Genomic DNA, 144,179 nt, shown 5'->3' on the forward strand with positions numbered 1-144,179 from the left:
CCTAATGGGAAGCCAGTGCAGTTTCCTTAGTCCAGACTTTACTGAGGATATACAGGGAATTGTAAAAGCGTTCGTGCTGCGCAGTTCTGTATCAACTGCAGTTTGCGCATTTGGATCAGGCCCAGGACCACGGTCTTTCTTGCTTCAAAGGGGAGTAAAGGTAAGATCTTCCTAATAACTCTCAGGATGCCGAAACAAATGGCTGATAGTTTTATTGCCTGTTGATCAAATGACAGGGACCTATCCAGCCAGACACCTAGGCTCTTAATGGCGTCTTTAGGAACAGGGGCAGGACCTAAGCTGGATGGCCAGAAGGTATCTATGGAGGATGGTGTAGTGTGACCAAGGAGCATGAGCTCAGTCTTGTCTCCATTGAGTTTGAGACACGACTTGGTCATCCAGTTCTTAACCGTCTCCAAGCAACCAGCAAGATCAACACGCGCCGAAGATCCCCCTGCCTGTGCCAGCGAAACCACCAGCTGAGTATCGTCCGCATAGGTAACGATCTTAATACCATACGGACGGATGATCTCAGCCAGTGGCCTCATGTAGACGTTAAATAGCATCGGGCTCAATGATGATCCCTGCGGAACTCCGCATCCCAGAGGCTTACTAGAGGAGATGACGTTGCCCTCATACACCTGGAAAGATCTATCTCTCAGGTAAGACCTAAACCACTCCAGAGCCCTGTCAGATATTCCGGGGGCCAGGAGACGCTGTAAAAGGATACAGTGGTTAACGGTATCAAATGCCGCGCTCAGATCGAGGATGATGACTGCCACCAATCCTCCCCGATCCAAGATTCTCCTGGACTCCTCTGTGACTGCCAGTAATGCCGTCTCGGTCCCATGCTTGGGGCGAAAGCCAGTCTGGGAGGGATCGAGCAGCTGGTTTTGCTCGAGAAAAGTTGTCAGTAGGCTATTTATATATTTCTCCAAAATTTTGGCTGGCCAAGGCAGCAAGGAGATCGGACGAAAGTTGTTGAGATTCTTAGTATCCAGATTAGGTGTTTTGACTAAAGCCCTCACCATAGCCTGTTTCCAAGCTACTGGGACTGTGCTGGTAGAGATCGAGGTGTTGAGTACTCCAAGCAGTGTGGGAAGAATGGTCTGTATGGCAGAGACAAGAATATGTGGAGGTGCTGGGTCTCTCGGGGAGCCTGACTTTATTTGATGCATAAGGGAGGTAAGGTGATCCACCTCTAACCGGGGAAACTCCGCCAACACTGGAGGGCAGTTGGATGTATTATCTTGAGGGAGACAAAAAGATACTTTGGTCAGAGTAGTCTGCTCTGAAGATGAGAAGGAAGAGTAAATGAGATTTATTTTCTGAGAGAAAAAATTGGCGCGATCTTCACAACGAAGCTGAGGATTTTCATTAATGATTGGAGGTGTGGGGAGGTTGATAAGACTTTTGACTATTTTGTATATCTCCTTGGAGCTGGAGCTGGCCTCTGCGATTTGACGCGAGTAATATAGGGATTGCTCACTTTGTATGTCTTTTTTGTACGCTCTGATGGCCTCTCTGTAGATAATTTTATCTGCTTCCGCATATCCTAGTCGCCATTTGCGTTCCAGTCTCTTACAAAAGCGTTTTTTCTCCCGTAGTTCATTAGAGTACCAGGGAGCTGAAGTCTTGGATCTTTTAAAAACTGTTTTCTTCAGGGGGAGCGTGGCCGTTAAAGAATTGTGTATCCATTCATTAAATATTTCATTAGCTTGTGACGGGGACTTGCCAACCGAGGGAGTTGATTTTTGTAACTCTTGAGTCCACTGGGCCAGCGGGAGTTTAGACCAATTTCGAGTTTCTTGAACTATAGGTGTGAGGGGTGAGAACTTCTCAGTTATCCATAGCAGCGGGACTAATGCATGGTCTGTCCAAGGAAGTACTGTAGGGGCGCATGTCTTCAAATTGGGACAGTTGCTGAATACAGGATCCAGCAGGTGACCTTTGATGTGCGTAGGTGATACGACCAGCTGAAGCAGCTGCAAAGCGGAAAGATCCCCAATTAGTTTATTGGCGGTTGAATTATTGGGTTCATCAAAATGTATATTGAAATCACCCAATAGCGTAAAGTTGGAGGGTGATAAAGGCAGATCAGCGACAAGCGGGGACAGAGAGTCATAAAACTGTTTGGTTGATCCCGGTGGACGATATATAAGTATTCCAGAAAAGCTTATATTGGGGGAAAATTCCAGGGTGAAAGACATGCTTTCACATTCCGGGAGGGGATTGGGGGTGTAACGACAGGTGAAACAATCTCTGAAAATAATTGCTAAGCCACCACCTCTTTCGTTTCCACGGTCCTGTCTCACGATTTGGTATCCCTGTCCCAGGGTTTGGACCAACTCAGGATCGGAGTGAGAGGTTAGCCGTGTCTCGGTCAAGAAAAGAGCATCCGGTTTTCTCTCATCAATTAACAGAGATAGCTCTGTACAATGTCTTGGTAGTGACCTACAATTTTGCATTAGCATTCTAAACAGTTGTCGATTGTATGTTTCGGATTTAAACCTGAGATGAGTCTTGCAGTCCCTACATTGGGTAGGTAAATCAAGCGGATAGTACTTATAAGCACAGGACAGATTTGGCTGCGAGTTAATAGCTCGGAGCTCTCCGGACGTATATTTCCGGATTTTTGTAAGGGGAGATGCAGGGGTAGTGGCCCCTGGTCCCGACCTGTCGCGGACGGGCGCAGACGGGCTTGCCTTAGGCGCGTCCGCTGCACTTCCTGGGGTAACACATTTTATATAGGCTAGAGAGCAGGGCGGGGGGGCGTGGCCTGAAAAGTGGCCGTGGCTAACAACTCGCCGGTAATGTCGGCGTGGTGTTTGCCTCTGACGAGGTTCTGCTGCGCGCTGGCAGGGAAGTGCACAGGTAAAATACTACAATTTACAACAATTTTAAAACTAGCAGCAGCTTAGCTTGGTTCCTACTCCCGGCTTTCCGCCTCAGGAGGTATGCAATCTAAGGCGCTTGTAATCAGCAACCTTTAAATAGGGCGGGGGCGTGGCCTGAAAAGAGGGCGTGGCTAACAACTCGCCGGTAATTTCGGCGTGGTGTTTGCCTCTGACGAGGATCCGCTGCGCGCTGGCAGGGAAGTGCACAGGTAAAGTACTACAATTTACAACAATTTTAAAACTAGCAGCAGCTTAGCTTGGTTCCTACTCCCGGCTTTCCGCCTCAGGAGGTATGCAATCTAAGGCGCTTGTAATCAGCAACCTTTAAACCACATTATTGTCAAGGACTTGCTGATGTGAGGTCCTGAGAACCAGCTCCTCCCAAGCTCCCATGTGCAAACAAGCGAAGCTCGGGGTGAAGCTGGCTCCCATCGCCACTCCCTGTAGTTGCCGGTATAATAGATTGCTGTACATAAAAATGTTACTTTTTAAACAGAATTCCAACATGTCCAACAACATCAAATTATGTGCATCAAATACAGATGAACGTCTGGACAAATAATATTTGACAGCTGTTAATCCATGTATATGTGCTATACTGGTGTATAGCGAGGTGACATCTAACGCTATCAACCAGTCCCCTGATACCCACTAAATATTTCTTATTTTCATTAGCAAGTCACTGGTATCTCGCACATAAGAATCACATTTTTGCACATAGCCCTGTAAAAAATAATCTATGTATATATATATATATATCAATCTGCCTTAAAGACTGAGTGGATGTACACATGTCTGAATGGAGGATTTAGTAGCAATGTGATTGACTGTCTAAGTGACGAATTTAAAGTGTCTCACTAAATATATGAGATAGTGATACACTTTGGGAATACCTGTATCACTCTATCTCTTGATGTGTACTACATAAGTTGGTTACTAGCTATGTGAAAGTGTATATTACTTATTAATTAGTTAAGTGAGTATTTGTATGTGATAGTGAATGATTGTGTGTGTGGTTGGGTGGGAGGTGTGTGACTGTCCAAAGATGTGTAAATAGTTGATTTAGTAGGTATATGAGGTTAAGACTGTATGTGAAAACAGTTGTTTGGGAGGGAGAATCTCTTTATGGGTGTGATGATGAGTAAATATATTTCTCAATGATACATGTCCAACAAAGTAGAAATAGAGAAGGCAGTGTATGTGACATTTGTTATATATTAATAAGTATACATAAGACTTAGTGATTGTTTGAGTGTCGTATGGATAATTGTATACTTGTAATAGTGATTTTATAACACACTAAGTATGAGTTACTATCTACATGAATAAATAAGTCGTGTTTGTGTAAGTGTGTAGCTTAGTAAATATAAGTATGATCAATTGTTTGCATAATGGCCAGCTTGCTAGTTAGAGCGGCAAATGCTCTTGCCATCTTAGGCTGTTACGACCGCCAGATGTGGTGCGACATGGAACCCTTCGTGGAACTATTACCAGATCCCACAAAGGAGGAAGCCAAGAAGGTGCTTACAGAAGGGGAAAAGTCTTCTGCAGAAGTGAATGACTGTGCAATGGACATTGCTTCCACGGCGTTTCGAGCCTTGGCAGGCTCCGCTGTGCTACGGCTCCAGGGTTGGTTAAAGGCCACCTGGTTTCGTCCCTCTCTTTTTCTTTTCTTTTCTCTTCCTACTTTCTTCTTCCCCTCTCCTCCTTTTCTCACATTATCTGAACCACTTCTCCTCTTCATCTCCTTCTCCTTGTCTTTCCACATTGGTTCTGATTTTTTGTATACTGTTATATTATGCTGTACTCTTTCTTAAACAAAATAAAACTTTATTAAACTGAAAAAAGTGAGTAGGATGACTGCATAAGGGGATAGGATGTGAACTGGTGTGTAATGTTGATGTAATTTCATACGTATATTTAATAGTGTTGTATTGATCTTTGTTAACATGTATGAGTGAATCTATAGGTAAGTGTTTAGATGTGTGTGTAGATCTAGGAATCACCAAGTGGCCTTTTAGAAACTTGTACTGGTGTGTCAATGCTTTCCAGTATGGTACTTCATATTTTATAATGAGTGTTAAAATGTTATACTAGTGAATGATAAGATGAATCAGATTGTCACGTGGATAAAGTCATCGGTGATGTCATCAGTGATGTAATTTGAGATGTCATCAGTGATGTCACAGACCATTTCATGAATGATGTAATATGTGACATCATCAGCAGTGGATTGCGGGCGTGTGAGTTATAGTTAGTACAATTAAATATTACGGGGGAATTTCAATGGTTTTGTACGAGTGAAATGTCCAACTAACTATAACACCCCTGAAACCTGTGTTTTTTTCAGTGAATTTCTGAGTTTTTTTTAAATGCTAGTTCCTAACTTTAACATGTCTGAAACCTATGGTTTTTTAGTGAATTTCAAAGGTTTTTAAATGCTAATTCCAAACAAAACATGTCTGAAACCTATGTTTTTTTCAGTGAATTTTAAAGGTTTTGTATATGACATTTTTTTAAATAAATGTATTCTTATATTTATTTTGTTGATACTGATTTACTTTTTTTTAACTATTTATTTTTTGATATTTTATTTTTTAAATTACATTACATTGTGTGGCCCCCTTCCTTTTACTTTTTTGGGGCCCTGGGGACCCCATCCCCTAGGGCCTGACCCGCAAACCTAAATGTATTCATTTTTTATTTTATAGGAAGGGGATTCCTATGGAAGGAAATACAAGTTACTTGTAAGTATGCGTCTCCATCCCAAACCAACATAAAATAAGATATCCTGCCTTCAAATTCTTCTTCAAGGGTTATTTTTAAAGCAAGACCATTTGCCACTTTCATTTTTATTTTATAAAATAAATATTTAATGATAAAAAAACATAAATACAAGACGTTTCGATCTCCAATTTCACACAGATAGAGCTATATTCTCTGTACAACACACTCAACGTTAAGAAACATTTAAATATAAATATACATCTTTCTTTTACATACAATTAGCAGCAGCAGTTTCACCGAAAGGTGGTCATTCAGTTGCAGTTTTTAGGAACATATACATTGTAGTAGATGTATGGTTATTATATCATAGTTGTATCATATTTCTTCCATGGTCAAAATAAACCGATATCCTGTTTATATACATTTAGAGAAGTAGCTTTGATCGGCACATAGTCTTTTATTTACACTCTTTGGTCTCATCTGTTTTGATGGTTGTTAATTTTGTTGTTCATATTTTTGCCTGTTGATGTCTGTTCGTTCTGTATGTTCTTCTCAGGTCACAAGTGCACTTAATTTACCTCCTTTTAATAGACAGGTAAATGTTGACTTGTTGTCTTCTAATGCAATGTCACACTATCACTGCTGATAGAAGGATGTGGGTACCTGAGAAGCTGGTGTTTTCAGAAAACCGTTGTGAGGTGGTGGTGTTCTCGCTCCCTTGAATCAGTTGCATGGGTGCCCTGAAGTCACCAGCAGTCTGTCTGAAAAGCTGTGCCGTGTATTCTAATGGAATGTCCCAGCACCAGGTAACCCTACTGTTAAAAAGATGTAGCTACCTGAGGAGCTAGTGTTGTCAGCAAACCGTTGTGTGGTGGTGGTGTTCTCACCCCCTTCATTCAGTCGCTGGTTGCATAGTTGGCCCTGAAGTCACCAGCAGTCTGTCTGAAAAGCTGTGCTGTGTATTCTAATGCAAAGTCCCAGCACCAGGTCAACCTGCTGGTGTTTTCAGCACACCTTTGTGTGGTGGTGGTGTTCTCACCCCCTTGATTTAGTCGCTGGTTGCATGTCTGAAAAGCTGTGCTGTGTATTCTAATGCAAAGTCCCAGCACCAGGTCAACCTGCTGGTGTTTTCAGCACACCGTTGTGTGGTGGAGGTGTTCTCGCCCCCTTGATTCAGTTGTTGGGTGCATAGTTGGCCCTGAAGTCACCAGCAGTCTGTCTGAAAAGCTGTGCCGTGTATTCTAATGGAATGTCCCAGCACCAGGCCACCCTGCTGATAGAAGATTGTGGCTACCTTTGAGTCTGAAGTGGCAATGTTTTCAGCAAACCATTGTGTGGTGGTGTTGTTCTCACCGCTTTGATTCAGTTGCTGGTTGCATGGTTGGCCCTGAAGTCACCAGCACTCTTGTTTGAAAAGCCGTGCTTTGTATTCTAATGAAATGTTCTAGCACCAGGTCACCTTGCTGTTAGAAGGATGTGGCTACCTCTGAGGTGGCCGTATTTTCAGCAAACCGTTAAGCGTGGTGCTGTTCTTCTCGTCCCATTGGTAAAGTTGCTGGTGGCATGGCTGGCCCTGAAGTCACCATCACTCTTTCAGAAAAGCTGTGCAGTGTTCTTGAGTTTACAGCCTGGAAATGCTGCCGTTGGTGGGTGGGTTGTGGGAGCAGAGGGCTGTGCTGGTAGACTGGAACATAGGAATATTTGATTGTGTAGCCATTTTCGTACTGTGGTAGTAGCGGCTGGCTTCTTTGGAGCTGTTGAGGTGGGTATCTGCACATGCATCCTGAATGACTTTAAGCTCGTCATTGCTCATACCCTGGGATACCTGTGTGCTGGACTGTGATCTGCTCGCAGTGTCTCTTTGATGCCTCCGCATTCAGGTCTGAGTCGCTGTCGTTGAAGTCACTATCACCTCTCCCGCTGTCCTTCACACTGAACTGATCAGGGTGGGCATGGCTTAAACTTGTGACCGATTTCCCTTCTTGCCACGTGGACACTGGTTGAAGCGGAGCGGCAACTGCGTCCTGTGAGACTGCACGCGGGGTCCTCAGCGTTGCGTAGTACTTTTCGGCCTTGCTGCAGTCTTCGGGGTGGGACACGTCCCCGCAGCTTTCCGACTCTGTGCTGAGGGACAACTGGCAGGAGTCTGACCGCGTTTCGGCGTCTGTGCAACTGTCTGCCTCGGAAGTCGAGGAGTTCTTCAGCAGGCCGTCTTCCGTCTGTCTGTTCGACTCCTTGGGGCTCTGCTTGAAATGGCGCGGCCTCCTCTTACAGGTGGCGGCCACAAATATGATGGCAATGAGGAGCAACACACAGCCACCTGACAAGGCGGCGATCAGGACAACGGAGACGTCATCGTGGTGCTGTTTCTCAGACTTTGTGAACTGGGTGATGACAATCTGGTCGCTAGATGGCGCTGTGTCCGTGAAAATTACATGAAGGGTTGCTGTGGCGGACAGGGGTCGAGCCCCCTTGTCAGAAACAACAATGACGACAGATAGAGTATCTGTAACTTTCTCTGCCTCGAGTCTTCTTTCAGTGTAAAGTTCTCCTGAAACTTTGTTGATAGCAAATATTGACCGCCGGTCCTGCAGAATTGCAAAGGATAACTCAGAATTCACCCCTTCGTCTTCATCTGTTGCTTTGAGCTGCACCACTCGATAGTGCGGCGGGGCGCTGAGGGGCAGCAGGATGTCGGCAGAGTCGTTCCTCAGCGGGGGGAAGGTGGTGAACGGCGGGTTGTCATTCTGATCCACAACCTTGATCCTGATGAAGGCCCGGCTGCAGAGCTGTGGCAGCCCCTCATCTCGGGCCTCTATCTCCACCTCTATCTCCTTCAGGCTTTCGTAGTCAAAAGGCCTCACTGCATACAGGGACCCCGAGGACGGGTCCACGGTGATTAAAGTAAACAGGGGGGCCCCCATCACCTCGGTGTCCACCAGGGTGCAGGTCACCTTCCCGTTGTGCCCCAGGTCAGGGTCTCTGGCCACCATGGTGGTGATGTAGGAGCCCGGGCGTTGTTTTCGAGGACAGAAACTTCATAGACGGGTTTAGCAAAGAAGGGCGGGTTGTCGTTCTCGTCGCTGACCCGGATGGTGAACTGACGGACGGTTTTGAAGGGCAGGGAGCCCAGGTCTTCGGCCACGATGGTGAGGTTGTACTCGGAGATCTTCTCCCGGTCCAGGGCTGCGGTGGTCACGATCATGTAGCTGTCCTCGTAGGCCTGCTGCAGCTTGAAGTGCTCGTGCCCGTAGAGGGAGCAGTGCACCTGCCCGTTGGGGCCCGAGTCTCTGTCCAGGGTGCTGATCGGGGCCACGAAGCTCTCCCTGCTGGCGGCCTCGGTGATGTGCGCCACTCCGGCGGTGATGGAGGTCAGGGGGGTCACGGTGATGCTGGGCGCGTTATCGTTGACATCAGTGACGTGCACGATGATTTTACAGGTGGCAGAGAGCGAGTTGGCGCCCAAGTCCTGCGCCTGCACATCGAACTCATAGGTCTGCTTGGTTTCAAAGTCCACCTGTCCGTCCAGAGTCAGCCGCCCTGTCCTGGAGTCCAGTTTAAAGAGTTCTCGGACTTCGGGAGAGACTTGAGACGCATGTCCAGATTAATCAGCGGTTTGCATTGCCCTTGCTTCACACAAGGAGATGCAAGGCAACGCAAGCCTTAGGGCAGATTTAGTAATCCACACAGCACCATGAGTTACTCTGTATGGCTTAATAAATCTAGGGTAATCCATGGCAGTGCAAATCACCCACCCATTATTATTGGCATATTCTTATATTTGCTAAGACTAGTAAACCCAGGAATGCGTTAAAATGCTACACCTTCCCAGGTGAGGCGTAACAAGGAGAAATATTTTTTATTTCTCCTCGTCCTCTCCTCTTTCTACTTGAGCTGCATTCTGCAGCGCACACAGAAAGAGGAAAATACCTCTGAGGATTGTTTTTGTGCAGGAAGGTGACCCTTCCTCAACAAAAACAATACGACCTACAACGCGGGCACCCTTGCACCATGACACAAGGGTGTCTATGCTCGCGCTTGGCAGCCACAAGTGTGCCAGCGCAGAGAGCAGGAAAGTGCCATATAATAGTAAACATGACGCATTCCTGCTCTTTTCCATTTGACAAGAGTGCAGAAAATTGTCTTGCTGCTTTGCACTGTGCCAAATGTTGATAATTCTGGGACGCAGTATCTGGCTGCTGGTACCTTGCTGTAAAGTAACTGACTAAAACAGGGCACGTCCAGTCTGTTGATAAAAACTATGCCTGAACTATTCTTACAAAATTCCAAACTTCGAGGGAAATGTACTTTGTAATGCTTTTTTGCATATTAAGTAATCTTTGCGAGAGGCATACAAAGCCCCTTCAGCATCATGAAATGTTCTTTGCTTCGGTTTGCTGTAGGGTTATCTGCACAGGGTGGTCCTCGTTTAGCTAAGGCACAGCCCAAAGCAAGATAAGACTTGGCAAACATTATCAGCACATTATTAATTAAGCATAGGGCACTGACGGTAATTGAACTGCATGGGCAATCGTACTGGTTACTGAATTGCAAGATTCACTATATTTGGTTATTTGATGTTTTATATATCGCAAACACCACCCGAGTGATGTACAATGCATTTGTCTATAGCAGAAAATCAACCATGCGTTGACTTTGAATATGAAGACACGTTTTAGCATATATATAAATGTTGTCACAATATATACAGAGGCAGGGAAGTGTGCAGCAGCAGAGTGTACACCTACAATAGAGATAAATGTCATCAATCAAAACACAAAGCACAGTAAATTGGAATGAAAGGGAGGCAGCTGTAAGATAAGGTCACACGAATAACTGGATAATAACGAAAGAGAAATGTAGCAGAGAGCCCTAGTTCACAAAATCATTATGAATACACAAATGGTGAGGCTCAGTAAAATATTAAAAATAAAAACAACAAAAAAGCAGGTGAGAAGAACATAAATCACCAGCCAACAGCACCGTCACAAGAAAAATAAAACGAAAACAAAAAAATCAGCGCATACAAAATATGAGGGCACAGGGTGTTAATGAGTAAGAACAAGAAGAACATTATATAATTGATAAGGGGAGCATCGAGAAAAAACACATAGCACTGGAATGCGGGGATGTGCACAGCACATGAATATGCAGCACTACTAGCTGCAAACCGATTGTTACAGCCAATTCAAACTGAGCCAGGTAAGGGGCGGGCCAGCCCTGAAGGGGGCTTATCAACGTGTAGAGGAAGTGGCGTGAGACACACAAGGAGAAAGTGTAGCAGCACTGCTCAAACCACACCAGGGGGTGACTAGTGATGGGGAAATGGAAAGCATAGTCAGGTTTTGGAGAGTGAGGGGGCATGGCACGAAAAGAAATGGAGGGTCGAGAAAACTAGAAGACGGCAGGGTGAAGATGACTGGCATGTTGCAAGATGACACAGCTTTTTGCCAGAAAACAGCATAGGTCATGTCAAAGTAAAGAAGTCCATTATAGGGGGAGAGGAGGAGGACAAGGGAATGGGATGGATTTTGGTGATGCCCGCAAACCTGTGCCTTGGGCTAGGACAATGGTTACCAGTATGGGAGAAGAGTAAAAAGGCGCAAAGAACAGTAATTCTGTAATGGGGTGGTGGATGGAGCTGGAGACAGATGAAATGGGATGGAATAGTCTGTACGAGTGGTTACCAGTATGAGGTAATTTTACCATTCCTCCTCTGCCTCTTCACGCCCCATAAGAAGTGTGTATGTGCAAATAATCTCACATTATTGTGTAATCTCATATTTTTTCTTTTCTGCTATGTTTATACTTGTCTATGTAATTATGGAACCTGTAACTCACTGATCCTCATGTAAAGCGCTCTGATACCTCCGGGTCTAGCCAGCGCTATATAAATCTTTGCAAATAAATAAATAAATAAATAAATAAATAAAGTATGCTTAGAACTACTTTTCAGGGTCAGTGCTGGGCTAAAAGATGCAGCACTGGGTTCTCTCCTAATAACAGGTGAGTAAATCAGAATTCGTTGTTCGGATGTTTTTAGGTGAATATTTTAAAGTTCTAAAACTCCACACTTCCAAGTGAAACCAGTCAATGTTAGCCTATGAAAGGAAATTCACTTAGCAGGTAAATAGTGTTATTGTTACCATTTCTTACTCAGTGGTGGATCCTGGATCCAGCCCTGCTGCATCTCCTCTAAACAGTTGAAAGAATGCAAATTACCCAAGACGCGCGGAAGCCCATGTTTCTTTTTTTTTAAATATTGCTAGAATGGGCGGATCATACGCGCACCCCGCGATTTTTCCCCAAAATTTGGGACCCCCCTGAGCAGACCTAGAGGATAAGGGTGTGTCTACTCTCCCCCTTTTCACATTTTAGACACACATTTCACACGCTTCTTCAGCCTCCATTCTACCGAGGCATAAAATGGCTGCCAACAGTTTCTAGTTTCGAATGTTGACAACCACTTGACAGCCAATTAGCATTCAGCGCATGATTAGAAGGGTGCGCTTATGGTACGATAACAGCAGCTTATCCGTATTCAATTTTTTTCTGGGAAGGAGGCTGTGTGGCCCCCCTCCCCTGCCCAAATTCGGGCACCGGGTTCCCCATCCACCGGGGCATGACTAATTATATATTTAAATTTCATGGGCTGCATATTTCCCCCCTCCGGAAGCCACTTCAAGGCCCCGCGGACCCCATTCCCCGGGGACGGACTTTTTTTAAATGTATTTTGACCATCAACTTTGGGGACCATGGGAGGGTCTCCAATCCCCCCACGGTCCCGCCGGCTCCCCGACTCCTGCAGGAGTCGGTGTTCTATCGACATCCGAACTTCATCTGCGTATGTACCCCCTAGGAGTTGCCTTCACTTTGCGCGTGCATGTTTGTGGTAGCGCATGCGTGCTAATGTTACACATGCGCATAATACTTCCCACCGTCTGGCTATGTACCTCTAACGTATTTCATTTTATTTGTGCATGCTCAATTACAACACGCCCAATCGCAGCTCTCACATCCAGTGACATCAACCAATCATCGTTCTGCAAAGCATTTATAAACTGCCAACCTTCTTGAACTTTTCCTATTCCGCAGTCACAGCCATTGATAGTGTTCGTATCCACTTCATCGTAGGTGAGCACTTTTTTAAAGAGTAATTAAATTAATTAATCTGAACGATCTTTAAATACCTCGTAAATGCAATTTTTTTCCGATTTGGCAATGCTGTTTTCAAGCACGCTTTCCTGCTTTTTTATATCGTTACAGTTGACTTTGTAACTTTTGTTTCCGGGCAAATCACTTAATCCTACAGCCTTTCATTATTTAACCTCATCATGCAGTACAGTGCTCCTGTGCTCATGACGAGCTGAGCTCGTCATGGCCACACCCATTTTTATTATGGCCCAGCACAGGAGAGGAATGAGACCAGCAGAGATGGTGTTAAGTAGTGCGCCACGTGTTGCTTCCTCCACATGCACTGCACATGTAATCGATTGGTCAATGTTGTATTTTAGCACGCTCTCCATGTTTTTTAATAACGTTAAACTTGATTTGCCCCCTGTTCTAGCTCATTATACAGATGTCTCAACCATGGGACGTACTAGTCGCCACAGCTGTTTATTCCTGCCCATGCACTATCCCAGGTGGTGGTCAAATACTCGACACGCCAGATCCACTGACTGCTCTCCAGATGCTATCAGCCAAAAATTGCAATGGACCTAATGAGTTATCAGGTTTGACTTTAACATTTCATGATAGAAAATCATTCTGAGATAAGCATTTCTGTATTTCATGTGTTTGCAGACAGATAACTGTGCTGTTCTCATGTTTTGGTAGAATTAGTGGGCATTCTGGTATCAAGAAAACGAAAAAAAACATGTCCTCACGATTTTATTGGCCAAATATGTCATTTGAAATTGAACAATGTGTGATATAATTTTTCTTGCTTCTATAAATATTTTTATAAAATGTAAATCTCCATTGTAATAGTCTCATAGATGTTTGTTTCTGAAACCCATATGTTTCTCATTTAAATGCTCATTTCACGTTTTCAGCCTGCACTTGAGATACAAAGTGAAAATGTTGTTTAGAATTTTTTTATTTGAAGACATGTCTTTCAATTTTCCTTGATGTTTATTTCTCAATTTCTAGATCATGGAAGTCCAAAAAGGGTTCTATCAGATCATGGCCAAGAGTTTGTGAATAAAGTGACTTACCAATCTCGGCCTTGCATTTGTACAATGCAATGGTATTCCCTATTTTGCTTGTCAAATATAATTATACCTATTTTTTAAGTCAATTGAGAGTTATCTAAGCTTTAACAAATAGAACTTTCTGTAAGTGCAACCTATCACCCACAGACAAATGATTTATGAGTATACTAATATATAAGCTGTACACCTTCAGAGAAGGAAAGTTAGTACTTCTGACAGATTGCAAATGAACAACCAAAAAAGGAGGAATTTTGGAGCATAGGTTTACTGGACCCCTCCGTATTGCTGATATGCAAGAAAAGTTTGTAACATTAGTCAATAATGCTAGCAAGATGCCTTTACGTACAATTTATAATCTCGACATGTTGAATCAAAGCGAAATATTTAACATAACCATTCATATGTCTCTAAAAGGTTTTCCTACAGATATTGAAGCGTCCCGAATATGATCAATGGCAGTTAGTGATAGAATCTAACCAAAGATAACAGGACAGCTACAATTGTGGTGTTTTTTGCATGCTGGTAATGATACTTCCAAAAACATTAATTTGTTGAAGATACATTACTTAATGGTATTTTATGTTAATAGTTGTAAATAGGAAAGAGGGCGTCCATAGTGCCCATCAGAAGCATATTGGTATTTGCATATGATTTTGTCTAACCACTAGTATGGTCCTAATGCGGTTAGTTTGAAAGCTCTGCTGATTGCTTTTAAACCCAATCCTATTGAGTACAATTGTTTTTATGTACATTAATATGAAGCTTAAACTTTTGCACAAGATATACATTTTTAACTCTTTTTCAGTTTGCAGAATGTTACATAAGTCAGCGGCCAACTGCCGAGATTGAAGAATGTATATCCTCCTGTTCTAGCTCATTACAACGATGTCTCAAACATGGAACATAGTAGTCTTTCTCTAATGTATGGCGCCAAAAAGATTCACAAATTTGAATGGATAACGTTAAGGTAAATACTCTCAATATGACTAGTTGACGAAGTTAAAAAGTAACGGATATAAGTACTTGAGGGGTTTTTGGTGGCAGATAATCTCCAATTCACAATTGTACGGATGGGTCTGATTGATACAGGGTGGATCTCTGTACAACGAATGGATTATTAGGTATTAGGATGGCATACAGAGCTCCCAACCTTCTTACTTTTTCTCTTAAAGGGTTCCAAATTGGGGATGAATATTAGGCTGTGCAGTAGAGGTTGACGGTGTTGCTCCACTGGTACTTGGGCCTTCTCATGAAGCAGGAGGAACCTCTCTCAATCTCCTTAACTCTTCCCTTGCAAAGTTGACCGGATGCTCGATCTGACGGGGCTTCCGCATACTTGCAGTTCCACACCAGTACTTTTTATTGGGGTCTCCTCTTGAAAGCAGTCTTGAATATGCGGCAAGTAACTTTTCTTGCAATCACCTTTTTTAAGAATTGTGGAAATTAATTTCAAAACATTCAATATTGTCGTAACGCACACAGCCAGACAAGAATAAACACTGCAACTGAAGTGAATTACAGAAAAGTTGCAAGCAAGAAATTACATGATTGGGTATTAGGATGCCATACAGAACTCACATATAAAGTGGTTTCCCAGCCTTCTTACTTTTTCTCTTGAAGGCTTGATAAGGTCTTTCCAAGAGAATTTGAAAGGAGAAAGTAGGAGATAAAGAACACAGATAGGACGTTATATCTCAAAGTACAGAAATGGATTAAAAGGATGGACCAAAGTCTGCATGTACAATGGCCAGTGGAAGCGTTTTGAGAGCGGGTACACCCAAGGTCAAGTAAAGACATTTGATTGATAAGGCATACCAAAGGAGGTGGAAACAACGGGGAAGAAGGTCCATGGGTGGTGGAGGCTGGGTTTGTAAATCTGCTCCATCCATAACTTTTTCTCTCTTAGTTTTAATGTTGTTTTCTCTCTCTTTCTCTCTCTCACTCTCTCTCACATCATTTCTCTTTCTCTTTTAAAGTTATGGATGCTGATGTCCACTCTGACATGTAGAAACAAAGCTAAGTTGAAGTTGTGAACTCTTCTACTCAGTGTTTAAACAAAGTAGGCAGAACGACCTAGCTATACAATACCTCTGATTGAATGCATTAGAAATAAAAGAGCTTATTTACAAACCCCTTGCACCACTTTTGCTTCACTTTCAACATGAGAAAAGTAAAACAACAGAGGCGCAAGAGTTTTGTAAATAAGCCCTAAAGAATATTGTCCAGCATAATGACTTGATCTCTCAACTAATTCTGTCGCATCTCTGAATCATTTTAAAGACCTGTTGATCTGTAATGTAAATATGACGCAGTAGACACTTCTATACTGACACCGCTTGAACGCAAGCCTATAAGACAAGTGAAATGTATCAGGCACGCTTCACTCGTAAAAATAAATAAATAAATATTGTCAAGTGTTACTTTAACTTGTAATGTTTCACCTCATTTAGTCACATCGGTCTAATTTTAAACACTAATTTTCTTTTTTATTTTGCAGATTACCTACCGTAGGTCTATTTTCCGTCCACATCACATGTCGTGTATTATATTGTTTTGGTAAAGTTATAGTTCTAGTTATTTATTGTATTGTTATCTTTTAGTTATGTTTCCAGTTATTTACTGTTTTAATCAAAGTTAATAAAAAAAAGTATATATGTCTTTTTTTTGTGAGGGTAGCAGTCCACATTAGAAATTATATTTATAATTTGAAGTATAATTCTGAGGCTAACTCTTTACCAGATCTTTACCAGAGTCTACTGCTACAACTAACGGTTCCTATGAAAACGTTTTAAAACTACAACACCATTAGCAACATAGTGTGGTGAACTTCTAACATCTGTGCTAATTTAAGTGCTCCACGAACTGTTACTATGGTAACGGGCAGAGAGCCGTTTGGGGGTAGGGTTGAAAGGTACTGACTGTACAGAAACCGTTATATTTACCCAGGATCCTCTACATGACAGAGAGGAAAGCAAAGTAAAACAGAACACTGTATACCAGATTTGCAACCCCCTTGCACCACTTTCGCGTCCAACCCCCCTACAAAATTAGAAGTGTGTTGGCCTCAACGACCCCCCTCAAGCCCCAGGAACCAGCACCCCCGGGATCTTGTGTATTACGGAATGCAGACTACATGGCCCTCTGCCTGGTGCCCTCGAGGGCCCTGGGTACAACCACGCCCGACGGCGGCCTCCTGCAGTGTCCAGGGGTGCCTAACCCTGGGACAATGCTGTTTACTTTGACAGGGCAGGACTGTCATGACTCACGCCCTCACCTAGCAAACTTAGTTTTCATTTTGAAAGACAGAGCAGTGAAATCTGTTCTCACTTTCAAAATCCAAAACAGATTGCATTTCCGCATACAAATTAGCATCTCCCCATGAAAAAGCAATGCCGGCTCCCGAAGAACGCAAAAGTTAATCGCACAATGTTGCTAAATAAAACAGCAAGTGTGCTTGACTTCTCAATATATCAGCTTATCTTACGTAATGTTATTTTAAATCACGTTATGATAACCAATAAGAATCATGCTTTCAAAAAACAGAAACATGCAACCTAGTTTTCAGTATAGAATGTTGTCAAACAACCAATCATTTCTTTTCTGTTTTTCAACACTGCATCTTATTAACCATTTTAGAAAAATCTTAGTTTTCAAACTGCCATTTCATTTACAGAGACCATTTGAGTCCATCGAGACCTCCTTTCAAGATGCTTAGAGTGTGAATTGTGGGACACAATTATACTTTCTTGAGCCAAAGAGACTATAGCATGGGGTCCATTTACCACAACAATCTGCGTTTCAATATGCATGGCATCTATAGGAGAGATGCTGTACATTTTACAGATGAAGGGAACAGAGTCTTCCTCATGAACTTTAGACTCTGCATCGGTACTTACTTGTAGGTACTAAAATCTCTCAATAAACACAAAGGCTCTTTTTAGAGCCACCCAAGATCTAAACACATAAGCTTGATGGATATCTCAAAAATACATGCTTTGTTTTTTTTGGCGGCGAAATGCGCGGATCCTACACGCATCCCGTGACTTTTTAAAATAAAATATTTTCATACTTTTTTTGCCCTACGGATCCTTATGGGACCCCCTGAGCAGGCCTAGGGGGTCAGGGTGTGTCTACCCTGCCCCTGTTCACGTTTTGCACACATATTTCACAGACTTCTTCACCCTCGCTTCTACCGAGGCACAAAATGGCTGCCAACAGTTCCTGGTTTTGAATGTTTACAATCGCTTGACAGCCAATTAGAATTGAGTGCGTGATCGGGACGGTGCGCTTATGCTACGATGACAACCCTCGCACAATCCACAGATCCCCGCGCCCATAGATATATAAATGACTTTAACCAAATTTTTCCTCAGAGACTACTGAACAGATTGACACCATATAAGCAAAAGGCACAAGTCGTAACTGAGGACTACCTCTCTTCCAAATTTCGGGTAATTCCGTTCAGCCGTTCGGGCTGTAGCCGTGTCTAAAGGTCCTATGAGAAATTGCATGGGGAAAACACGTTTTGGATTCCCCCTTTTTTCTCAGCCCCTGCTTGACCAATCACCCTTAAACTTTCACTGAAGGAGCGGAACTGAGCTGGCCAAAAGTTTGGACAATTTCAAGAAGATTCATCAATCGACGCCAAAGTTATTGGCAATAGAATGTTGCGGTTTTCCTATGGATAATAGGTCCTAACTATAACTACCTAAGCGCGACTGCCGGGAGGTAAAAAATAATATATATATATATATAGATATATATAGATATATATATAGATATAGATATCAACAAAGTCTCTTCGTGAGCGGGAGCCCATGGTCCTGCAGGGCAGCCTCGGCAAACCACAGGAACGAAGCATCCCGCTAACTTGAAACCAGCACTGTGAACAGAAATAGCCGAAGCACCGGTAGGATGAGGAAGCAGCCATTTATTATACATTTGGGCGGCAACACAAGATTACTGGTCTGACGCATTTCAGCTGTGATAGCCTTAATCATAGACATTCATTTGCAGCTTGGTAAAATACTCATTGACCCACAATGCAATGTTCGGGTAAGTACCCATGCAGGCAAAATGCTTTCTCTCATGGTGCAAAAATATAAATCAAGTGCTACATTGTTCATGTTGCTGCAATACCTCAGTAAATGTCGCTTCCACATCATTGCAAGAAGTGATGAAATACTCTTCTTGTCTCCCTTGCTCCTCTCCATATTATCAAGTGATTGTTTAGAAAGTCTTGGATTAGGAGCGGACCAGTTTCCCGACATTAATACCAACAAAGTCTCTTTGTGAGCGGGAGCCAATGGTCCTGCAGGGCAGTCTCGGCAAACCCGCTAACTATATATATATGTATGTATGTATGTGTATGTGTGTATATAAATATATATTCACTGAAAAAACCATAGGTTTCACACCAGTTATAGTTAGCTGGAAATTTTACTCGCATAAAACCAATGAAATTCCCACGTTATAGTTAGTTGGACTCACTATAACTTGCGCGTGCAATGCACTGCTGATGACGTCACATATTACATCACTCATGACATGGTCAGTGACATCACTCATGACATCACTGATGACACCATCCAGTGAATGTGTGTCTTTCTGAAAAATAAATATTAGTGAATAATGTTTAAATATTTAAATATATGTATTAATGTTTCCTTTTGTGTATAAGTGGCTGCATGGGTTGGTGGGTAGTTACATGTGTAGGTATATGGGTTATTAGATGTTTTTCTTAGTATCAGTATAAGTGTTTTTATGGTTTGGTGGGGGTATTACTTAGCACATAGATGCATGAATGACTGACTCTCTGTTTGTATGTGTTTTGAATACAGCACATGTACAGGACTGTATGGGTGGATGAGTGTGTATATGTGTATGTTAGTGAGTGAATGACTGTCTCACTAGTGTCTTTATCAGTAACTACATATGTTTTAATGTAGTATATGTGAATTTTGATGTATATAAGTGACTATATGTGAGAGTAAGGGATTGTAAGAGTTCCTGTTTAAATAAGTATGTGTTTCTATAAGTGATTGTTTAAGAGAGTAAGTATGTGTAAGGTTCCTTAGAAGTAAGGTGGTAGTGTGTGAATAGCTGTATATGCAAATAAATGGATGTTCAATAGTTTTTTTGCATGTGTGAGTATGTGTGAGAGTATCTTTTGGATGACTGTCGGTGTGTAACAGGATGTATAGGTGTATCACTACATATGATGAGTGAGTATATGTATGAGTGACTACATAGAGTTGGTGAATGAGTGGATGTGTATATAGATGGTGGAATTACTGAATTGGTTGTTGTAACTGGTATGGGTATCTCCATTCTTTTGAAAATTTCAGTTTCTAATTTTGAATATGTGTTTCAAGGGTTACATTACAGTGAAAGGAGGTCTGTCACTCTGTCACAAGGATGGTGTCATCAGTGATGTCATGAGTGTTGTCACTGACCATGTCATGAGTGATGTAATATGTGACATCATCAGCAGTGCATTGCACGCGCAAGTTATAGTGAGTCCAACTAACTATAATGTGGGAATTTTATTGGTTTTATGCGAGTAAAATTTCCAGCTAACTATAACTGGTGTGAAACCTATGGTTTTTTCAGTGAATTTAATAGGTTTTTTAAATGCTAATTCCTAACTATAACGGTGTGAAACCTATGTTTTTTTCAGTGAATTTCATAGGTTTTTTAATAGCAAATCTCTATAGGTATAAAAAGTAAAACATTTTATAACGAAGTTTATATTGTATATTTATGTAATTATTTTTTTTTTTTGGCTTGGGGCGCTCCCGGGGCGCGTACCGGGGAGCACCCCGGTCAGCGCAATGTTGCGGCGCGCCCCGGGGCGCGTACCAGGGAGCGCCCCGTTAGCGCTATTTTCGCGAACGAAAACAACATCTTGACGTTTGGCGTAGACGCGTGATGCGTCATATGACGCACAGCGTAAGCGTACCCGGAAGCACACGAGCGCATACGATCGCGCAACGTCTTGACGCGCTTACACTACGCGCCCAGGGGCGCGCCCCGGAGCGCGACTACGGGCGCGCCCCGGGGCGCGTAGCGTAAGCGCGTCGGGTCATGTGACCTGAAAATAACACTTTCTATTGGTGCAGAACAGTTTTGGTTTCCAAATGAGTAAAGCCCGGGTCATATGACCTGAAAATAACACTTCTCATTGGTTCAGGACACTTTGTTTTTTGCAAATGATGAAAGACTCCACCTTCTTTCCTTATTCTGACTTTGTCCTTTGACTGAGGAAGACCTGTTTCAGCAATAGAGAGAGAACTATTTTGTACTTTCAAATGGCTACTGTAGCTGCAACAGCTGGAGCATCTGCACCACCACCACCACCACCACCACCACCAAGAGGACACCACAACAGTACATTGGTGGTCAAGAAGAGGAGGAGGAGGAAGAGGAAGAGGAGGAGGGGAGAACATGGCTGCCTGAACAAAATACCCCATACAAGCCCAAGTCACACATTGTATGGGAGTTTTTTTCAATCCCAGAGGGCAAGAAAAAAGTGAATGCGGCCAAGGTAACTTGCCTAATCTGTGGCGAACAACTCTCAAGGGGCAACGCAAACAAAAAATATTCCTTTGGTAAGAATACCATGATTCGACATATGATCCGGAAGCATCCTAACAACTATTCTCGTGCAGAGCTCAGGGAACTTGCCAGTAACCTCCCCCAGTCTTCAAGGACCACCTCCAAAAGAACACAACCCACTCCATCGGGACCAGAAACAACGGAGATGATGCCTTGTATACAACCACGATTTGCAAATTTTAGAATCACATGTATTGCATGTGGCAAGCTCATCGCCTATGGTGAAAAGAGCATGAAGCTCATCGTCCTTGCTGGTGACAATCACAAATGCCCCAAAGAACAGTAATTTTTTCAATTTTTTGTTTTTTGCTCCTGTTGAGCCATTTACAATTCCCTGTTTTTTGTTTCTCCCCATAAAAAATACAAAAAAATATAAAACTGTTTTGAAAAGCCAAAAAAAAGTACAAAATGTTCAAAAAAACATTAAAAAAATATAAAACAACAAAAAGAAGAAAAAAACAGTTCTTTTTAGAACTACCTTTCATTCATAAAAATAAACCTATATTTTTAATGAATCTCTGTCAATTTTTTTTTCTTAGGGTACGCGTACCGGGACGCGCCCCCCAAAAAATAGAAAACATTTTTTTAATGAAGGAGTTAGCATGAGGGAAGAACACAAAGAGAGTAATGTTAAGAGAAAGAGAGCTACAAGATGAACACAGAGGGATTGTTTATTACATAATAAAAAACAGAGAAGGTGTAATAGGGTGAAAGTGAGAAAATTAAAATGACTAAAGGAGCGAAAGAAGGGAAGAGAGAGGAAGAAGACTAAAGTAGAGATAGTGGGAGAATGTGAGTGGGTGTTGAAAGAAAAAGAAAGGACAGTAAAAAATTTAGAATGAAGGGTAGTGGCGTAACCGGGATAAATGAAGAACGGTGAGTGAGGGTAAGAAAAGACCGGTTAGTGTAAGTAAAGAGGGGTGAAAGAGGGTGAAAAATTGAATTAGGATAAGACATGGGGAGTGACAAAGAGAAAGGACAAAGAGAGTAAAGAAAACAGTACCTGAATGGGTTTGAGTGAAACAGCAAATAAAGATAAGTAATGCAGTGTGTTTGACTTATAGGGAGTCAGTGGGTGTGGGTCGGGGTGTGGGTGTGTAAGGTGTGTCTGTGGGTGTGGCTGTGTGGGGTGTTTTGGTGTGGGTGGAGGTGAGGGTGTGTGAAGTATGTGTGAGGAGTGTATGGGTGTGGGGTGTATATGTGTGCGATGTATGTGTGTGTATGAAATGTGTGTGTGTATGTGAAGAGTGTGTGTGGGGGGATTTTTTGTGTGTATGAGGTGTGTGTGTGGTGTGTGTGTGGGGTGTATGTTAGAGGTGTGTGTATGTATTGAGAGGGGGATGAGGTGTGTGTGTAGGAGTAAGGTAAATAATTAAGAAAAACAGAATGAGTGCAGAAGCAAAGGAAGGGAACAGAGGGTAAGTGAAGTAAAGAATAGGGATTGAAAGAAGTTGAATATGAGAGGGGAAATAGGGAAATTGGAGTAAACATGGAGAATAAGAATAAGTGAGGGAAGCAGAATAAAGACACAGGAGTGAGGTTGGTTGAGAAAATATTAGTGAGCTTAAAGCAAAGGGTAATGTCAAAATACATTTTTATAGTCATACTTACCATATAATAAATGTAACTTTAATAAAAAAGATTTACTACACTTTGTATCTGTGAAAGAGAGAAGAAAAAATAAGTCATAATTAGTAAAATGTGTATTTTAAATTAAAATATACAAATGAAGAGGTTAAAAATCATAACAGTGTATTTAGAAATAAAGTAAGAGTGAAGGACACAGAAAGGGAAATAAAGTAAGGTAGAAGGATAAAAAGAGAAAAAAAGAAATAGAATGAGAGCAAATTACTAAGAGTAAGGCATATAGATTCACTGACACAGAGGAAGAGAAATGAACTGAAGGAAAGAAAGATACTAAAACAATGTGAGTTAGCAAAACTAAGTCAGGAAACAGTAGTAAGTAGAAAGATAATAACAGAGACGGAAAAGAGTCTAATTAAGGATGCATTTAGAAGATTGAGAAATAGAAGATAACTGAGAGTAAGTGAAGAACAGTCAAAGTGAAGGGATGAAGTGAGAGAGGATAATATGCAACGATTGAGGGAAATGGAGTAGGAAGTTAGTAGACAGACACACTAAGAGAAAAACTGAGTGAGGTGGAGTACAATGAGTGACAAAAGAAATGAGTAAGGAGCAAAAAAAGGAAAGAGAGGAAAAGACGACTAAAAGAGTGGTACTGAGAGAAAATAATTTGGTGATGAAAGTAAAGAGAAGGACATTGAAAGAAAGGAAATGAGGGATAGTAATGGAACCAGAGTAAAAGAAATAGGATGAAGAACGATGAGAGAGGAGCAGTGAAGTTGTTGTAAAAGAAATGATAGAAGGTAGATAAACACAAGTGAAGATAACACAAGGAGAGTGAGGCACTGAGGACATAGAGGTAGTGAACGAAAAATAGAGAAAAGAGGTAAAAAGAAAGGAGCAAACAAAGATAAGCGAGGGAGAGTGGGTAAGTTATAGGGATAGAGTGCAACAATACTGCTCAGTGAGTAATGAGGAATTAGTAAAAGAGCAAAGGAGGAAAAGACAGAAAAGGGAAGTAAAGCAGAGAGACTGAAAGCTGAAAAGTGGTGCAAGGGAGAGAGGGGATGCAGACAGTTGAATTGAGAATGAGGGGTTGTGAAAGAAGTGCAGTAAACGAATGGGTGTGAAACAGAGTGAGAGAAAGGCAGTGTGAGTGAGTAAAGAGAGCTGAAAGAGAGAGGAAAAAGGAAAATGAGTGTCAGAGAATGGGAATACAATTTAATTTACACAATCCAAGTATAGTATAACTTGTACAACATGTTACATAGTTTATTTTTGCTGTTCTCAGAATATATCGAATTTCACTTAAAACAGTGAGTTCAAATTACTCATCATATGACAGTGGGAAAAAAAACACAATCTAAAAGATTGTGTTTTTAAAAAAACCTTAGATACTGACAAATGACAAATGTACACTAATCTTTGATTGACTTACTTTTCCTTGAGGCCAAATAGTATATCATGGAGGTCCTTTTCTCGTTGCAAAGTACTCTGCTGTTCACTAAAAAATCAATTTCATCGACTTTCTAGAAGAAAAGCTCCAAGAACATCTGAAATATTTTCATTATTTTCATATACTCCTTTTTTTCAGTCATGACTCTTTACTCATTCCTGTACCTTTCATTTTGGCCAAATAGTGTCAGATGTATGAGTATATTTTCAAATTAACTCTAAGAAACTCTGAAATTACCTTTTTTTCCGACATTCTGAAAGAAAGGCTCATACAACATTTTCACACTATTTAAGTATTTGTAAAACCATCTCTGACTCACTCATATTCATCGTTTTGTATAATACTAATATCACATACTATGAGATCCACTTACAGTACCTATATGACAAGTCCATTTTTTATATTACCTGGATCACTTTTACTTTTAAACAGCAAAATAACCTTTATTAACTGCTCCCGTCTTCAAAGACCAATTACCTTTACTTAAATTTTGGTTGTAAAAACACTAGGTTTGAATTTTTTAAGCCAAAAGGCAAACGTTTGAAAGTCAAATGAATGTTGTTACAGTGGGTCCAACCTTTGCAACTTTTTAAATAGCATGTGTAATGCCCTGATGTTGTAGAAGGACCGTCATGAAAAGTAATAGCTACAGTTGCAAAGGTTCTTCCTGATATTGATAACTGAGAACCAACGAAATTTTTAATAGAAGTTGTCAATTTAGTTCCATCAGGTCTACATCGTTGGAACATTAAAATGACATACTGACCATAATTTTGTAGAAATAATGTGGACAGCATAGTAGACTTACATTGGGTACACACCATATTGTGATCCGCTGCTTTAACTAGATTATTAAAAGGCACTGATTTGCAGTCTGGTAAAGTCAAATATATAAATCTTTCAGTGTCTATTCTAGTAGTACTTGATAAAGTACAGTTGTCGCAGTCATGCTGCCATTGATAAGAAAGGCTAAAAAGATTTTTTATATCTACACATTCATCTTCCAATACATCAAACATATACATTAAAAATTCCTGACAATCCTGCTGAATATTCTGTGAAAATTGATTTTGACCAGAACATATGTCTAGAAGATTTCGAATTTCTGAAACACTTTCTATTTTTGCTCTATCACTGCTACATTTCTCAAACACGGAATTCAACAAACAACAGAATCTTTGATCCCGATTTTCAACAATCTGTTCTTGTATATTTTGAAGAAAAAAAACAACATTAACCACTACATTAGCATAGCAGTTGACACCAGAACTGTTTTCAAACTGAAATCCAACAACATCTTCAACAGAATCCTTTTTCTTTCTCCTTACAATGACAGTTTCATCTACTTTTTGTCTTTTTGCTACTACCTCACTGCAATTATTCTCATTTCTTCTTTTTCGGCCTACCACACGTTTTTCAAACAGAGGATATTGAGGCAAATGTGGAGCATACTCTCTTCTTAACCTATTGTATTCTTTAACACAATGTAGATCTGCACAAATCTTTGTTTCATCACACTCAATCAAGTACAATCCTGACTCGTGATAATGCCACATATGCCATACCCTCTTTAAACACAGAACTTCCAATGTTCACCAAAGCGCTATCTACACTTAAACCTTGAGATTTATGAATTGTCACCGCATATGCCAAGCAAATAGGAAACTGTTTTCGGCGAACATATAAGTCTTTCACAAGCAAAAATATAGCTGAACAACGACAAATTTGTTCTATTTCCTCAATGCCATCAAATTTAATTTTTAAAATTTCAATTTCATCTCTATTTTTGTAATTCACAAAACCAACAACATGACCCATTGCTCCATTTACCAGACCTCTTTCAACATTTAAATTCCTTCTCAAAATGATACGACAATTTAAACACACATTCAGAGTCTTTTCAAAACCAGCAGTTTTAGATATAGTCTTCTCTAATGAATCCAATTTTGATTTCAAATTTTCAGACAAAATAATTGTTGCTCCCATATGTTCAATTTTATCTATAGCTTCCAGTTTCACTATCTCTTCATTTTCTAACTTTAACATTTTGTTGTTGAACATGGAACATTCTTTCAGAGTTGGCATCAAACATATGCCAGATTTCTTCTCATTAATTTTCTTAAAAATATACTCTGGAAGAATGTTTTCATTTGGGTCCAAATTTGAAATTAATCGTCCATGTAAAGCTTCTTTCCCTTGCTGACTTACTTTTCCGATTCTTACATCTTGTAGAATATTTTTATAATCTTCATCCTTTGCCTGCCGCATATTTTGAAGCAGTTCTGCATATTTGAAGTTTAACCATATATTAACGTTTCCAATGCTTCCTAGGCACTTCCTGGTATCTTCATGCATGAGCATTTTGAACACAGGTTGTCCTTTCACTGGAGTCAACTGCAGTAGATCTCCAAAAACAATAATATGTTTTCCTCCAAATAAGACATCATAGTCTGTTCTAAGAATTTCTTGCATTCTCAAATGCACAAAAGCAAGCATTATATTTGACACCATGCTTACTTCATCGATGATAAGAAGTTTCATTTTCTTCAGGACTCTCGAAACTTCGGAACAAGCATCTCCAGATAGCTTGTGATATTGCAATTTGTTATCATGCTCCACTGGCAGCATCAGTAAATGATGTAAAGTAATCCCTTTAATGTTATGTGCTGCCAGCCCAGTTGGAGCAGTTACAACACAAGATAGCGGTGATTCAGTCCTTTTCTGCAGATAAGTTGCAATTGCTTTAATCAGAAAACTTTTTCCAGTTCCCGCTTCTCCACTTACTTACAGTTGGACTGGTTTAAATGATGTACATGAGCACTCTTTTTCTTTTTTCTCATGAGTGAATCCATGTTCAATCTGATCTGTGACTTCGTCATATATATGTTTCTGCTCAAGGTTTAGTTGTTTCACCAAATCTTCTAAGTTAACTACATCATCTTGAGCTTGTTCCATAGCTCTTTCTACCTCATCCATGGCAGTGGCAGCTTCATTTTGAATAATTGGTCCTCCAAGTGGATCCAGACTCAATGAAGCAGAACTCTGACTGTCTTGAGAACTGTCTCTAGCAATCTCTGCAGCAATTGTGGCTTCTTGCTCTATTTCTTCGTTCAACATTTGCAGATAATTTGGAAAAACAGGACATTCTATGGTATCCTTGGTTGCATTAAAAGAATCTTCGTAACAGAGAAAATCTCCAAGTAGTTCCTCTTCTGTACGCCATGGCTTAAAGAGTTGCAAAAGAGCTAAATAGTAAAATTCCCTTTTGTCTGGATTTTCACAACTCAATTTTCGATGATTAATCAAATGGCCTTTTTTCTGTTTCACTAGACATCCTTCACATCCAATGACGGCTTATATTCCATTATTGATATCTTCTCTCATGTTCCTCTTATGAATATAGCTTTGAAGAACTTCATAGAGACAAGCGTTCTCAAGGTGAGGACTTCTATTTGGATAGTATGTATCCAACATGTTTGTCTTCAAAATATCGGTACTTTCTGGTTCTTTCTCCGCCAAATACTCTATCTCTTGTACAGATTTCAAAACTCGATTTCGTGTTGTAGCAAGACCTAGACTCACCCAAATGATGGTTCTAGATTTGGCATAGAGACTTGCTGATGACAATCGATCAGAACATTCATATGCTCCAATTTCTCGATGCGACAACATCTTCAGACTGTAACTGTATAATTTCTTGCTTAGACTCTTTTCATGTGAAATGTCCTCCCACCTTTCCTTCAGTTCTGTTTTTTCTTTTTTTGTGATGTAAGACGTCACATATCGAGCCACAGCAATAGAGTTGTCAGCAACGAATTGAATATCCATGTTAGCATTCCACATGGACAAAATCACTGGGTTGTAGTCGTTGATGTACTTGGACTCTTCGTTTCTTTTTAAATTGTATGTATTTTTTGGTGACTTCCTCGTCGCAGTATGTCGCAGAGAAGACATCAAATTATTTACTCTTCCTTTAGAAATCACTGGTCGTGGAAAGCTGAACCGACATTTTGTGTAGAACTTGTCCTTGTTTATGAATTTTCGACGACAGTACTTTCCACAACGATGGGATTGAAAGCGTAAAACTTGTTGCCTTAAACTGTTTTCTTCGGTAGTTTTCGGAACAGCATATGTTGAATACTCTTCAATGAAGCTCATCACTGTCTCATCCGAATCTGTTCCAAATTTGGGTACATCTTTAATCCACAACAACATATGTATGTGAGGAGCACCTCTCGCTTGATACTCCTTTCTCCAAAAGAAATCCAAAACCTCTCCAAGGGGAGGATTTTTTTTGTTGGACATCATAGCTTCAAATCTATGATTGAAATATCTGCATACATTCACTGGATCCAAAGAACACAGTTCTCCAGGTGTTTTGAATTCTATATTTTGTATATTTGCATTTGCCTCGCGTAGAAATTCAAGTAAGTCGTCCCATGCATACTCGGCATACTCGGCACAGCTAAGAGTGAGAAACCATGTAGGAGTTCCTACGTTTCTTAGCATACATTTCAATTCCCCATGACGACGGTACCAATACTCGTTTGTACCACGCTGACATGCCATGAGATTGATTAAATGAGATTCCAAAATATTATCTTGCAGATTCACTTTCTCCATAAAGTCCCTCGCCGAAACATTTTGCAGATGTGCTCCACTTTTCAGTATATGGTTTACTGCATAAGAAAGCCCAGACAAGTCACTTTCATACAGTAAATGAAACAAATAGGGAATGCATTGACGAAACCTTGGATCTTCAGCATATAATCTTACAGTTCGATATTCAGATGCAGGAATTTGAAGTGGTCGATCGTCATATCGTCCACCTCGCCTGTTGGAAATAGCTGTGGAAAACAACGAGCTTCCAAACTTTCTTCCCATACACTAATGGGACTTCCTTTTGCTGCTTTCATTTGAAACAATTCAATTGCATTCCCCATTACTTCTTTGGAATGCAAAGGATGAACAGTATAATGTTCATATATTTCTTCACTTCTAGACACATCAACTTTTTCAATTTGGCCGCCTGAACAATCACTGTCTTCATCTGCAGCTGTTTCCTCTGCTGCAACACATACATCTTTGTAATACTCATTGTTTTTGACTAAATACAACGTTGCCTTTTTGACTTTCCTAACATCCACTAAATCTTGCCAGATTTTCTTACACTTTGTCGGAACCCCATTAACTAGAATAACTAAAGGTTCCTCTTCTACTTTTTCTATACCAATTGTATCAATATTTTTTTTGAAATCTAGAGGCAAATAAACAACTCTTCCCTTTAATCCTCTCTGCAAATCTGTAGGAGGCAATTTCCCTATCTTAGGCTCCATGCGAACAATTGCCTGAAAAGGATGGACACATTGAATCAAAATAGACTCATATGTGTTTAAATCCATCAATTCACGGGGAATGTCTACCAACTCCAGATTATTATGAACAGCTCTGGCAGGCATTCTGTTTTGATTTAATTTATCATAACAATATTTACAAATACGCTGATCACAACTCAAATCAAAACAATTCTCCACCCACAAATAAGTTGCAAAATCCTTCCACTCATAATTATTCATCTTTTAACTTTTTACGTATAAATCAACTAATCTAGTTTGATGTTTATAATGACTTCGTCGACAACACACACAAGTAAAATTCGGCCTTTCACTTGATTTCACCTTAAACCTGGTAATTTCCTGCTCAAACTTTTCTGTACTTGAAATCTGTACATTCTCTTCCACATTACCTTGAATTGCTGTGTTAATTTCTACACTGTCCTCTTTTTCACCAAAATAACAAATCTCAATTTCTTCACAAATCTTCTTCACATCTAATTCAGTTCCATGCAAAAGAGCACTGTTTAATTGTTTAAGCTTAGGTGCTGGACGTTTTGCATAATACAACATTCTCACTAATTTCCTCATTTTGTTATGATGCACTGCTAACATCCTAAAATGATGAAAAACACTCTGACAGACTTTTCTAGAAAGACAAGCCAGTGAATGCCCTTGCAAACCTGTGTTTTCTCTCACTCTGCAAGGATCTAAGTCTTGCAACAACTTCACTTTCTGCTTTAGACTTTTCTTACTATATGTACGTAAGAAATTACAAAACAAATCAATTGATTCCTGTCGCACACTACAAATACGACTACACTTCCAAGTGTACACTGGACCCTTAGTACGTCTCCCTAAAACTTCATCAGTTAACACCTCTTCTGGTTCTCTATGCACAAGTTTCTCTTTTTCAATTGGACAACCGTCTTTCACTTCATACGCTCGACCACTGGTGTCAACTGCATGCACTAAATCATTCTCCTGGAAGTAACTCTCCTCATTAAAAAATGGCTCACAACTTGAACTGTGCATCCACTCTCCTGAAAAAACTTTACAAAAATGAGTCCGATTAATTACTCTTTTCCATCTACTGTTTGATTTGAAAACATCAATTGTCTTGTTAAGTGTCCTAATTCTATTGATTATTAAAATAAAAATTTTTTTCTTAACTTCAAAAGCCTGATCAACAATCCTCTCTACACTTTTCTTTTTCTTATAAAAAGCAGCTCTCTGTTTACCTTTCCTAATGTTTTTTAACAAATTTAAAACCACCCTATTGCGAAACATTCGTTTACGAATGTCTCTAAACTGATTCTGCCTTCTATTCCTATACATATTATTCTCTCCGGCTCCAGTTGTAGGATTCTTTGAGGTTCTCTCCTTCCTTTTCAAATTTACTCTCTCATTCTCTTTTTCTACATGCTGTCCAACATTTTTACTTGATCTGCATATGTTCCGTAAGAAAGACTTAGTGGTCTTACCAGGAGCTTTGTTCCTGTGTTTTGAAGTATTTGTTGTTGAAGAGTGCTGTAATTCTGGTGCTGTTTTTGTTTGGAACCGTATTTCATTCTTCCTTCTTCTTTGCCTTGAGGGCATCTTTCCTTACTCTTGAAATCTTGATTTCAATCTGTGTTAAAAAAATAGCACATTATAAACCACTATTATCAAACAACAAAGCAATGACAAAAAGCAAACGGTCTATTCAGGGTTACAGATCAAGTGAGGATTCTCCAAGGGTGCAGAAGAGGTGAGACCTGTATTTAAGAGTGTAGTGGAAGAGAGGTATGTCCACAGGTACAAAGAAAGTGAGACCTGTGTCTAAGAGTGCAGTAGGAGATAAGCTTCATGAAGTCTAGTCCACTGCACTCTTACACACAGGCTTCACCACCTATGTTCTCCAGGAAAGTCCTCTCTCCCACTACAGTCTTGAACTCAGGCCTCACCTCGTCTGTCCCTCTGGACATGCCTCACCTCATCTACACAATCTACTTCCTAATCTGAGGTAACACAGGTGACATGATTGTGAAAAGGTAAAAAAAAATTATGTAATCATGCACACACTATTTATTCTTTCTCAAAAATGTAAAATACATTATTTTGCTCCAAAAATGTTTCAGTAGTGCAATGAAAAGCTTATACATATGACCTTTTCTCTTTTTTTCAAATGTTATTCTAAAAAAAGATTATGAGGCCTAAGCAGATGTGCAGATGTGATGAAACCTGTCCAGGGGAGCACAAAAGGTGAGGCTTGTGTCCAAGAGTGCAGTGGACAGGACTAAACTGGAGTACTGTGCAAAAAAAAGATGAGCCTCATTTATAAAGCCCTGCGTCAGTTTTGCGCTACTGATACGTCACTTTTTGTAATGCATCGGCGGCATAAAACATGTGCCTTGTTGCGCCATATTTAAAAAGTGACGCATGTAGGTAGATGCGTCACTTTTTAAACCTCTGCGCCACATTATACCTCTTTGAGTTGTAATGTACACAGAAGGGTCATTTCTCCGCAAAAAAGCCTCATAATAGTGACACAGTGAAATGTATGAGATTTCACTGCGTCACTTTTAGGACACTTTTACGTCAAAATCTTGCGCCTGCCTTACAGCAGATATAAGACTGAGGCAAACGCTTTCACATGCAGCTTTCCCCATGTGAAAGGATGCATTGCTGGAGTACAAGCATTCCATTTCAGTACTGAAAACTCACTATTTTACAAAATACATTTCCTCTCTCTTGCAAACAATCCTACCAAGCATTACCAAAAAAATAACACAAACCAACAGCAAAGAAGCTCAGTGTGCTTCCTAATCTGAGGTAACACAGGTGACATGGTTGTGAAAAGTTCAATTTTTTTTATGTAATCATGCACACACTATTTATTCTTTCTCAAAAATGTAGAATTCATTGATTTGTCCCAAAATCGATTTTTCAATAACATTTTAGAAACACAGTGCAGGTCCTACTATTTATTCTTTCTCAAAAATGTAAAACTCATTAATTTGCACCAAAAATATGTTAGTAGTGTAATGAAAAGCTTATACATATGACCTTTTCTCTGTTTTTCAAATGTTATTCTAAAAAAAGATTATAAGGCCTAAGCAGGAGTGCTCATGTGATGAAGCCTGTCCAGGGGAGCACAAAACGTAAGGCTTGTGTCCAAGAGTGCAGTGGACAGGACTAAACTGGAGTAGTGTGCAAAAAAAAGATGAGCCTCATTTATAAAGCCCTGCGTCCGTTTTGCGCTACTGATGCGTCAATTTTTGTGACGCATTGGCGCATAAAACATGTGCCTTGTTGCGCCATATTTAAAAAGTGACGCATGTAGGTAGATGCGTCATTTTTTAAACCTCTGCGCCACATTATACCTCTGTCAGGTGTAATGTACACAGAGGGGTCATTTCTCCGCAAAAAGCCTCGTAATACTGATGCAGTGAAATCTTTGAGATTTCACTGCATCACTTTTAGGACACTGTTACGTCAAAATCTTGCACCTGCCTTACAGCAGGCATAATACTGAGGCAAACGAATTCACATGGGGCTTTCCCCATGTGAAAGGATTCTGACACCTAAGCAGGAGTGCAGATGAGATGAAGCCTGTCCAGGGGAGCACAAAAGGTGAGGCTTGTGTCCAAGAGTGCAGTGGACAGGACTAAACTGGAGTAGTGTGCAAAAAAAAGATGAGCCTCATTTATAAAGCCCTGCGTCAGTTTTGCGCTACTGATGCGTCAGTTTTTGTGACACATTGGCGCATAAAACATGTGCCTTGTTGTGCCATATTTAAAAAGTGACGCATGTATGTAGATGCGTCCTTTTTTAAACCTCTGCGCCACATTATACCTCTGTCAGGTGTAATATACACAGAAGGGTCATTTCTCCGCAAAAAGCCTCGTAATACTGATGCAGTGAAATCTTTGAGATTTCACTGCATCACTTTTAGGACAGTTACGTCAAAATCTTGCACCTGCCTCACAGCAGGCATAAGACTGAGGCAAAGGATTCTGACACCTAAGCAGGAGTGCAGATGAGATGAAGCCTGTCCAGGGGAGCACAAAAGGTGAGGCTTGTGTCCAAGAGTGCAGTGGACAAGACTAAACTGGAGTAGTGTGTAAAAAAAGATGAACCTCATTTATGAGGCCCTGCGTCAGTTTTGCACTGCTGATGCGTCACTTTTTGTGACGTATCGGCGGCATAAAACATGTGCCTTGTTGCGCCATATTTAAAAAGTGACGCATGTAGGTAGATGCGTCATTTTTTAAACCTCTGCGCCACATTATACCTCTGTCAGGTGTAATGTACACAGAGGGGTCATTTCTCCGCAAAAAGCCTCGTAATACTGATGCAGTGAAATCTTTGAGATTTCACTGCATCACTTTTAGGACACTGTTACGTCAAAATCTTGCACCTGCCTTACAGCAGGCATAATACTGAGGCAAACGAATTCACATGGGGCTTTCCCCATGTGAAAGGATTCTGACACCTAAGCAGGAGTGCAGATGAGATGAAGCCTGTCCAGGGGAGCACAAAAGGTGAGGCTTGTGTCCAAGAGTGCAGTGGACAGGACTAAACTGGAGTAGTGTGCAAAAAAAAGATGAGCCTCATTTATAAAGCCCTGCGTCAGTTTTGCGCTACTGATGCGTCAGTTTTTGTGACACATTGGCGCATAAAACATGTGCCTTGTTGTGCCATATTTAAAAAGTGACGCATGTATGTAGATGCGTCCTTTTTTAAACCTCTGCGCCACATTATACCTCTGTCAGGTGTAATATACACAGAAGGGTCATTTCTCCGCAAAAAGCCTCGTAATACTGATGCAGTGAAATCTTTGAGATTTCACTGCATCACTTTTAGGACAGTTACGTCAAAATCTTGCACCTGCCTCACAGCAGGCATAAGACTGAGGCAAAGGATTCTGACACCTAAGCAGGAGTGCAGATGAGATGAAGCCTGTCCAGGGGAGCACAAAAGGTGAGGCTTGTGTCCAAGAGTGCAGTGGACAAGACTAAACTGGAGTAGTGTGTAAAAAAAGATGAACCTCATTTATGAGGCCCTGCGTCAGTTTTGCACTGCTGATGCGTCACTTTTTGTGACGTATCGGCGGCATAAAACATGTGCCTTGTTGCGCCATATTTAAAAAGTGACGCATGTAGGTAGATGCGTCACTTTTTAAACCTATGCGCCACATTATACCTCTGTCAGGTGTAATGTACACAGAGGGGTCATTTCTCCGCAGAAAACCTCGTAATAGTGACGCAGTGAAATCTATGAGATTTCACTGCGTCACTTTTAAGACACTGTAACGTCAAAATCCTGCGCCTGCCTCACAGCAGACATAAGACTGAGACAAACACTTTCACATGGAGCTTTCCCCATGTGAAAGGATGCATTGCTGGAGTACAAGCATTCCATTTCAGTACTGAAAACTCACTATTTTACAAAATACATTTCCTATCTCTTGCAAACATTCCTACCAAGCATTACCCAAAAAATGAAACAAACCAAAAGCAAAGAAACTCAGTCTGCTTCCCAATCTGATGTAAAACAGGTAACATGTTTGTAAAAGACTCAAATATTTTTATATAATTATGCACACACTATTTATTCCTTCTTAAAAATGGTAAAGCCATGGATTTGCACTAAAATCGTTTTTCAATTACCATTTTAGGAACAGAACACAGGTCCTACGTACAAGCATTCATTTTCACTACTGAAAGCCATTAATTTGCCCAAAAATCGTTCTTTATTTAATATTTTATGAACAGAGGACAGATCCTATTTACAAGCATTCATTTTCACTACTAAAACCCATTGTTTTGCACTAAAATCGTTTTTCAATTAACATTTTAGAAACACTGCACAGATCCTATATACAAGCATTCATTTTCACTACTCAAACCCATTGATTTGCACTAAAATCGTTTTTCAATTACCATTTTAGGAACAGAACACAGATCCTATGTACAAGCATTCATTTTCACTACTGAAAACCATTAATTTGCCCTAAAATCATTTTTTATTTAATATTTTATGAACAGAGGACAGATCCTGTTTATAAGCATTCATTTTCACTACTAAAACCCATTGTTTTGCACTAAAATCGTTTTTCAATTAACATTTTAGAAACACTGCACAGATCCTATATACACGCATTGATTTTCACTACTCAAACCTATTGATCTGCACTAAAATTGTTTTTCAATTACCATTTTAGGAACAAAACACAGGTCATATGTAAAAGCATTCATTTTCACTACTGAAAGCCATTAATTTGCCCTAAAATCGTTTTTAAATTAACATTTTAGAAACACTGCACAGATCCTATATACAAGCATTCATTTTCACTACTCAAACCCATTGATTTGCACTAAAATCGTTTTTCAATTACCATTTTAGGAACACAACACAGGTCCTATGTACAAGCATTCATTTTCACTATTGAAACCCATTCATTTACCCTAAAATTGATTTTAAAAATAACATTTTAGATACAGAGTGCAAGTCCTACTTACAACCATTCAACTTCACTACTGAAACATCACTATTTCACAAAATACAAATCCTCTATTTTACAAATATAGAAACCATGCATTTTCAAAAAGCATCACACAAACCAACAGCAAAGAAAATCAATGTGCTTCTTAATCTGAACTCTCTATCTAAATGAATCATAACTCACCTTTAGAAATGCTTTGGGAGATTCAGAACAGTGTCAGATACACACACCAATATTTCTTTAGCAGAGCAAAAGGTATGTTCTCCAGGCACTGCAACCATTAATGGCACAGAAAACCTCTAATTGTACACACATATTCCTCATGGTAACCAATCAAAACTCTTCCCTCTCTATTTTCAAATCAACACCCTTCCCCCCCCTCAGCCCTTTCTACCTGTTACCATAGCAACTCCCTCCTCACTGAGCTACCAGGGTTAAATGTTTATTCTACAATGTTGCAAATCAAATGAGCAAGGATGTTTGACCTCTCAATACACCAGCTTATCCACTGCAATCTTTCTTTAAATTACTTTTTTTAACCATTCAAATTACTTCTTACACACAACAGAACCATGCACCCTAACTTTCAGTTTTCAACTACCTGAATCCACCAATCATTGCTTGTGATTCAAGAGCACTGAAACTCCACAGTTTTTTTTTGCAAACTCCTACTGTTCCAACTGCCATTTCATTCCTACACTTCATCTGACTGCACCAGAACCTCCTCTCACCATGTACTCTGTCTGGATTATTGGACATAGCTACATTCACTGGGCTCAAAGGTATGCAGCTACCAGAAATTTTCACAACCTTGATTTACCAAATGTGCACATAAAATGGATTGGCCAAAGAGGATTGAGATGTCATCAATTGATACCATTGGTGGAAACCTTTTACCATCTGCCACACCCTGACCTCATAATTTTGCACTGTGGTGGAAATTACCTAGGCACTTTGACTGGGGTAGGTCTGGAGATGGTTTTAAAGGACACCTTTGGGCAATTGATGACACTTTTTCCACAAACTGCCATGGTATATTCCAATATATGCCAAAGACAGAAATGGAACTGGTCCAACCAATTTTGTCCACAATTTGAGAAAGCACGAAAACATGTGAATAAATCTGTTTCTGCTTACATGAGAGACTATGGAATGGGTTCAATATACAACAACAACTTGCGTTACAACATGCAAGATATCTACAGAGGAGATGGTGTGCACTTTTCAGATGAGGGGAATAGAATATTCCTCCGGAATTTAAGACTGTGCATTGGTACCTACTTGTACCTACAAGTAGGTACCAAAATCAGCCACAGAACCCAAAAGCCCTTTTCAGGGCTACCCTATCTCTGATCACTCCAAAAGATTATCTTTTTCTAACTTTTTCCACTATTTTTCACCAAAGTCCGCTCCCTGGTGCGCGTACCGGGCGCTCCCCCCGCGAAAAATATATATATATTTTTTTTTTCCGCCTATATGGACCTCCTAAGACCCCCTCAGAAAACCTAGAGGGTCAGAGAGTGCCTACGATGCCCCCTTATACCCATTCCCAACGTTGTTTGTCCTCCATTTTCTGTCTCAAATCTACCGAAACACAAAATGGAGGACTCCCGTTGCGCTGCCGGTACGCGTACAGGGGCGCGCACCGGGAAGCGCTCCCAAAAATGTTTTAACGTTAATTTACATAAAAACCACTGGAGACACTTTCACCAAATAAAGAATAGGCCATACTACATACCAGTCCCTACCATTTTCCCAAGTTTGGTGGAATTCCATTGAGCCATTTGGCCTGTAGCCCTCTCTAAATATCCTGAGGTGAATTACTTGACAAAAACACATCTGAAGTGTTAGAATTTACAACCAATTAAAATGTTACTTTCATTTTCTACTATTATTTCATGACATTTGATTGGTTATGTCACATGAATATATATAAAGAAAGAGAGGGAAACACAGCCATTTTGACTACTACTTCCTGAAGTACATTTCAAAAGGATTTTAACTGAGAACTTAAACTTCTTTTTCAAAGGTAAGATGTTATTTTGAAAACTGAAGTATGTGTGCACTTTAAGGTAATTTGGAAAACATTTTCTGATAGTTATATACTATCCCTCTGTAATAGTTATAGATTGAGATAGGCTTCTCTGTTATGGATATGGATGGAGTTAGGCTTGTCTTGTATAATTATCAATTTACTTAGTCTTTATGATATACACTTTTTTATATTTCTACTTACAGCCTGATACCATACACTGCCCAAAGATAACTTCACTGTTAAAAAATCAAAACTACCTGTCTGAACTTAAACTCAACAGTGCCCTATCTCTACTGATATATTTATTTTTTATGCAATTTACAGCAACATAATGGAAGGAGATCAAAATAAATGTAATATTTCATTCAAACTTGATCTTCAGGACAACCCAGAGGACGAGAATAACGATTCAGATTTTTTGGATCAGTCTCTTGATGAAGCATTTCTGAAATATGTGGAAGAAAAGGAATCATGTAATCCAAATGAGGACATTCCCGACGACATAATGTTGGAAGTCTTATTAAATTTTGAAAAATCAGAGCAATAAATGTATATTTAATTATTAAAAATTGTTCCAGACATTATTCTTTTTTATATGTAATCAATGAAATAGTACCAAAATGAATATAATCTAATGTGAGACTTATAGTATACTGTGCAATTTATTTTTGTGCTACATAGTAATTTTGCTCATAGTTACTTCCTTTCTCCCACTTTATTATCTCCAATGTGTATTTGACATCTCTTTTTCATCTCCTGCCTCCATGTTGTTTCTGCTTTCCTGACAGACTATAGTATAGATTCCATATACCACAATAACTTCTGTAACAACATGCAAATTATCTACAGGTGAGACAGTCTACATTGAATTTAAGACTCTGAATTGTTACCTACATGTTGGTACTTAAATCACCCACACAACACAACAACTCTATTCAGAGCTACCCTACCTCTAAGCACTTTAAATTATTATTTTAGTGTTTCACTGAGTTTTCCCCATGTGTGCGGGGGAGGTGTGTGTGGGGGATGTGTGGGGTATGTCTGTGAGGTGTGTGTGTGTGTGTGTGTGTGTCTGGGGGATGAGGTGTATAGGTGTGTGTAGGTGTGTGGGGTATGTGGGTGTGGGTGGGGATGTGGGTGTGTAAGGTGTGTGTGTGGGTGTTTGGGTGTAGGTGGGGGTGTGGGTGTGTGAGGTGTGTGTGGGGTGTGTGTGGGTGTGGGGGTTATGTGTGTAGAATGTGTGTGTATGTGTGGGATGTGTGGATGTGTCTGTGAGGTGTGTGTGTGTGGGGGAAGGTGTGTGTGTGGGGTGTGTCTGTGAGGTATCTGTGTGTGCGTGTGTGTGTGTGTGTGTGTTGGGGGGTGAGGTGTGTGTGTGAGTGTGGGTGTGTGGGATGTGGGTGTGGGTGTGCATGTGTAAGGTGTTGGTGTGGGGGTCTGGGGTTTTTGGGTGTGGGTGGAGGTGTGCATGTGTGAGGTGTGTGTGGGGAGTGTGTAGGTGTGGGGGTGTGGGGTTGTGTGTGTGTGGGTGTGTGTGGGACGTACTTGTAGGTACCTAAAACAGCCACAGAACCCAAAAGCTCTTTTCAGAGCTACCCTACCTGTAATCACTCAAAATGATTATTTTACACTATCATTTTCACTATTTTTCACCAAAGTACGCTCCCCCGTACGCTCCCCGGTGCGCGTACCGGGCGCTCCCCGTCCGACCCCCCCCCCCCCGTGAAAATTGAAAAAAATATATATTTTTTTTCATCTGCGGGACCCTTTTATGGCCCCCATATCAAACCTACGGGGTCAGGGAGGGTCTACCCTGCCCCCTTATGGTCATTTCCCCCTTTGTTTTTGCCACCTCTTGAGTCTCGATCCTACCGAGACACAAAATGGTGGCCACTGCGGACTGTTTCGAATGTTTACAGACACCCGAGAGCCAATCAGCTTTCCGTGCGCAAGTCGCGTGGCGCGCCCGGAGCGCTCCCCGGTGCGCGTACCGGGGCGCGGATATAGATATATAATTTTTTTTAACCTAAATTACTCAAAATCCACTCGAGCACATATCTTGAGACATAGCAAAGGCACATCGGGCTACCAGTCCCTCCAATTTTGCCAAGTTTGGTGGGAATCCATTCAGCCGTTCGAGCTGAAAGTGAGTTTGACCGCCCTATGGAAATTAACATGGGGAAAACACGTTTTGGGGCCCCCTTTTATCTCGGCCCGCTTGTCAAATGCCCCCCAAACTTTCATGGAAGGAGCGGAGTGCCGCGAGGCAAAGTTGAGGAAAATTTCAGGCAGATTCCTCCACCGGCGCCAAAGTTATTCCAAATAGAATGTTACGATTTCCCTATGGAAATCAATCCTAACTATAACTACCTACTCGCGACCGCCAGTAGGTAATATATATATATATATATATATCTATATGCAGGACAACTCCACAGCAACCTCCGGTCCTAGGCACGGCGAAGCAGTAAGACAGACCACAGGATCAGGTAGGTGAAGATTTTTATTTTAAAGTGGCAGCATTTTTTGATTTGCTAATAACTTTGTCGTCGTTTGACAAATCTTTCCGAAATTATCCCAAAATAAATTCTATCCAGGTGAGCTCCCATCCTGAAGGTTTGGGGGTGATTCGTCATGTGGGGGCTGAGAAAAAAGGGGGTTCCCAAAACGCATTTTCCCCATGTTAATTTCCGTATGACATTTTGCGACGAGCTACAACCCAAACTGCTGAACGGAATTACTCCAAATTTTGCAGAAAGGTAGAGCTTGGTTCAGAAAGCGACCTTTTATTTAAATGGTGTAAATTCGTTAAGTAGTTTTTGAGAAATTAAAAAAAAAAGAGTCAAAAAATCATTTTCCCATAGGAAACTTTGTGCAAGGCCACAGCCGAAACTACTGAACGGAATTACCCCACATTTGGCATGAAGGTAGCGCTTGGGTCAGAAAGTGCCCTTTTTTATAATGGTGTAAATCCGTTCAGTAGTTGCTGATAAATTAGAAAAAAACTGTTTTGTTAACTGGGCGGGGCCTAAGTCATGTGCGCGAGCTTCACTGTGATTGGCTGCCAGTGGTCCAAACCAGGAAGTGTTGGCAGCCATCTTGTGGCTCAGCCATCTTGTGGCTCGGTAGAAACGAGTCACCCAAAAACAGAGAAACAAAGGTATAAAAGCAGAAGAAAACAAAGTAGTTATTAAATAGCTACTCCCCAAGCCCAGGATCTCCATGCCTAGCAGGTTGAGCAGGTCCTGCTCCCGGTCAAGGAGGTACGCCCACCGGTGCGTCACCTGATGGTAGGTGCGCCGGACCCCTGACTCCCTAAACATGGCCCGGTACACCTTATCCCAGAGCTGGCGACGCTCCCGGAGGCCATACCCTGCACCGGGCCTGCCGCCTGCTGCGACAGTCTTTGGGAGTTGGCGCTGAACATAAAAGATAAGTGCGGCCACCTCTACCGTGCTGAAAATCTCCCGGGCCAATACATCCTCCCCCCTTAATCGCCCGCAAGGGAGCCGGGTACGGGGTGCGAGACCCTTCCCCTTGTTCTTCTCGGCTCCCTTTGCCATGGTCTTGGACAGGAATGGAAATAAATAGGAAAGAGAATAGGAAAAAAGTAAATAAAAGAAAAGAGTTTAAAATAGCAGTTTTTAAGTAACCAAAAGTAGAAAAAAAACACAAAATATAGATGTAGAAAAAGAGAGGGATAAATAATGAGTAAAAAATATTTTAAAAAAGTTCAAACAAACAAAGGATTGCAAAGATTAAAGCAGGATAGAAAAAGCATGCCCAGAACCATAGCAGTGAATGAAAAACAAGATGGCTGCGCCCATTGGGACCGCGTGGGTAAGTTTGCGCGATATTTCCCCCGCGAGCACGCAAAAACGGACGCTATGACGTAATAGCGCCCCGCACATAGGAAATGCCCAACGCGAGCATGCAACTAACGCCCGGAAACGGAAATACGCAACGCGAACACTGAAAACAAGATGGCCACGCCCATGTACGACCGCATGAGTAATAAATAGGAAAGAGAATAGGAAAAAAGTAAATAAAAGAAAAGAGTTTAAAAAAGTAGTTTTTAAGTAACCAAAAGTAGAAAAACACACAAAATATAGATGTAGAAAAAGAGAGGTATAAATAATGAGTAAAAGATATTAAAAAAAAGTTCAAACAAACAAAGGATTGCAAAGATTAAAGCAGGATAGAAAAAGCATGCCCAGAACCATAGCAGTGAATGAAAAACAAGATGGCTGCGCCCATTGGGACCGTGTGGGTAAGTTTGTGTGATATTTCCCCCGCGAGAACGCAAAAACGGACGCTATGACGTAATTGCGCCCCGCACGTAGGAAATGCCCAATGCGAGCATGCAACTAACGCCCGGAAACGGAAATACGCAACGCGAACACTGAAAACAAGATGGCCGCGCCCATGTACGATCGCATGGGTAACTTTGCGGTCGGCGCGTTGAAAAAAACACTGCGAACACGCAAAGCGCCCCGCGAACACGCAAAAAATTAAAAAATCCGCTAATTCGCTTTCGCACAAATTTGCGTACCGCGAATTCGCGAATTTTGCCAATACTGAGTCAGAGTCATCACTGATGACATCACTGATATCTAAAATGACATCACTGATGACATCATCGCCATGAAAATCTGATGCACCTCCTCGCACTCTAATATAACCTTTGATACATCCACTCTAAAATATAGAGTATCATTTTCAAATCATGGACACCCAACACCACTTACTACATACGCACTCACTGATTCCTAGGTGTAGACACACATCCACTCATTCACCCATACAGTCCCTCATACATGCAGTCACTCATGAATACAACACTATCATATGCACTCATACATCCATACAGACACTCACACACTGCCACTCACCCATGGAGTTATTCACATGCCTAGTCAGTCCTGCAAATAGTCAATCACACTCCCATTTACTCACCTATACAGTTATACACACACCACCTTACGTATTTATACAGATACTAACGCATACTTAGTCTCTTCTATAGTCACTGATACAAGTACACACTCATCCATACAGCCACTCTCACAATCACTGACTCTCATGTATAGTTATTTATATACTTCAATTCTCACATACACTGTATTTTATATGTGTAGTTACTTGCTCATGAACCGCTGAGATATCCATTCACTCACCAACACACCCATACACACACTCACCCACCATACAGGTGTGTCCACTTGCACTCTTGAACCCATACACCCGCTGAATTAACCACTCACACATATATGCACATAGTCACACACCTCCAACTCATACACACACACACACACTCAGTCTCCCATACAAATACTCAGGCAACCAATCAATAACCCATATAGACACTCATGTAGCTACTGACCAACCCATGCAGCAGGTTACACAACAACAGACAGACTGATACATACATTCACACAGTTTAGTTACTAACCCATGCATTCAGTAAGACACATGTAATCACTCATTTATATACAGACACTTATACACACATTCATTCTTCACTACATCATGGCATATATATAAAACAAATTTAAACTTTACAGAAACACACAGTCACTGGATGATGTCATCAATGATGTCATATGAGATGTCATCAGTGATGTAACTGACCATGTCATGAATGATGTAATATGTGACGTCATCAGCAGTTCATTGTAGGTGCGCAAGTTATAGTTTGCTGAACTAACTATAAAAGGGGATTTTCTATGGTTTTGTATAGGTGGAATGTCCAACTAACTATAACAAGTCTGAAACCTATGTTTTTTTCAGTGAATTTCTAAGGTTTTTTAAATGCTAATTTCTAACTATAACGTGTCTGAAACCTATGGTGTTTTGAGTGAATATATATAAGTCTATTTATATCATTTGTGACATGCTCAGTGACATCACTGATGACATCACTGGTGACATCATCCAGTGAATGTGGTTTGGTTCGATATTTAAATAAGTATTATATATATAGGAATCTGCATTGAAGTCTGAGTGGATGAATAAATGTCTGGATGGAGGATTTAATAGCACTGTGATTGACTAAGTGACTAATTTAAATTGTCTCACTAAAATATATGGGATAGTGATTAAACTGTGTGAATATCTGTATCACTCTACCTCTTGTTGTGTAAACTACTACATAAGTTGGTTACTAGCTATGTGAAAGTCTATATTAGTTATTAATTAGTTAAGTGAGCATTTGTTTGAGATAGTGAATGTGTGTGTGGTTGGGTGGGAGGTGTGTGACTTGCCAAAGATGTGTAAATAGTTGATTTAGTAGGTATATGAGGTTAAGCCTGTATGTGGAAACAGTTGCTTGGGTGAGTGAATCTCTTTATGAGTGTGGTGATGAGAAAATATATTTCTCAATGATACATGTCCAACAAAGTGGAACTATAAAAGGCAGTGTATGTGACAGTTGTTGTATATAAATAAGTATACATAAGACTCAGTGATTGTATGAGTGACTGTATCGAAAACTGTATACTTGTAATAGTGGTTTTATAACACTCTAAGTATGAGTTACTATCTATGAGAATACATAAAGTGGTGTTTGTATAAGTGTGTAGCTTACTAAATGTAAGTATGATCAATTGTTTGCATAAGTGAGTAGGATGACTGCAAAAGTGAATAGGATGTGTGCTGGTGTGTAATGTCGATGTAGGCGTATAAGTATATTTAATTGATCTTTGTTACCATGTATGAGTGATCTATAAGTAAGCATTTACATGTTTGTGTAGATATAGGAATCACTGAGTGGATTTTTAAAAACTTGTATTGGTGTGTCAATGGTTTCAAATATGGTACTCCATAGTTTATAATGAGTGTTGAAAGGTTATACTAGTATATGATGAGATGTATCAGATTTGTCACATGGATAATGTCATTAGTGATGTCATCAGTGGTGTCATTTGAGATGTCATCAGTGATGTCATTAGTGATGTCACTGACCATGTCATAAATGATGTAATATGTGACATCATCAGCAGTGGATTGCAAGTGCGCAAGTTATAGTTCGTACAACTATCTATAACAGAGGAATTTCAATGGTTTTGGGCGTGTAAAATGTCCCGCTAACTATAATACCCCTAAAACCTTTGGTTTTTTTGAGTGAATTTCAAAGGTTTTTTAAATGCTAATTCCAAACTATAACAAGTCTGAAACCTATGTTTTTTTCAGTGAATTTCAAAGGTTTTGTAAAATTTTTAAATGTATTATTTGTTGTAATTATTTTTTATACTGATTTATTCAATTTTTTAGATATTTTACTTTTTAAAATAAATTACATATTTGTAATATAAATTGAAAAAATAATGTTTTGAAAAATATTGAAATTCTACTATTGTTTTTTTATTTTATATTTATTTAAATATATTTATATATATTTTATATAGCAGGCAATGATATCCTATGGAAGGAAATTCAGGAATTACTTTTCAGGATCAGTACTGCGCTCAAAGATGCATAACTGAGGTCTCTCCTGATAACAGGTGAGTAAATTGGAATTCATAGTTTGGCTGATTTTAAAGGAATATTTTAAAGTTCCAAAACTCCACACTTAGAAGAATTTCCAAGAGAAACCAGTCAATGTTAGCCTGTGGAAGGAAATTCAATTTACTGGTGAGTACAGTTAGAATTACTTTTCAGGATCAGTACTGGGCTCAAAGATGCAGCACTGAGGTCTCTCTGGATAACAGGTGAGTAAATCGGAATTCGTAGTTCAGCTGATTTTAGAAGAATATTTTAAATTTCCAAAACTCCACACTTAGGGCCCCATTAGGATGGCGGGCGGATTGCCCCACCGAGCTGGCAGTAGCCACCGCAGGCCTGGTGGGGGCGATCCACCCACCATCCGTGCACAAATGACCCCCCGTCCTTTTGGGACCCCCTGAGCAGGCCTAGGGGGTCAGGGTGTTTCTACCCTGCCCCCTTTTTGCGTTTTTCGAATTATTTTCTTAGGTTTCTTGTGCCTCGGTTCACCGAAGGCACAAGTGTTGGCGGCACAAGTTTGGCTGCCAACACTTGCTGATTTGGAATGTTGTCAGCCAATTAGCATACAGCTCGTGCTCAGGAGGGTGCGCGGATCTTTTACAGATATACATGTGATTTTAATTGTGATTTTCTAAGGAACTTCTGAACGGATTTACACCATTTAAGCAAAAGGCACGACTCTGAACCAAGGTCTACCTTTCTGCCAAATTTGGTGTCATTCCGTTCAGCAGTTATGGCTATAGCTGCGATTAACGGTCCCTATAAAAAAATTGCATGGGGAAAACACGTTTTGGGACCCCCCCTTTTTTCTCAGCTCCCGCTTAATGAATCACCTCGAGACTTTCAGGATAGGAGCAGAACGGAGCTGGCCATAAGTTTTGATAATTTCGTGAAGATTCGTTGACCGGCGCCAAAGTTATTCCAAATGGAATATTGTGGATTTCCTATGGAAAATAGGTCCTAACTATAACTTCCTACTGGCGACCGCCAGTACGTAATATATATATATATATATATATATATATATATATATATATATTCACGCTCCAAGGTTGTCCACCATGTGAGTAGCACGCGAGCAGCAGCTTTATTTATGTGTAGGTGAGGACGGGGATCCGCTTGTAGACGCTGCTCCGTAATGGATCTGCCCGACGCGTTTCGAAGCTCCATCTGCTTCTCTTCAGGGGCTTTAACGGAAGCGGTGTGCGCACCCGCTACACTTCTCCAATTATATAACTCGCCCGTCGATGGGAGGCTCCAGTGAGACTTCTGGGAAGTGTAGTACGGAAAGCACACAATCAAGTCCTGTATGGACTCCACAAGTGGGCCCGTCCTCGATTCCATGTACGGCTGCTACTTCACTGCCGTGACCCCCATGTTAACGGGGTGGTGCATACTCTGCGGCTGGACTGCCGCATATAGATTCACGCTCCAAGGTTGTCCACCATGTGAGTAGCAAGCGAGCAGCAGCTTTATTTATGTGTAGGTGAGGACGGGGATCCGCTTGTAGACGCCGCTCCGTAATGGATCTGCCCGACGCGTTTCGAAGCTCCATCTGCTTCTCTTCAGGGGCTTTAACGGAAGCGGTGTGCGCACCCGCTACACTTCTCCAATTATATAACTCGCCCGTCGATGGGAGGCTCCAGTGAGACTTCTGGGAAGTGTAGTACGGAAAGCACACAATCAAGTCCTGTATGGACTCCACAAGTGGGCCCGTCCTCGATTCCATGTACGGCTGCTACTTCACTGCCGTGACCCCCACGTTAACGGGGTGGTGCATACTCTGCGGCTGGACTGCCGCATATAGATTCACGCTCCAAGGTTGTCCACCATGTGAGTAGCACGCGAGCAGCAGCTTTATTTATGTGTAGGTGAGGACGGGGATCCGCTTGTAGACGCCGCTCCGTAATGGATCTGCCCGACGCGTTTCGAAGCTCCATCTGCTTCTCTTCAGGGGCTTTAACGGAAGCGGTGTGCGCACCCGCTACACTTCTCCAATTATATAACTCGCCCGTCGATGGGAGGCTCCAGTGAGACTTCTGGGAAGTGTAGTACGGAAAGCACACAATCAAGTCCTGTATGGACTCCACAAGTGGGCCCGTCCTCGATTCCATGTACGGCTGCTACTTCACTGCCGTGACCCCCACGTTAACGGGGTGGTGCATACTCTGCGGCTGGACTGCCGCATATAGATTCACGCTCCAAGGTTGTCCACCATGTGAGTAGAACGCGAGCAGCAGCTTTATTTATGTGTAGGTGAGGACGGGGATCCGCTTGTAGACGCCGCTCCGTAATGGATCTGCCCGACGCGTTTCGAAGCTCCATCTGCTTCTCTTCAGGGGCTTTAACGGAAGCGGTGTGCGCACCCGCTACACTTCTCCAATTATATAACTCGCCCATCGATGGGAGGCTCCAGTGAGACTTCTGGGAAGTGTAGTACGGAAAGCACACAATCAAGTCCTGTATGGACTCCACAAGTGGGCCCGTCCTCGATTCCATGTACGGCTGCTACTTCACTGCCGTGACCCCCACGTTAACGGGGTGGTGCATACTCTGCGGCTGGACTGCCGCATATAGATTCACGCTCCAAGGTTGTCCACCATGTGAGTAGCACGCGAGCAGCAGCTTTATTTATGTGTAGGTGAGGACGGGGATCCGCTTGTAGACGCCGCTCCGTAATGGATCTGCCCGACGCGTTTCGAAGCTCCATCTGCTTCTCTTCAGGGGCTTTAACGGAAGCGGTGTGCGCACCCGCTACACTTCTCCAATTATATAACTCGCCCGTCGATGGGAGGCTCCAGTGAGACTTCTGGGAAGTGTAGTACGGAAAGCACACAATCAAGTCCTGTATGGACTCCACAAGTGGGCCCGTCCTCGATTCCATGTACGGCTGCTACTTCACTGCCGTGACCCCCACGTTAACGGGGTGGTGCATACTCTGCGGCTGGACTGCCGCATATAGATTCACGCTCCAAGGTTGTAGAAGCACCCTGACCCCTTAGGCCTGCACAGCTGGTCGCACAAGGACCCCCAAGGCCCCACCAAAAAATTTTGGTGGGGGAAATCGCGGGGTGCGCGCACGGCCTAGGGGGTCAGCGAGCTTCTACCCTGCCCCCTTTTTGAGTTCTACATGTTTGTTTTTCTGCTTTCTTGTGCCTCAGTCTACCGAGGCACAAGAAAGATACCTGTTGGACTAGTTGCCCCCTAGGGGACCTCTGGATTGAACAGGAATTAATTCCCCCAACTTAAAACACGCATCAGGGCATGTTTGCACTCACATCACCTCAAGCCCCGCCCCCTCCCTTCACCACTATGCTAACGCACCCTGTAGAGTTTTCTAAGTTGGTGGGATTACGTCCCCCTGCATACTGGGGGTCCCTGGGGGCCAACTAGCCCACCGGGAACCTCCAGTATGCGCCAGGAGGCTGCGTTGCAGAGACGTGTAATGAGGCCACGCCCCTTGTTACACCTCTCTGCAACGCAGCCCCTGGGCGCGTTTGCAGAGGTGGAACTAATTCCCCTTGCATACTGGGGGTCCATGGGGGCCAACGAGCCCACCAGGAACCTCCAGTATGCGCCAGGGGGATGCATTGCAGAGAGGTGTAATGAGGCCACCCTCCTTTTTACACCTCTCTGCAAAGCAGCCCCCTGGCACATTTGCAGAGGAGGAACTAATTCCCCTTACATACTGTGGGTCCATGGGGGCCAACTATCCCACCTGGAACCTACAGTATGCGCCAGGGGGCTGTGTTACTTTGCCCCGGGGGGTGGTGGTCCCCTGGGCAGTGTGGGGGGGATTGGGGCACCCCCCCACACTTCTTTTTCACTATGCCCCTGGGATTTGGTCCCCCTGGGGGTAATTAAAAAAAAAGCAGACCGGGATTAAAAAAAAACAATTGGGGACTTGGAGGTGCTTGTGGGACCCCCTGAGCAGGCCTAGGGATTCAGGGTGTTTCTACCCTGCCCCCTTTTTGCGTTCTACATGTTTGTTTTTCTGCTTTCTTGTGTACTCGTACCCCGCGGGTTTTGTCCCCCAAAATTTTTTGGGGGGGCCTTGGGGGTCCTTGTGAGACACCCTGAGCAGGCCTTGGGGGTCAGGGTGTTTCTACCCTGCCCCCTTTTTGCATTCTACACGTTTGTTTTTCTGCTTTCTTGTGTCTCAGTCTACCAAGGCACAAGATGTCTGCCAACACTTTCTGTTTTGGAGTGTTTACAGACAGTTGACAGCCAATTAGCATTCAGCTCGTGCTCGGAAAGGTACAGAGTACAGTAAGCTTACAGTAATCTTACAGTAAGCTCCTCTAGGGATGTATGACGTTACAACGCCTACCTTTACAACGCCTACCTTTACATCGTAAGTTTTACAACGCATACCATTACAACGCATAATGCTTTTGGGCGCTGGATAGTGAATAGTTTAATTTACTATTCCAACTCCAGTCCCCGTGGATAGAAGGGAAGGTTATTGGATAGTAAATTAACCTATTCCCTATCCTAGAGCGCCCCCAGAGCAATGCGTTGTAATAGTTTGCGTTGTAAAAGTTGCGTTGTAATGGTAGTTTGTTGTAAAAGTTTCGTTGCAAAGGTTGTATACCCTCCTCTAGATATATACATTTTTTCTCTTTTGATTTTCTCAGGAACTACTGGAGGGATTTACACCATTTAAACAAAAGGGCGATCTGCGAATCAGACTCTACCATTTTGCAAATTTCTTGTAATTCCGTTCAGCCGTTCGGGCTGTAGCCGTGTCTAATCGTCCTATGGAAAACTGCATGGGGAAAACACGTTTTGGGACCCCCCTTTTTTCTCAGTCCCCACTTCACGAATCCCCGCAAAACATTCAGGGAAGGAGCGGGCCACCTTCTTTGAGAAATTCACAAAGATTCATCAACCAGCGCCAAAGTTATTCCCAATAAAATGTTGCGGATTTCCAATGGAAACTAGGTCCTAACTATATATACCTACTGGCGACCGCCAGTAGGTAATATATATATATATATATGCCCCCTTTTTGCGTTCTACACGTTTGTTTTTCTGCTTTCTTGTGCCTCAGTCTACCGAGGCACAAGATGGCTGCCAACACTATCTGGTTTGGAGTGTTTAGAGACAGTTGACAGCCAATTAGCATTCAGCTCGTGCTCGGGAAGGTACAGAGTACAGTAAGTTTACAGTAAGCTTACCGTGCTCGTACAGTACTCGTACTCCGCAGTTTTTGTCAAAAAAAAATTGGGGGGGGCCTTGGGGGACTTTGTGGGATCCCTGAGCAGGCCTAGGGGGTCAGGGTGTTTCTACCCTGCCCCCTTTTTGCGTTCTGCACGTTTGTTTTTCTGCTTTCTTGTACCTCAGTCTACCGAGGCACAAGATGGCTGCCAACACTTTTTGGTTTGGAGTGTTGAAAGACAGTTGACAGCCAATTAGCATTCAGCTCATGCTCGGAAAGGTACAGAGTACAGTAAGCTTACAGTAATCTTACAATAAGCTCCTCTAGATATATACATTTTTTCTCTTTTGATTTTCTCAGGAACTACTGGAGGGATTTACACAATTTAAACAAAAGGGCGATCTGCGAATCAGACTCTACCATTTTGCCAAATTTCTTGTAATTCCGTTCAGCCGTTCGGGCTGTAGCCGTGTCTAATCGTCCTATGGAAAATTGCATGGGGAAAACACGTTTTGGGACCACCTTTTTTCTCAGCCCCCACTTCACGAATCCCCCCAAAACTTTCAGGGAAGGAACGGAGCGGGCCATCTTCTTTGAGAAATTCACAAAGATTCATCAACCAGCGCCAAAGTTATTCCCAATAGAATGTTGCGGATTTCCTATGGAAACTAGGTCCTAACTATATATACCTGCTGGCGACCGCCAGTAGGTAATATATATATATATATATATATATATATATATATTACCTACTGGCGGTCGCCAGCAGGTATATATAGTTAGGATTTTTTCTCTATGGGATTTTTGAAAATTCTATGTCTAATAACTTTGGCGTTTGTGGACGGAATTGGCTGAAACTTTCAGGAATATGGAACATTCTGTTTCTGAGCAGTCCCTGAAAATCTGGGGGGGTTTCGTCAAGGGGGGGCCGAGAAAAAAGGGGGGTCCCAAAACGCGTTTTTCCCATGTTAATTTCCATAGGGCGGTTGGCCTCACTTTTAGCCCGAACGGCTGAATGGATTTGCATGAAACTTGGCAAAATTGTAGGGACTGTTAGCCCGATGTGCCTTTGCTAGGTCTCAATATATGTGCTCCAGTGGATTTTGATAAATTAACGTTCCAAAAAATATATATATCTGTGACAGCGCTCCAGGTAGCGCCCCGGTTCGCGTACCTGACGCGTAACGGAACTTCGCGAAGCGAAGCTGATTGGGTCTCCGGTGTCTGTCAACATTCTAAACAGTCCGGAGCGGCCGCCATCTTGTCTCTCGGTAGGATCGAGAGACAAGAGGAGGCCAAAACAAAGGGGGAAATGACCATAAGGGGGCATAGTAGATCCTCCCTGACGCCCTAGGTTTGATGTGGGGGCTTTAAAAGGGCCCCGCGGGGCAAAACAAAATATTTTGCGTGGGGAGCGCCCGGTACGCGCACCGGGAAGCGGTCCGAGGAGCGTACTCTGAGGAAAAAAGAAAGACAGGGTATAAAAATTTTAGCAATTTTGTTATAAATGGAAGGTAGTTCTGAAAAGAACTGTTTTTTTATTCTTTTTCTTTTTTTCTTTTTTTTATTAATTTTCTGAACAATTTTTTTATTTTATTTTTATTTTTGAAAACTATTTTGTGTTTTTTTGTGTTTTTTTAGGGGAAATAACAAAAAAGCAGGGTTTGAACATGTCTCAACAGGAGCAAAAAAAAATAAAAAGGATTCATTGTTTTCTCATCTTGTTGCATTTATGATTTTCTCCAGCTCGGTTAATCAAAGTAATACTCTTCTCTCCATAACAAATAGTTCCTCCACAATATATACAAACTATTTTGTAGTGTTCAAAAGGAGCTTGAATATTGTGGATTATTTCTCGGCCTTCTGGTCCGGCGAATGAGCTTTGTCCACTGGAGGTGCTGGGGATGACATTTGGGGGGTTGGCAGCAAGATCCCTTACTTGTGCTTGGGAAAGATTATTAGGATGCCATCGCTCCATGTGGCGAATCATTGTATGATTCCCAAAGCTGTATTTCTTGTTGGGGTTGCCACGAGAAAGTATATTTTTACATATCAAACAAGACACATGGGGTGCATTGACCTTCTTTTGTCCAGGTGGAATTTTAAAAAATTGCCATATGTAGTGCTCTTTAATATGGCTCTGCCTTGGTGTTTCTGGCAGGAACTGCCTTACTTGCTCTTCCTCCTCCTCCTCCTCTTCGTCCTCATTATCTTCCTCTCTACCAAAGTCCAGTGTTGGAGGTGGTCCTTTTGGTGGTGGTGGTGGTGGTGGTGGTTGCTGAGAAGCACCAGCTGCAGCTATTACAGAAGCCATTGTCAAAAATAGGTCTTGCTCTCTGGAAGTAGAAAGTAAGAATGAGGTAAAAACAAGGAGGGGTTTTCATCATTTGGGAAAAAAATAGTTCTAAACCAATGAAAAGTGTTATTTTTAGGTCACATGACCTAGCCTAGCAACATTAGGAAACCAAAAGTGAAATGAACCAATGAAAAGTGTTATTAACAAGTCACATGACCTGTTATGCTTATGTTACGCGCTCCGCGCCGCGCCCCGGATCGCTTCCGGGAAGCTGCGCTTTGCGCCTCGCTTCGCGGACCGGAGCGCTTCCGGGTGCGCTAACGCGGCGCGTCATATGACGCATTACGCGACAACGCGATACGTCGCGTTTACGCGACGCGTCACGATGTTGTTTTCTAACGTGGCAGTTGCGCAAACGGAACGTTTACCGGTTCGCGGACCAAGTCGCGGCACCAAATTGAGCTAACGGGAAGCTCACCGGTTCGCGTACCGGGAGCGAAACAAAAAAAAAATACATTAAAAAAATGTATTAAAAACATATAAAATATATTTTTCGATTTAAAGAAGAATACATTTTAAAGATTTTGATATTTGCTATTAAAAAACCATTGAAATTCACTGAAAAAACCATATGTTATAGACCATATATAGTTAGGAATTAGCATTTACAAAACCTTGAAAATTCACTGAAAAAACCATAGGTTAGAGACCATATATAGTTAGCTGGACATTTTATTGACATAAAACCAATGAAATTCCATATATAGTTAGTTGCACTAACTATATATCGCGCACCCGCAATCCACTGCTGATGATGTCACATATTACATCATTCATGACATGGTCAGTGACATCACTGATGACATCACTGATGACATCTCAAATGACATCACTGATGACATCATCCAGTGACTGTGTGTTTCTGTAAAGTTTAAATATGTTTTACATATTGAAGAATGAGAGGATATATAAGTGTCTGGATGAAATATTCAGTAGGTGCGTGACTGACTGTATGATTGAGTGATTAAATGTGTCTTACTGAATGCATGGGTTAGTGACTAAACTGTCTGAATGTGGGCAACAGTATGTCTGGTATGTAAGCTACTGCATGTGTTGATCAGTAGCTATACGACAGGCTATATGTGTTATTGATTGGTTGCCCGAGTATTTGTATGGGAGACTGAGTGTGTGTGTAGGTAGCTGGCATATATAAATGACTATACATAAGAGCCACTAATTGTGCGAGTGGCTGTACGGATCATTGTGTACTTGTATCAGTAATTGTATACCAAAGTAAGTATATGTTAGTATATGTTTTAATAAGTAAGGTGTTTTGTGTATAACTGTATAGTTGAGGAAGTGTGATTGAATCTTTGCATGACTGACTAGATGTGTGAGTAACTCAATGGATGAGTGGCAGAATGTGAGTGTCTGTATAGGTGTTTGAGTGCAGATGATAGTGTTGTATTGATGAGTGACTATATGTATGAGTAATTCTATGGGTAAATGAGTGGATGTGTGTATAGACCTAGGAATCAGTGTGTGCATATGTAGTAACTGGTATTGGTGTGTCAATGACTTCAAGAATGGTTGTCTGTGTTTAACACTGGGTGTATCAAAGGTAATATTAGAGTGTGAGGACGTGCATCGTATTATCACATGAATGATATCATCAGTGTTGTGATCAGTGATGTCAATTGAGATGTCATCAGTGATGTCATCAGTGATGTCATTTGAGATGTCATCAGTGATGTCATCAGTGATGTCACTGACCATGTCATGAATGATGTAATATGTGACATCATCAGCAGTGGATTGCGGGTGCGCGATATATAGTTAGTGCAACTAACTATATATGGAATTTCATTGGTTTTATGTCAATAAAATGTCCAGCTAACTATATATGGTCTCTAACCTATGGTTTTTTTCAGTGAATATATATATATATATATATTCATTTTCCCAATGAGGTAGTGATATGAACAACTTATGTATTTTGTGACATAAGGCATAGACTTCAGCACTATAAATTCACATATTGCACCTGTTGGTAAGATGTGTTGAAGATGAGGTCCTTATTGTGTAAAGGAAATGCATTTTTAATGACTTTACACATATGCAGAGGGAGAGATGAATATACCATTATCTGTTGACACTGATCTTGACTTACCTGGCTCTACTATTTACCATGGTCACCTGAATCATGAAAAACTTCTCCTTCATAGGTCAGCTCTTACATCCTAATTTATTTTTTAAAGCCCTCCCCAGAGCAATCCTCCACAATAATAAATTAACTCTGTTGTTGTCATCATGTCAGGCGGCTGTCTGCTGCACTCTATTGATCTTGTCTAGAGTCAGACTAGTAATCCATATAGGGATCTACTATAAAGTTAACTATATGTTTGTTTCCTCCTCATCAAAGTTCTTTCCATTTTGAGTGGGATGTGCTACAGTCTTGATGCTGGAGCCTATATCTGGCATTCACAGCATCAAGATACAACCAGAAGCAGGCAGTTAACATGGTGTGTGTGGACTGTGTTTATGTGGTTGTAGGCCTAATATTTCCTAGGTCTGTGGGATTTCCTTTAGGTGATGACAGTTTCAGCTCATTTTCAATTAGTAGTTCTACATCGCATAGCATAGTCAGAGATCTGTTATCTGTTCTGCATATAACTGTATGTCTAAAATACATCCATAAAATTACTGTCAGTAACTTCACTGTTGTAATTTCAGTCATACGTGTGCCCAGCCCCTTATGTGATTGGGTGAAGACACCTACTTCTACTAATGGCTGGAAATATATGCCCAGATTTGTTGAATCCAGGTGGAGGTTTCCATGTCAGGACAGATAGAAATCGACATGTGCCGAGATCTCTGCACATAGATATCCTTACATGTTTAGGCCTCAATGTGTATTGGTGCTCTGTAGAGCATCTTTGTGAAACAGAGACAGCGACTCCACTTAGCTGCATGTGTAGTATCAATTTGAAGTATTAATCACATATACTTAATAATGTAATGATAAAATAGGCATCCTTATTGAATGTAAAGCAATTCATGTTTTGTATAACATTCAAATAAAAAAATTGAAAAATGTAAGTGGCAGTGTTCAATGCGGGTATATAAAAATGCACAAAACAATACAGATAATTTAGACTCAAATAATATGCAGGTGGTGGTCGGATAGGAGGTGAAGGGACATAACCAATCCTGGAAATCTGTCTACATTAAATCGGATAGCCATGTGCATGGTGTCTGTTTTGTGACCCATTTGGACCAATCAGCGGTTGTTATCAGGACAGGAACCACTTGTAACAAACCTGAAATAATTGTGCTCATTTATATTATCCCAGGTGCCAAATGTCCCTTTGTCCACCCGGTCCAGTACTTTAATGGGGAAAACCTGTCTCTAATAATTTTGACAGTACAAAACAGCTTTTGTATTTACATTAAGAATATCGAACATGGATTTAAACTATATATTAGTCAAGTCCTTCTATATGACTCCATCTTTCTGGGAGGTGAACAATTTTAAGTATAATGATGACAAGTATAAGGACTCTTTCAAATTTATGTTAACATCCTGAAGAAGGCATCAAAAATGTACCAATCTTTCCAATCGGGACCATGAGTATAAATATAAAGACATCTTAGCGCCTAACTGTTGCTTTTTGTTAACAGAGACTTTTCCCATGTTAACAGCCTAGATCAAAACCGATCTTCAAAAGTTTTAAGATTACCAGCCTCTGGTTTGCCAAGTTATCACGGTCCATGTTTCAGCCACACCTGCATCAAAATGCCTTTGGGTGTATGCCTCTCTTTTATATTTTTAGCCTAGCTTCTGCTATTTTCAATTTCACATTTGTACTCCTAGTATGGTTGTAAGCTGTGCTTTAGATATGAGTTTGCGTTTATTATCTCTCCATGACCTTGAATGGAAAAGCTCATACTTGTTAAATGTTAAGAAAAATTTAAGGACCAAAGAGTTTTTATTTTCAGTTTTATTAATTTTTAATTTAGATTGGAAATAATGATTTAGTATGTGCTAAGTGGGTTGTATTTTGGAAAATTGAGTACAGGAATATTCATATCATATCCAAAATATTGATGACCTAAATATTGAACGTTAAGCACCTCTAAAGAGCTATACATTTACTATGCTTAGCTCGCCATGAAGATATATGTATTGTCACAGTGCATTTTTGTGGATTTATAGAAAATATGATCTGAAAGAGACAGCTAGTTATAGTTTCCTTACCTTATAATTACCCCCAGGCGTCAGACTGAATCCGGAGAATTATTTATTAGCAGTAGCCCTCCACGTCGGTAGGTGGCGTCAGTCGACTTAGCATCAATTGTCAGCGTCGTATTTGCTGGGATGACATTGCAGTGCCTACTTAGACACCCCCCCGCCCCTGCTCGCTGATGTCACTTTTTTCTTATTCTGCGCCAGAGAGCTACCTCTTTAGTAATTTTTTTTATACATATTTTTCTACTATTCTCACCTTCTTTTTTGAGGCTTCGACTCCTAGTGTGTTGGACCGGCTTCCAGCCCTGCGAGACCTATATTTGTGATGGACCCGCACCTCCTGTGCCGTTGGTGCCTGGAGCACGACTATGATCCAAAGCTGTGCTCCGACAGCCGGGACATGATTCCAAAGTCTTTGTGGAAGCGGACCCGAAAGCGCCATTCAAAGGAGGCCTCACTGAGATCCTTCTGGGTACTTGGTCCAAGCCCAGCACAGGGTCTCTTGTGAAACGGACGACCCTGCTCCGGGTGACCCAGTTTCTCTCACCAAACACCCTTCCCACGAGAGCTTGGCGGTCCAAGCCTTTTCATCCAAGGGAGCATTCTCTTCTGCTCCCCCAGATAGGAAATCCAAGAAGCTGGATCACCTTGGGAAGCGCATGTTCTCTTCCTCCAGCTTAGCAGTGCGGTCTGTGAATTTTGCGTGCCTCTTGGGTGATACTCCCATATGATCTGGGACTTGGTTGCGCAGGTGCTGCCTCAGTGCCTGGAGGAGGCCCGGGACATTCTGTCCCAGGCAGTGGCAGACAGAAGAGATGCAGCCAAATTCACAATCAGATGTGGACTGGATACCACCGGGCCGAACGATTGCTACTTCAGTAGCCCTTCAGCGCTACACCTGGTCTGGCTTATCCGGGGATGTCCAGTCAACATTGCTGGACACGCTCTTCGATGGCCGTCGCCTTTTCAGGAACAAAGCAGACTCTGCACTTGTGCGCTTTAAGGATTCTTGAGCCACGGCTAGATCCTTGGGCCTCAATGCATCATCCTGTCCCCCTTAGTCTGCTATTCGCCCCTTTTATGGCTACAGAAGGGGCACCCAACCATTCCGGAGCCAGTCCAGCCACCGGTTCCCCCAAGCTGCACAGCCTCTGCGTGGATGCAGGCGTGGTACCCAGCGTAGCTGGTTCGGGAGCCAGCAGGCGTGCCAATCCACCCTTCCGCCTCTGCAGCAGCATCCAAGCCTTCCTGGTCTGACCACTCATGGCCACCAAAGGTCAGTGGGTAGCAGGATTTGCCATCACCTCCCCCACTGGCAAGTCATTACGTCAGACAGGTGGGTTTTGCAAATAGTCCGAAGTGGCTACTCCCTCCCCTTCGAGATTGCCCCTCCCTCCATGCCACCATCATTTGGCACTTCTTCGCCAGGAAGACTCAGCTCTCTTGTCCAAGGGAGCTATCAAGAGGGTTCCTACGCCAGAAGTGGGTTGTGGTTTGCTATTCCCGATACTTTCTGGTGCCCAAGAAGGAAAAGGGCCTGTGTCCTATTTTAAACCTCAGGGCCCTCAACCGCTTCCTCCAGAAGGAGAAATTAAAAATGCTAACCCTGGCTCTGGTCCTGTCTACCCTTTACCCCGGAGACTGGATGGTGGCACTGGACTTGCAGTATACCTATTTTCACATCCCCATCCTGCCAGTCCACAGATGCTTCCTGTGTTTCATGATAGGCCATGAACATTTTCAGTTCACCGTTCTCCCCTATGGCCTTACCAGTGCCCCTCGAGTGTTCGCGAAAGTGATACCGGTGGTCCCAGCTCATCTGCTCAGATCAGGGGTTCCAGTCTTCCCCTATCTTGACGAGTTGGCTGAGGAAGGCGGGCTCACCACAGGCTGTTGTCTCCCATCTCCAGACTACGGCGGACCTTCTGCATTCGCTGGGGTTCACTATCAACATGCCGAAGTCACACCTGACTCCCTCTCCGACACTCCCTTTCCTTTCAGCAGTTATGGACACAGTACAGTTTCTGGCCTATCCTCCCTATCAGTGAGTTCGGGATATTCGGGCTGTGATGATTATGTTTCAGCCTGTAGCACGGATTTCAGTGAGAATGACCCTGGGGCCATAACTCTTTGGGGGCATTATCGAGGGAGTCCTTCACCTGCTGGGCATCGCGGACATCCTGTGACCTACACGCTCTCCCCGCCGCCGCAGCTGACATCGCGGCCACCGAGGGGGGCGAGCTAGTGGACCACAACTCCCAGCGTTCCCTCACTGCCTGCGCTGACCGGCAGCATCATTCAGCAGCGCCCGGAGGTGCATAAGAGACAGCCGCCCAAGCGGCCGAGTGGGGGCCATAACTCTTTGGGGGCATTATCGAGGGAGTCCTTCACCTGCTGGGCATCGCGGACATCCTGTGACCTACACGCTCTCCCCCGCCGCTGCAGCTGACATCGCAGCCGCCGAGGGGGGCGAGCTAGTGGACCACAACTCCCAGCGTTCCCTCACTGCCTGTGCTGACCGGCAGCATCATTCAGCAGCGCCCAGAGGCGCATAAGAGACAGCCGCCCCTCCCGCCTCGCGGGACGCGCGTGGGTGTCGCCGGGCTCCGGGGCCGAAGGAGGCCGGGCTGGGCCAATCCTCTAACATCCACCATTTGAAATGGGTAAGAGGAAGAAAAACCTGACCATGGAAGAGGGGGGCAAAAATGCTAAGGTCCCGAGGCATTCCAATTCTATCATGTCATACCTTTCCTCTGCAGTGGGGGCACTAACAAAGGAGATTGCCAACGCTGAGCAAGAACTGGGCATCGCCCTGACCTCCCCTCGAATAATAGCACCATCACAAACACCGGAGGCCGTAGTATTCATCTCTACTAATACTTCCTGCGTCCCTCTGGAACCCCTCGTTACTATTGTTAATCTTCCCCCCCTGGCCCAAACAAACAATGATACTGTGCCTACCTCATCTGTTACACCCCCAAGCGCCCCCCCCCCCCCGTTGGCCCCGCAAATAAACAAACGCAAGAAAGGGAAAAAAGTCTACACAACGCCAATTATGGTCGATAAACCGGCCAGTTTGGAGGACAAACTAGAAGAACTTTTTGTGGCCAGGATTGAACCCCTCCTGGTGGGTATTGCCAAAGACATTGTGGACACCTTAAATACGTGCCTGGAAGGTCTCTTAAAGAAATGTTCCCTCATTGATAGAATTTCATGCTCGCTGCCCAACATCGTGCAAACAAGCGAGGGTCAAACTGAGGTAGTGGGCAGGGGCGTGGTACCAGCAGGCAACTTGCCTAATATTCTCCCCACAAGTGGCACCATGCGTAAAGACATTAGGCCCCAGGTTTCAATTACAGTTCCTCCCCAGGTGTCAGTTAATCCCCCCATTTTGGGATCCCAGCAAATGGCCTTGCCCCAGAAGTGCCTACCGCCCCAGAGGAGGGTCACCCCAAGTTCATACAAACTTAACCTGCCGCCAGAGGCGTCTCCTCTGGTAGCGGTGTTTATTGGGGTAGACCCTCTTAGGGAAGGGGAACGGGAATCAACCAGGAACCTCATGGCTAAAGCGAAGTCTTGGTGTGCTGAGAGATGTTGTGGGGAAAACATTGCAGACTTGATTATTCACGCAAGGAGGGTGGAGTGGATTGGCAAACAACCAAAAACTGTATACGGTGATTGCGTGGTGATAAATTTTTGCAGGTCAGAAGTGGCTGATAGACTATTTTGGGATGGCTCTGTGATATTGTCTGGGGACCATCTGAAACCAGTTCCCCTAGGCTTCCTCTATCAGGTCCCAGCCTACCCTACAACAAAAAGTAATTATCAAGCCAGATGGCAGGGTGCGAGGGCAGCAGTGGCACGCAGAAATGCTAACATTTGCATACAGACACAACCAGCAATACCTCCAAGTGCCCCTTTGATAATGACCCAACAGGATTTCCAGGATACAATCGAGGTGGGTGGGCTGAGCTTGAGTAACCATTATGACCCTCTGTCTGGTATGGACGATATGGATTGACTACCAATTGAAGAGTTACCTTCGATTACTGACGAAAGCAGGGAAAATGGAGGTGTAGGCTGTAAAATTATTAGTTGGAATGTCGCAGGCATTAGTTCGAAAATGAGCGACATTGAATGGGTTAGCTTTATTTCAGATTACAATGTCATTGCTTTGCAGGAAACGTGGGACACGACGTCCCGACTTAGGTTGGACGGCTTCGTAGGTTTTGCCGTAGCGGCAAGCCCTAGTAATGCGGGTAGAGCAAGGGGGGGCCTCCTGACTCTTTTTTCACTTGATCTCAAGGGGTCACTGAAGCAGATTAAACATGACTCCCCGAACTGTTTAATTGTAGAAAGGGAAATTAGCCCCTCGAAGAGCACCCTGTTCATTAATTTTTATAACTCTGTTAATAAGGATTATGGTGGTGACAATATTGCCAGATTGGATTTGTTTTTAAACATCAGGCAGTCAAAATACCCATACTAGCTATGACCTCGTGTTAATGGGCGATTTTAACATTCATCCTTGTGATTTTAGTTGTGGCCAAATTGATTGCATGGAGACATTGGACCTGGAGGGCCCTCATTTAGAGCACACCAAGGCAGGTGAAGAATTGGAAGATCTCCTGGCCAACTTCAACCTTTTTGAATTTAAGATGATGGAGGGAGAATCTAGAATACCAACTTTTAAGGGATCAATGCCTGGGACTATCATTGATTACATTTTTGTGACCCCTGTTATCCTCAACCAAACTATTTCTTATCGTACTGTCCCCTCCCCCTTCAGTGATCACAATCCTGTCCTCCTGGTGGCAGCTTGGGGGGATTCAATGGGCCCCAAGCCGGGACAGGTCAGTCCTGGACCTGCTTTACGTTTAACTGACAAGGGCAGACGGCTGAAGTGGGCGAATGTGGTTCCCGTTGATTTTTATACTGACATTGGTTCGCAGATAAAGGACCAGATCACGATCTGCCAAAACCCATCCTCAAAAGGCCAGGACATCGTTGAAGCCTTTCAATTAATATGCAGTAAAGTTTCTTCTAACCTCACGGTTCAATGTAGGAAGGGAGATTTTAAACATTGTCGATGGTTTGATCCCTCCTGCTCTAAAGCCCTTAAATCCCTAAAATCGGCTCTTAAAGCAAATCCTAGGGACAGGGCTTTGGTTGCAATTTTGCGTAAAGATTATAGGAAAGCTATTAAGAGTAGACAGGATTGTATCAAACAGGAGGCTTGGGAAAATTTAATCTCCACCAACATCTTGCGGGATAGCAGGCAATTCTGGGCTGTAATTAACCACCCTTATTTCTCTGAGTCACCCAACCTAGATACAGACTGCGTCATCCCAGATGATAAGTGGTTGGCACATTTTAGTTCCGTTTATGGAGTTAGCGGCACCACCACCCACCCACTTAACATGTCCCTTTCAGAGGCCATGCCTCTGCACTTTAATAGTACCGAGGTTGAGAAAGCAATCCGCGCAACCACTAGGAATAAAGCCCCTGGCCCGGACGGGGTACCGGCTGACTTTTATATACATTCGCCGAAATTATGGGCCGGTATCCTGGTGAACGTGTTTATAGCAGCAAACAGTACCCCACCTCCAACCACATGGGCGACCTCCACAATAGTTCCCATATTTAAAAAGGGCCAAAGGGATGACCCGGGGTGCTACCGGCCTATATCCCTTTTGGACTCTGCTATAAAGATCTTGGTCAGAGTCCTTTTGGCTAGGTTAAGGGACAGTCTGGAAGGTTGTGGTGGTCTGGCCGACATCCAGTACGGCTTCAGAGAGAAAAGAGGCACGATTAAACAGTGCGCAAACTTACACCTGTTGATCTCCAAGTACACGGTGGCCAAGGAGGGGTCACTGTACTTAGCGTTCATGGACCTCTCCTCGGCCTTCGATTTGGTCAACAGGTCCAAGTTATGGGAAACCCTCCTGAGGATGGGGATTGATGAGGCCCTGGTTGGGTTCATAGCCTCACTCCTTCGGGAACTCCTTGCTGTAGTGAGGGTTACAAAAGAAGGCAGATGCACGTCTCGATTTAATTCGATGCGGGGAGTTAGGCAGGGCTGCATATTAGCACCCCTGCTATTCACTATTTATATCAACGGCCTAGGCAACCACCTAGAGGCGGCTGCGAGAGACGTTCCGCGTGTAGGAGAAGTTAAGATCCCTGCTCTCCTATACGCGGACGATGCAGTACTTATAGCTCGTACTGGCGTCTGCCTCCAACAGCTTTTGGACGCATTTGGCTCCTTCATGGACCGGCTTGATTTGAAGGTTAATTCTACTAAATCCCACACTATGGTCATCGGACCCATAAGAAAAGGGCCATGGTGAAAACATTTTGGTGTAAAGGAGAGGTAGTCTCTAGAGTCCCCGTTTTCCCCTACCATGGCGTGCTTTTTGACAGCAAGGGCACCTGGGGACCTCAGGTACGGGCCAAAAGCCTAGCGGTGACAAGGACATCAATGGCCATCCTGGGTTTCGCCAAAAGACTGGGTCATAGACCAATGGAAGCCATTCTAAAGGTGTATAACAGTAAATCCCTTCCTGTGGCACTATATGGCGCGCCTTTATGGGGCTACGTATGCTTGGATAAAATTCAGAAGGCAGAAAATAGATTCTTACGTTCTCTTTTGTGCCTTCCTCAATCAATGCCAACTTTTTCCACTCATGCAGAGGTAGGCTTGGACTATGTTCAGGATAGGCTGAGATTGGCGCCCATAACATATTGGCTCAATACATGGCTAAATACAGAATTGAATCTAAATCACCTGATTATGAAGGATGTCATGAGTCTGGAGCATAGTAGTACAATCCCATGGCTGGCCTATTTAAAAAAATCTTTCTTGGACCTGGGTCGACCAGAATTATTTACTGACCCCTCTGGTATTACAAAACAGGATGTGGTTGTTATTAAAAAACAATTCATGTTAAGGGAAAGATTGATTCGAGAAGAAACAGAATTGTTAAAGCCCACAGTTAGACGTCATTATTTGTTAGTTCACTCCCCTGCACTGGAACCCTATTTATGTTTTGTCACTAACCCATTTCACAGGTTCCTGTTAATGAAATTTAGGTTTAACCTTATCCACTTTTATTTGGGCAGTTTTATTTCTTGGATAAATCCAGAGCTAGCACCACCCTGTACTTGTGACAATTTTTCAGTTCAAGACACCATGCACTTTATTATGTTTTGCGATTTCTTCTCTGATCAGAGAAAAAAATACCTGTTACCTGTTTTGAGGGACGCTGGTTTCTCCCAGGTGAGACCAGCCATGTTTTATCTAGAATCACTGGAAAATATACATATTACATTCTCCATGGCAAATTTTCTAGTGGCAGCGGCTAGATCAAGAAGACGCAAGAATGTTGTAATTCCCTCTGTATAAATTGTTTTTCTTGATTTTCTTGATTTTTAAACACTGTTTTTATTGTAACACCACGTCATAAGATATTCGATTGAAATGAAATTGTTTAATTGTATTTTACTTGTATATAATACGTTTTTCTATGTCCTTTGTATGATTTTTAATCGAATCGAATAAAGTTAATTTGACTGACCCTGAGGCTGCTGGGCCTCATGGCCTCCTGCATCACGCTGGTGGATCATGCCAGATGGCATATGCAGGCTCTGCAGTGGGACCTGAAGTTACAGTGGGCACAGCATCAGGGACATCTTTCCAACTATATCCAGATGTTGGCGGGAACTGCTCAACAACTGCAGTGGTGGTTAACGAGCCAAGATTGGGTCAGAGGCAGATACCTCTCCCTTCCCCAACCAGATCTTACCATAGTTACAGGCGCATCACTTCTGGGATGGGGCAGCCATCTGGGGGAGACGGAGATCAGAGGTGTCTGGTCACCATATCAACCTGCTGGAGCTCTGGGTGATACACCTGGCTCTGAAGGCATTCCTCGCCTCTGTCAAGGGGAAGTAGTGCAGGTGTCCATGGACAAGACCACTGCCATTTGGTACTGCAACAAACAGGGCGGATGGAGTCATTTACCCTATGTCAAGAGGCTCTTCGTCTCTGGACATGGCTGAAACATCAGGGAATGACGCTGTTGGTTCAACAACTGGCAGGTTCTCTGAACTCCAGGGTGTACAAACTCAACCGTCAGTACCTGGTTAATCATGAATGGCACCTTCACTCAGAGGTGGTGCTAGGTCTCTTTCAGCGGTAGGGAGAGCGTTGGTTAGATCTTTTCGCCACCAAAGAGAAAGCGCAATGTCAGCAATTCTGCGTGTTTGAATTTCCAAGGAGGCACTCGCTCTGCAATACTTTTCGTCGTGAGTGGAACTGTGGCCTCCTGCATGCCTTTCTGCCTGTACCTCTTCTGCCCAGAGTGCTGAAGTAGATCAAGCACTACCAGGCCCAAGTTATTCTTGTGGCTCCAGACTGGGCATTAAGAGTCTGGTACCCAGAGCTCCTGAGCATGGCCATCGATCCACCACTCAGACTGCCTCTTCGGGAGGATCTTCTGTCGCAGCAGCAGGGGAGGGTTCTTCAGCCAAACCTGTCCAGCCTCCACCTCCTTGCGTGGAGTTTGAGCGGTGACAGTTCACAGCTTTTGACCTTCTGCCTGAAGCCTGTAATGTCACCTTGGTTACGCCTTTGGACAAATCACTACTTTGCCCACCTTTTTCCCACCTCCACACCCTTCCAAGGTGGAGGAGAGATTTGACTGTCTAGACCCAAAAACTACACTGTCCTACCTTGTCCGCCCCAAAGATTTCTGGGTGGATGATCAACTCTTCGTTGGCTATGTAGGTGCCAAGAAAGGTTGCGCTGTTAAACAATGTCCATTTCTAGATGGGTTGTCCTTTGTCTTAAAGTCTGTTATGCTTTGGTGAAGTAGGAACCTGCAATGGGGCTCCAACATCATTCCACTAGAGCTACAGCAGCCACACTGTCCTTGCACATGGAGTTCCACTCATTGACATCTGTCAGGCAGCCATGTGGGCATCCTTGCACATCTTCACCAGACATTACTGCCTGGACAGCCAAGCCCAGAGAGACAGCTATTTTGCCCGTTCTGTCCTCCAGGACTTTCTGGTGTGTACTTGGTTTGCAGACCCTCCTCTGGGGTTGGTATTGCTGGGGTATCTATTATAAGGTAAGGAATCTAAAATTAACAGTCTCTTTCAGGAGAACAACTTACTTACCTTCGGTAACAATTTATCTGTAAGAAACATTGGTTAGTTATAGATTCCTTACCGCCCCACCCATCCTTCCCGCTCTGCAACCTGTCTTCTAGGGACAGGGACTCCCTTACAGGGCCCTAGTTTTAGCTCACCAGTGGTCAGTGTCTTGCATGGTTCTGCGCTTCTGGCAGGGAAAGTCGTGTCAGAACTGATGTAAGCATGCAGGGGCAGCGTCTAAGTAGGCACCGTGACGTCATCCCGGCGAACACGACGCCGACCGACGCCACCTACAGATGCACAGGGTTACTGCTAAGAAAAAATTCTCTGGATCTAGTCTGACGCCTGGGGGTAATTCTAAGGTAAGAAATCTATAACTAACCTATGTCTCTTACAAATAAATCACTACTGAAGGTAAGTAATGTGTTCTACATGATTACCCGCTGATATTTTTGTTGTATATATTTTAACTGTGATATTGAGTTAGAACTACGTTCCAACTCGATATTCAGGATCCACACCTGCTGGGTATTATTTGAATCACCACCAGTGGTAGAAATTCCTGTGGTGCTAATTAAGGGAGTAGGACATATCACACCTTTTTGCCTACATTTTGCAAATCTGAAATGGGAGGTTAATTTGAGAGGGGCAAAATTTCGATGATGAAAGCAAAAGATTTTCACCTGAATTCTTTGTTACACCTGCGGAGGGGAATTGAACCTGATCCGTTGCTCTGTGGGCAGACAAAAAAACACGCCATACAGTCCAGTTGGTTTTAGAAGCAACGTCAGGGGCTGGGCAATGAATTTATCTTAGAACTCCATTCAGATAAATACATTGTCCAGCTTCTCACAGTGCACTTCAAAACAAAATCCTCAGCAGAGAAGTCTGTGTGCCGCAAATCCCTGCAGGGACCTACTGTCTGGCATGCACAATACTCAAGCTGTCTTTCTGAGGAAGCTCCTTTGAAGAGCACTGTTAAGCATGGGTGAATTTTGCGGATTCGCAATCTGCGAAATTGCGTATTTACGGATTCGCAATCCGCAAAATTCGCGAACTCTCGCGAATTTAACGGATTTTTTATTTTTGCGTGTTTGCGGGTGTTCGCGGGGCGCTTTGCGTGTTCGCGGGGCGCTTTGCGTGTTCGTGTTTTTTTTTGCCTGGTTCATCACTGCCACCCTCTCGTTTTTTATGCCCCTCTATACCACTTGTTTTTGTGCTTTTCTGCCCTCTGCCCCACTCTTGTTTGTGCCCTTTTGCCCTCTGCCACACTGGTTTATGTGCCCTTCTGCCCTCTGCCTAACTCATGCCCTTTGTCCCACTTTGTGCCCTTCTGCCCTCAGCCATGTCAGCTTCAACAGGAAGCACTAATAGCTAAAGTAAAGGAGGTGCTCGAGTTGAAGGTCAAATTAAGTTACACAGTCATTAATCACCCCAAGTTTGGGGTGATTAATGATTGTGTAACTGAATTTGAGCTTCAACTCTAGCACCTGCTTTACTTTATATATTAGTGCTTCCTGTTGAAGCTGACTTTTGTAACTATTTTAGAGGCTCTGGCAGCTTGCCGGCGCAATTCTAAAATAGTTACAAAAAGTCAGCTTGAACTTTTGACCCAATCTGTTCCGCTTGCGGATTTTGCGGGGAATTTGCGAATCTCGCGGATCGCGAACTTACCGAAAATCCGCAAAATCCGCGAGCGGAACGGATTTTCCGCCCATGCTTAGTCAGGATCCAGCATTTGTTATTATTTTAATGTAAATACTATCTATCAAAACGATCTCTGGATGAAATGTAATGGTTATCATGTCCTCCACCTATGTTTGTGGAGGTTTAGGGCTACCACATCCTACCGTGCAGTTTGCATCAGATCTTCTGGTCAACAGTCTTTCTTTTACTCATAAACACAAGTCATGTCACCTTTTCCTGATCTCTTTGGTGGTGCATATGGTGACAACCACTGCATTGATGCAGACTTGTATTATGGTCAAGATTTCTTATTTTTCGTGATTTCAGGCACACCGCAAGAGGATTTGCTTAAAAGGTTGTAATTCTCAGCCACTCATTCCTCTTCCATTTCAATATCACTAAGGGCCTCCTTACAAGTTTGGCAGTGTAGGAGCGGGCTGCCACGGCACTGCCCCACTCCCACACCACAAAACCTGACCGCTGCCTGCCCGCAAGATTAGGAGTAATTTTGTCTGTCGGGCGGGTGGCTTGGCGGTCCTGCAATGGTGCAGTTTAAAAGCTCAGAGTGAGCATTATAACTTCACCTCCGCTGGACTGCCAGTGGATGTTCCTGCACAGCAGAGACTGAGCAGTCCATGCCAGGCAGGAACAGGAGGCATGCACACAGGGGGCCACAACATATGCCCCCCTTCATGCACCTTCATGCACAGGGCCAACAAGGGGCCCTGTAGGGCTCCTTAATTTCCACACCGGCAGCCTTTTCATTGCAGGCTCACCTTCGTGAAAAAGGTGGTGGTAGGGAAACTCCTGCATGATGATGCCGCATTGGTATCACCATACATATTGCTTCCCCAGACTGCGGTGCCACTGCCAGGGATCGTTGATTCTTGACTGATGCAGCGGTCCCAAAGCGTTCCGACCACCGTACGCATAATCCGGCAGTACAGCGGTCCCCGACCGCCACCACATTTCCACCACGGGTTCACAACTCAAAAGCAGGCCCTAGATGTTCTTTCTTCTTCCTCATAGGTTGCCATTTTTGTCATTTTCGAATTGGATACCGTTTAATGCAGGAACACTCCTAAGAAAGTACTCTACTGCTCTACTCACTTTCCATCACTACACCTGTCTAACTTCTGCCATCAACAACTTGCCATCTATCTTTTGCAATTTACCACTATTCTGAATGGAAAAATGAGATGCGGTAATTTGAAAATCCAACCCTTCATTATCATACATCACATTGACTTAGTAGATAACTAAACCAATAACGAATTATATTTTGTGAGTCGTTATTTGTTGAAAATTACGATTTGTTATATGAAAATGTCATACATCAGGCCCAGAATAACTGGGTACTCAGAATGAGGGCCTATGCATTACCTGACCAATTTCATATTATCACTTTCATGTATATACATGTACTCTTTTCCTCTTGTCGCTTACAAAAACCGTTTTCCTGAATACGTGGACATATGAATGAAATCATTTATGCTTGTTTCCTAGGGGCCATTGTTTTACAAATTATGCTATGTATCACAATGGTTTTTCTATTAAGTCAGTTATTCTCAGAATATACTTCCAAGCAATGCTGCGTTGTTTGGCAAGTCGCCGACATACGCACAAAAACGTCATATGACAGCTCGAATTGAACAGCGGAAATTGTATGAAATAAAGATTCTTTTGAAATCGTGATGATGCTATTTCTGAACATATCTTATTTATGGTTGTCTCCAAACAGCTCTGCTGCGCTATTATCTCTTCACAATTATTAATATATTTGCTATTATCATGCTGCCAAGCCTCTAAACAATTCCTATAGAAGAAATATGTTTAGCAGTCAGCTGTTATTTGGAGAGCATGCACACATTTACCTCTGGTATTCTCCCACAAAACATTTTGCATTAAAATTCCTTTAGATGTAATCAGTAAGATAAAAATAACCTAAATGTGGCACATGACCTTTATGTGCTCATAGTCTCAAATGCTCCTAATATCTTTTCTAGTCATATAATTATGTTACCCAGAATGATACGCACCCTTTTTTCTTAGCGACCAGAGAAAGCTGTGGCTTCTCATGGGAAATGGCAGTAACAACAAGGGCTAAACCACATGTGCCATTACAACACAAGCTGAACAACGCTTCTCTAAACCACGCATATGCCTTAACCACACATATGCGTGGTTAAGGCAGTCATCGCTCTAGTTGCAGAGTGGATGTGTAGGGAGAGGAACAGGAAGGATGTGGACGGGAAGGACGGGACACAGCTTGGTAAGTAGGCCTGCGTTCGCTTTGTAGGGCTCTGGGCGGGGGGGGGGGGGGGGGAGGGGGTCGGGATAGTTTTTTTGCTGGTTTTAGAGCTCAGGACGGAGGAGGGGTGTTTTTCAGTGCTGGGGACAGGTTTTAGGGCCCAGGGCGGGGGCGTTGCGGTTGGGGAAGCATTTTGGCCTAGGTTTTAGGTCTAAGGGTAGGGGTCTGAGTAGTTTTAGGGCTGGGGCTTAGTGGATTGCAGGGCTGGGAGCCGGGCTATAGGGCACAGGGCGGAAGACTGTGTTGTGATCTTTACCAAGCATATGCCTTTACTACACAATTCGTAGTAAAGGCATGCATGGTAAAGACATGGTCTTGGTTGAGACCACGTTGTTTAGGCAGGCATTGTTAAGGCATGCGTTTTTCTGTCATAAAGCCATTCTCACTCCTTTCTCATGTGTTTCTATTTGTACCAATCAGTATTTTTCAATAGCACTGGTATGTTGCCACCTGGACACCTGAGAGCAATATTTCAGGTCTGACGTCAGTAGACAAAGCAGGATTTTGTACTGAGGACACATAACTGTCAAGTTTCAGATTGCAAACGATTGATGTTGGTGTGGTTTCAGCGTATTTATGAGTGACACTCGACAGCCAAATGTGTGACAATTTCTATGGAAAGAGATAAATATCAGAGATTCTGTCCTTGTGAGCAATAAAAAGTTCATAGCTGTCAAGCTTTCAGGTTGCTTATGTGTGTCATTTCCATGGTTTAATTATACTTATGAATTACATTATAACATCTAATGTGTGAAACTTTGCCCGACACTTTCACACAAGTGAGATCAAGCAATGGAGACCATGTTAAAGAATGAAATATCAAAACATGTTCATCTTTTGGAGCAACCAGAAGCATTAGCCTGACTCTACATGGTATATTTTAACCCTTTAACAGCCATCCGAAGTAGCCTACCCAATCCAGTCCATTCTAGATTCATTCACATTATCAGAACCAGCCATCCCTGCCCAGTGTATTCAATCCTGGTATATATCCATCAGATCTAGATGTAATTCTTCTGTACGTACTCGTACTTCATTTAAATCCATCAGATTCAGCCCAGCCAGTTCAAAGATTTCTACACTAGAATCAGCGTGGCCCTGCCTAGTACATTTTAGTCCCATTAACATACATTTGAACCAGCGTGGTTTCGGTAGTGATATATTTTACTCACTTTTTAAATTGCAGCACTATTTTACAACCTTAAACAGTGGTAAATCAATGTGATAGGCTCGCAAACTCGTGCACTCCCTGATTGCTTCATCACACGCAGGCTGTTGTTCCTCAGTTTCTCTGCTGATGTCCTGCCCCACTGCCTGGAGATTGCTTGTGACTGCATAATGGGACAATCAACGCGCCTGGTTGTAAACCCTGGCATGGGCCGCTTGGCACTCCAAATTTGAAGAGAGGTGAGCAAGGCCACCCAGCAGAATAGCCACTGGAGGAGGCTGCGGGCCTGTCAATAGTCGGTGGAAGTGGCTGGACAAGGTCCTGTGCGGCAGTGGTTCGCCTGCCTGCGCTGCTTGTATGGTAACACTGCCTTTCTCATCGGCACCTGTTTGCCCTCCCTGTTTGAGCCCCCCTTAGTTTACAGGGGTGGCTCCTCCGTTTGAGTGGAGGAGCATTGCCCCACTAGGAAGAGCCCCAGGCCAAAGCTTAAAAATAAAAATGGTAATAACTTTTATTTACTACCGTTTTATTTTACAGTAATCAAGTGAACTGAGTGACAGATATTGCGACGGCCAGACAGACATGCGCATTTTAAACTTCTCTAACCCAGCTGTCCAAGACAGCAGGGTTGGAGAATGGGCAGTCCCCTTGTAATAAGCGCTGAGCGAGGCCACTCCCTCCAATCCTGGCGCTGCTCTCATACTGGTGAGAGCAGGGCCAGAAATGGTTAGGGGAGTTTGCTGCCGGGTCCCATGTTGGAGGCTGCCGGAAGACTGAAGGAGAACATCGCATCTCAGTGGAAGATAAGTCTGTTTTATTTATTTATTTTTCTGTCACCCGCCCCCTCACCGTCTGTACATAGTAGCCACCGCTGCCCGTTTACCTCTCAGCCCCAGCCCCTGTTATGGAGCTGAGAGGAAAGTTGCGTACAGTAGAGAGACGCTTTGAGATTGGCTTGCGGCCTGCTGAAGAGCTGCATAGAGCTGCTTGAAGAGGGACAGATGAAGAGCACACATGACAACATTTTAGAAGAGGTAAGAAGGAGATTTTAAAAAACATAATCAGGAGCATGTGTTTCTCCTATTGACTTCTATTGAAGCAGAAGCAATTGCAGGTGGGAGACACTCGAAATGAAGTAATTTTTTCCTTCAAATATCGGGAGTTTTCAGCCTGAATTGGATCTATTGGCATCCATGGAAGAGGGAGTCCTGAGAGACCCTTAAGTGGAGAGTGAAGTGGAGAAGACCTTGAGCTAGCACTACTGCCTGTTGTTTTTTGCTGTCCCTGCTCTCCTTTGCTTGCCGCCTATTTGAAATCCTGTTGTTGGCTATTTTTTACTATTTTAGGGTGTGTTTTGCTACTGCTGGTGCAGAGTGGCCACTCTTGTTGGGTCAAAATATTGGTAAACATTGGAGGAGGATCATTATGCTTATTGTGCTTATTTTGCCAGCTACTTTTCGTGAAAAATATACCATCACCATTATTTAGCGTGACAATTTCAAGCAAGGAAACACATATAAAGAACATTACGTGATTAGGCCCTCTCACTGGCCGGTGGTCGACCAATGAGAAGGGTTGACATGATATTTGACCAATAGTATTGGTGCACTGAATAAAAAGCAATTTGATGGCGTTTGAGAAAGGCACAATGCCGAAACACGTCATGCAGGATAATTGCTGCTAATAAAATCCTTACAAGACTCTGTGAGTGCTCTGCAACTGAATTAAATATATTGCTGTGAGGCAGGCGAGTTCCCAGCTCGTCAGTGGATGCCCCCTTCCTGAGATCAGCAGCCACAATGGGACCTTGAAAAACTATATATATAGATATATATTGTCAAAAATCTTCCCACCTGGGAAAACAAAATGGAGTGCACTCACAGAGAGAACTTTCCAAAGCGATTTATTTCGAATTCATAAGTTATGGGCAATTTTCCATAGCAAAACCAACGAGTTTCAGTCTCTGAGACCGAAACACATTGGTTTTTGCTGCGGAAAATTGCTCCTAATTTATGAATTTGAAATAAATCACATTGGAAAGGTTTCTCCGTGAGTGCGCTCCGTTTTCTTTTCCAGGTGGGAAGATTTGTGACAATATTATGACGGAGTGGCTCTGTCTTGGAGTTTTGCACTGCTGAAGTTAGCACCATGAAATACAGCACATGAATGCCCTTGTAGGGAATATATATATATATATATATATATATATATATATATGCTCTGTTATGTTACATGGGTATTTGTATAACGCACATGCACCGACAGGTTTCTTGGCGCTGTGGAGTCTCCGGTGTGAACAATTAGGCAAGTAAGCAGCTAGTTGTAGGCCAAGGTGAATAGCCAGGTCTTAAGTTGTTTTCTGAACCGAAGATAGTCACCCTCGAGCCTGAGAAAGGCAGGAAATGCGTTCCAGATCTTAGGACCTAAAACAGAGAACTGAGTCCCACCCATGCGTTTACGTTGGATTCTAGGCACAGTCAGAAGATTCTGATGCATAGATCTCAGAGTGCGCTTCGGTAGGTGTTTACTGATGAGCGAGTGTCTTGTATAGCTATGGCCAGTGTTTTGTATAGCTTTGAAAAGTATACACTATACAGCCAGTTTTAAACAAGGCTTGTTGCTCCACTGGAGGCCAATGGAGATCTTTAAGCAGGGGGGTAATATGGCAGCATCTATCCTTCAGGTAGATGATTCTTGCTGCTTGATTTTGGATCATCTGAAGACGATGTCTCTGGAATTGTGGGGGTACAATGTAAAGGGAATTCCCATAATTAATTTTGGCTAGAATAAGGGCTATTGCAATTTGGGTAACAGCCTTTTTACTGAAGAAGTGTCTAATCTTGCTCAATTTGCACAATTGGACAAAGCATGCCGATGCCACTGAGCCAAATTGGGTGTTCCAAGTGAGATCCGCATCAATAGGAAGGCCTAGACTCTATCGCTGGTTTCGGAGTGGGTGCCGCACCCGGTTCAGGGGGCCAATAGGAGGGGTCCAGTAAGTTAATTTGCTGTAGGGGACAATAGTCTCGGTCTTTTCAGAATGTAACTTTAATTGGTTGTCATTCATCCAAGTTTTGACATGCAGCATAGACCTAACAAAGTCTTTAGATTCCGTGGAGTTACCAAGGGTGAAAATGAGCTGCATGTCATCAGCATAGTTGAAAATCTTTACTCCCATCTGCCGCAGACCAAAGATCAAGGGAAGTATGTAAATGTTAAACAGAATTGGCGAGAGAGAGGAGCCCTGTGGGACACCACAGCTCAGAGCTACCATTCTGGACTTAAAAGGGGATAACCACACTGACTGTTTATTGGCCTCCAAAATGGAACTGAACCATTCAAGTGCTTCTCCCCAAGACCCACTGCTGCAATGCTATCCAACAACATTTTGTGGTTCACGGTGTCAAATGCTGCAGACAGGTCAAGGAGGATCAGGGCCTGAGTGTGATCAATATCAGCCTGTCCCTTGAGATCATCGAGAACTGATGGAATCACAGCTTCAGTGGAGTGCGCAGGGCGAAAGCCTGATTAGTGAGTGTTCAAGAACTTAGTAATTTCCAAGAAGGAGCTAAGACAAATAGCCACATGGGTCTCCAGCATTTTAGCTGGGAAGGGGAGAAGAGAGATGGGTCTGTAGTTCTCCAGTTTATTGGGATCTATGCCTTGCTTTTTTTGAAGTGGGATGACCACTGCTTATTTAAAAGCAGGAGGTACAGTACCATGGGACAGTAAGAGGTTCAGAAGCTTAAGAAAAATTTCTGGGAAGGACCAATAAATTGCTTTTGAAACGTTAATGGGACAGTCCTCCTTAGGAAAGCCTGATTTGAGCTTTGCTACGAGGTCCAAGAAACGTTTCTTATCCGGCATGGGGAATATATTCACTAAAAAACATAGATTTCAGCCACGTTATAGTTAGGAATTAGCATTTAACAAACCTTAGAAATTCACTGAAAAAACCATAGGTTTCACACATGTTATAGTTAGCTGGACATTTCACTCATACAAAACCATTGAAATGCCCCCTTTATAGGTAGTTCAGCTAACTATAACTCGCGCGCCCGCAATCCACTGCTGATGGCATCACATATTACATCACTCATGACATGGTCAGTGACAGTGGAACTTGTTGTAATATAGTATCCTGAGTGTACAAAAAAATAAAGAAAAAAAAACATGCAGTTGTATGGACTATACTATTACTAACTTTTTATACTATCTTTCAGATCAATAAACTGGAGGGTGCACTCTGAAGCAGCACGTGCTTGGACACACAACGGAGGCAAAAGGTGAGCTATGAGAATTTAGTCCACTATTAACTACTCCATCTATAACTTTCTCTCTCCCACGTTTTATTGTCGTTTTGTCTCTCTTTCTCTTTCTCAGTCACCATCTCTCACATCATTTCTCTTCCTCTTTTAAAGTTATGGACACTGCTGTCTACTCTAACGTGTAGAACCAAAGCTAAGTTGAAGTTGTGAATTCTACTACTCACAGTGTTTACACAAGGTTAGCAGAACGGCCTAGATATACAATGCCTCCGATTAAATGCATTAGAAATAAAAGAACTTATTTACAATCCCATTGTGCCACTTTTGAGTCACTAACGCAGTAGCCACTTTCATACAGACACCGCTTCAACGCTGGCCTATAACACAAGTGAAATGTACCAGGCACCTTGTACTCGTAAAATCCTAGTGTTACCTTGACTTGTAATGTTTGACCTCATTTAGTCTCATCGATCTAATTTTAAACACTAAGGGCTAGATGTAGGTAAATAGGATTTACCGATTCTAAAATACCCAATGTTACAGATTCGGTATTTTAGAATCGGTAAATGCTATGTAGCTAATAATTCGGTAAACATTTCTGAATCGTTAAGATTCGGTATTTACCGATTCGGTAATTGCTATTCATTCCTATGGGCCTGGAGGCCCATAGGAATGAATGTCAATTACCGAATCAGTAATTACCGATTCGGTAAAATAGGGAAAGAGTCAAGGGTGGCAAGGTGTCACTTTGACACCCTGTTGCACCCCTGAATAGTGTCTGTGTGCACATGTGGCACACATACATGCCCTAAGGGCATGTATGTCTGTCACATGGCACAGGTGTGAATGCACAGATTTGCATTTACAGAGGTATTCGTTATTTACCACCAACTAATAGTTGGTGGTAAATAACGAATCTTTAAAGCACAGAAGCACTCTTCAAAGTGCTTCCTACATGTCATTTACCGATTCGGTAAATGCCGAATCGGTAAATACCGATTTGTTGTTTACCGAATCCTCCCCTACATCCCAAATGCCCAATACCAGTCGTTAACGGCCGAAATTCGGTAATTTTGGCCGTTACCGACCGGTATTGGGCCACCTACATCTGGCACTTACTTTCTTTTTTGTTTTGCAGATTACCTATCATGCGTCTATTGGAGTCCAGAGCACATTTTGTTTATTATATTGTTTTATTAAAGTTACGTTTCTAGTTCTTTATTGAATTGTTATCTTTAAGTTACGTTTCCAGTTATTTATTGTTTTAATAAAAGTTAATTTAAAAAAAGTATATACGTCTAAAAATAATATTTATAATTTGAAGTATTATGGTAACAGGCAGAAAACCGTTTGGAGGTTGGGTTGAAAGGTACTGGCTGTACAAAAACAATTATATTTCCCCCGATCCTTTACAAGACAGAAAGGAAATCAAACTAAAACAAAACACTGTGTACCAGATTTACAACCCCCTTGCGCCACTTTCGCGTCCAAGACCCCCCTACAAAATAAAAAGTGTGTGGGCCTCAATAACGCCCCTCAAACCTCGGTAACAACCACCCCCCGGAGATTTGTGTATTGTATGACGAGGGCTGCGTGGCCCTCCGCCTGGTGCCCTCGAGAACTTTGGAGACCGCCACACCAAGAGCCGGTTCCTGCAGTGTCGCGGGGTGCCTACCCCCGGGACACTGCTGTTTGCTATGAGAGGGCAGAAGTCTTGCGGCTCCCGCCCTCCCATAGCAAACTTAGTTTGCATTTTGAACTTTCAAAATCCAAAAATGATTGCATTTCCACATACAAGTTAGCATCTCCCAATGTGTAAAAGCAATGCCGGCTCCCGAAGAACTCAGGACGCTGGCCGGACCCTGGGGGCATAGTGGCTCCCCTCACGGTCCCCAACATTTTTTATAAGACCCGGAGGATACGATCCCCATGAATATTAGAAACTTCTGATAGGGGCTATTTTTTAACTGTTTTAATAAAAGTTAATTTAAAAAAAGTATATATGTCTAAAAATAATATTTATAATTTGAAGTATTATGGTAACAGGCAGAAAACCGTTTGGAGGTTGGGTTGAAAGGTACTGGCTGTACAAAAACAATTATATTTCCCCGATCCTTTACAAGACAGAAAGGAAATCAAACTAAAACAAAACACTGTGTACCAGATTTACAACCCCCTTGCGCCACTTTCGCGTCCAAGACCCCCCTACAAAATAAAAAGTGTGTGGGCCTCAATAACGCCCCTCAAACCTCGGTAACAACCACCCCCCGGAGATTTGTGTATTGTATGACGAGGGCTGCGTCTTGCGTTTTATAAGACCCGGAGGATACGATCCCCATGAATATTAGAAACTTCTGATAGGGGCTATTTTTTAACTGAAAAAGTAAAAGTTGCGCACCCAGCTCAGTGCGGACCCCTGTTGTGCAAGCCCTTGATGCAAGACTCATAATTCTGCGATTTAAAAAAAAACAACATTTTTTTGGGCCTTCGGGGTCCTTGTGGGACCACCTGAGCAGGCCTAGGGGGTCAGAGTGTTTCTACCCTGCCCCTTTGCATCTTTTGCGCACTTCATTTTCAGTTTTTTTGTGCCTCGATTCAACCAACACACAAGATGGCTGCCAACACTTCCTGGTTTGGAGTGTTGACAAACAGTTGACAGCCAATTAGCATGCAGCTCATGCTCGTAAGCGTACGCGTATAATCCTTGGACGGTACTTCATCCATAGATATATCTATGATTTTACTTTTGATTTTCTCAGGAAGCAAACTTAGTTTGCATTTTGAAAGACAGAGCAGTGCCATCTGTTCTCACTTTCATAATCCAAACAAGATTGCATTTCCACATGCAAGTTAGCATCTCTCCATGTGTAAAATCAATACCGGCTCCCGAAGAATGCGGGAAGCCGGCCGGACCGTGAGGGCAAAGTGGCTCCCCTCACGGTCCCCAACATTTTTTATAAGACCCGGGGGATACGATCCCCAATAATATAAGAAACTTCTGATAGGGGCTATTTTTTAACGGAAAAAGTAAAATTTGGGCACCCAGCTCAGTGTGGACCCCTGTTGTGCACGCCCTGGATGCACGACTCATAAACCCGCGATTTAAAAAAAAACAACATTTGTTTGGGCCTTGTGGAACCCCTGAGCAGGCCTAGGGGGTCACAGTGTTTCTACCCTGCCCCCTTTGCGTCTTTTGCGAACTTGCTTTTTCAGTTTTGTTGTGCCTCGGTTCTACCGAGACACAAGATGGCTGCCAACACTTCCTGGTTTGGAGTGTTGACAAACAGTTGACAGCCAATTAGCATGCAGTTCGTGCTCGTAAGGGTATGCGTATAATCCTCAGATGGTACTTCGTCTATAGATATATCTATGATTTTACTTTTCATTATCTCAGGAACTACGGCTCGGATTTACACCATTTAACACAAGGTGTCATCTGCGAACCAAACTCTACCTCTCTGCCAAATTTAGTGTAATTCCATTCAGCAGTTTGGGCTGTAGCCCGTCTTAAAGGTCCCTACGGAAAATTGCATGGGGAAAACACATTTTGGGATCCCCTTTTTTCTCGGCCCCTGCTTCACGAATCACCCCCAATAAGGTGCTAACTATAACTACCTACTGGCGACCGCCAGTAGGTAATATATATATATATCTATATCAAGATCAAGCTCCGTTTGCGGAGCGAAACGCGTCAGGGAGGGCACTGGCTCTTACACTTTAACTGCAATTAAAATGGATTGCTGGCATTGACTTTCGTATTGTGGCTTGGTTCGTGTTCGTGTTTACGATTTAACTAAACACTTCTGGATTGCAAACGAGGTCCGCGCCTGTTGTTTCCGCCACGTTTGGCGGTCAGGATTCAGCATTATATATCTATATATATATATATATATATATATATATATTACCTACTGGCGGTCGCCAGTAGGTATTATATATAGTTAGGACCTAGTTTCCATCGGAAATCCACAACATTCTATTGGGAATAACTTTGGCGCCGGTTGATGAATCTTTTTGAATTTCTCAAAGAAGATGGCCCGCTCCGTTCCTCTCCTTCCCTGAAAGTTTTGGGGGGATTCGTGAAGTGGGGGCTGAGAAAAAACGGGGTCCCAAAACATGTTTTCCACATGCAATTTTCCATAGGACGATTAGACACGGCTACAGCCCGAACCGCTGAACGGAATTACAAGAAAGTTGGCAAGATGGTAGAGTCTGATTCGCTAATCGCCCTTTTGTTTAAATGGTGTAAATCCCTCCAGTACTTCCTGAGAAAATCACAAGAGAAAAAAATTATATATCTATAAGCGCGCACCGTGCACGCACGTGCACAAGCTGCATGCTAAAAGGCTGCCACTGTCTGTCAACACTCCAAAACAGAAATTGATGGCAGTCATCTTGTGCCTCGGTAGACTGAGGCACAAGAAAGCAGAAAAACAAACGTGTAGAACTCAAAAAGGGGGCAGGGTAGAAGCACCCTAACCCCCTAGACGTGCTCAGGGGGTCACTGAAAAAAAAAAATTCAAAAATCGCGGGATGTGCACCCTGCGATTTCCACCCCAATTTTTTTTTGGGCCTTGGGGGTCCTTGTGCGACCCCCTGAGCAGGCCTAGGGCATCAGGGTGCTTCTAACCTGCCCCCTTTTTAGGTTCTAAAACTTTCCGAGCAGGAGCTGCATGCTCATTGGCTTTCAACACTTCCAACTAGGAAGTGTCGGCAGCCATCTTATGCTCAATAGACCGAGGCACAAGAAAGCAGAAAAACGAACGTGTAGAACACAAAAAGGGGGCAGGGTAGAAACACCGTGACCCCCTAGGCCTGTCAAGGTGGTCCCACAAGGACCCACAAGACCAATTTTTTTTTTTAAACCCATTTTTTTCCAAATTACCCCCCCGGGGAACAAAATCATGTGGCATAGTGATAAATAAGTGTGGGGGGGCCCAATCCCCCCCTACACTGCCCCGGGGACCGCCACTCCCCGGGGAAAAGCAACGCAGGCCCCTGGCGCATAATGGAGGCTCATGGTGGGCTAGTTGGCCTCCAGGGACCCCCAGTATGCAAGGGAACTTAATCCGCCAATTTAGAACTCTCTACAGGGAGCGTTTGCACAGTTTAAGTTGGGGAATTAATTCCTGTTCAATCCAGAGGTCCCCTAGAGGGAACTAGTCCAACAGGTATCTCCAGTAAGCGCCATGGAGCTGCGCTGCAGAGTGTTGTAAAAATGGGGCATGCCCTCTGAACACCTGCCAGCAAAAATGTAGTAAATCAGTATAAAAAAAATACCAATTAATACATTTAAAAATTGTCATTTAAAAAACCTTTGAAATTCAATGAAAAAACCATACGTTTCAGGCTTGATATAGTTAGGAATTAGCATTTAAAAAACCATTGAAATTAACTAAAAAAACTATAGGTTTCAGGCCTTATATAGTTAGGAATTAGCATTTAAAAAACCTTTGAAATTCACTGAAAAAACCATAGGTTTCAGGCCTTATATAGTTAGGAATTAGCATTTAAAAAACCTTGCAAATTCACTGAAAAAACCATAGGTTTCAGGCCTTATATAGTTAGGAATTAGCATTTAAAAAACCTTTGAAATTCACTGAAAAAACAATAGGTTTCAGGCCTTATATAGTTAGGAATTAGCATTTAAAAAAACCTTTGAAATTCACTCAAAAACTATAAGTTAGCTGGACATTTCACTCATACAAAACCATTGAAATGGCTCCTATATAGTTAGATACTTAGTTGTACTAACTATATTTCTCGCACCCGCAATCCACTGCTGATGATGTCACATATTACATCATTCATGACATGGTCAGTGACATCACTGATGACATCTCAAATGACATCACTGATGACATCACTGATGGTATCATCCATGTGACAATCACATACACCTTTTCATACACTAGTAAAATCTTTCATCACTCCTTGTAAAATACAGAGTAACATATTTGAATCCATTGACACAGCAATACAAGTATCTAAAAACCCACTGAGAGATTCCTAGATGTATACACACATCTAATCGCTTACCTGTAGATTCACTCATACATGCTGTCAATGAACAAGAGAACACTATCAAAAATACTTATACATCTATATCGACATTACACACAGCACACAACCTATTCACATATGAAGTTATCCTACTCACTTATGCAAACAATGGATCATACTTACATACTTACTTAGCTACACACTTATACAAACACTACTTCATCTATTCATTTAGATAGTAAGTCAGACTTAGTGTATTATAAAATCATTATTACAAGTATACAGTTATCCATATAGTCACTCACACAATCATTGAGTCTTATGTATACTTATTTATATACAACAACTGACACATACACTGCCTTTTATTTTTCCAGTTTGTTGGACATGTACCATTGAGAAATATATTTGCTCATCACCACACCCATAAAGATATTCACTCACCCAAACAACTGTTAGAACATGTAGTTTTAACTTCATATATCTACTGAATCAACTATTCACACATCTTCGGCAGTCACACACCCCCACCGATCCACCCACACATTCACTCTCCCATACAAATACTCAGTTAACTAATCAATAACTAATATAGACTTTCACATAGCTAGTAACCAACTGGAGAACCAGTTTACACAACAACTGACAAAGTGATACAGATATTCACACAGTTTAGTCACTATCCACTATATTTAATGAGACACTATAAATTGTTAAAGTAAACAATCAATTACACTGCTACTAAATCCTCCATCCAAATATTTATTTTTATATATCCACTCATTCTTCAATGTAAATTGCTATATATACAATACATATTTAAATAACGAAGCAAACCACATTCACTGGATGATGTCATCAGTGATGTTAATATGAGATGTCATCAGTGATGTCACTGACCATGTCATGAATGATGTAATACGTGACATCATCAGCAGTGTATTGCAGGTGAGCGAAATACAGTTAGTACCACTAACTATATAGGAGCAATTTCAATGGTTTTGTATGAATGAAATGTCCAGCTAACTATAACACCCCTAAAACTTATAGGGGCATATTACCAAGCAATAGCGATAATTATCGCTATTGCTTGGTTAGAGACAAAAATTTACCGCTGAGCTGCGGCGATTTTTATCGCAGATAAACCTTGGTATTACCAACGTTTATCGCAAATGCGATAAAAATCGGCCGCAATGCATGAATATCGCTGAAAATTCAGCGATATTCATGCATTACCGAGCTAATGCTCTCAGCCATGTTATCCACCTCCCATTGGATAACATGGCTAAGAACTGCTCAGGGCAGGTGTTAGCTTTTGGAGATATTCACGCTTAGCGTGAATATCTCCAAAAGTTGGTAATAGGAGATAGCGATGTTAGCAACTGTTTCCAGTCTCTAACATTTTGGCACGCCCACTTTGAATGTCATTAGTGATAAATATCACTTACATGCAAAGTGGGGCCCAAGATGGTCGCTATCTCCTACTAGCTGTCGCTAACTGGTGTTAGCGACAGCTAGGTAATAGGGACATAATTTTATCTCCGCTTTCTTTGCTTTTAAAGCCAAAAAAGCGGCGATAAACCCCCTTGATAATATGCCCCATAGTTTTTTGAGTGAATTTCAAAGGTTTTTTAAATGCTAATTCCGAACTATATAAGGCCTGAAACCTATGTTTTTTTCAGTGAATATATACATATATATATATATATATATATATATATATATATATATATATATATATATATATATATATATATATATATATATATATATATATGTATTGTTGTAGTCCTACCTTCGGTATTTACTCATAAACGTATAAGGTTTCAGCCTTCAGCCGCCAAATTTACTGTTTTAGTATTTGTTTATCCCCTCATTTTTCGCTTGTTACAGTGGTATATGGTTGTTTAGTACAGGAACATTATTGGAACTTTCTGATTTTAGCCTGAAAAAAAGCAGCATTTAGACACATCTAGTGAAAGCAAAATAACAAAACCCATTACATTCAGGACACATCACCACCACAACAGGCTGTCACACAACAAATCTACATAATGATTCTTGTCACAAATTACCACCTCCAGAAACCTGGTGGTTACATCTATCTTAGCCTCAGACCTTAACAATCATAACAATCATAACAAATGCCTCCACTGACGTCATAATAGCCAATGCAGAAAGTAGCCTGTGGCACCAAGGCCACAAAAACAACAATTATCACAAACTCATTTTTAATTATCACACAAACATCAGCTTTAATACATTGGATGAAAAACATAAAGACACTGTATCACAATGTAACTTCAAAATTGTTGGACCCCATTAAAAAGACTTTCTCCTTCCGCTGTTCACTTCCCTGATTTCAGCCTTGTGCCGCGACTACTTGCTAACACTTTGTGACCTTCTGGTTCCCAGTACGTTCCAGAAAGAATGCCCCCTTTGTCTCCGTTCTCACCTTTCGTGTTCCCCTTCCCCCCTTACTTTTCACATTAGCCCACCTATCCACCATCATAACAGAGTTGTCAACAATGTGCCTGGAAACACCAACATGAAATCAGAGACTATAGTATTTCAGGTGGACACCATCATGCAATGGATGACTACAATGTGCTCAAAGTTACCACGAACATCCCATGGTTATAGCAGAGATGGGAACCATTGTACCGTGAATACTCACACTTTGCAAATAAATACCACCATTCTGCCAGGAACACCATTATGCCAGGGTTGATCAACACTGAGCAACGGATGTGCATAGCATGCCACAAAACCGCAATCCTTAATTTTAGCTTTATGAATTGTGTGGACACTGTTGTGCTATGGATGGTCACAGAATGCCCATAGCTATCTCCATTCTGCTAATGTCCATATTACAGCAGAGCCGGGTGCCATCCTACCATTAACACCCACAATAACTTCTCACTCCAAGTAAGAAGTATTGAAATCAAGAACTATGCCTGTGACCACGAGGTGTCTAACAGACCAATATCACTGATACCCAAATATTGGCAGTACTATCTTTTCTTCTTGAGATATTTCTGTAATTGATTCTTGAACCATGAGCTTATTACCAATATTTTGAAGCCCAGAAAAGCCCATTGTATTTTCAGCCTTTTCAGCTGAAGCAATTGGAAGATGAAAATTAGAATTAATAAACCAAACGTTTTTAAAGCTCCGTAATGCCTTGATAGGCTCTTCATGTCAGTACAGCTGAATTTGAGTACAGATTTATCTTTGCCAGCAATCTTGTTAAGTCTGTGAAGAAAGGCCATACTCAACTAAAGTAACTCAAGGAAAGTCCCACACCTGCCTCTTTACAGCCAAGAAGGGCTTTTCTTTTCCACTCTCATCCCCACAGTATGCAAGCGATTATCATTACTAAGGCAGCATTTTTAAGGTGTGAGCCATGCAGTGGAAATGGCATGTGTAGATGGATACCATACGCTATAGGTAGTTAACAATCTAGGTAATAGGAATGTGGACTGTGTTGCAAGGATTTTCCCATCATTATAAAATAGACAGGCACCATAAAGTCAAGAATTTTCTGAATATGTTATAAAAGGCCGTCATTATGCCAGGTATAAAGAACATTATGCCATTTTGCAAGCACTAGCATTATGCCAGGTTTAAACTTCATTATACCATGGCTATCCAAAATTTGCTAGAGCCAGCCCAACTGAGCATTCTTCCAAGCACCTGACTTGTAATCAGCCCCGAATAAATTTGTGTGCTAGGTGTTATGATTCTTATGAAGCACAATGTAAACTAGGAGTTACCTTCACACTTCTTCCTCCTTTTATCTTCCTTTTCCATCCTGCTGAGTGTCATGTGCACTGTCAATTTAATGGAGGAGACAATTTAAAGGCCTGGGTGAAATGTTATGATATGCGGGCATAGTCTTGTGTAATTTAGTTGAATTCAGCATTTCAATTGTTATGTAAAATTCCTGAAATTACAATACATGTTAGTAAAAGAACACCCGAACAAGGCAAACAACCAGAAAGCAAGTGTAGTGTGCCCCCCAGCCTGGGTACCCGCCAATGACTATGCCACACAGGGTGCTTAGTATTACACGTCTTTATATGTCTGCATGCAACTGCAAGCTCATCATTCTAAATCAGCTTTCATTGCATTGTGCTGAAACTCTTTTGTCACTGTTCAATAGAGTCCATCAGGAGCCAAAAAGGTTCCATTATTTCTAACTCACAAGGCACTACATCCCCTCCACTGTTTAAAAAAAAGTTTAACATGTTTACAAAATATATAGACAGATGGATAGACATGTACAATTAAATCTCTTCAATCAATCTTTTTGGTGCTTTAAATGTTTGACATGATCTTGTTCATGGAAACTGGGAGCTGTCATCACCAATGTCCAGGATGTACATCAATGGTGTAGAGGCAACAGCAGTAACTGATGTTTCAGACCCAGTCTCTCCTTCAACAGTTAGATCTGATGAACAATCATTTAAGTGCCTAAAATAAGAAGAGTCTCTGGTAGTAGAGTACCCAGGGCTCTGGGCAGTCACCATGTGTCCCTTGGTAGCCACCACTAGAAAAGTTTATGCTTCAAAAGGAGCATCAGATTTCCTTCTCCGCATTTGTTGTGCGACCACTAAAACTCCTTTCTTACTTAAAGACAATGTACTTCACACATCATCTTTGGTCAGCAGACGTTTTCATCTTTTGTTTATTCACCAAGTCTTTCTCCTGAGTTGCCTTCTCATCTTTCTTTCTTTGATTGGTTCACTGAGGTAAGTTGATGTTCATTATGCTCTCCTGAAATTCAATGTCGCAGGACTTTCACCTGTGGTCGAGCGTGGTGTCGAACAATAAGATCTCAAGGCTCAATTTAACACAGTTTTGAAATTGAGCTGCTCAAGACTAGCATACTGCATTGCTTTCTTTAGTGTACTTATAAAATGCTCAACAAGTCCGTTGGCCTGCAGCTACAAAGATATGCCCTTCTTATGCTTTAAATTCAAATGCTCTAGGAAATCTTCAAACTCTCAACTGTTTAAAGGTGGGACATTTTCGGACTTTACTATGGCTGGAATACCCGATGTCACAGGGATGGCATCTAGTCTTTCAATGACTCTTTCTTGAGTAGTAGATGAAAGATCTTCAATTAATGGAAATCGTGTGTATTCATCTATAACCACCAGCAGGTGATGTCCATAGTCGAGTGGAGCAGAAAAGTCAATTGCTCTTCTCTCCCATGCATGCTTTGGGAGTTCTGGCATGTTCAAGGTGTGGTGAGAATTTTTTGTAGAAAGGCAGTTGCATAGATGACAGAACTTTAATTTAGTTTCAACCCTGTCATCAAGATAAGGAAACCAGACTTAGTATTGGAGAGTTTGTTTTGGGGCAATGATTCCATGATGTCCTTCATGGGCCACTTAAATTATTTTCTGTCGCAGACTCTCCAAAATCAGAATTCTCTACCCTCGTAGTATAACTTCTTTCTGAGTTTGGATGGTACATCCTTGACATTTTTGTATTTTCGGTATACACCATCACTGGTAAGGGTTTGAGAGTGTTGGTTCCAGGACTGATGTGTTGTTCTATCCTTGAGCTTTAACATGTCACTATCATGGCTTGTGTCAGTGATAATCTGGGCTAATGAAAGTTGATAGAAGCCTCAGCCATCTTGGATGGAGTACGTGACCTTGTAAGGGCACTATTGAAAAGTAGTTAGCAGGGTTCTCATCCTTCCTTTGACAATGCACAATGTTAAAATTATACTCCTGTAACCATGGTCCCCATTGTTCAATCTGAGGAGGCATTTTGGCCTTTGTATTGCAGAATATAGTCTGTAAAGTTTGATGATCAGTTACCAGCGTGAAAGGTTTTCTCTACAGGAATACCTGGAAATATTCAAAGGCCCACACCATGGCTTAGCTTTCTTTTCAAAGTTGTGAGTAAGCACATTCTGTTTAGGACGAACCTCTACTTGCATATACCACAATCTTCTTTCTGGCATTATGGTGTCTAATGTGCTGTGCTAGAATAGTGCCTAACTTAATGGGCTAGCAACTTCTGTATGGAGCTTTCAATTGAAGTTTGCCATTTCAGTTGCATTCTCAATGGCTTGTGTAATTCTTTTAAAGTATTTCTCTCATTCATGTGCCAATGAACTGAAACATTCTTTTTCGTCAAATCTCTCAACTGAGTACTTACATGGACAAAGTCCTGTATGTATTTGGAATAGTAACTGCCATGTCAAGAAATAAATGCACCAGGGAATCTTCTTCTAAGGGATCAGCATTTGACAGCACTTGTACTCTAGCAAGATCTGGCATCATACTCCCCCTTCAGAAAAGATATGGCCAAAGAATTTTTAGCTTTGTCTTATGGAACTCAATAAAAGTAAAACCTGCTTCAGCAAGTAAATTACATACATGTGTAATAGATTTATCGTGTTCTTTTCATATAGCTCTAAAAACCAAGATATCACTGCTGTAATTGAAAGCATTCATCAGTGGCTGTACGATACGTCAAATTATATCTTGAAGTTTTTCTGCAGGCAGCGAATGATACACCCAAACTTAGGGCCTCATTACGATACTGGCAGCCAGACCAGCTGTTGGTAGCAGTCTGACCAAAGACATCCCTTCAGTCTGACCACCATATTCTGATACTGGTGGTTGGACCCTAAGCTGTTGGACACAAGACCTCTGGCTCCCCGAAGATCATAGATCCCGATTGGACGGCGGTCAGAGCAGCATCCCTGAATGGTGGTGGTGCCTAGGCAGGCACCGCAGTAGGGATTACAATATCTCTTTCTGACGGCCTTTTCATGGAGTAATTCCCACCATGAAAAGGTTGTTGGAAAGAGATACTGTGGCCCCAAACAGGTCAGTTCGCTGCATTTTCTTTATGACTTCTTTTTCACCATTACCAGCAAGATCATTCTCTTCAAGTGCATCAGCAGAATCATCAAATGTCTCTATCCAAGCAGTCCATCTAGTGCTTATATTTTGTTTTTTGGTGGTATCAAATGGTGTTGGTGGTTTCAGAAAAGCGGTAGCATTGTAGCCACTTATGGAATTGGCTGATGTCGAGGGTGGACGTCTCTATGGCTCCTTTGGCTGTTTATCTTGAACCTGTTCATGTGAGCCATCTCTAAGCCCTTGGGACATGCTGGCCTCTGGATCATCCATGATTTTTTTGACAAGCTGCATAAGGCTTTGACTCCATTCTCTCAGCCTTCCACAGTTCCGAAGACATCTTCACTCATTTCGGATTGTCACCAGCTTGGTAAGCACACCCCTCTGGTTTGCCTGGCTTGTAGCACCTGGCGCTGAGGTCGTACTGGATCACTTTATTCAGATTCTGGTGAATAAATAGTTTATTCTTTGGTGTCTGTTTGTCTTTACCACTTTCTAATTGTGATGTTATCTTGCAATGATGATTGTCAATAGCAGCTCTTTGAAAGTCTGTTTATATTCACCTTCAGCATGAATACTCTGAGTTACGTATGACTGTATATTGCGTAGCTCCGTGGTACCTTTATGAATAGTCTGACCAACAAGTTCTCGGTCACCGATATGCAGATTTCTCTGCAATGCATTAGTTGTTTTCAGCTTCTTTACAGCAATTGGAGTTGGCTTTAACTCCACATGCATTGAGTGTCAGTTCTGTACTTCGACTGCCACACACATGGCATGCATGAGCAGTTTCCTTGGACCACAGCAAACTCTCTGGGAGAGCACTGTTGAACACTGGGTTACTTATCCAGTAACTCGTCACCAGTTGTAGCGTCCTCCCCAGCTTGTGTACCCACTAACGACTATGCCACACATGGAGCTTAGTATTATTCATCTACATATAACTGCAAACTCAACATTATAAACCAACCTTCATTGCATTTCACTCTAATACTTTCTTCACAGTTCTACGGAGTCCATCAGGAGCTAAAGGGTTCCTTCATTTCTAACTCGCAAGACACTACAGCAAGCAGCTGTTGTTCACTGCACTTATGTTTTTTTCACCATTTTCTTATTCCAAAATTGATTTCTTGCCCAAAATGAATGCCCTGATGTATTTTGCACTCAAATTTAGCACAAAATGCTGCTATGTGCCAGTTTTGTTTTTCCGATAATTTTGAGTCATATTTGCACAATTTTTTGTAATTATGTAAAGTAAATTACATGAATGTCGCACACCTCGATTTACTGCTTCCTTCTATGAAGAGAACAAAAGAAGAGGGACTGTAAAGGCTGTTATCCTAAGAGCCTGGCCTCTTCACTTTGCCTATGAAAGGAGCAGTTTTGGTGCCTGCTTCGCTTCCTCCCAGGATCTGAATGCATTTTCCAACTAAGGACTCCTTGCATTCCTTCCAAGTTTGAGACCGCCTTCCATTTGGGGCCAACATCATGCCGGTTACTCAGTCTCTTTTTACCGCCAATTTGAAGAGTGTCCGTCCAGACAGACATGAAGAAATGGGTTGCTGCTGTGAAAAACTTGGAGCAAAATGTACCCATTTCTGTCTTTGAAGCAGCAACTCTGATTTGTGACAGTAACCGGACTGTGAAGTAACTGAGTGTTTCTTCCAATGGAGGGCAAAGAAGACAAATGCAATTCCGTGTAGGCCAACTGTATCTCAGTCTGTCCAACTTCACAATCACACTTAAGTATTCTGGGCCTCATTTATGAAATTTTGCCATAGGGAAGCGCAGCAGGACTTCCTGCTGCGCCTCCCTACGGCAAAAGAAAAAGGCATTCCTGTCCTTTTCCCATGCGCCAGCGCATAATGAGCTGATCTGCTCCAACGCAGGCACCTTGGCACAATGGTGCAAGGGTGCCTGCGTTGCGGGGATGATTATTTTTGTACAGGAAGGGAAACCTTTCTGTACAAAAATAGTCACAAGAGGCTTTTCCTCTATCTATGTGTGCTGCAGAATGCAGCACACGTACAAAAAGGAAAAACGAGGAGAAATAAAGATATTTCTCCCCATTGCACCTCCCTTACGCCTCCCCTGGGGAGGCGTAAGCGTTTGGCACTGCCTCAGATTTACGATTACTCGTAAATCTGGGGCAGTGTTGGGGCTGGGGCAGGGTGTTGCTGGGAACGCCCCCAGCAACACCCATTGCACGCCCCTTTAACACAGAACATTGTGTTAAAGGGACTGATATTTATCAGGCAGCATTAAGCCACAAAAAAGTGGCTTAGTGCTGCCTGATAAATATCATGCAGGCCTCTGCGCCAGGGAATGTCACAAAAAGTGAAGTTCGGATGGCGCAAGGGGCCTCATAAATAAGGCCCTCTGTATAGACAACCATTAAAAAGGTGATTTCCGACGATATGAAGTCAGTAAAACAACTTCATACAGATTGGAATTTGGAAATCTTGTTAGTCTTTGTGTGATTAAATTATAAGAGATTTTGGTCGTTTTATGGTCTGGCTTGACAGCGCAGCTGTCACCTGACATTTATGTGAAGATCACTAGAAGGGGGCTTTGGCACCACCCACATGTTGGGAGCTAGGAGTACATGTTTTAATTAGACAGAAGTCGGGTGCTTCCACAAAAAAAAGTGCTTGCCCTCCAAGCAGCTGTGATCATTTTGTTTATTAATCTAGCTGACTACGCTTGAACTTTATAGGGCACCCACATGACACTCAAATGCTAGTAAAGTCTCATAGACAACTAGGTAATGTATTTGTTTTTCTGTGGCAGCTGTACAGATGGAAGGAGGGTAGTCATTAACCAACATGGATTTTTAGGTCTGGCTTGATAGTGCATCCGTCACTTGTCCTTTTAAACTTACACCAATATTAATCTATAGTTCTTTGCTTCCACACAAATACATATCTATTAGCATGCTATTTACTTGTATTGCAGCACATTACCATACGCCACTCTTTGTAAACCAGGCCTACTGGCATGACCAATGCTTGTTGCTAATGGTTCTGCAGTGCCTTTATCTCGAGCACGGCATTTCGATCCTGATTTAGGAAATTATTTTCCACTACTCTTCATAAACTTGTTATTTTCCTACTGTAATGTCAGAACCATTTATTCAGAAGTATTTTCTCATGCGTCCTAATTATTTTAATCTATTGGACATTGTTATGGTTCATCTTATGAGCACTCCAATACAAAATAAAATTATACAATAGCTATCTGAGATCTTATTTCTCCGTCTGTCCCATAGACGTGAGCCCGCATATGTTCAGTAAATTCAAAGGACATGTAACAAACAAGCCAGTCCTTTGACGTTCACTCAAGTCTGCAGAAATAGTGTTACACGTTTCTAAAAAGGCACGTTCTCGATAGTAATAGTCTCTGCAAACCCCCTGGTTAATGCAAGAAGTCGTTTTTTTTTTATGTGAAAAGGTCAAAGGCGGCCAGGCCATTTAAAAAGAGTGTTTAGAGCCTCCCGGGAAGCCCAAGGCCATAAAAAACGGGTTTCTTGTCCGTGAACGTTAGGTCAATAGGAAAGCTTCTTCTGACAGCTAAGAAACAATGAGGCCTCATGTTTTGCCGGGGTTTCCTTCTTTCAAAAGTGTCTTGGTTGCTATGTGGTACTGTGGGACTGGGCAGCCCATCAGTGAGCTGCAAAATTACTGAACGCGAGCAGTTGCAGAGGGCAGTGCAGTCATCGTCACTCTTACGACATGTAGAATGAATAGCCAGGGGCATATTTTAAAGCCGCTTGCGCCACTTTTGCGTTATTTTTAACATGGGAAAAGTGACTTATGGGTGGCACAAGGGGCTTGTAAATAAGGCTCCCAGGGGCTTATTTACAAGGCCCTTGTACCACTTTTGCGTCATTTTTAACATGGGAAAAGTGACCCAAAAGTGGCGTAAGGGGCTTGTAAATCTGCCCCCCAGTGTTTTATTTACACTGTAACTTTGGCAAATGCAAAGAAAACGGTATACCACATATTGAATTAAGTTAGAACCTTAAGCCCTGATGTACATAGGTCCAGGTTGTAACGCAGTCCTTGTGTTTGCTCAGCGATTGTTATGCAAAAGGGCTTATTTAGCATGGCTTTGGAAGTAATGATTCACACAGTGCAAAATAGACTGCTCTTTTAACAATAATGAGGAGTTCAAGTCAAAAATAATTTATCAAACGCATGGCTATCCGACATGCTTCCCAGCGCTAAGGTAAGTTAGGTATGGCTCTGACATCTTAAGCAAATAAATGGGTCTTAAGTAGTTTCTTAAAGCTTATAGGTTGTCATTTGATTTGAGAGTAAGGGGCAAGTCATTCCACAGCTTGGGGGCAAGAAAAGCAAAGGAGTAGCCCCCACACCTAGCATTTTTCACCCATGAATGCAAAAAAAAAAGCGCAAGCAGTGGGATCTGAGTGCTGATTAAGGGTGCGAGGTCACGTTTTATGTCCCGCACGATGGACCATATATGACGCTTTGAACTGAATTCTCTTGCTAAGGGGTAACCAATGAAGAGTAGTGAGAGCCAGGGAGGCAGTTTGAAACTTGGTGATTCCCAAGAAAATTTGTGCCGCCAAGTTTGAGGATTACCTGAATTATTTTAATAACTGAGAGTAGACTCCCCAAATACAGGGAGTTTCCTTAGTCAAAGCGAGACAAAATGTGGCCTTTAACCACCACTCTCTGGACGCGACAGGTAGCCTGCTAAGAATTTTCCTGAGGGCTCGTAATAGGCTAAAACAGCCAGAAGATAGCTTCCTGGCCTGGGCCCCCATGGGGAACTTGCTGCTGAGTGTGACAACCAGGCTTGATGCTGACCACAAGGACCTCAGTTTTGTTAGCTTTACCTTTAAACAACTAGCAGCCATCCTGTCAGCTACTTGTTGTACACGGGAATTAGGTTGCTGTGTTGAGGGTTAGAGAGACAATAATCTGTGTGTCGCCCACACACGATGCCATAGAAAAAGCTAAGGAACAGATTATGTCTGACAGAGGACGGACATACGGAGTAAAAAGCATTGGGCTCAATGAGGAGCCTTGCGGAACACCACACTTCAAATGATGGGTGGCTGAAGGAACTGGCCCTTCATTGACTTGGAGGCTATCATTGTTTGAAAAAAGAGGTGAGCCATTTTATTGCCGTCCCTGCGACCCCTTCCTCTTCCAATCTTCGCAATAAGATTGTTATATGGTTCCCACTAGAAAAGGTAGGACACCGTATTAGGACAACATGACACCAGAATGCAGGGACTGAGTCCATCTACACCCTCAAAAACTGCTGGCCCAATTCCTAGCTAGCTCAGAGTGCCTCACCCGAACCCTTAACCTTCCAGGGGTAGCAGGTGATTTTGGCAACCCTGAACATGACACTCTGATCCCCAAAGGATTTGTGGAAATAGATCTAACCCCTTTCATTAGCTACTCATGCATTCCCTTGGCAAATATAAGAAAGATATGAAGGATGCTTTCAATGCATATATTGAAACAATAGTAATCTTACATAGAACGAATGAGCTGTGATTATTAATCAGATAAAACACAGCAAAGTAACCAGCAATATGAATATGGTGTAAAGAATAAACAATTACATATTATCCTTACCTATCACTACCACTACTCTGATAGCACAGCAAGCGTGCCCTCTGCCCAATTTCTTATGTTATCCTGAGACCCCATACCTAGATACCTTGGTCTAAAGTAGGATTGGCAATCCTCTCTGCAGGATCAGGGTGGAAGATGAGCGTTAGTATGGCTGCATGTCGAACACAGCCTTTGTTCATGGACCGTCGTGGCTAGAGTGCCCTTGTGACCTATGAAGGGGCGGGGAACTGTTTAAATACTAAAATAACCTTGTTAAAGGGACAGCTCTGATGCAATGAAAGCTGTCTCTGAGTGGGTAGCTCAAACACTAGGATACCTTGTTCTGTTCTTAGTCTGGAAAGAAGTATACAGATTATGACACAGGAAAGGATTTCTGTAGGAAGCAGGCTCTCTGTATAGTGTACTAAAATGAAGTACACTGTTCAGGAGTCCAGTGAGTCCCTTAGTGGTTTACAGAGGCAAAAGAAGCTAATACTAATGCTCTATTTGTCTTAGTGTGGGCAAGCAGTTACGCTTATCAGAGGGTTGTGCTAAGCATTTGTAATACTCACTGAGGTAATAAATGAGACATACACTCAAGAATAAATCCCAGACCAATTTGCATAAATAAAATCGTTTTTTATAGAATTTTTCAGAACAAGAACTTCATTGTACAGTAAGTACATTTTAATTTAAATTTTTTAGAGTTTGAGCAAAATCAATCACATTTGTGTGCAATTACGCACCACTGAAATCAATGGGGAAAAAGACAGAAATGCATGTAAAATCGAACAGTCGGCTTTCAAGGTTCAGCTCTTGGATTTCGGTAGTTAGCAAGGCCAGGTCCAATGTTGCTCCAGTGGATTCTCGGGAGCATCCCATATTCGACCTGGAGCAGGGTGCTGAGGTGGCTGGGAGCAGGTGCACTATAGGAGAGGGGACCACTTGAAAACACACTGCACAAGGAGACTTACAGGTCCGTCTGAGGGGGCACACTCAATGGAGCAGTTTGCAAGCGCCTCAAGACTATGGGAATACTGCTGGATCATCATTAACAGGACCAGTTAGGCCGGTTGCCGAGCAGATAGGTGAGCCGGGCAGCGTGCGTCAATATGTTCTCGCGGTCAGGAGCAGGCAAATCGGAATGGCGATTTTGGGACAAATGGGCCACTCACGACGTTGGTCTCTGGAGTCTCAACATTTCTCGATGGGTGCTTGCTTCCTGGGCAGTTGGAGTCTGGAGAGGACTCTTCATCTCGATGCAGGTTGCAGGAGATGTGGTAGCCCAGGTATTGGTGCAACGGCTTTGGTAGGTCCTGGTGCCCCCAAACTTAGTAGGGGTACAGATCTGACACTTCAGAGCTGGTATACCACTTATTGTGTGGTGCTGGACCGGAGTTGCCGGGGAGCAGCAAGTAGGGAATTCCGGAGTCTGCAGTTCAGAGCCTGCTGGTACAGGGGAGTAGAGCTTCTACTCCTAGGGAGGTTCTATGGCAATTTGGAGAAGGCTGGAGCGGCAGAGGCATTTACGAGTGCTGAGCCACGTGTGCCATTTCAATGAAAGCACAACAACCCTTGCATGAACCGTGCATATGCCTTAACAGGCATATGCCTTAACCATACATATGCGTGGTTAAGGCAGTCAGCGGTCTAGATCTGCGGATGGGCAGGGAGAGGAACAGGCAGGATCAGGAGAGGAAGGACTGGGATGTGACCTGGTAAGTGGGTCTGGTGCCAGGTTATAGAGAGGAGTAATTTTTAGGTCTGAGGGATGGTTTTAGCTCTCAGGGGAGAGTCAGGGTGGTTTTTAGTGATGCAGGCTAGGATTTAGGGCTCTAGGTGTGGGGGAGAGGGGCAGTTTTCAGGGCTGTGGGGTCAGTTTTAGGGCTCAGGGTGGGGATCGGGGTAGGTTTAGGCCTGGGGGCTGGGTTTTAGGGTTCATGCAGGGGGAAAGAGGGACAGTTTTCCTGGGTGGGGCAATTTCTCTGCATCAGCATTTCAGTTCTCGGGCAGCAGCTCTTCTTTTTCCATATCTTCTTCTTGTTATGTTGAATCTAAGGTTCAAGGTCCAAGGAAGCCACCTAAATGCTGAATTTAGGGGCATTAAAGGGTGAGACAGGTAATACCCAATGTGCTACCTATCTTTAGGGTGTTTACATCCTCTAAGTGACTAAAATCGATATGATCAGAACAATGATGGAGTCATAAATTATTTTACGGTGTTCTTTAGAGTATCAGACATTACACCGACCTATTATGCCTTATCTATTGTTGCTGGATGTACAGCTAGCTGGGGAATCTCCTAAACACGCATTTGATCCATGGTCTATTTACGGGGATCAACTCATGTAAGCTATTTGGCTCCACATTCGTTATCGCTTAGAGAGACTTTAGCTCTCATTACGTCTTATCTTTCAGGTTGCTATACTATGCATCTATTTATGGAACTAAACTCAAATTAACGCTATTTAGAGCACGTTGTGCACCGATTATAAGAATCGCATTTGAAATTTGTGATTGACATCACTTCAACTAATGTACAATTGATCTACTGCGCCCTGACGAAGGAATCTGGAGTTCCATACCCCACTCCGAAACGCGGGTCGGCGCTTTACGTCTGTTTTTAGCTTATGTATTCAAGTTGTATATTTTTTATATGTATTGAATTGTCTAGTTATGTTTGAGAGTATGATAGTGTATGGTATGACAGGAGTTATATGTTTGATGATGGCTGAGTGCATGATTTGAATTTATTTGTGTATTTATTCTTGGGGCTCTTATATGTAATCGAGTAGATGTACCACACATGAAAAAATGAATAAATGAGAATATTTTTGAGAAAAAAAAACATGAATCCTCGTCTTGTGGGACAATGTGTTTCCTGATGGTCTAAGTATCACACACGCAATAATTATAAGTTAAGTAGAGGTTTCATGTTGTTGTTCTAAGGATCGCATGATTCCATGCATCCAGCGCACTGTTGCAGAGACAGGTTATATATGTCAGTCAGTACTGAAAAATGTCAAGGGGGCAGGGAACAGGGTGGAGTCAGATTTTATGGTTTTACCTATGTTAGTTATTTCCTCCAAGCTGACCTGAGGAAATGCATTATGCTCTCCCTTGGTCCTGTCAACTGAGATCTTATCACTGATCTTATCTCTAAAATATAAGGCTCTGCAAGCTGATCATAGATGAGGTTTGCTTTTGCAAGGACATAGTTGGCTAATGATTTGCAACAAGACTCTGATTGGGAAGGCATGAGCCTATGTGTATGCTTAGGCTCTGTGGTTTCAAAAATGAGTTGACGATTATTTACAGTTACTTTGAGGAATTGAAAGACCTATCAATTTTCAAGGCGAGGTCATAGTTCCAGGCTTTCTTGATGGCATAATGTTACTCTTTTAGTGCTTTTTTATAAGTCAGTTTACATGTTTTATGGTAGCTTGACATTCACTTCCTTTCCTTTCTTTTACATTCTTTCTTTAGTTCAACTAACTCTGCTGAGAACTACAAGGCTTTTATTTGGGTCCTGGCTTTTTTACTCTTTCTCAGGGGGATTAATTCATCTAGTGAGTCCTTTACCTAGTCATTGAATACTGTATATGAAGTAGAGACACCGTTGTGTACCTCGGATAAAATAATTAAGTAGAACCTTCTCCCAACTAACTGTGTCTAGATTGTACCATTATCTGGTAGCCCTCAGCTACCTGACTGTCAGGGTGTTATTTACTATTGTTGGGAGGGAAAAAGAAATATTAAAATGGCCTGATCAGCACATTGGAATGGCGGGTCTTACTGACAAACAGGAAAGGTTAGTGAAAATTGGGTCAAGTAGATTTCCTATTACATGTGTGGGGGATTTGTCTTTCTGAAGGTGCTGTATGGCCAGAAGATCATGTGAAAAGTGTACCGTCTGTTCACATTCACTATCCTCTAGGTCGAGGTTTAGGTCACTCAGCAGCATAAAGATTTCATACTCCAAGCTGCTTGAGGCCAGAATGTCAGACAGGACATGTAAAAAATCAATGACCGGCACTTGTGGGCGATAGACAATTAGTCCAGAGAATGAAAAGGTAGGAGAGAATTCAAACATAAAAGAGAGGCTTTCACAGCCCGAGATTGATATGGGAGTAAGATGTGTTTAAAATGGTTCTCAAAAATCACAGTAACCCCTCTGCCCACTTTGTTGATCGAATCACATCTAGCTATGTAGTACCCTTGTGGGAGTCTCCTTGCGATGTCAGACAGACAGTGATCTTTTAACCAGGTTTCTGGGAGGAAGAAAGCCCCGGGCTGCTTATCCTCCAGACATTTGAAAATATCTAGCTTTTGTTTTGAGAGGGACCTGCAATTGATTAAAACATTTGCCAATAGCGATCACTCTTTTTCTGAGTATTGTGCGTACTCATGCTTTGGCAGGTTGGTGGATCTGATTCCACTTTGGATTGTATATGCCCTAATGTTTGTTTACAGGCCCCACATATAGTGGAGAGACTAGCAGAATTCAATGAATGATAACATTTCTTATCCATGGTTGAATGAGTTGTTTTACCCTGTCGGGCGAATCGCTAATCATCCCTGTGGTCATATGGGCATGGATTCTGGCCCCAGCTGGACATGGACAGGCGCAGAGGGGAAGGATTGAGTTAGACTCCTATTGAATGGGCTCTGCATGCAGAGATGGAGGCCTGTGCAGGCCAGCAGACCTCCATGCCTGTACTCAAAATCACAAAATTCCACTTTTTAACAGCAGCCTGTGTCCTTTAAAGGAACAGGGACTGTAATTAAATAAAAGCATTGGCAATGGCAAGAGGTCTGGCTTTAAAGGAATGTGGTTTGGTAATGTGAGACATTACAAGTAGATAGCAGTGCAATGGATATGCCTTTGTGTGAAAGCAATGAATTGCAGCATACTATTAATCTAGGTTAAAAGAGCAGGTGACAGTTGCAATGTTAAGCCAGAACTAAAAATCCATGCAGGCTAATGACTGCCCTCCATACATCTGTGCTGCTGCCAGAGAAAAACACCATAAATTATCTAGTAATCTAAGACACTTTAATGGCATAACAATGCCATGTGTATGCCCATAAAAGTTCAACCTCAGGCAGTTGGATAGGTAAACAATGATCACAGCTGTGTGAAGGGCAAGCACTTTTTTGTTAAAGCACACAACTTCTGCCGAATCAGAACATGTAATCCTGGCTCCCAACATGTGGGGCAGAGCCAAAGACCCTCTCCTGGTCTGCGCTGTCAAGAGAGACCATAAATATGAGATGGAGCAAAGGATATAGGTGTACATGCCCTGGATTGCTTTGTGCTCCCCCTCACATTCACAGTCAACCTTGAAAAGTGCAAGCTGTCCCTCACAGGAAGCTTCCACTTTTGCAAATTTCTACTACCCCTTTGAAGGGTGTGGTCATTCAATACATGGTTTACAACTGTAATTGCGGTCTCAAAGTATTTTTACATTTGTGATGGGTTGCATGGTGTATATTGCGAGTCACTAAGATATTCACAAATCACAATGTGCTGTTGATACTTGTGATGTTGGGTACAAAATCCATCACTACATGAGACCCTATGTGTATTTCAGAATGCACATCTGACTGAAGTGTTAGATTTAGTTTAATTGAATGACGATTGTGAGGCACTGGCTAGATTTATGAATCCAAATAATGTAATTTCTCCGAATTTCCTGACAGATTTTCGACTGCATTTAAACTACTGTCCACATTTTCTACAGTCTAATAATGGCACTGCTAGGGATGCAAAGAATATATTCTTATCAAAACATGTATTTTATTAGAGAACATATGAGTAATAACCTGATAAACAAATGTTGACAATTTTTATTATGGATTGTGGTGCCGTTTTAATTTCATATTGTCAATGATTGGGATTTTCTGTGGTTTTCAAAACAGGTATGAAACTCTAATAAAAACATGAAATTGCATATATGTGATATACTCCCTGCTAATCGCGAAAGTAAACTAAAAACAATCATAAAATGTAAGAAATTGAATGTATATAAAATATCTGCAAATTGTTGTATGGTCGGGGTAAAGGAGGCAAAATATGGGCCTGAAAACCAATAGTTATTTACTTTTTTTTAAATTGTGTTATTGTAGAAAGACTAAACAAATATCTTGATTACGTGAACTGCACGGGGTGGATATAATCTTTTCTGCACAAAAACTTGCATTTATTATCACATTTTTAGTTGTGCATAGTTCGATGAGGGTAATTTGTGCTGGCATAGTTTACGCAGTGTGCAAAGTTGTGTTTTGGCTAAATTAGAATTGTAATCCATTATTTGGTCAAGGTTTCTCATGCAATTTAGTGTTTTTATGCCGGCTGATTTTTCTTTTACAAATTGCGCAGTGAAAAATCCAAGTTTTTTTGGGTGGGGGGTTAAGTTGTGGATGCACGTTGTAATGGGAATACAGAATGATCCAATATGTGATTTAAAAGAGCTAAAAGCACTGAACCAACCTCGTCAAAAACCTTCTTATAGGACTTTAACAGAATATTATTTTCACCCGCTGCTTTCTCATTTTCAACAATTAGTAACTGCTTTTTATTCCAGTTTACATGGGGAGGCCAGCAGGCCACTACATGGGTGCAACTTCTGTACCCCTAAAACTAGAATAATGCAGGAACCAAAACGGCGGGTGCAAAAAAGGGCAACCGAGCAATCTAGGGTGACCACCTGACTACATGGTATTAGTGACATTATTAAGTTATTATTAAGTATTATTAAGAATTAATTATTATTATAAAGTATTGAGATTTTATGTACCACTTATATGCATTCTGGGTGTTGTACTCTTGGCTTGTTCCCATTAAACGAATTTGACCAACACACCTTTTGGTAATGGTTTGTAGGTGAAAGGTGAAAGGTTCAGGATCAGAAACTGAGCCCATGATGACATGGAGTGAACTGGCCACCCTAGAGCATTCCCTTTACACTTTTCCCTTACTTGTTTGTTTAATGATATTTTAGGCAAAAGGAGAAATAATCTTCTGTTATGGTCCTCAGATACAGGTCCCCTTTCCGGTGTGTTTCAATAACAAAATCCTGTGCCACCAGTTTTACTTTATCAGGTAAAACTGTAAACCAGGAGAAAATAATCTAATCACCAAAACTATACACCACTATTTCCTTCATGTAACCTTCCACTCAATAGACTACTAACGGAAACTCATTTTACACACAAGATTGTGAATTCCAATCAATTTCGAAAATGTCTTATTTTCAGTAACATTATAATGCAGAGGGAGGGCAATGGTGCATACTTAATGACTGAAACACTGAAGTGGGGGCCAATGCTTCAATTGTGACATTCTGATTCTGCTCCTGAGTCCATAGCAATGTGGAGTGCACTGCTTCTTGTATGGAAAATAAAGCAAACACAAGCAAATGTGTTGGAAACTGCTAGGAAATAATGTATGGCATGCAAGGCGCTGAGGAAAAAAGGACAGGGCTAGGGTTGCATTCCTTTATAAGATCTGAGGTGGTGACTTGCCTAAAGTTCAGTAGCACGAAAGTTGGACAGCTAATTTTCCTTTCCTTCGTTGAAGTAGCACTGGTAAATGTTGCTAACTAGCCTTCTGTTCACAGTGTCTGCTGGCTCTAGCATGAGACGAAACTCAATTAATAATAATGTATTACAGTAGAGCAACTAAGCCATTTTCCTATTGCAGGTGAGTAGTGATATCATATCTAGACTGCAAAAGAGAAATTAGACACAGATGTTTATATTTTTTCTTAGGATTTTATGTGCTAGATTAAAATAGTGCATATGCCAGAAGTTCATGCTTGATGCTAAATTAAACAAACCTTTCAGGAAAAATAAAATATATTTGCCGTTGCAGTTAATGTTCTTATCTGTATAATATAATAATAGTATATGATATTCTTAACGCAAAACAGGATCTTTTTATATCGGTTCAATACACCGTAGCACAATAAAGAATTCTGTCGACCCTGCATAAAATGTGAAGGTTTCGGTCAGAGATAAAAATCACAGTTAACTTTTTAGGGAAATCTAAACCCGATTACATTGGTATTCTTCTCTGAAAAGAGGCAGCCGGTGTGCCTGAGGACACCGGGCTCATGGAGGAATTCTACTGATTTTTACACAGCCATGAATAATTAATATTCTAACACGGCCAAGGCATACTTGAATTTGTGCCCTTGTTTGATCTGGCCAAGACATGAAAACAGTTGTCAGGCTACTACTCCCTTTGGTGGTTTCGGTCTGAATTCTCGGACATTATTAAATTAATGTAGCTTCCGTATCGCAGAGTCTTCTTTAAAAATAACTTGATTATTATTCAGTGCTTAATACCACTGTGTTGTCATTTCTAGGTGTGTATGTATGTATGGATGTATGTATGTACTATGGAGATTATTTATGAGAGGTTTGTGCAACGGAGCGTCACCTATTCTGATGCTCCAGCAGGTCTGACCTCTCAACTATATCTATGAGGTGACGCAAAGCCTCTCAGGTTGGCCTTGCATGGCCTCATAGATTTGGAGTAAAGCCAGGCAGCCCAAATTGCAGCGTTGCCTTACTCTGCGCCAGGGAGGAGCTCCATGGGTATTGCAGTGGCTTTTTCCACGCAACGCCCATGATTGTCATGCTGCCCCAGATTTACTTAATAATGTAAACCTGGGGCTGCGCCAAGACTTTACGCCTTCCCAGAGCAGACGTAACGTAGACAAATATTTGTATTTCTCCTCATTTTTTCCTCTTTCCATGTGTGCTGCATTCTGCACCAAACATAGAAAAAGGAAAACACCTCCCAGGATTGCTTTTGTGCAGGAAGGCACCTTTTCCTTCACAAAAACATTCCTGCATGCCACGCAGACACCCTGAACCATGGTGCAAGGGTGCCTGTATTGGCACTAGTCAGCACATTGTGCACCAGCACATGGGAAAGGATAGGAATGCACCATACTTCATAAATATAGTTAATTCCTGTCCGTTCACATTGGCGTAGGGCAGCACAGCAAGAAGGCTTGTGATGCTGCCCTACTGCTGTGCTGCCCTACACCAATTCCCCATAAATGAGGCCCTTTGTCTATAGCATAAACCTAGCTAAAAGGTACTGGAAGAATGTACATGGTCAAACCCCAGCATTAGGTTAATGAGTGATAGGGAAGGTAGATGATTTGTGGACTGTTAATGCACTGTGATATAGTAATATAGACATGACTATTAGCCAGTCTAAAGGGAGTAAACCTTGTGGCCATCCGAATTAGGAGGGGCACCCTCCCCAAAAATTTGGGCCCAGAACCTAGGTGTCAGAATTGATAATAAATTATCAATGGAAGAACAGGTGAAGACATTGTCAGGCACCTGTTTCGGAAACAATGCGGATACTTAGAAAGATCTTCCTCTGAATCCCTCTATCGGCAAGAAAGACCCTCATCCAGTCGCTCTTGGTTAGCCAACTGGACTGGGAACTCTTTGCTGGTGGGAATAAGGAAAGACCTACTTTCAAGACTTCAGGTGGTCCAAAATGCAGCAGCTCGTCTTGCCCTTAATAAACCAGATTGCTCGCCTTCCTTACCGCTCCTACGCCAACTACATTGGCTTCCTATTAGGAAACGAGCCATTTTCAAGTTGCTATGTACGGTATTTAGGTCTTTTCAGGAGAATGGCCCATCATATCTCAGGGAGAAGCTCCAATTATATCATCCCCGTCATCAGTTGAGATCAAGACATCGCAACTTGCTCCGCACACCGAGAATTAGGAAGGCCAAAATGGGTGGTCGGGCCTTTTCCTACTTAGCCCGGGTCACTGGAACAGTCCCCCGTAGCAGATCCCTGTCTGCACTGATCTGTTTCTATTTAAGAAAATGCTTAAGACCTGGCTGTTTTAAGTCTTCAATGCCTAATGAGTGTCCTCTTCTCAGGTGTCAAGAGATACCCTGGGGATGATATGTTGCACGCTACAAATGATTAATTAAATAAATAAATACATACGTAAATAAATAAATAAATAAATAAATAAAATAATCAGACATCTTAACCTTATTGCAGCAGTTGAGACTACGGGCATGACAGTTGGAACCTTAAAGTTATAATATTACAACAGGGTAAATTCACAAATGTAAATATAGATGTGTGTATTTGCTCATATGTATATTTACTGCTACATTTAGTGTATCTCTACAATATTTTTACATATATAGTGTAGATTTACATGCCTACACCTATTCAGATTACAATGTTGGAGATGCCTGCATCAGGATGTATAAATGTAAGGTACTGATAGTAAATTACCACATGTTGATGTAGCTCTGTGTCTCTGTGGTGGAGATCTTCCCAGGAGAAAGCATTAAAGTGTTTCATATTTTACTATACAAGTATTAAACATATTATAATTTTAAAAAATGAAACATATTTTAATGTAAAATATATATGAAAGAGAATTTATAATAGTTATTTTGAATGTAGAACAAAACAAACTAGAGTATATTAACTCAACACATTAAATGTATATTAAATATTTAATTAATTAACATTTATGTATGTAATTCATGAATAATATTTTAGACTATAGTTTTAGTTTTTAATAACAGTTTTAATGTTTTATTATATTGTTTATTAATACATATTAAATTAATTAATCAAATATGAAATTAGACGTAGGTATTGTAATTGTAATTTCAAATTGTATTTATATAGCACTTACTATCCCTGATGAGGCATAGAAGCTATGCTGCCCAATATTAGGTATATATATAGCCGGTCTCTGCCGCTCCACAACCCGGCTGGCAGAAGTGATTGAGGAAAAGCGAAGAGGACCAGAGGAGGACCGAATACTGGCGAGTCAAAATGCATTATGCCGAAATCTTTCATTAAAGCGGTCCTTTTACCTGATCCCCGCTGTGTCCCTCTGGGTTCGTTTACAAGAAGATTCCGGTTGGTGTGATTTACAGGCACGTGTGTCAGTAACGTGCGAGAGGGACCCGCTTCACAAGTGTCTGGGGAATTGCTGGCAAGTTCGACATTTCCAAGTGGTTGGTTGTTTTCCCCAGACCTCCTCGGAAAACTAGCCAGCAAGTGTTGTTTGCAGAAAGCAACTCGGATCGGACGAGGGGGCGCGAGCACTGTCTCTGTCGCTCCACGACCCGGCTGGCAGAAGTGATTGAGGAAAAGTGAAGGGGACCGGAGGAGGGCCGAATATTACATCTAATCGGATTTACCTAGATCCACGTCACCTACCTCTACAAAGGCACGAGCAGGACCTCACCTGAGGGATTGTGTACTCCAATTGAAGTCGTGTATTACCTAGTGACTTCTGGGAATTGTAGTTCTCACAAAGATTGTTGAACTATGGACACGAATTTTGTTCGTTTTTGGGCCAGCTACACTCCGAACATGGGGAGGAGCCAAGAAGGTTTAAATGAGGGTGGGACTCTACACACCGATACTAAGGCATCTGAAGAAGACTGTCGAGTCGAAATGCGTTATGCCGAAATCTTTCATTAAAGCGGTCCTTTTACCTGATCCCCGCTGTGTCCCTCTGGGTTCTTTTACAAGAAGATTCGGGTTGGTGTGATTTACAGGCACGTGTGTCACTAACGTGCGAGAGGGACCCACTTTACTAGTGTGTGGGGAATTGCTGGCAAGTTCGACATTTCCAAGTGGTTGGTTGTTTTCCCCAGACCTCCTCAGAAACCTAGCCAGCAAGTGGTGTTTGCAGAAAGCAACTCGGATCTGATGAGGGGGCGCGAGCACTGTCTCTGTCGCTCCACGACCCGGCAGGCAGAAGTGATTGAGGAAAAGCGAAGGGGAACGGTGGAGGACCCAATATTACATCTAATCGGATTTACCTAGAGCCACGTCACCTACCTCTACAAAGGCACGAGCAGGACCTCACCTGAGGGATTGTGTGCTCCAATTGAACTTGTGTATTACCTAGTGACTTCCGGGAATTGTAGTTCTCACAAAGATTGTTGAACTGTGGACTCGAATTTTGTTCATTTTTTGGACAGCTGCACTCCGAACATGTGGAGGAGCCAAGAAGGTTTAAATGAGGGTGGGACTCTACACACCGATACTAAGGCATCTGAAGAAGACTGTCGAGTCGAAATGCATTATGCCGAAATCTTTCATTAAAGCCGTCCTTTTTCCTGATCCCCGCTGTGTCCCTCTGGGTTCTTTTACAAGAAGATTCCGGTTGGTGTGATTTACAGACACGTGTGTCAGTAACGTGCGAGAGGGACCCGCTTTACAAGTGTCTGGGGAATTGCTGGCAAGTTCGACATTTCCAAGTGGTTGGTTGTTTTCCCCAGACCTCCTCGGAAAACTAGCCAGCAAGTGTTGTTTGCAGAAAGCAACTCGGATCGGACGAGGGGGCGCGAGCACTGTCTCTGTCGCTCCACGACCCGGCTGGCAGAAGTGATTGAGGAAAAGTGAAGGGGACCGGAGGAGGACCGAATATTACATCTAATCGGATTTACCTAGATCCACGTCACCTACCTCTACAAAGGCACGAGCAGGACCTCACCTGAGGGATTGTGTGCTCCAATTGAAGTCGTGTATTACCTAGTGACTTCTGGGAATTGTAGTTCTCACAAAGATTGTTGAACTGTGGACTCGAATTTTGTTCATTTTTGGGCCAGCTACACTCCGAACATGGGGAGGAGCCAAGAAGGTTTAAATGAGGGTGGGACTCTACACACCGATACTAAGGCATCTGAAGAAGACTGTCGAGTCAAAATGCGTTATGCCGAAATCTTTCATTAAAGCGCTCCTTTTACCTGATCCCCGCTGTGTCCCTCTGGGTTCTTTTACAAGAAGATTCCGGTTGGTGTGATTTACAGGCACGTGTGTCACTAACGTGCGAGAGGGACCCACTTTACTAGTGTGTGGGGAATTGCTGGCAAGTTCGACATTTCCAAGTGGTTGGTTGTTTTCCCCAGACCTCCTCAGAAACCTAGCCAGCAAGTGGTGTTTGCAGAAAGCAACTCGGATCTGATGAGGGGGCGCGAGCACTGTCTCTGTCGCTCCACGACCCGGCAGGCAGAAGTGATTGAGGAAAAGCGAAGGGGAACGGTGGCGGACCGAATATTACATCTAATCGGATTTACCTAGAGCCACGTCACCTACCTCTACAAAGGCACGAGCAGGACCTCACCTGAGGGATTGTGTGCTCCAATTGAACTTGTGTATTACCTAGTGACTTCCGGGAATTGTAGTTCTCACAAAGATTGTTGAACTGTGGACTCGAATTTTGTTCATTTTTGGGACAGCTGCACTCCGAACATGTGGAGGAGCCAAGAAGGTTTAAATGAGGGTGGGACTCTACACACCGATACTAAGGCATCTGAAGAAGACTGTCGAGTCGAAATGCATTATGCCGAAATCTTTCATTAAAGCCGTCCTTTTCCCTGATCCCCGCTGTGTCCCTCTGGGTTCTTTTACAAGAAGATTCCGGTTGGTGTGATTTACAGGCACGTGTGTCAGTAACGTGCGAGAGGGACCCACTTTACTAGTGTGTGGGGAATTGCTGGCAAGTTCGACATTTCCAAGTGGTTGGTTGTTTTCCCCAGACCTCCTCGGAAACCTAGCCAGCAAGTGGTGTTTGCAGAAAGCAACTCGGATCTGACGAGAGGACGCGAGCACTGTCTCTGTCACTCCACGACCCGGCTGGCAGAAGTGATTGAGGAAAAGCGAAGGGGACGGGAGGAGGACCGAATATTACATCTAAACGGTTTTACCTAGAGCCACATCACCTACCTCTACAAAGGCACGAGCAGGACCTCACCTGAGGGATTGTGTGCTCCAATTGAAGTCTTGTATTACCTAGTGACTTCTGGGAATTGTAGTTCTCACAAAGATTTTTGAACTGTGGACTCGAATTTTGTTCGTTTTTGGGCCAGCTGCACTCCGAACATGGGGAGGAGCCAAGAAGGTTTTTATGAGGGTGGGAATCTACACACCGATACTGAGGCATCTGAAGAAGACTGTTGAGTCGAAATGCAATATGCCGAAATCTTTCATTAAAGCGGTCCTTTTACCTGATCCCCGCTGTGTCCCTCTGGGTTCTTTTACAAGAAGATTCCGGTTGGTTTGATATATATCCTATATATATATATTTATATATTCACTGAAAAAAACAGTGGTTTTACATACGTTATAGTTAGGAATTAGCATTAAAAAAACCTTTGAAATTCACAAAAAAAATCATAGGTTTCAGAAATGTTAGTCAGTTGGTCATTTGAATCATATAAAACCAGAGAAATTTGCCCGTTATAGTTAGTTGAGCTAACTATAACTCGCGCGCCCGCAATGCACTGCTGATGACGTCACATATTACATTACTCATGACATGGTCAGTGACATCACTGATGACATCACTGATGATATCTCTGATGACATCTCAAATGACATCACTGATGACATCACTGATGACATCATCCAGTGAATGTGTGTTTCTGTAAAGTTTAAATATTTTTCATATATATCTATGCCAAGGTGTATTGAAGAATGAGTGAATTTACAAGTGCCTGAAGGGATTATTTAGTAGGTGTGTGACTGACTGATTAAGTGAGTGACTGAACGTGTCTTACTGAATGCAGGAGTTAGTGACTAAACTGTGTGAAAGTCTGTATTAGTCTCACTGTTGGTGTGTAAGCGGCTGCATGGGTTGGTGAGTAGCTACATGAGTGTCCATAAGAGTTATTGATTTGTTGTCTGAGTATCTGTTTGGGTGCGTGAGTGTCTGTGTGGGTGGGTGGGGGGTGTGTGACTCTGTGCATAGATGTGGGTGATTCACTGGTTGTATGGATTCAAAAGTGCATCTGGGAAGGGCTGTATGGGTGAGTTAGTATGTGTATGGGTGTGTTGGTGAGTCAATGAATGTCTCTGTGGTATATGTGTGAGTAACTACATATGTTTTAAGGCAGTATATGTGAGTGTTGGAGTATATAAATGACTATACGTGAGAGTCATTTATTTGAAGAGTGGGTGTATAAATGAGTGTCTGCTTGTATCAGTGATTGTATAAGACAGACAGTAAGTATGTGTTAGTATCTGCATAAATATGTGATGTGATGTGTGTATAAATAACTGAGTTGGTGTGTATAACTGTATACATGAGGAAATGGGTATGTGATTGATTGTTTGCATGACTGACTAGGGGTGTGAGTAACTCTATGGATGAGTGGCAGAGTTTGACTGTATGTATAGGTGTATGAGTGCATAATATAGTACTGTATTGATAAGTAACTGCATGTATAAGTGACTGGATGTGTGTGTAGACCTAGGAAATAGTGGGTGGTAGGTAGTATCCGGCATTGTTGTGTGTATGGTTTCAAAAATAGTAGTTTGTATTTTAGAATGGGTGTATCAAAGTTTATATTGGGGCATCAGTATATGCATCAGATTATAACATGGATGATGTCATCAGTGATATCATCAGTGATGTCACAGATCATGTCATGAGTGATGTAATATGTGACATCATCAGCAGTGCATTGCGGACGCTCAAGATATAGTTAGCTCAACTAACTATAACGGGCGAATTTCTCTGGTTTTAACTATGACGTCCCTGAAACCTATGGTTCATTAGTGAATTTCAAAGGATTTTTAAATGCTAATTCCTAACTATAATATCTGTAAAACCTATCGTTTTTTCAGTGAATTTCTAAAGTTTTTTAAATGTTAATTTCATATTTTAATATTAATAAAACCTATACTTTTTCTATTTCTTTTCTATTTTGGAACTCTATTATCCTTTTTTAACTTTAAAAATTATGTAATGTTTTATATCTTCTCCCAAAAATATGTATATCTGTTTTTAATTTTTTTAGAAAACTGGAGTCCTGTACCGGAAGTGTACCAAGCTCCATCAGCACGTGAATCCTATCCGCCATATTGCTAAACTCATAAATGATACGTATTTCATATCCGACAGGTTCGTGATACTGCGTCCCGCATAACATCATATATGTATGAGGTCAGGCCAGCTACTACTTTGGTATGCGACGGGTACACAGTACCAAGCCGGGCGTTACGTCATGCACGTATGGGGTCACGCCCGCTGCGCGTTGCGTAAGCGACGAGTGCACGCTGCCAGGCCCTGTGTTACATCATAGACGTATGGTGTCGCGCCGGGTACACCATTCCCTAATTTTTTTTATGTCTCAAAACTATATCTAAATAAGTTTAAAGTGCATATGAGAGCAAGCGATAATCTAAAATATTTGAAACATTTATATATTTCTAACTGTAATAAACTTATATTATGGAAAACATATTTTCTCAAAATCGCGTCGAGTGCGGCCTACTTGCATGTTCGGTGCGCGATTGCCATGTGACCTTAAAAAAAAGCATTTGATTGGTTCATAACATTTCCCATTGTAACAGTTGGAGGACCTCACCCATTTTAGTCATTCTCTCTACAGCTTTTGATGAGAGACACCTCTTCTGCTTAGAGAGCTTTTTTGAAAAGTTTTTTGCTGTGTACCCATATCTTATACTGCACACAACATGCAACGATCATCTTGATCAATATTCATGGTTTGTACTGTAGCCTTCCACGTGTGATGGCCAATGCATCTGAAACGTTCATCAAAAAACAAATGTGTGTTACACGATGCCCCTAGTGTGTGTGTGTGTGTGTGTGTGTGTGTGCATTATTGGGCTGCCTTTCGGCCTCGGTATTGGAGGCTCGAAGGGGTATCATTAGCCACGGGCAGAGTGCACATCCTAGATCACATGTGACAAACAGTAAAGAGTAATGTGCAGATTTCTGTTGCAGTATGCTCTGTTGTCAGGCTTTACCAGTATAATAGTGTGTCATATGTGAGACTTTCAGATTCACATTTGACATGCATTGCTTGACTGTAATGAGTGTTATGACTGTGTATGACATAGCCTCACTGCTATTCCTCCCTCCATCTGAGCACATTCACGTGTGCGCTTTGCGATAGCAACACTTTCAATAATACTGCACACCATTGTCGTGCGTGTCTGTGCATATCCACAAGCTTGACAACAACATGTGATGTTAGCCATTCAATGTTTTCGGACAGCATCTCATTAGCGATTGTTGCTGCCCTCCCGGTACATGCTACATTAATGTAAATTGCGGATTGTGCGACGTCAAAACTGCAACAGGGACACACACATAAGTACACTTCCAGGCCAGGCAGGAACTGAACAACTCCCAGGTCCCCGGAATAATTATTAATACCCCTACTTGGCCTGGCGTACGGAAGCCCAGCCCATTTTGCATACGTATATATAGGATAAAGACGATGCCACATGTCCCAGTTCTTTCACACTGCCTCAGGTGATATGGCCGCATCCACCTCGCATATCACTATGTGCAAAAAAAAGGGATCCATGAGGTGTGCACCATCCTGGAAATCAAAACTTGGTTTGAATTGTGAACTCTGCTGGCCGTCGTGTTTGTACACACAACAATGACAGAGGTGAGCAGTGGGGCCTGGGTGCATAGGGGCTACAATTGAGAGCGGTGCGGTGGGAGGGGTGGGGTGCATCAGCCTGGGTGCGCAGGTGCAAACAAGTGATGTTGCCGTGCGTAATGATGTGATCTCTGACCTCATTCAGTCACATCTCTATCTTATTTTAAGGACCTTCTGAACCATACTGTAGGCCTGAGCCAGCGGGCAGTGCTGCTCTACAGACACGTGGCTTGGGCTTTTGGGGCACTGTACTGAGCTGATTACTAAGTATGAGCGTCAAATCCGCTCCGCTCACGGATTTTGCGGATTTTCGGTAAATCCGCAATCCGTGAACTCCCGCGAATTTACCGAAAATACGCGAATACGCGAGCGGCGGATTCGGGGGGCAAAAGTTCAAGCCTTCAAGCTTGAAGTTGTAACTATTTTAGGATGGCGCCGGCAAGCTGCCAGCGCCATCCTAAAATAGTTACTAAGTCAGCTAAGTTAGCTTCAACAGGAAGCACTAATAGGTAAAATAAAGCAGGTGCTCGTGCACCTGCTTTATTTTATCTATTAGTGCTTCCTGATCGGTCTCTGACCTTTTATACACACAAGAGGCATGGACTCGCATGGAATCCCCGCACGTTTGGTCCCGCTCACACACTCGCGGTGTGCACCGTCTTCCCGCCATTTACCCACTATGATGGACAGTTGAAGCTCAAATTCAGTGATGCATAAATCAGCCCAAAAACAATCGTGAGCATTGTCGAGGCTGGGCAGGTGTGCTTTCTTCCCAAATCTACTGTCGAAAATCAGCTGTGATGCTGGATAGAGGCCTTTGCATCCTTGACTTTCACGAGCGCAATCCCCTGGCTGTTCCTGTGACCGGGAGCTTCTTTCTCTTCATCTGCTGCTCTGATCGGTCTCTGACCTTTTATACACACCAGAGGCATGTGTGCTCGCATGGAAGCCCCGCCCGTTTGGCCCCGCCCACACACTTGCGGTGTGCACCGTCTTCCCGCCATTTACCCACTATGATGGACAGTTGAAGCTCCAATTCAGTGATGCATAAATCAGCCCAAAAACAATCGTGAGCATTGTCGAGGCTGGGCAGGTGTGCTTTCTTCCCAAATCTATCGTCGAAAATCAGCTGTGATGCTGGATAGAGGCCTTTGCATCCTTGACTTTCACGAGCGCAATCCCCTGGCTGTTCCTGTGACCAGGAGCTTATTTCTCTTCATCTGCTGCTCTGATCGGTCTCTGACTTTTTATACACACCAGAGGCATGTGTGCTCGCATGGAAGCCCCGCCCCTTTGGCCCCACCCACCCACTTGCGGTGTGAACCGTCTTCCCGCCATTTACCCACTATGATGGACAGTTGAAGCTCAAATTCAGTGATGCATAAATCAGCTCAAAAACAATCGTGAGCATTGTCGAGGCTGGGCAGGTGTGCTTTCTTCCCAAATCTACCGTCGAAAATCAGCTGTGATGCTGGATAGAGGCCTTTGCATCCTTGACTTTCACGAGCGCAATCCGCAAATCTGCAAATCCGCGGATTTTGCGGATCAACAATACGCAAATCCGCAAAATTCGCGGATCCGTGAAATCCGCCCATGCACACAGGCTTGCTCCACTTCCTTACGCGTGCATACTATGCTTCTAGCATGCGCTCTGTTCCTTTGTATGTGAACGTTGGCATAACATATTATTATTTAACCTTGTGTAGTCTAGTGCACTCCAACTCCTCTCTGAACCACGATTACCACTAACAGTTGGTAGATCATACTTCAAGAAGGAAGGATGCACTCAACTGGTGTTCTCTATTAAGCTTGAAATAAAGCTTCATTTACCTCAAGACGTTTCCAGCATTATATTATTTCTCCCTTTTCAGACACTGAGTTGGTTGCGCCAAAATGGGCGGAGAGGGTGTTCAACCTATGATTATGCCCTGGGCATTCTGACGCCTTCCATTGTGGTATCAAGACACCGTCCCCGACCGGAAACCTGCTGTGCCACACTGAGAGAGGCACCCCAGAGTCGGAGCCCGCACCGGGACAACATTGGACACACCGGTGGTGGCAGATGAGCAGTGAAGCCTCGGTGCGCGGGAGCTGCAACTGAGCATAGTGCGGGGGAAGGGACTGGAATGCAACAGCCTGGGTGCAGAGATGCAGGCAAGCGATGTAGCCATAGATAATAATGTAATCTCTGGCCTCATTCATATCTCTGTTTCATTTTAAGGACTTGCTGGACCGCACTCTTTCTCGCAGATCCCAGCGTCCCAGACACATGGGTGACAGGAGGTGAACAGTGAGGGCTAGTTGCAGTAGGCCGATGCTCTGTCTCCTCCTCCCTCTGTTCTTTTGACTCTCCCTCCCCTTCTTCCTTCCTTCCACCCACTCGCTCTCTGTCCCATTCTCACTTTCTTCCTTTCATTCTGACTACCTTTATTTTTCTCTTGGACATGGCACACATACTTATGTTTCTTTTTTGTCTTGCAGGTTTTGTTCGCAGCTTCCGGAGGAGTCCCACCCACTTATTTCATGTTATACTGTTGTTTGTTCGAATAAAGTTGCGTTTCCTTTGTTTTGTGTTCTTTTAATAAAGGTTATTTTTTTTCCAATAAATAAGTGAGTGTGTGGGTCTTCTTTTTCTGCCAACATTTGTTTGTGGTTTATTGTGAAAATCGGTGGTTGATAGGAGTTTATGAGGGAAAACATTTATAATTTTGCTCCAACAAATATAAACCAACAGACTGTTACATAAATGAAGGCTGGGTAATTCTACAACTGCAAGGGTTCTATCAGTGTATTACTTTATAACACCATGAGTACTGCCCTTGTGATTACAGAACCAATAAGGCACTGCCTAGGGCCACCGAGGCTTCAGTTACTGGCGAGTCCCACCCTGCATATTTAAATAAAGCCCTCGAGGGTGGCGATCCCCGGACTTGAGTTGGCCTCGAAGCCCGCTGAACAATTAGTAAACAACACCTGGGGATTTGGGGATTCCCTAGGCTGTGAAACATCTCTGTGCCCTCCCGTGTCTAATTTACATGTGAGATTAAGGTCCAGAGTGCTGCAGAGACCCCACAATATAATAATAGGATTGGCCCTGGAACATTACCCACCAGGGGGCTCATTTAAATGAACAGGTGAGATCCCACTTCATTTTTCCCATTTTTCCCATCCGGATCTGCTTTATTGAAGCGATACGAGGTTTTCCTCCTCTCGCTTCAATGAGGCAAACAAGCATTTGCTATCACAGGGTGGAAGCCATGCTTCCGCCCTGTAATAGCTAACATAAATGTCCCACGGATGCACACCCCTGGACATTGTATGGGCTGCGCCTGGGAGGTGGCGCTCCGTAGGGCCATGATGCATTTGTTATCTCATAACTACAGAATTAGTATAAACGCATACTTACACTACTTGCACACGTGTAGTACAGCAACCAGAGAGTAGTGAAGAGGCAGAAGAAGTCCAAAATTAAAAAATATAAATCCTACCAGATGCTGGATGATGTAGTTTGATGAGCCGACGACCCTGGGATGAGTGGAAACAGCTTCATGAAGAAAACAAGTCTTCAGTAGAATGAAAGGAAGCTCGAAATATTGGTGAGTGCTGCCTTCTTTTTACCTTCCCCCACTCGTCACCAAATTTATGTAGTGAAGAGGCAGAAAGCGGTGGATACGATAAGTACATTTATTACAGGAAAACAAGACAGCTTAAACAGCCACCAACAGGAGCAGACAGCAAGTCAACCGTCTTCTCCAGCACCGTGTAAAAACTCCCCAAGATTTCCCTCATGACAGCCCTACATTCTAACATTACATACTTACATTCTAGTAGCATTACATACTAACATTCTACTATGACTTACAATGGAATACTACACAGTGCACATGGCTTTACAGCAATGAGCTCATGGTTTCATCCACGAGTCTTGAGACCGGTAGGGGTGAGTAGTTCGCCTCCCACTTCCTGTATTGTATAAACACAAACTAACACTACTTCCACAGGTATGCTACAGCGCCTAGAGCACATCACTTTACAGCAATGAGCTCATGGTTTAGGCTCACGGTTTAATCCCCGAGTCTTCAGACCAGTAGGGGTGAGTAGTTTGCTTCCCACTCCCTCTACAGTATAAACGCATACTAACACTACTTACACAGTTATACAACAGCGGCCAGTATGCTATAATGCCCAGTGCCCATCACTTTACAGCAATCAGCTCGGTTTGATCCCCAAGTCTTCAGACCGGTAGGCATGAGTACTTTGCTTCCCACTTCCGGTGTAGTATAAATGCACGGTAGGGGTCAGTAGTTCACTTCCCACTCCCTGTATAGTATAAACGCTGCTAACACTACTCGCACATGTATGCTACAAAGACCAGAGCACATCACTTTACAGCAATGAGCTCACTGTTTAGGCTCTCAGTTTCATACCCAAGTGTATTAGCATCTCATCTCAGCACTATGTCACTCTGTTCAACACTGCACTTTCAGACCGGTAGGAGTGACTACTTCACTTCGCACTCCCCCACAGAGGTTACAGTGCTCCTATCCTCCTGTTTCCTACTCTTTTCACCCTTTTTTCTCCTTATTCGTTTCAACGGAATCACAAAATGGCTGCTAACACTTCCTAGTTGCAACAGCTCGCAACCAATAAGCAGCAAGCTCGTGCTCGTAACGCCTCAGCCAATCAGATGGCAGACTTCCCAAATATTGATATCTGTAAATTTCAATATTTCTCCAAAACTACTGGACGGATTTACACCAAATAAACAAAAGCGTGCTTTCTAGACCAAGACCTTGTAAAAAGTTTCCTATGAAATTGCATTGAGAAAACACGTTTGGAGCCCCTTTTTTCTTGCCCCCCCTTGATGAATCACCCCCAAACTTTCAACATAAGAGCTGATATGAACAAATAATTAGTTTGGTAAATTTCATGAAGATTCATCAAACGACGCCAAAGTTATAAATATATAAATATATAAATATATAGATTACCTACTGGTGATTGCCAGTAGGTAGTTATAGTTAGGACCTATTTCCCATAGGAAATCCGCAATATTTTATTTCCAATAACTTCCGCTCCTATCTTGAAAGTTTCAGGGTGATTCGGCAAGCAGGGATTGAGAAAAAAGGGGGGTTCCAAAACATGTTTTTCCAATGCAATTTTCCATAGGAAAATTTAGCCACGGCTACAGCCCGAACTGCTGAACGGAATTACTCCAAATTTGGCAAAGAGGTATCCCTTGGTTCAGAAAGGAGACTTTTTGTTAAATGGTGTAAATCTCTTCAGTAGTTGCTGAGAAAAAATCAAAAGTAGAAGCACATATATATCTTGGCCGCGGTGGATCCTCGCACCCTGTGCACACCCTGCGCGCACCCTACTGATCCCGTACTGCATGCTAATTGGCTGTCAACACTCCAAACCAGGAAGTGTTGGTAGGCATTTTGTGCCTCAGTAGAACCAAGGCACAAGAAATCAGTGCAACAGGTGCGCAAAACGTATAAAGGGGGCAGGGTAAAAACACCCAGATCCCCTAGGCCTGCTTAGGGGGTCTAACAAGGACCCCCAGGGGCAAAAAAATTATATATTTTTTTTAAAGCGGCAAAATCTGAGCAGGGTGCACGGATTCAGCCGTTATTAATTAGCCCCCGGGTGGGCCAAATCCTGGGGGCAATGTTTTTATTATAATGGGGGTCTAAAGGGGATCCCAAGCCTCGGGGACTGCCACCCCAGGGGCTTCTAAAAAATATGTGTGGTGGCTCACAACCACCCCAGCCCCAGGAACCGCCACCCCTGGGGCTTTACAAATAAATGGGTGGGGGGGCTCAAAGACCCCCCAAGCCCCGGGGACCACCACCGCCCAGGGCTTTGTAGATTGTGGAAGGGGGGCAGCGCAGCCCCCTCCTGGAGCCATCGAGGGCCCTGGGGCCCGCCACCCCCCAGGGCCAGCTCCTGCAGTGTTCCGGGGTGCCTACCCCGGGACACTGCTGTTTGCTATGGCAGGATGGGAGCCTCGTGGCTCCTGCCCTGCCATAGAAAACTTGGTTTGGATCTTGAAAGCAAGAGCAGGGAAACCTGCTCTCTCTTTCGAAATGCAAACCAGATTCCTTTTCCACATGGGGAGCAGCATGTTAGCAGCTCCCCATGTGGTAAAGCAATGCCGGCTCCCGAAGGACGCGAGGAGCCGGCAGGACTATGGGGGCATAGGGACTCCCCCACGGTCCCCAACGTTGTATATAGGTCCCAGGGGATGGGATCCCCGGGAAAATAGAAATTAGTGGTAGGTGCTAAAAAAAAATGACGGTAAAACTAGGAGTCGCGCACCCAGCGCGCCGCTCAGCGTTGCCTCCTGGTGTGAAAGCGTTGGGTGTGCGACTCCCAGCACGGCCCCCTGTGTAAACGTGTTGGGTGCGCGACTCCAAACAAAAAAAATGTAATATTTTTTAAATATACATCAAGCTTATGTGTTTCTTGGGTGGCTCTAAAAAGAACCTTTGTGTTTATTGGGAGATTTTGGTACCTATAAGTAAGTACCTATGCAGTCTAAAGTTGTTGAGGAAGACTCTGTTACCCTCATCTGTAAAATGTACATAATCTCTCCTATAGATTAAGCATGGGCTGAGGGGCGCTAGAGGGCGCACTGCAGCATGGCCGCACTGCCATGAGGCTCCTGCAGCCCGGAGCTCACATCCGTCCTTTTATCCTGCTGATCGTCACCATTCCCTGCCCTGACCCTGGATTCTGCCTTGGTTAGCTGCTGACCGCACTCGGTCCAACTCCTGCGCCGATCGGTGGTTGCTGGCCGGAGTTAGAGGTCCCGGGAGATTCACCGCCGGGCGCTCTGGAGGACAGGTGCTCCGCGGTCCGGCGTCTCAGCCCACTCTAGTCCGCTGCTTCACACGTGGGGTGGAGGCCCGATCCCCTCCCCCTGAGGGACTCTTTGTAGCTGCCCGCTTGGCCGCGGCCGGCGGCTGTGCCTGGGGCTCGTCTCCAGTGGTGCCGTGTATGCAGCGCCGTGACAGGTGTCACCTTGGACTGCGGCGGAGGAGCTGCGGCGGGGACGCCGACATACCCCCTGACTTGAGTGACGGCTATTGCGCAGAGGGGAGTGGCGGGGCGTCCACGCCTGCTCGTGCCCCCATCTGTGGTGCTTTCCTGACAGCCTGGACTCTGACAGATACGGACGGTGGTGGATTGTAGTGGGGAAGGCAGCTACTGGAGGGGATTGCTGGCCACACTGCTGGGATACCGCCCTTACACCATTTGGCGCCATTTTCGTCGCAGCGGTTGATATATGGGGGGGGCCTGCCGTGCTGGATACTGCGGCAGGGTGCTCCATTGGCTATAATAGCGTCAGATCTGTCTGAATGCGCTGTCAACTGTTTCCTCCTGCTGTGTATCATATGCCACGCTGTCTTTGGTTGTACTGCCCTGCTCTTTGGAAGACGTCGTCGGAACTGGTATCTGCGCACTACCCCTGTCGCAATTCGTAAGTGGCGCTACCCTTTCTGCTCTATGGTGTGCTGTGTTGGGCCACTGTTATGCCCTTTCAGACTCCTTTCGCCTGCTATCATAGAGGCTGCCCTCTGCTACCCCGAAGGCGGCTGCGAGCTGTGACTGTTGGAGGAGGCTGGTCTCAGAAAAACGCGTCGATACTGTGTGGATATGAGAACAATACGCCCCAATCTTGGAATTTGATGTGCTGCATGCTCTATTTGGTGCATAACATTGGTTGACGACCGTAGATTTGTACCCAGGGCTCCCCTCACTTCTCCTTGTACATTGCTGTGGGAGCTGCTTCGAGCTGTGTGTGTGTAACTATGGGGAAACCGGACAATAAACAGCCTAAGCTCTCATTTGACTCTACAGCTTCTAGGAGGGGCGCTCGCCTGGTACAGGAGGCAGGGAGTTCGCGATCCCCCCCCCGCCTGTCGCTGATGCTAGTCCGCAGCCCACCACCCCGGATTTCCAGCAGATGATGCAGGAAATGCGGCAAGGCTTTGCCACCATTGTGGACAAAGTGGACAAATTATCCTCGCGCATGGACGCAGTGGTGCAAAAACTTGATGTCCATGAGGAGCGCCTGACAACGGCGGAGCAGCGCATCTCGGATCATGACGACACTGCGGCCACCCATACCTCTCAGCTGGCGAGGATGGACAATATCCTGAGGGTAATAGCCGCTAAGAATGAGGAGTTGGAGGCGAGAAGTCGGCGTAATAACGTGCGCGTGGTAGGTGTGCTGGAAACGACGAACGTGGGGAAAATGGAGACGTATGTGGAAAGGCTGCTGGTTGGTGCGATAGGAGCGGAAGCGTTCTCCATGCAGTTTATTGTGGAACGGGCACACGATCCCTTGGGCCGTGGCCGGCCTCAGGCGCTGCACCGCGTCCTATCATTGCACGCCTCCTGAACTATCGGGATCGTGACACGGCTCTTCGTGCGGCTCGCACTACCCGCTCGCTTTCCTTTGAGGGGGTCAATTTCACTCTATATCCGGACTTCACTCCGATGGTGCAGGAGCAACAACGCAAATTTCTGGCGGTTAAGAAAAAGCTAAGAGACCTGCAGGTGGACTACGCCTTGCTGTACCCTGCGAAGCTGAGGGTGACTCATCAGGCGAAGCAGACTTTCTTCACGAATCCGCAACAGGCGGAGGACTTTGTGAAGCGTCTCCGGAGGGAACGGGCTGCTAATGGCCGGCAAGATGAGGTGGGACAGGATGGCCACCGCTCGGCGAGGGAGGAGGAGGACGACTGAACAGGTTTCTAGCGGCATGGAGGCTGTGGTACACACTTTGCGCTGACACTTGTATGGCTGCCATTGGAGCCTGGGTTTCCCCGGGCATGTACTGTTGAGGGTAGATGTGTGGGTCACCGGTCTGTTCCGGGAGTCCGCTATTTGAGGTTGTTGGGGGGGCGATGGTTGATGGTAATACTTTGCTCCGGGCACCCACTCCCACACTGCGCCTGAGTCGGATCTTCGCCCTGCGGTTGGAGGATCGGCGTAGTGTGAGAGGGTGGTAATGTGCACCTCTGGTGGGCACCCCACCGGGAATACCCCACTATTGTTGAGTTTCTTTGTACGACTGACTTTTTGGATGGATGGATGGATGAATGGCGTGAGGGGAGGGGGGGTGGTAGGGGGTCCTGACAGTTCGGGGTTGGTCAGGTGGGCGGGGGGAGGGGAAACTGCGCTGACAGTTTATCTTTCACCTGATGCTTGTGCTGGACGCGCGTTGTTATCTGGGTGTAATGTGTGCCTGTTGCACGGTTGTTCTTGTTTGTATTGGGGAGGGGGGGGTTTGGTTCTGTGGATGGAAGACGGCATGGATGAATGTGGTGTGCGGTACGCGGGGGGGGTCGGTATATGCAGCGGTAACGTTCCACTGCTTCGACTCGGGGACATTGCCTGGTGCAGTGCTTCAGCGTGCCCTATCGCACGTTCCTTATGAGTGATGTCTGTCGAGGTGTTAGATAGGATATCGATCTTGTCTTGGAATGTGCGTGGGCTCAATGATGCCAGGAAATGTCGTAATGTACTGCACTATCTGGATAGACATGCTATACAGGTGGCGTTGCTGCAGGAAACGCATCTGCGCCAAGCGCCTGCACATGCGTTTGGAGGGAGGTGGGCCACAGTGAGGAAGTTTTCATCGTACTCCTCTTACGCACGTGGGGTTGTTATACTGATCAAGAAATCACTTTCATTCCAGGAGCTGGGGTCACGCGTAGACCCAGACGGGAGATATGTGCTGTTGTGGGGGAGGATTGGGCAGGTCACTGTGCTTTTTGTGAATTGTTATGCACCGAATGTTGATACACCTGCTTTTTTTCTTACACTATGGGGCCATGTTCTTGCAGTAGAAGCCTCACACATTGTATGGGGGGGTGATTTCAATTTGGCAATGCGGGCTCTTGAGGATAGATCGGAGGGGAGCTCTCAGTACAATGTCCAAGCCAGGGATGTCTTGCGGGGCATTGTGGAGGAGGCAGGCTTGATTGATAGTTGGAGATATGCACACCCCACGGGGAGGGAGGGCACGCATTTCACAGCACAGGCCCGTACCTGGGCGAGACTGGACTATGTCTTCCTCTCCAGGGGACTTGTGGCGGGACTACATAGTGTGGCACACCTCCCCAGGACGTACTCAGACCACTGTCCAGTTAGGGTTATGTTATCGGTGCCTGGACTGCACAGACCACGGCCACCTTGGAGACTTTTCCCTTCTGCCCTGTTGGATCCCATCTTTAAGGCGGAGCTAGGCGAGGAAGTGGAGGCTTTTTTCCCGAGGAATAGGGGTTCTGTAGATAGTGTGGAAGTGATATGGGAGGCATTTAAAGTTACCATTCGGGGGGTCACTATCTCCAAGAGCTGTGGGGTACTTAGGACTATTGTTCGTACGCTCGCAAGCTTAGAGGCTGATTTACAACAGCTGGAACTGGATGCTGGATGGCCCTGATCCTGACCTCATGCATCAGTTTAGGGGTAAACTTTCAGAGTATGAGGAGGAAGCAGCCAGGGAGGCGAAGCATAGGGGGAAGTACTGGACGGCGAGGAGGTACTGCGAGGGTGAGAGACCTGGGAAGGTACTTGCCGCACTTACGAGACATCAGAGGCATAGTTCAGATGTGTTGGAACTGGTTTTGCCGGATGGCACGCGCTGTAGAGACACGAAGGAAATTCAGGACACGTTTATACATCATTACACACACTTATACACTTCACAGCAATCGGGAGATGTAAGGTATGGGGGTTTTCTGGACGATCTGGCGCTCTGTTGGCTATCTGACGATCACAGGGCGTTTCTGGGTAGACCGCTTGAGGTGGAAGAAATCAGAAGTGCCATTATGTCTCTTAATAACGGGAAGGCTACAGGGCTGGATGGTCTCCCCGCCGAATTCTATAAATGCTACGTGGATATTATGGCTCCGGTGCTCCGGGAGGTATTCGAGGACTCCCTTGAGGTGGGGAGATTGCCGGGGTCTATGAGGGAAGTTGCTATCACCTCGTTGCTCAAGCCTGGAAAGGATCCCCTGGACGTGGGGTCCTATAGGCCTCTTTCATTGCTTAACTGTGATGTTAAAATATTGGCGAAAGTATTGGCGACACGGCTCTCGGAGCTTATGCCCGTTATAGTCTTACCTGACCAGTCCGGATTTGTGCCTGGCCGGGCAACATCTCATAATCTTCGAACACTATTCTCCTTGATTCCGACAATAGCTCCTGAGCTCCCGGTGGCTGCTGTTTTTTTGGACGCTACGAAAGCGTTTGACTCAGTGGAATGGGGTTACTTGATAGATGTTTTATGCAGAATGGGATTTCCTCGGATATTTATCTCATGGGTCAAATTGCTGTACACTGACCCGGTGGCGAGGGTGGTTGTGAATGGTGTGCTTTCCTCCCCTTTTCCAATCACGAGGGGGACCAGGCAGGGGTGTCCTCTCTCTCCCCTCCTGTTTGCCATTGCCATAGAGCCTCTTGCATGTAGGGTTCGCCAATTACATCAACAGAGCGCGTTTAATTGTTTTCAGCGTCAAATTGGGATATCTCTGTATGCGGACGATGTTACACTATATGTGAAAGATCCGCAGGTGAATCTTAACGCGATACTACGTGAGTTTGTTGCCTTTGGCGGTATTTCTGGAGTACATATCAATTGGCAGAAATCCCAATTCTTTCCGCTCACTGCAGCGGTTCATCGATTCCCACTTGACTACCCTCTGGAGTGGTGTGATTCGGAGCTACGGTATCTTGGTATTGTGGTGGCTTTGAACAAGGAAGAGACGATCAGGCTTAACTATGGCATCGCCATAACTAGACTGGCAGATAACATTACGAGATGGATGTCTTTGCCTCTGTCCATGGCGGGTAGAGCGTCTCTGATAAAAATGGTGGTATTGCCTCGCTTCCTGTACCTGTTTCAGAATATTCCATATCATCCTGGGGCGTATTTTTTCACACGACTCCGCTCGGAGCTGATTAGAATGTTCTGGGGGGGCAAACAGCCGCGAGTGGCATGTTCTACATTAACGTTGCCTTATGTCGATGGGGGCTTTGACGTCCCTGATTTTGGACTTTATTATGTTAGCGCCCAGGCGCACTATGCGTACCACTGGATGCGCCCCACACCGTTTATGCCTCAGGTCGCTGCTGAACAGTGGGTTGCTCATCCTCTCCCATTGGAGGGCATGATACTGGGGAATGTTGGGGACATAGATACTCCCCAGACAACGGTGACGTGTACGATTGATGCTTGGAAACAAGTTGCGGGGGCGCTGGATCTTGCATTCCTCTACTCACCTGCCCTGTCTCTGGTGTATCACCCTGCTCTGTCCTTGTTGCAGGAGACAGGGTTTCAACGCCTGTGCAAACGTCTTGTGATACTTACTTGGGGGGACCTTTTTCGTGAGGGCACCTTCCGTACCCATGAGCAATTTTTTGGTGGTGGGAATACTCCCCGTTGGAGATGTTTTATTATGTCCGGTTACGGCAGGGCCTGAGGACGCTGCTACCTGAGTTCCCCAGGGAGCCAGGCGTGGCTTTACCGCTCCACGTGCTGTTATTCTCCGATGGGCGTCACTTGGTTTCTAGGTTGTATGGTGCCATCAGGAAGCAGCGGGTTACGTCATCTAGTCGGGTACGCGAACAGTGGAATGCTGAGCTCGGGATTTCTATCTCTGATGAACAATGGGCATACTGTTGTGGTGTGACTGCGAATATCTCCTCTAGTTGCCGTTTAAAAATCATACACTATAAATTCATACAACGATTCTATTACACTCCAGCTAGGAAACTCAGGTTCCGGTTAGCGGAAGACGATAGATGTGCTCGTTGCCATGCGACGGGTGCCGATTTCCTTCACCTGGCATGGGAGTGTGGGGCCATTTCAGAGTACTGGGTGCAGGTTCATGACGCCCTTCAGGTCATGACTGAGGATGGGGTATTGTTCGACCCTATGGTCCTATTATTAGGATATACTAAGGAGGTGCCGGTGCTCTATCGTAGATTTGTGGATGTGGCTTTACTGTTGGCAAAACGGCGAGTGGCCTGTTGTTGGGGGCGGGGTAGGGTACCGCGGTTCAGAGACTGGCTGAAGGATGTCCTTTACTGTCAGGACCAATATAATGTATACGCAGAATTGATGCCTGTGCGCTGTAGGCCTAAGGACTTTTGGAGCCCGCTGCAGGTGTACCTACTTACCAGGGCTGTGCAGGATTCTGATTCGGACAGTGAAGATTGGGTTGGGGTAGGCTGACGGGGTAACATTTGATGGGCATCCACTTCTGTCTACCAAACACCATATGACACTGCGACCGGGGAGATCTCTCTATACTACTGCTTGGTTGCTTGCGTGGGTTGCACTGTATGGTCATTGGGGAGGGAGCGGGGGATCACTGCCTGCTCCTCTGTGGTGATGCTTATTATACCTCACCTCAATGACTGTTGAACTGTGGGTGTGAACCCACTGCACTGATGCTGTTCTCCTTCATGGAAGGGTGTATGCTTTGTTTCCACACTACTGATGCACTTGTATGTTCTGTACAGATGTGTTGCACCTCATTTGCTTGCTGATATCGTGATCCCATAACTGTCTACCTTGTTATACGTTTTGACTTGGCACCTGGACTTTCCATGTACGCTACTGCATTGCATTATCCTTGATTCTTCGTATGCTTTGTATATGCGTCACTACTGTCTTTTGCTTGTCTTCCAATAAAAAAAGGTTTAAAAAAAAAAAAAAAAAAATAGATTAAGCATGGGCTGAAAATTCATTCCGCTCGCGGAATTTGCGGATTTTCCACGATTTCGCAATCCGCGAATCTCGCGAAATCGCGGTAAAATCCACGAATCAGCAGGGATGAATTTTCAGCCAAGCACTTACAGGGTTACAGCAGCAGGTGCAAAACTTGAAGCTAATTTTTTGTAACCTTTTACAAAAGGGTTACTAAGAAATTAACTTCAACCTGGGCACCTGCTGCTGTAAGCCTGTAAGTGCTTCCTGGCGCCTCCTTGCCTACTTGCAACTATTCTCTGACCCTGCTCTGACCCTTGAAGCAGGGTCAGAGAATAGTTACAAGTAGGCAATGAGGTGCCTGTCACGAAAATTAAACCTCAACAGGAAGCACTGACAGATATAAAAACAAGCATTTGCAATGCAATAGGTCTCGCATTAGGAAAGTTTGAGCTATTGGTCTTGTAAATGCCATATTATTTTATTTATGTGTTAGTTTTGAAAATAGCTAAATTAATAGCTTTGTCATTTACAATGCCAATAGTTATAACTTTCGCAAATGTGACACCTATAACATTTTTAATGCAACATGTTTTGTATTTACGTGACTTAGCTGTATTGATATTACAAGTTACAATGGCTTTTAATTTTTTTAAATAATTAATACTTAAATAAAAGTGATTTTAATTTATAATGGCAATAGCTTAAACTTTTGTAAATAACTTTTGTGAAGATTATTTTCAGTGTATTTTATTGTGACGAAAATCCAAGAACAGAAGTGAAATATTAACATCTTTTTGTGACATTTGTAAGAAAGTTTGAAACATTGAGAGAACATATTTGAACCGGTTGTTGTTGAATGGTTGTGCAGATTGATGCTGGGGTGGCGCTGAGTGATGCTGTGGTGGCGCTGAGTGATGCTGTGGTGGCGCTGAGTGGTGCTGTGGTGCTGCTGAGTGGTGCTGTGGTGGTGCTGAGTGATGCTGTGGTGGTGCTGAGTGGTGCTGTGGTGGTGCAGAGTGATGCTGTGGTGGTGCAGAGTGATGCTGTGGTGGTGCTGAGTGATGCTGTGATGATGCTGAGTGGTGCTGTGGTGGTGCTGAGTGATAATGTGGTGGTGCTGAGTGATGCTGGGGTGATGCTGAGTGATGCTGTGGTGGTGCTGAGTGGTGCTGTGGTGGTGCTGAGTGATAATGTGGTGGTGCTGAGTGATAATGTGGTGGTGCTGAGTGATGCTGGGGTAGCGCTGAGTGAGGATGTGGTGATGCAGAGGGCAGAAAGGCACAAAAAGCAGTCTAACAAAGGGCAGAAGGGCAGAAATACAATGGAAAAACGAGTCTAATAGAGGGCAGAAGGGCACAAAAAAACAGTCTAACAGAGGACAGAAGGGCAAAAAAACAAGGGAAAAACGAGTCTAACAGAGGGCAGAAGGGCACAAAAAACGAGCCTAACGGGGCAGAAAGGCACAAAAACAAGTCTAACAGAGGGCAGAAGGGCACAAAAAACGAGTCTAACAGAGGGCAGAAGGGCACAAAAAACTAGTCTAACAGAGGGCAGAAGGGCACAAAAACAAGGGAATAACAGAGGGCAGAAGGGCACAAAAAACGAGTCTAACAGAGGGCGGAAGGGCAGACAAACAAGGGAAAAATTAGTCTAACAGAGCACAAGGGCACAAAAAAAAAGAGGCAGAAAGCGGTGGATACGATAAGTACATTTATTACAGGAAAACAAGACAGCTTAAACAGCCACCAACAGGAGCAGACAGCAAGTCAACCGTCTTCTCCAGCACCGTGTAAAAACTCCCCAAGATTTCCCTCATGACAGCCCTACATTCTAACATTACATACTTACATTCTAGTAGCATTACATACTAACATTCTACTATGACTTACAATGGAATACTACACAGTGCACATGGCTTTACAGCAATGAGCTCATGGTTTCATCCACGAGTCTTGAGACCGGTAGGGGTGAGTAGTTCGCCTCCCACTTCCTGTATTGTATAAACACAAACTAACACTACTTCCACAGGTATGCTACAGCGCCTAGAGCACATCACTTTACAGCAATGAGCTCATGGTTTAGGCTCACGGTTTAATCCCCGAGTCTTCAGACCAGTAGAAGTGAGTAGTTTGCTTCCCACTCCCTCTACAGTATAAACGCATACTAACACTACTTACACAGTTATACAACAGCGGCCAGTATGCTATAATGCCCAGTGCCCATCACTTTACAGCAATCAGCTCGGTTTGATCCCCAAGTCTTCAGACCGGTAGGCATGAGTACTTTGCTTCCCACTTCCGGTGTAGTATAAATGCACGGTAGGGGTCAGTAGTTCACTTCCCACTCCCTGTATAGTATAAACGCTGCTAACACTACTCGCACATGTATGCTACAAAGACCAGAGCACATCACTTTACAGCAATGAGCTCACTGTTTAGGCTCTCAGTTTCATACCCAAGTGTATTAGCATCTCATCTCAGCACTATGTCACTCTGTTCAACACTGCACTTTCAGACCGGTAGGTGTGACTACTTCACTTCGCACTCCCCCACAGAGGTTACAGTGCTCCTATCCTCCTGTTTCCTACTCTTTTCACCCTTTTTTCTCCTTATTCGTTTCAACGGAATCACAAAATGGCTGCTAACACTTCCTAGTTGCAACAGCTCGCAACCAATAAGCAGCAAGCTCGTGCTCGTAACGCCTCAGCCAATCAGATGGCAGACTTCCCAAATATTGATATCTGTAAATTTCAATATTTCTCCAAAACTACTGAACGGATTTACACCAAATAAACAAAAGCTTGCTTTCTAGACCAAGACCTTGTCAAAAGTTTCCTATGAAATTGCATTGAGAAAACACGTTTGGAGCCCCTTTTTTCTTGGCCCCCCTTGATGAATCACCCCCAAACTTTCAACATAAGAGCTGATATGAACAAATAATTAGTTTGGTAAATTTCATGAAGATTCATCAAACGACGCCAAAGTTATAAATATATAAATATATAGATTACCTACTGGTGGTTGCCAGTAGGTAGTTATAGTTAGGACCTATTTCCCATAGGAAATCCGCAATATTTTATTTCCAATAACTTCCGCTCTTATCTTGAAAGTTTCAGGGTGATTCGGCAAGCAGGGATTGAGAAAAAAGGGGGGTTCCAAAACATGTTTTTCCCATGCAATTTTCCATAGGAAAATTTAGCCACGGCTACAGCCCGAACTGCTGAACGGAATTACTCCAAATTTGGCAAAGAGGTATCCCTTGGTTCAGAAAGGAGACTTTTTGTTAAATGGTGTAAATCTCTTCAGTAGTTGCTGAGAAAAAATCAAAAGTAGAAGCACATATATATCTTGGCCGCGGTGGATCCTCGCACCCTGTGCACACCCCGCGCGCACCCTACTGATCCCGTACTGCATGCTAATTGGCTGTCAACACTCCAAACCAGGAAGTGTTGGTAGGCATTTTGTGCCTCAGTAGAACCAAGGCACAAGAAATCAGTGCAACAGGTGCGCAAAACGTATAAAGGGGGCAGGGTAAAAACACCAAGTTCCCCTAGGCCTGCTTAGGGGGTCTAACAAGGACCCCCAGGGGCAAAAAAATTATATATTTTTTTAAAAAGCGGCAAAATCTGAGCAGGGTGCACGAATTCAGCCGTTATTAATTAGCCCCCGGGTGGGCCAAATCCTGGGGGCAATGTTTTTATTATAATGGGGGTCCAAAGGGGCCCCCAAACCTCGGGGACTGCCACCCCAGGGGCTTCTAAAAAATATGTGTGGTGGCTCACAACCACCCCAGCCCCAGGAACCGCCACCCCTGGGGCTTTACAAATAAATGGGTCGGGGGGCTCAAAGACCCCCCAAGCCCCGGGGACCACCACCGCCCAGGGCTTTGTAGATTGTGGAAGGGGGGCAGCGCAGCCCCCTCCTGGAGCCATCGAGGGCCCTGGGGCCCGCCACCCCCCAGGGCCAGCTCCTGCAGTGTTCCAGGGTGCCCACCCCGGGACACTGCTGTTTGCTATGGCAGGATGGGAGCCTCGTGGCTCCTGCCCTGCCATAGCAAACTTGGTTTGGATCTTGAAAGCAAGAGCAGGGAAACCTGCTCTCTCTTTCAAAATGCAAACCAGATTCCTTTTCCACATGGGGAGCAGCATGTTAGCAGCTCCCCATGTGGTAAAGCAATGCCGGCTCCCGAAGGACGCGAGGAGCCGGCAGGACTATGGGGGCATAGGGACTCCCCCACGGTCCCCAAAGTTGTATATAGGTCCCAGGGGATGGGATCCCCGGGAGAATAGAAATTAGTGGTAGGTGCTAAAAAAATAATGACGGTAAAACTAGGAGTCGCACACCCAGGGCGCCGCTCAGCGTTGCCCCCTGGTGTGAAAGCGTTGGGTGCGCGACTCCCAGCACGGCCCCCTGTGTAAACGTGTTGGGTGCGCGACTCCAAACAAAAAAAAAATAATATTTTTTAAATATACATCAAGCTTATGTGTTTCTTGGGTGGCTCTAAAAAGAACCTTTGTGTTTATTGGGAGATTTTGGTACCTATAAGTAAGTACCTATGCAGAGTCTAAAGTTGTTGAGGAAGACTCTGTTACCCTCATCTGTAAAATGTACATAATCTCTCCTATAGATTAAGCATGGGCTGAAAATTCATTCCGCTCGCGGAATTTGCGGATTTTCCACGATTTCGCAATCCGCGAATCTCGCGATATCGCGGTAAAATCCACGAATCAGCAGGGATGAATTTTCAGCCAAGCACTTACAGGGTTACAGCAGCAGGTGCAAAAGTTGAAGCTAATTTTTTGTATTCAAAAAACGACAAATAACTGTGGGTCTGACAGTAAATTCAAAACATGCTAAGTGTAGCTGGCTATGTGTCTGCTACTCCTCTAGAGCTGGAAGACAGACTGGACAGTCAACCACTGTGAAAAAATGTCCATCAGTTACGCGATAATGGGCGCCCAGTACATCATATGGTCTACTTCACAGTAGTATAACCACCACTCTATCACCATAGATCAATATTGGAGATAAAGAGTGATGGGTGGATGTCTGGTAGATTGAGTTATCGTAACTGTGAGCAGTGCACAAAAATAAGAGTGTGAAAAATGATAAGTGTAAGATTGGATGGTGCATACAGTTATTTTTTATTCTGGAGTCATGCACCTCCAAGGTTAAAAAAGGCGTGCAAGTAAGTCAGGTGGTTCAAACAAATACCTTCTGACTGGGCTATCTGGTCGACATGTTTCTGCGGTTACTGGTCAAGTGTTACCATCCGCTTCCTCAGGACCCATAAACTTAGTTGCTACTGCTGAATAAGTGATAAATGAAAAAAGGACATTCTATAAACATAAAAAGTGTCACCTGTACACTTCCATTTTTCTCCTGTGAGTGTCCGATTTTGATATAGCCAGCGAATCCACATGTAATGAAAAACAAACAATCATAGCGCTCACATTAGTTAAGGCTATTCCAAATTGAATTACTCCAATGATTATGATACTACCTCTAGGTCAGAATGACCTTAGAGTGTCTCACATTGTTACAATAATCAATGTCTCACCTTAATTTGTAAGGGAAAACGCCTCACCTCACCTGGCAAACAGCTCAGGAAAATGAAGCACCGCTCTGTAGTGCAGAAAAAATATATACAGGATCAGTGTTAAAAGACAGTGTCAGGCAGTTACAGAAACACACCCTTAGTGGGTGCCCGGGTGGGCAGCCCACGAGGGGGGGGGCAGTTATCTTATCGTGGTGCCCGCATTATGGCTTGGTTCAGTGTATTCAGCACATATATAACGTGCTATCAATAGTACAATATTCAGACAAACATTTATTTGCAGAACGGAGAGCGTTCTGGAGCTGTCATGTCGTTAATAGGTGTCTCTGTTAGCCGATCACCAAATATCAATACCACTAAGTGACTTGTTGTAATAGTAGTCTCTCAATAATAGCGCTGTCAAAATAAATCCCTATTAGTTGAGCCGCTAGTTGATATTTGGTGATCGGCTAACAGAGACACCTATTAACGACATGACAGCTCCAGAACGCTCTCCGTTCTGCAAATAAATGTTTGTCTGAATATTGTACTATTGATAGCACGTTATATATGTGCTGAATACACTGAACCAAGCCATAATGCGGGCACCACGATAAGATAACTGCCCCCCCCCTCGTGGGCTGCCCACCCGGGCACCCACTAAGGGTGTGTTTCTGTAACTGCCTGACACTGTCTTTTAACACTGATCCTGTATATATTTTTTCTGCACTACAGAGCGGTGCTTCATTTTCCTGAGCTGTTTGCCAGGTGAGGTGAGGCGTTTTCCCTTACAAATTAAGGTGAGACATTGATTATTGTAACAATGTGAGACACTCTAAGGTCATTCTGACCTAGAGGTAGTATCATAATCATTGGAGTAATTCAATTTGGAATAGCCTTAACTAATGTGAGCGCTATGATTGTTTGTTTTTCATTACATGTGGATTCGCTGGCTATATCAAAATCGGACACTCACAGGAGAAAAATGGAAGTGTACAGGTGACACTTTTTATGTTTATAGAATGTCCTTTTTTCATTTATCACTTATTCAGCAGTAGCAACTAAGTTTATGGGTCCTGAGGAAGCGGATGGTAACACTTGACCAGTAACCGCAGAAACATGTCGACCAGATAGCCCAGTCAGAAGGTATTTGTTTGAACCACCTGACTTACTTGCACGCCTTTTTTAACCTTGGAGGTGCATGACTCCAGAATAAAAAATAACTGTATGCACCATCCAATCTTACACTTATCATTTTTCACACTCTTATTTTTGTGCACTGCTCACAGTTACGATAACTCAATCTACCAGACATCCACCCATCACTCTTTATCTCCAATATTGATCTATGGTGATAGAGTGGTGGTTATACTACTGTGAAGTAGACCATATGATGTACTGGGCGCCCATTATCGCGTAACTGATGGACATTTTTTCACAGTGGTTGACTGTCCAGTCTGTCTTCCATCTCTAGAGGAGTAGCAGACACATAGCCAGCTACACTTAGCATGTTTTGAATTTACTGTCAGACCCACAGTTATTTGTCGTTTTTTGAATGCTTGTGTGGGGGATATAACTGTGCCCTGGTCTCAAAACACACCCCTTGAACCCCAAAATAATTGTTAGTTGATTGTAGCTAATTTTTTGTAACCTTTTACAAAAGGGTTACTAAGAAATTAACTTCAACCTGGGCACCTGCTGCTGTAAGCCTGTAAGTGCTTCCTGGCGCCTCCTTGCCTACTTGCAACTATTCTCTGACCCTGCTCTGACCCTTGAAGCAGGGTCAGAGAATAGTTACAAGTAGGCAATGAGGTGCCTGTCACGAAAATTAAACCTCAACAGGAAGCACTGACAGATATAAAAACAAGCATTTGCAATGCAATAGGTCTCGCATTAGGAAAGTTTGAGCTATTGGTCTTGTAAATGCCATATTTTTTTATTTATGTGTTAGTTTTGAAAATAGCTAAATTAATAGCTTTGTCATTTACAATGCCAATAGTTATAACTTTCGCAAATGTGACACCTATAACATTTTTAATGCAACATGTTTTGTATTTATGTGACTTAGCTGTATTGATATTACAAGTTACAATGGCTTTTAATTTTTTTAAATAATTAATACTTAAATAAAAGTGATTTTAATTTATAATGGCAATAGCTTAAACTTTTGTAAATAACTTTTGTGAAGATTATTTTCAGTGTATTTTATTGTGACGAAAATCCAAGAACAGAAATGAAATATTAACATCTTTTTGTGACATTTGTAAGAAAGTTTGAAACATTGAGAGAACATATTTGAACCGGTTGTTGTTGAATGGTTGTGCAGATTGATGCTGGGGTGGCGCTGAGTGATGCTGTGGTGGCACTGAGTGATGCTGTGGTGGCGCTGAGTGGTGCTGTGGTGGTGCTGAGTGGTGCTGTGGTGGTGCTGAGTGATGCTGTGGTGGTGCTGAGTGGTGCTGTGGTGGTGCAGAGTGATGCTGTGGTGGTGCTGAGTGATGCTGTGATGATGCTGAGTGGTGGTGTGGTGGTGCTGAGTGATAATGTGGTGGTGCTGAGTGATGCTGGGGTGGTGCTGAGTGATGCTGTGGTGGTGCTGAGTGGTGCTGTGGTGGTGCTGTGTGATAATGTGGTGGTGCTGAGTGATAATGTGGTGGTGTTGAGTGATGCTGGGGTAGCGCTGAGTGAGGATGTGGTGATGCAGAGGGCAGAAAGGCACAAAAAGCAGTCTAACAAAGGGCAGAAGGGCAGAAAAACAAGGGAAAAACGAGTCTAATAGAGGGCAGAAGGGCACAAAAAAACAGTCTAACAGAGGACAGAAGGGCAGAAAAACGAGTCTAACAGAGGGCAGAAGGGCACAAAAAACGAGTCTAACGGGGCAGAAAGGCACAAAAACAAGTCTAACAGAGGGCAGAAGGGCACAAAAAACGAGTCTAACAGAGGGCAGAAGGGCACAAAAAACTAGTCTAACAGAGGGCAGAAGGGCACAAAAACAAGGGAATAACAGAGGGCAGAAGGGCACAAAAAACGAGTCTAACAGAGGGCAGAAGGGCAGACAAACAAGGGAAAAATTAGTCTAACAGAGCACAAGGGCACACAAAACGAGTCTAACAGGGGGCAGAAGGGCAGAAAAACAAGGGAAAAACGAGTCTAACAGAGGGCAGAAGGGCACAAAAAACAAGTCTAACAGGGGGCAGAATGAATCCCGCCCTGCGTGTTTGTCCACGAAGATGCCACCTTTTTGTGCAATACCTCTACTCAACTGGAGTACTTTCTACCGTCTAATCAGTAAGTGCTCCCGCGTTGGCTAAATGTATAGGGGCAGATTTACAATAACTGGCGCATCCCCAGGGATGCGTCAGTTATTGTGCGCCGCAGCTCCGCCACCCATGGTGCGCCGCATTTACAAGGGGTAAACTAACCAGCGGAGGAGTGTGGCGAGGAAGGTTATCACGTCGCCTGACATGAGTTCAAGGAGAGCGGGAGAAAATGACTACGTAAGAAGAATTGGGCTGACATCAACACAGCCGATTAGGAGCGTGGGGACGGGCGCCTTGAGCGTCTTGCCAAATCTCAGGACCGACCGCAAGAAGAAGATAGTCGGGTCCGAAATGCCACATTAAGCGAGTAAAGAGTTGCCCCCATCCATTGGTCCCCAGCAATACAATACATGTGGATTCTACCGCTGTCCCAAATAAGCAGATATTCGAGGCTGTCCTCCACTCTTTTGAAAGTCCATAAATATCCACAACTTAAGAATCTCCGAGAAGATTATCCATCTTGCCAATAGTAATAAGCCCTGATGAAAGCCCGTGAAGAATGTATACGGGGCTGGAAACGCGTCGGCATGTTCTGACATTTTGAAGTGCAGGAATCAACTAAATCACTTGTATTGATTCTAAGAGATTTGTACTGATAACAAATTTGTTCGTTGTTTGGTACTCTATAAATAGGCAAAATTCAGTTATGCTGCTCGTTGTGATGAAATATGTTGAGTAGCTTTATTCTTTTAACTGAAAATTGGAACAATTGTTGTATATTTGGTGTGTTTTTGATGTCAAATTTTTTTTTTGGGGTTCAAAATGTTTGTATATATGTTTAACTAATGTCTTTCACTGTATAAATTGTGTGTGGTTCTGACCATTGAGGAAATTTCCTATTCATAGAAAATATCAAAAATAAAAAATGAGAGGCTGATTAAAATAGCCTAACCACTAAAAGAATATAGTGTGGTTTTCGATAAATTGAAAAGTGGGAATCCGGGTCCTTTTGTTTATGTATTGCATTTACAATGCGGCGCACCATGTGGCAAAAACGGCACAGATGCGTCACGCATCTGTGCCGTAAAAGAAGCGCATTGCAGGAGCTGCGTCGCGCTGGCGACGCAGCTCAAGCAATGCTCTGGGGGGCCCTATCTCCCCAATGCTGCATCAAGCCTTGCGCCTGCTTCAAGAAGGCGCAGGGTTTTGACGCAGCATTGGCCTAAAAGTGACTGAGTGAAATCTTTTTAGGAACGCCCTCCCCTGCGCCGGAACGCCTCCTGATGGCGCAGGGCTATACAACGTGATGCATCTCTCAGATGCGTCACGTTGTTAATACCCAGCACCATGGCGCATCTTTTGTGCAGCCGCTGCGTCAGAAAAGGTCTCGGTAGAGGGTGGCAGTGGTGAACCAGAGGGTGGCAGTGATGAACCAGAGGGTGGCAGTGATGAACCAGAGGGTGACAGTGATGAACCAGAGGGTGGCAGGGGTGAACCAGAGGGTGACAGTGCAGAACCAGAGGGTGGCAGTGCTGAACCAGAGGGTGGCAGGGGTGAACCAGAGGGTGGCAGGGGTGAACCAGAGGGTGGCAGTGATGAACCAGATGGTGGTAGGGGTGAACCAGAGGGTGGCAGTGGTGAACCAGAGGGTGGCATGGGTGAACCAGAGGGTGGCAGTGGTGAACCAGAGAGTGGCAGCGGTGAAGCAGAGGGTGGCAGTGCTGAACCAGAGGGTGACAGTGGTTAACCAGAGGGTGGCAGTGGTGAACCAGAGGTGCTGTGATGAACCAGAGGGTGGCAGGGGTGAACCAGAGGGTGCTGTGATGAACCAGAGGGTGGCCGTGGTGAACCAGAGGGTGGCAGGCGTAAACCAGAGGGTGGCAGTGGTGAACCAGAGGGTGGCAGTGGTGAACCAGAGGGTGGCAGTGATGAACCAGAGGCTGGCAGTGGTGAACCAGAGGGTGCTGTGCCCATACACAACCACATGGGTAACTTCGCCATGCAAGCGGCCCGCGAACACGCAAAAAGCCCCACGAACACGCAAAAACCCACGCGAACACGCAAAAAACCCTGCGAACACGCAAAAAAACAAAAATTCGCAAATTCTCACGAATTCGCGGATTTTGCGGATTGCAAATTCGATTTCGCGTGAATTTGCGGAACGCGAATTTGCATTTTTCGCCCATACTTACTATAGATGCCATTCATATTAAAACGCAGATTGTTGTTGTAAATGGACCCCATCCTATATTCTCTGAGATAAGCAGAAACAGCTTTATTGACATGTTTCCTAGCTTTCTCAATCTGTGGACAAAATTGATTGGACCAGTTCCATTTCTGTCTTTGGCATATGTTAGAATAGACAAAGGCAGTTTGGGGGAAAAATTACATTAATTCTCCAAAGGTGTCCTTCATAAGCATTTCCAGACCTTCTCCAGTCAAAGTGCCTAGGTCATTGCCACCACAGTGCACAATTATGAGGTCAGGGTGTTGGAGATGAAAAAAAAGGATTTAACTAATGGCATCAATTGGTGCCACTTTAATACTCTCTGTCCTTCCAATTTAATGTCTACATTTGGCAAAGCTAAATCTTTGTCAATACCTCTGTTTTCTATATACCTTTTGATCCAGAAAATATAGCTGTGTCCCACAATCCACACTCTAAGCATCTCGAAGGGAGGTCTGGATTCACTCAGAAGGTGTCTATATGTGAAATGGGAAAAGGGGTCTGAGTGAGAAAGCACGACTGAGTTACTCTAAATGTCTTACGTTAGTTTTATCGCCCTTTCCAAACACGTTGGGCGCCATGTAGTGTAGTTCCTATTTTCCCAATAGGCTCTGCGCATTGGAATAATACCTACAGCAGTAAAGGCCTAGACCAGACGTTAACTAGGTCTACTACTGTTGATACTAGACTTAATTTTTGGGTTTGCCAGCGTAGCTCAGAGTTCGCTAGAAACTTTCTCGAATGTTCAGGAAAGAATTAACTCCCCTGATTAGACAAGAAGGGATTTAGTTTCTGACAACCATAGAACATGACAACTTTGCTCTCCCCTAATCAAGAGTCAATCTCGAGAGTCGTGTGAGCACAAGGCAATTATTTTACTCAGTCAGTACGTGCATTCTTAGTCTCATCAGATTGTAGAGAAAAGGAAGAGACGGGCGTGTTCAATAAAAAGGTGTTATTTATTGATCAGTCTCTTTTCTCGTACAAGAGAAATGGATCGATATTATTGCAATACTTATAGTTAAGTAAAGTGCATACATTAAAAGCAATAGTATAAAATAATACTGTAAAAACATTGATATGGTTTCTGAGCCATATGATGTTTAAAATGATTAAAATATATTTACATACACATATACATTTGACTAAACGTACTCAACTGGTGTTTCTAAATACGCCTACCCCGTGTACCTGACCTAAGTCTAATGCGTGGGCGGGAATAGAAAGTTACAGTTTAAGTTAAGTTTGTTTTTGCCAAGTGAATAACTAAAGAATTCTCTGGGAGGGGTTATTCAGTTCTGTACCTGGAAGTTTAGGATGAATGAGGAATGGTATCTCTTTCTCTGCTCTCGATATTCCAGGCTGCCTGCGAGGGCTGCCCAGAAACGCCGGTGCTGGGTCTCTCGGCTTGAGATAGCAGCGCGTCTCTCAGCGCGTCAGGAAGGCGGGGCTGCGCCAGCGGGGTCTGCTTCTGCTCTCGGCTTCGGCAAGTATGGCCGCTCCGTCTTGTCACCACACGTGTGTTTGCATAGGGCAAGATCGGCAATATTTATACCTTAAAGGTGCCGAGATTGACGTAAGGATGGACATAGATACGTCAATAAAGATGTCATACGACTTGCTCGTTAGCACATTCTTTTACTGAAGTTCTCTGTGAAATCAAAACAATGGCCGCACGGATTTTCCAGGTTGTCATAGGTTTGATTTGTTATGAGAACGTCGTATGCCTTATCAGGGGCTGGAGGAATGTCGCTTGTCTAATTAGATCTCAAGCGTTATGACCTAATCAGATAACACATTCCTGTGCCGTAGTGTGACTGGGTCAGATAACGGTATCTGCATCATGGGGGCTGTTCTTGCCTCATGGGCTGACTGTTAGTTAACTTGATAGTTAGTTTAACCAGAATAGGGTCAGGAATAGGGGGATCGATTCAGAACCTATAGGAATACATGACACCCACTCCACGCTAACTATGGTCATATTTACTAATCTATGCATAGTATAACATAGTACAACATACTATAGAGTATAGTGTATACCTTACCACCCCAAAATACATAAATGCATTTTGAAATTTTCAAATATACTGAAAAATTGCAGTCATATATATTGTATGCACTTAAGCTATGAATTAAATGCAAAAGTAAACACGCATTTGTATGCATTATTGCTTATTTGGTATATGAGAAATACACATGAAATGGCTCTTAATATGGCTATACAGAAAGGAAGTTCGAGACCATCTCATCACATAATAAAATATTTGTGAACATCCCAACGGGCAACTAAAGTTTATAAAGTATCTAAAAATAGAAATCTTAGTTCTCTAGGAATAGTTTCTTACTTTAAGCAGAAGATAAGTGTCCCGAAAAATTTGTGAAAAATAATTTGGGGCAGCTAAAAAATTGTTGTCCGTGAACTGGTGGGAAGAATTGTTCATGTGACTTTATTTTTAAAGTTGAAGGCCGAATTCAGGGAACGCCGTGTGCGAGTTTACTCAAAAGTCTCTATTTCTGTTCTGGAGAGAACATCATATCATTCAGGCTTTCGAAAAAACTGTCAACAGCTTCATGGGAAAGTTCCACTAAGTCGGAAATAGGGGTAACCATGCATTCGTGCGCATGATTGTCTCCATTGACATTCTGATTCGCATTGCTGACAGAAGGTCGTACCTGTTCGATGCTGCTTTCATCTTGAACTTCACTACTCTTCAATCGCAGTGGTGAAGATTCCAGGAATGCCGTCATCAGGATTGGTAGCCTTTGAGGGCAGCACAAAGCGTGAACCTTGGTAGGAACCAACAGTGTATCTGCATCCACTGGCGCATCCGATTGTAGCGTCAGACAGGTGTCTAACACGCATTCTTCTCCGCATAGCAGACATCTCAATACAGGTAAAACACATCTTTGCCACATTGGTCGAAATGATAGAAACCAAGTCATGTTCAGGTCTCTAAGCCGGGATAGTCCCAGGATTTTTGATATCCGGTCCCGGTATCCAATGGCTAGGATCGTATCTTCCATTGTCGCGAGAGTTTGATCTGTGACATGGGTTGCCATAACGAAAAATAAGGACTAAGAATAGGATTCCTGCAATTAGTCACAGGATCAGGGGAAGTCCGCCAAAAATCGAATGGACGAAATCTGGAAAAATACCCAGTATGGCTTTGAATGGTGTTAATGCCATCGAAAATACTGTCTTAAATACCTTTGAGACCCCAGTGGTATCAGAAATATTTAAGATTTCGCTTAGGATTTCCGCGAAATGTATGGGGGAATTAGTTGATAATAATGTATGTATCTCTGCAGTCGTCCTTGCGACTTGTAGATCATACGTTTCTTTTGATGACGTGAGCCTTGTAGGCGTCTGAAGATGCACTGTTTTCATTCTGCTTAAAGTATCTATTCGAATAGAAGTAATTTTCAAACTGGGCCATGCCCTTGCCTCCCTGTCTGGAAAGGAGCTGGGGAATAAAGAGCGTCCACAGCACTTGACCTTCGCCGTCGTAGTGACTAGATAAGGAGTCCCGGGCATAAGACTACAACATCTGCGGTCTACAATAAGAATGTAACTCCCATTATAGAGTCTTTGAAAGAATGGTTCTATTTCAGTTCTTTCTAGTTTTTCAATGCTCAAGATTGTATAATCAGCACCCTTTTGCGCCATACCGATTTGTCTATCAGTAAGGTTAAAGATTTGGAATAGTGACGTTGTGTTGATTAAACGCCAAGGCACATAGCCTGAACGCAGATTTTGTAACGTCCAGCCAAGCTGTACAATAGAACGCAATTGTGACTGACCATGTTGTAATAACAGTAAGTCTTGCGATAATATATCGATTGCTGAAGACACAATGCTGTCCAATGAAAAAATTCTGGAGGACAGAGTCATTAACCCATTGTCCACTACAGAAAGTGATTTTTTCCAAATTTATACGGTCAATTTCCCGTATTCTTTCTGCTGTCTCAATTTGAGTAACCTTCCAGGCCTCATTGTATGCTGCATATACAGAGGCTGCTATGAAACGCTTTTGACGCTGTTTGCGTGGTCCCATTATGAAATCACGCAAGTCAGCACCATCAGTAAGTAAAGTTAGGTGTTGCTTAATTTCAGGCAGTGTGGAAGTTTGTAGCCATTGAAGGCATAATTTGCCCACACTGTAGGTTGTTATTATCCCTGGGTGATGTCTTTGGGGATATCTAGGGTCTGGCCTGGTCATTTTGAAACCCTGTGTTTTATTCAGGAATCTATCTTGACAGTTATTTGTATCTGTGGGCCAGATCAACCATTGTTTCCAATCAGGATGTGTTCTGTTTTGGTTTAATATATGGTTTACGTCTATCTCTTCATCTGTATCAGAGTTATTGCTAAACATTATTGGCTTTGGAATAGACGGTTTATTTAAATCTTTGATTTTGGCTAATCCAAGACAGGTGGTTTGTTGAACAGTGTCATTTAAAAATATCATTTGTTCTGGGATCATGCAGGCTCTAAACAAAGCTTCTAAACCTTGTACTTGCCAATCTTTTGTACCCCAAACACTTTTCAAATCAACATTTTTGTCCCAATAATCAAATCCAAAAGTATTCATTTGTTCAAAGAATGAGTCTGAATAAATCAATTTTGTGTTGGTTATCATGGTTTTCATCCCTGTCTTATTTGACAATTTAAAATAAAATGTGTCAGCATTACTTATGTTAAAACCTGAAAAATATGAATATTTGTCATATACGGTTCTAGAGCTCCCTTTTGGAGGTGTAGCACAATGTTCCCATCTATTATAATTTAAAACATTTCTAGGTTGTGCAGATTTATGTAAAAAATGGTTACCATAATGGTTATAGCAATACATACTATCATAATTTGTAGAACCTTGCAAATAATCATGTTTTGTAAATTTAGCAGACATTACTAAGTCAGACATCATGTTGTTAATGCTTTCGAAGTCCCAATCATCAGCAAATGAGTTTGGTTTTGCAAAATCACTCAAGGAGATCTTGATTTGGTGTGGATATTTCAGGATCTCGACCGGACCATAAATTTCATAGTCAGTGTTGTCCCAGGCTACCCCACCAAGTATCGGATTGGCTGTGAAGTTGGCTGAAGAAAGTTCTGAAGAAAGTTCTCTTTTCTCGACGTGTGAAGATGTGTGTGGTTTGAGGACCAAGTTGATGTTCTGACTTGCTGTGTCCATTTTAGCATATTTTCCCTCAATGAAGCGTCCCAAAGTAAATACCATGATGAGCCAAAGTATGAGGATAAATGCACCAAAACCCACCCAAAATTCAATCCATGGAGAAACCAGATATGTTTCTTTCAGTTGTTTCAAAAGTTCCTTCGCTTTGTCTTTAAAGGATTTTGATGATGGCTGTGTCTTTGATTCACTGAAGTCTTCAGAGGAATCATCGAAGTTGATGAAGTACCCGGATGCAGTTCTGTCAATTGTTCCAATTGCTTCAGGATTTTTGTTTCTTGCATTTTCACTTGGTACTTCATTGTAGATTGGTGTGTCTCTGCTAAATGTTTTTATTTGGGTTGTCAGAGGTCTGAGTTCTATTGCATTGTTGCATAGTCCTTGTTGTTCTTCTGTAGGCGTTTCAAATGTGATGAGCCTCTTCGTTAGGACCTCTGAACTGGTAGCAAACCTTGGTGTTCTGCTACTTATTGGGAGTCCACTTGGCCTACTGTTTGTTATCGGCCACATGTTGTGGTTTTACCAGGTCGATGGATACAACTCGGTTCTCCTTTTTTCCAGCAAGTGGCGGTAGTACAACTGATCTTGTCCCGTTGACAGACAAGACAGGAACTGCTTTTCTGTAGGAAGGCCCAAATTCCTTCTTTACCGCGATCTTTTCCCTGACTAGATCCCCGACTTTTGGAATCCAGACAGGTCTTGCTGGGACAGGTGGTGATTCTTCAGTGGTCGTTGGCTGTTGTTTCAACTGTATGTTGCTCAGGTCTTTTCTTGTTTTGTTTAAGTCCTGCAAAATAGCCAAACGGTCTTTGACATCAAAGGTTTTTTCTTTCACCACTGAAGTCTGACTATCAAGGTCAGAGATAATCATCCTAGTTCCAAATAATAATTCGTACGGACTGAATCCCTTCAGAGAATTTCTTGGCAAGTTATTTAGACTACGTTGGACACTTATTAGATGTTTGACCCACCCAGCTCCCGAACCTAATATCCTTTCCATTATAGATTGCTTTCTGCCTTGGTTTTTTCTTTACACCATCCCGTACCCTCAGGAAGGAAGTGAGAAGATTCCCGCTGGACTGTGCTCATTTGGCCACGTTTCACCCCAGGCTGGTATGCCTGAGTGAAAACAATGGTCAAACGTAACATGCTCTTAGCGTATATGCCATTTAGACTCGCAAATCTTGTATAATAGTCCGGACGTCAGCCGAGTGCTGGTGATCTACATTATAAGTGGAAACTAGCCTGTATATGTTAATCGCAAGCCATTCTTTTTGCTGGTAATATTATCTGCCTTGATACGACGAGGTATTAAACTGTTTCTCTCCCCACTGCGATCTCTGTTGCAGTTTGGGCAGTTTTTTACAAACATGGTGTAGTGCAGGCTCATGCCTGGCCACCAGTACCGTGATTGTAATTCTTCCAGAGAATCTTTTAATTTAAGGTGTCTGAGACCCTCGCCCATGTGTGCGTCTGCGATTAACAAGCTTCTCCTGTCCATGTTTGGAATCACTCTATCCCCCACTCCAGGGATTCGAGCAAAAGGGACGGAGTTCGCATCGATTATGTATGTATAATTGAGTGGATAGTTGATCGGTAACGCTGAGCAGTCGCCTTTTGATTACGTTTTCACCGCCAGCATTGTTTCACCGTCAATGTATTTTAATGTACGCTTTTTTCGATCTACGGGAGCCGGTTTAGTGGCTGCCGCTGCGGCTGCTTCAGCCAATGAATTCCCCACAACGTGAACGCCATCACGCTGATGACTCAGTGAGTGTGTCACGTGAGTCTTTGGTAGTTCTTTTTGTAAAAGAGCTACTTGTTCCCAGAGCAGTTTCTGCTTTATTGGTGCATCTGTGTCATCTTTGTAACCGTTCTGAATCCATGTCTGCAAATCCTTGTTATATGCTTTGACGCAGTAATATGAATCTGACACTATAAGCGTCGGGAATTCGCGATCCGCATTATCTAGCGCCATTTTCAAAGCTATTATTTCAGTTTGTAGTTCTGAATTAGTTTCTACTGAGTGTGATTTTGTTAATAGAGGTCTTAGTTTACCTCCGCGCCACACTTCTTTTGTAATCTCACATGTGGGGTTGTATGCATGTTCTCCCCAAACGGGGGGTTGAGC

At 43.2% G+C, this 144,179-nt stretch overlaps 1 protein-coding gene across 1 annotated transcript; it reads right to left on the reverse strand.

Moving 5' to 3' along the window:
- Positions 1-7,426: 7,426 nt before the first annotated feature.
- LOC144763589 (protocadherin-8-like) lies at positions 7,427-87,399 on the reverse strand. Its single transcript, XM_078649326.1, is given in 3 exon segments — positions 7,427-8,640; positions 8,643-9,209; positions 87,216-87,399. Coding segments are annotated over 3 exon segments (1,965 nt in total).
- Positions 87,400-144,179: the final 56,780 nt, after the last annotated feature.

Source organism: Lissotriton helveticus, chromosome 1_1, assembly GCF_964261635.1.
Source record: "Lissotriton helveticus chromosome 1_1, aLisHel1.1, whole genome shotgun sequence".
Classification (NCBI taxonomy): Eukaryota; Metazoa; Chordata; class Amphibia; order Caudata; family Salamandridae; genus Lissotriton; species Lissotriton helveticus.